The 141,953-nt window shown below is 42.9% G+C and overlaps 7 protein-coding genes across 10 annotated transcripts; 4 read left to right on the top strand and 3 right to left on the bottom strand.

Moving 5' to 3' along the window:
• Positions 1-344: 344 nt before the first annotated feature.
• On the top strand, positions 345-13,902 carry LOC108941751 (next to BRCA1 gene 1 protein-like). Of its 2 annotated transcripts, none has more exons than XM_018764561.2 (16): positions 345-483; positions 2,140-2,202; positions 2,950-2,968; positions 3,375-3,397; positions 3,910-4,086; positions 4,530-4,601; positions 5,119-5,294; positions 6,189-6,314; positions 6,523-6,729; positions 7,243-7,402; positions 8,215-8,484; positions 8,602-8,730; positions 8,811-8,886; positions 9,821-9,868; positions 10,138-10,293; positions 11,500-13,902. In XM_018764561.2, exons 1-16 carry the CDS (start codon positions 382-384, stop codon positions 11,910-11,912), a joined length of 2,217 nt encoding a protein of 738 aa, XP_018620077.1. In that variant the 5' UTR covers positions 345-381; the 3' UTR covers positions 11,913-13,902. The 2 variants fall into 2 exon arrangements, with proteins under 2 accessions (XP_018620077.1, XP_018620078.1); XM_018764562.2 differs by having other exon boundaries at positions 11,540-11,744.
• Positions 13,903-14,792: 890 nt separating this feature from the next.
• On the top strand, positions 14,793-17,313 carry dnaaf19 (dynein axonemal assembly factor 19). Its single transcript, XM_018764333.2, has 4 exons — positions 14,793-14,865; positions 15,665-15,773; positions 15,995-16,127; positions 16,797-17,313. Exons 1-4 carry the CDS (start codon positions 14,793-14,795, stop codon positions 17,301-17,303), a joined length of 822 nt encoding a protein of 273 aa, XP_018619849.2. The 3' UTR covers positions 17,304-17,313.
• A 288-nt stretch (positions 17,314-17,601) lies between these two features.
• LOC108941711 (Ig-like V-type domain-containing protein FAM187A) lies at positions 17,602-18,926 on the top strand. The gene has a single exon (XM_018764499.2). It carries the CDS (start codon positions 17,623-17,625, stop codon positions 18,874-18,876), a length of 1,254 nt encoding a protein of 417 aa, XP_018620015.2. The 5' UTR covers positions 17,602-17,622; the 3' UTR covers positions 18,877-18,926.
• A 1,354-nt stretch (positions 18,927-20,280) lies between these two features.
• On the bottom strand, positions 20,281-32,775 carry LOC108941696 (MAGUK p55 subfamily member 2-like). Of its 2 annotated transcripts, XM_018764480.2 has the most exons (14): positions 30,524-30,581; positions 28,985-29,206; positions 28,714-28,870; positions 27,542-27,642; positions 26,783-26,935; positions 26,073-26,228; positions 25,637-25,864; positions 25,229-25,360; positions 24,852-24,954; positions 24,524-24,592; positions 24,041-24,202; positions 23,301-23,503; positions 22,352-22,480; positions 20,281-22,190 (listed from the first exon to the last, which is right to left on the bottom strand). In XM_018764480.2, exons 3-14 carry the CDS (start codon positions 28,748-28,750, stop codon positions 22,014-22,016), a joined length of 1,650 nt encoding a protein of 549 aa, XP_018619996.2. In that variant the 5' UTR covers positions 28,751-28,870; positions 28,985-29,206; positions 30,524-30,581; the 3' UTR covers positions 20,281-22,013. The 2 variants fall into 2 exon arrangements, with proteins under 2 accessions (XP_018619996.2, XP_018619997.2); XM_018764481.2 differs by lacking the exons at positions 28,714-28,870; positions 28,985-29,206 and adding an exon at positions 32,649-32,775 and having other exon boundaries at positions 30,524-30,599.
• Positions 32,776-34,015: 1,240 nt separating this feature from the next.
• On the top strand, positions 34,016-41,016 carry psmd3 (proteasome 26S subunit, non-ATPase 3). Its single transcript, XM_018764334.2, has 12 exons — positions 34,016-34,329; positions 35,743-35,933; positions 36,191-36,328; positions 36,890-37,026; positions 37,204-37,394; positions 38,451-38,554; positions 39,171-39,285; positions 39,474-39,593; positions 39,820-39,923; positions 40,069-40,224; positions 40,407-40,457; positions 40,787-41,016. Exons 1-12 carry the CDS (start codon positions 34,140-34,142, stop codon positions 40,862-40,864), a joined length of 1,575 nt encoding a protein of 524 aa, XP_018619850.2. The 5' UTR covers positions 34,016-34,139; the 3' UTR covers positions 40,865-41,016.
• A 1,166-nt stretch (positions 41,017-42,182) lies between these two features.
• LOC108941573 (neurabin-2-like) lies at positions 42,183-68,587 on the bottom strand. The gene is made up of 18 exons (XM_018764336.2): positions 66,736-68,587; positions 59,613-59,745; positions 58,903-59,023; positions 58,207-58,311; positions 57,205-57,340; positions 56,389-56,532; positions 55,452-55,505; positions 55,130-55,359; positions 54,458-54,613; positions 47,773-47,825; positions 46,481-46,638; positions 45,750-46,044; positions 45,453-45,609; positions 44,967-45,035; positions 44,651-44,789; positions 43,943-44,056; positions 43,668-43,823; positions 42,183-43,463 (listed from the first exon to the last, which is right to left on the bottom strand). The coding sequence occupies exons 1-18, from the start codon at positions 68,152-68,154 to the stop codon at positions 43,311-43,313; spliced, it is 3,792 nt and encodes a 1,263-aa protein (XP_018619852.1). The 5' UTR covers positions 68,155-68,587; the 3' UTR covers positions 42,183-43,310.
• A 6,331-nt stretch (positions 68,588-74,918) lies between these two features.
• col1a1a (collagen, type I, alpha 1a) lies at positions 74,919-94,581 on the bottom strand. 2 transcript variants are annotated; one of them, XM_018764678.2, is made up of 51 exons: positions 94,378-94,581; positions 92,401-92,589; positions 92,068-92,090; positions 91,738-91,773; positions 91,191-91,283; positions 90,767-90,838; positions 90,221-90,265; positions 89,915-89,968; positions 89,543-89,596; positions 88,987-89,040; positions 88,807-88,860; positions 88,672-88,725; positions 88,537-88,581; positions 88,173-88,226; positions 87,874-87,918; positions 87,381-87,434; positions 86,780-86,878; positions 86,633-86,677; positions 86,441-86,539; positions 86,248-86,301; positions 85,861-85,968; positions 85,412-85,465; positions 85,145-85,243; positions 84,812-84,865; positions 84,369-84,467; positions 84,118-84,171; positions 83,784-83,837; positions 83,479-83,532; positions 83,295-83,348; positions 82,974-83,018; positions 82,771-82,869; positions 82,313-82,420; positions 82,083-82,190; positions 81,719-81,772; positions 81,317-81,370; positions 80,733-80,840; positions 80,329-80,382; positions 80,161-80,214; positions 79,820-79,981; positions 79,534-79,641; positions 78,693-78,800; positions 78,479-78,532; positions 78,206-78,313; positions 77,759-77,812; positions 77,508-77,615; positions 77,171-77,224; positions 76,877-76,984; positions 76,492-76,774; positions 76,158-76,348; positions 75,812-76,054; positions 74,919-75,475 (listed from the first exon to the last, which is right to left on the bottom strand). In XM_018764678.2, the coding sequence occupies exons 1-51, from the start codon at positions 94,457-94,459 to the stop codon at positions 75,329-75,331; spliced, it is 4,347 nt and encodes a 1,448-aa protein (XP_018620194.1). In that variant the 5' UTR covers positions 94,460-94,581; the 3' UTR covers positions 74,919-75,328. The 2 variants fall into 2 exon arrangements, with proteins under 2 accessions (XP_018620194.1, XP_029110074.1); XM_029254241.1 differs by lacking the exons at positions 86,441-86,539; positions 86,633-86,677; positions 86,780-86,878; ... (2 more) ...; positions 88,173-88,226; positions 88,537-88,581 and having other exon boundaries at positions 86,248-86,279; positions 88,677-88,725.
• Positions 94,582-141,953: the final 47,372 nt, after the last annotated feature.

Below are 141,953 nucleotides of genomic sequence, written 5' to 3' on the forward strand. Positions count from 1 at the left end.
GCTTTGTTGTTTTTTTATTATTAATAATTGTGGCGCATTTCTATGTTTGTTAGCAGTGCGTGTGTCTTTTTCTTTTTTTACCGAGCGTCAGGCTGCAGCGCGCGACAAATCCCACGTTTCATGCGGCGGCGAAGGCTCGCGAGACGCTGCTTTGACTTGGCGCTCGACGCGCGCGCTCCCCGCGCTCTCCCCGCGCGCTCCCACGTCAGGCGGGTGGGAGTGCTCTCGGCTGATGTAAACACAGTCCAATCCTCCCTGCCGCGGACCGGCCACGGGCACGGGCACAGACATAGGCGCGGACGCGGAGGCGCGCCGCGCAGCGCAGCGCAGCGTTTCTTCTGCCGTCAACGACACCGTAGCGTAGCAGCGCGTCCTGCCGCCATGGAGGTGCTCGTAACCCTGAAGGTGAATTTCAGAGGGAAGACGGCCAGTTTGCTCGTGTCGGATCCGGAGAAATCCAGTTGGGAGTCGGTGGAAGCCATGGTGAGCGCGCCTCGCTGCACGGGAACACGCACGTACACGCATAGTACTAGTTACGGACCTCGCCGAGTCAGTCAGTCAGTGTCGCCCAGCGCGGGCCTCACGAGACGGGTGCGCCCTCTCTCGTCTCGGCGCGAGTCAGTCAGTGTGGTGAAGGCGCGCGGGCACGAGGACAACGCGGCCGGGGGCTCAGGAGTTAATAATGGCTCCCGAGGCCGGTACTGCTGGGTAACAAGTGCATACACAGACAGAGTACAGTACAGTACACAGTACAGTACAGACCTTCGTCATTGCGTGGCACGTGTGTGTGTGTGATGCTACAGTGAGGGATACTAGTAATGGTAGGTTGGTCAGGGTAGGTTAGCAGAGTAGGGTACTATGGTAAATTGGTGAGAGGTTAGTACTTTGACTACACTAGAAATAGCCTAGGCACTATGGTAAATTGGCAATAATAGGTTAGTGCTGTACAGTGGTGAAGGTACCATGGTAAATTAGCGGTTAGTACCGTACACTGGCAAGGTATTATAGTAAACTGGCGATAGGTTAGTACTGTACACTGATAGGTTATTATGGTGAATTGGTGGTACTTTAGTACATTAGTCTAGAGTGGTAACAGTTTCATATGCTGGATAGGTGATTGGTTGGTACGGTGGACGTGTGGCACATGGTGGATTAACAGTAGTTTAATATGTTGGAATCGTGATGGGTTACTACAGTAAATTGGCCATAGGTTACTACTGTTGACTCATCAAAGTGCAGGACGTTGATAAGTTTAGTTGGTATTAATGGGCTGCGGGTAGGTTAGTACAGCAGAATGGTGATAACTTAGTATCGTGGACTGGTGATTGGATAGCACCATGAGTCTGGTGATTGGATAGCACCATGAGGCTTGTGATTGGTTAGTACCATGAGGCTTGTGATTGGATAGCACCATGGGGCTGGTGATTGGTTAGTAGCATAGCATCAATGATTGGATAGCACGATGGGGTGGTGACTGGTTAGTACTGTGCATTGGTGACATGGTCGCATAGTATATTGGTGATAGGTTATTACAGTGGAATATTGATAACTTAATACTGTGGAGTGGTGATAGGTTAGTATGGTGGGCTGGTTGAGGGGTTAAAACAATGGATTGGTTGTAAGTGAGTACAATAAATGGTTGCTAAGTTAATATCCGTGTGCATGAAGTGTTCAGGCACCAAGGTGAGCTTTGACTTACATGGCATTGCATCAAGCAGGCCTGCATTTTAAACTTCCTCCAGAGCAAAAAATAAATAAATAAAAATGCGCACTGCCCTTTTCATGAGAAATATGAATGGGTTTTGGCTCATGCAAAGTAAATTACCTTGGCATCTCTCAAAATACACAAAAATATATTTTCTTGCTTGGATGTCAACAGTGAATATATACATTTTATTTCACGAATACCTACAAATGTGTTTAAAAAAGATGGCACTTCCTGTCTTTTTGTTCAAAAAGGTATGTTTTAACCTTGAGTTCCTGACACCCCTATGAAAGATATTTATTTGAAAACGGACAGCGGTGTTAGATAAAGGTTAATATTAGATCCAAGGTGACTTGCAATGTTAGATAATCAATTACAGTCATAAGAATCTTAATAAGAATTATAATTATTCTGATTTTCCATGTATGTAACAGATTAAAGGGTCTTTCGCCTTGAGCACTCTACAAGTTACATATTTTGATGAAGACAACAAAGAGGTAAGGCATAATTTCTCACCAATAAGACCTTGATTAGCATTAAACACTATTCAGTTTACCTTTACATGTGTTTAATGTGTTCTAGACAAATCTGGCTGGTTTTGAGTATGAATGTGTTTAATTAATATCTTTACATATTTAATGCAAATATATATTTAGTTGGCAGCTCCGGGTAGTGCTGGTGTCTCACAGCTCCTGAGCTGCAGGCTCAGACATGAGTTCAAATCCAGCTCGGTCTTTGCGTTTGAGCTGAATTGGTGACAGTGAGTGAGTGAGTGCATGTGATTGCCCTGTGTTGGACTGGTGTCTTGTCCAGGGTGTACAAATGATCATGTCTCCATCCTGTGTCCTCACACCCAGTGCTTACAGGGTAGACTTAAAGTTATTTGTAAGCAGTTACTTTTGAATGAATGAATGAATGAATGAAAATGTATAACATTAAAAAAAGACAAGGTAGAAATTTTTGCAACAAATATTATAAAATATGTTACTGTTGTTATTGTCATCTATGAAATATATTTTGGTGTTTTAATTTTATAGAAATAAAATTATAGGCATATTTTTTTTTTTTGTCTGTAAACCAATTTTTTCCTTAAGGAATAATGGCAATTTTTACCCCCCGACAATGAGAATTCACCTAAAGCGGTGATTTCACAGAACAACTTGACACAGTAATGTAAGGAATTGTTGTGCCTCACTGTCCTGAGATTTTCTGAAACAGTTGCTGTTTTTTTCATCATATTCTAGGTATTCATCAGTTGTCAAGGTAAGCACCAAAAGCTTAAAAAAAACTAATTTTAAAGGACAAATTATTAAAAAAAAAAAATTCAGTTTGTATTTATATATTAAGACATTGTTAACGTAATAATATATGTATTAATTCATTGCTAGTTTGGCATATTTGTGCGTGCTGCAGTTATTCAGAGCATCCTACAGTTTTTAACAGCTGGGTATTTTCGCTGTCGCAGTTTAAGTGTATTTATTACAGGGTGTTACTGTAGTAGCAGGGAGCAGGGCTTGAACTGACAACCCTCAGGTTACAAATTCATGTTGTAAACTGCTACACTGCCTAGTGCTCATAAATGTATTTAAATTATGGAAAGCACTGGACTGTAATATGTTATATTTATACATTATATTTTGTTTTCATTATAACATGTTTTTATTTGCAGGCGAATATGAAGAAGCATTAAAGGTATTTAATTTTTTTTTTTTTTTTTAATCAGTCGTGTTTGGCGTTTCAGCTGCTCGATCAAGCAGCCTTTCCAACCGTCTCCAACGACTGTTCATTTGATAAACTGTATTTTTCATTCCAAGGAAACTAAATCATTTGCAGGAGATTGACAGTGGAGAATTACATAGTCTCTAGAGTGTCTCTGGAGTCTCTATTAAATTACGATGAGGGAAATGAGGTAGGTTTCACAACAGAGCAGAGGCACAGCAACAAATATGGCAACTGTGCACAATGGCAAAAGTATTGGTCATTTCATCTTAAGGGTTATAGTATACAGTTTACGTAACGCTCATCGGAACTGTTAGAACTGCAGCCGCTTACCGAGAGGCCCTTAAAACTTGAACTTTTGGAATTTATTTTGCTCTTTGATATGGTTGAACTTGTCCAGCGATTTCATAAAATGCAAAGACTCGAAAAGGTCAAAATTTATGGATGTAAAAGGGAAAATATAATGCCTTGGTGTTGTCGTACAGACAGCTCCAAACCAAGGAAACAGGCTGCACATGAATGTATATGAGACAAAAGGCCCCGGGGTCACCAGCGAAGGCTGCGGTGGGCGGAGGGTTGCTGTCAAGCCTGCCCAGCGTGACAACTGCTCGGCTAGGGTCGCGGGAGAGAGAAAACAGGCTGTTGTACCCGAACAAGGCATGGTATGAGTTCAGTTTTTATTTATTGATACCAAGATTTCATTAACCGTGGTGATTGCTCTGTTAGCGCAATTTTTTAGCTGACACTAAGGGCTTGTAAGGGCTGTCTTTGTAAGTACAGTAAAAAAAAAAAAAAAAAAAACCTAATCTTTTATGTATATTTCAATTATTTTAGTATTCAAGTAATTTGTGCTTTTTTTTATTTTCAATTAGTAGTAGTTTTCTCCAATTAGTCTAGATTAGTGTGTGATTAACATCACACCCTTGAATGAACTGTAACCTTAATTTTTGATCTAAAAGTCTGTATAAATGGTCATCTGTAGGCTTTATGAGATTTATATGAGTTTACGTACATATTAAGAATGTGATTTTAGAGAAAAGCAATTTTTAGGACCAAGGAGGAATGTTTCTCTGTGGTTGTGAGTTTGTCCTGTTTAAACTTTCAGATGGCAAAAAAGACAGTGGCAAGCAAAGAAGATAAGACTCCACCAGCCTGGTTTATATCCTACATGGAGAAGGTAAGAATATGGCTTTAATGCCAATCCCAAACAGCTCTCATTCCAATTAAATATGGGGTCTACTTTTTCATGTACTTTTTTGATATGATCAGTGTTTTTTTTCGTTATAACACTGTCATGCACAGTTTAAAGAAGGTTGCTTCGTGTAGGTTTTCCCACGTTCAGTTACTTCTCTGATGTTGAACTAAGTGGGATATTAAATGTATGAGCTCAGATTTGTTGTATTCTGGTGTTTGATGAGGTTAATTTGTGAAAGGATCTCTGTTGCGGTACCGACAACATTCTTCATGCCTCTCAGGTCTGCTTTCTCCCATGTGTGTAGTCTAAATATTGAAGCATGTGCCAGAACTTGGAATGTCAGCAGGGTTTAAGAAGGAAGACAGGAGGGAATTAAGCATGTGTTACTGTTTTTATTTGGTACACAGCAGTATGAGGTGACTGATCATTTAACGCTCAACGTCTTTTGCGAAGTGTCCCAGTAATAAATAATTGTGGGTAATTTTCCACCTTTCCGCAGTTCAAAGACCAGGTGGTGAAAGAAGCCGTGGAGAAGGTTTGCAGGGAGTTTTCAGGCCAGTGCTGTATCCATAAACCCTTCAGAGAAGACTCGCAGACTGTGGACCCCAGCCATTCCACCACCCTCGACTGCAGCAGTTGCCAGAACCAAACGTCAGGGGTTGGTTACCATTGCAGGTAATCCATATCTTAAACAACGAGGAATTAATTTTTATTAATACAACACTTCCTTTGTCTTTAATTGGTTAATTGAACTAAATCAGAACCTGTGTAGTCTTCCTTTTCTTTATCCTTTTATTTCGTTCCATATTGTGAGAAGGGGAAAAAAAAAAAAAAACACTGGCTCCCCATGTTGCAAACATTTGTCTTCAGAATTTTCAAAAAATACAAGGGATCATTTTATGTTTATACATTTTTTTTCCTAAATTCCTGTCTGCTGCCAAATGAAAGAGATCTGTGTTTCCATCTCCAGCCAATAGCTAGAAGCAAAATGTACTCAGACAGAACAGGAATGTGGGGCTGTTTTAATTAGGTAATAAATATGGATGGGTAAAGCTTATAAAGTGTCTTTTAATTTATTATCGCTATATCCGAGACTTTTACAGAAACCAACTTGCAGATAAATTGTCTGTATTATCATGCTTTTATTGCTGTTCTATGTAATGAACCAACTAGAAGCTGACAAATGTTTCACTAACTTATGGGGTGATTCAGTCCATCAATTAGGAGTGAACAGGAGATTGTGCAGATGATGTTTTGTTTTTAGTAAGTAAAATGAGTTTAATTTGAAGTAAATTGTTATTAAACAGTCTTACAGAGTTTTTTTTTTTTTTTTTTTTTAAAAACTTGCATAGCTTTAACTGGCATTTTTATAAAACATAATCAGCAAACATGTATTGTTAAGATTTTATTCATTGTGGCCTTGGATTTACAAATAAATTAAGTTTTGAACAGACTTCAAGTGCCAGATTTGTGAGTTTTGGCGTCAGTATCCCAATTCCCACGGAAAAGGAGTGATTGGCTTCAGCAGGTCATGCAGTGTCCTCTTATCTGCCCCACCACCCACCCCAGCGTTTGCAGATCCTGTACTCTGTGTGAGCCGTGCAGTTACGCACATGACCCCAGCCATAGCTTAGTGAGAGCCAGGACACCTCTTTCTGTCCCCGAACGTGGGTCACCATATGTGGAACACATCAGGTAAGATTACTCGTCTATTAAATATAAAATAAAATTTTTAAATAAATAATATCCATCAGCCCCTTCGTTGGCAAAGTCAGTGTTTTGGAGGCTCGATTTTGAAAGGCAACGCTTGGATGGAGGAACATTTAGGTGATCATCACAGATTGTTTAAAACAGATTTTTTTTTTTTTTTTGTGTGTGTTGTTTTGACCCACCTTTGATGGAGGTTTCAAAGGCGAGGAGACAGGAGTTTCCGCAAGGCAGAGAGGCAGCGCCTGAAGGCAGAGAAGCGACAGCTGAAGGCTGAGGTGAAGGAGATGAAGAAGCAGCTGAGAACAGCTGAGAGAAGAGAACAGCACTGGAGTACTGCTGATGATGGGGGTGTCCGTCCGGTTTTGCTCCAGCCGCGGAGCATCCCAACCACCGGTCCAGGGTAAGGACATCTAAAGAAGCCAGTTCCTTAAGGTGTACTGTTACATGTTGTATAAGGAAGGATATGTTTTGCGTGGGTTTCCTCCAGGTGCTCTGGTTTCCTCCCACACTACAAAGACGTGTTTCAGGTGAATTGGTATCTCTCAGTTGCCTGTAGTGTGTGTCTGTGCAAATGAATTAATTGGTGTGATTTCCCTGTGATGGATTGGCCTCCCTTCTAGGGTGAACTCTGCCTCACACCCTCTGTTACTTGGATAGGCTCTGGACTGCTGCAAAAAACAGATACTGGCAATGAATGAATGCATGTGTGCATTCTAAATAACCCTAACCCACCAGCTGATCAGATGGATCATAAATGTATTGCACGACACAGGCAGATCCTGGCTCTTCTGGCCAGTTTAAAAACTCACTGCCTAGGGCTCTTTCCTGACAGAATACCAGTTGCGAAGAGCTTCCTCATTGTAAACGTAGTTTGCCGTGTCTTCATTGATGGTAATTATTGAGGTTAAAACAGGAATCCCAGGGACTTCTGCTCCACGGTGCTGCCCACCATGAACGCCCTTTTGTTGGACGAGAACTTGCCAGATGGGATTCAGATGAAGCCCGGAACAAAATTTGTGAAGTACTGGAAGATGAAGAACACTGGGACCATCTGTTGGAATAGCGAGACCAAGGTACTGCAAGTTATAGCCATTACTGCTGCAGTCTTTTCTTTCCAGACACCAGGTATCATATAACTGAAAGACAAAGACTGATCTGTATGAGGATAAATCATGCAGTCCTTTCTCTTTGTATCAGCCTGTTCTCATCTCTTCTCGCTGCTAAATGTACATAAATAAATCTAAATGTTTGCCAAGCCATTGGAAGCATTTTTTTTTTTTTTTTATTAAAAGGCTCCATGAGAGGGGGACCAGCAGGGCTATTGGACCCAGGCATCACCTTATAGGGAGGCTTCACCTTAGACAAGGGTGCATTATAATGTAGTATACAAACTCGTTAAGCAAAAGGGCCTAAAGCTAAATAAAATGATGTGTCATGTCTTCTATGAACCCTCTTTCCCAGCAATGAGAGAACCTCACATTATGAAGTGGCCCTGGCCTCTTGTGAGCCCTTGAAGGGCCTGGTTTAGTGGCTGATAACATGAACCTGTATTCTGAATGTTGCCTGTTCCCAGGAGGAACCCTTCTGTTCCCATGCTTTTGTGGTATCTCAGTTATATCTCAGCCGTTTGGCTTTAATATTTCAAACATGGGAGTTTTCAATAATAATAATGATGTCTTCCATCTAAAAACATAAATTGTAGCAATAAAATGAGCTATAAAAACATAAACGGAATTCTGTAAGTTTGTGTGACGTGTTGTTCCCCGGTAACTGATGATATGTTATTGCAAGCTGTTGCTTTGAATATGGAGATTTCATTAAATGTACACATTCGGTCCCACAGAGTAATGTAATTAGTCACGTGACCTCTGCTTGTTTCCTCTAGCTCAAGTTCTTGTGGGGCAACCTGACCGTGGCAGCCCCTGGGGAGCGCACGGAGGTGACCGTTCCTGTTCTGCAGCCAGGACAGGTGGGCGTGGTGAGCGTAGCCTTCAGTGCGCCCATGCAAGATGGAACTTATATCTCCCACTGGCGCTTGGCACACGGCGGAGAGAAGTTTGGACCCCGGGTGTGGTGTAGTATTGTAGTCGACCAGCTTGCCCCAGCCAGCACTCCTACCAGCTGGGAGCTCGACTCTCCGTGCACCAGAGTTAAGGCAAGTGGACTATCAAAGAGGCTTTGTCTGTGTAACGGATTGTGCTAGAATTTGCTTCTGTGGGCCACTCTCAGCGGTGCCGATGGTACGTTGGAACATTGGACGCATGCGTTTCAGGAGAAGGGAGCTGTTGCCCAGGAAAAGGAGACCAAAAGATGCCCCACGCCCCGACACTGCATGCAGATGTGGATGGATCTGGACTGCAAGCAGGACTATATCCCCTCTGTGGACCTGCTGACAGCACAGGTAGAGCCCTGTTGTCATGGCAAAGGCTCAGGGCTCTGATTCTGTGAGCTTATGCTGAGCCTCTCATCTTGCTTTTCTAGGACCTGCTGTCCTTCGAGCTCCAGCACATCAACATTGTACAGGAGCTGGAAAGTGTTCCAGATGCCAACATTGTCGGTAAGGAGCTGCAGCGGTCAATGCGGTGAATTAACCTCTCTGCGAGCGTGCAAAATTCCTACCTCCTTTGTCCGTGCAAAATTGTTTTGTTTTTGTTTTGACTGTCGTTGTAGTGTGACTGTGATCGTAGTGCACTGTGAAGCAGTATGTTACTATGGCTTCTGACGTGCATGGAAAGAGTGTCAACAGAAACATGGCTCTTTCTATGCGAGACACAACAACATTCAGTATTCACTATGTTTGCACATTGTATGCACAGACAATAAGAGTAAGCATTACTTATGTTAGTAGATATACAGTACTGTGCTATACACTGGCTTCTCATGTTAGTTGAGTTATGAACTTTTGAAGATATGAACACTTTCCAGTGTGTTTTAAGTGCACTTTCTTGTCTGTTTTGTAACGTTTGTTCTCTTTGCGGCACAAAAGCGATATATATTCGTGTTCCCAGCTGGTAGGTGCCAGTAAAATACACCCAAAAGGAATTGTGGTACCCCCTTAATTTAACTCTTTCTAGTGTTTACAGGTGAAGTCTGGTGATTGTGAGTGTCTCTTGCTTTTGGTAACTGCTTGTCTGGGTCAAATTGGTCAGGATCCTGTCCTGGGTGCCAGGCTAGGGGAGTATACCTTAGATGGGACAGCAGTCAGACACAGGGAAGCCACATATACACACACTCACTCATGTATTCACACGCTATGGTCAAGTTCGAGTTTCAAGTTCACCTTAATTGCCTGTCTTTGAGCAGTGGGAGGAAACCAGAAAACCTTGAGGAAACCCACACAAACACAGAGGGCACATGTCTTCAGAGTTAGGAGGAAAATTAATTATGAACAGACTTCTGAGCCCGTATGTGTTTCTAAGTTGAGGAGCTAGTGTATTGCATACTATATTGTTGGTCCAAGAAATTAATCTAACTCTGGTTGTACTTGACAGACGTGAAGCTGGAGAGACCAAAAGAGTTGGGCCATCCTGGACTAGGAGGTAAGACAAGAGGACAGAACAGGTGAGGATGCTGGGTGGCGATGTGATCCCGGACTGTCGAGGACTAGTGTGCAGAACTCCACCTGGCAGCTCCAGGGCTCAGGCAGCCAACGGTCATGAACCAGTCGGTCTGAACTGAGCGCTGAGTGTACGAATCCAAACGTACACACAGTGCGCATTGAACGCGCAGATTGGAGCCTGCAACTTTTAAAAGATTATTACGTTGCGTGAGGTTTTTATGTTAACTCCTCTTTCTGTGTTCATTTAAGCTTGCCGCTCTGACTCCCAGGACATGATATCGCTCAGGGATAGCAGTGCGACTGCGGAGCAACATGGTGTGAACGCAACTCGTGCAGCCGCTAATATTGAAGCCAGCGGTGCTGTCATCCCTCCCTCTTCAACACTGGTGGAGCAGTCCGCTGCAGGTAATTATTGAAAACTGTCTTGCACTGTTCCATTTCTTGCAGCAGTCCCTTTTTTTTTTTTTTTTTTTTAATAAAAAAAAAAAAAAAAAAAGCTAGGAACAGATGAATGAAGTGGCCTTTTTATGGTATCTCGACAACTGTGCATACCGTATTGAGTGTACCGGCATAGCTTGGCTGGTTTCCAGTCACTGCAATTTTTAATATTTCGATTCTGTCAAAAAATAGAAGATTCAATAGAATAGTATAGTGTTTGTGTGTGTGTGTGTGTGTGTGTGTGTGTGTGTGTGTGTGCGCGTATACTACACACACACACTACGGTATTGTTTATAGAATATACAATATAGTACAATACCGTACAAAAGTTTTAGGCACTTGGGGGGAAAAAGCTGTAAAGTGAGAATGATTCCAAAAATGATGCTCTTAATTTATAAAGTTCCTGCAAAGCTCAATAACAATCCATCGTCAACAAGCGCTTGTCCTGAGGATGACCGCCTTGTGTCAGGACTCACTCTGAGAGTTAAACTGCCACATCTGACAAAACCTCACATTCTCAGTATGCTGGTCCCTCGCCCAGTTTTATTGCGTCTCATACATCTGTTTCTGCTTCAGTTAATCGTGAGCCGTACAAACACCTTAAGTTCTCTATTTGGAAAGTGGATTATTACTGTTTTACTTTTCCTTCAACGACATACAAAACCCTTATTGTAATACTGTAACTTTTTGCAAGAGAAATGCTTGGAAATCTGAAATATGCTCTTTCCTCTTGACACCAATGCAGAAAACATTAACATCTAAGTGCCTAAGACTTCTGCATAGTACTGTATATGTATACTGTATACTGTATACACCCACTATACTATTTATATAAGCATAATATATTTATTATATGTATGGAAAGCTGATAGCGTAGTGGCTAGCTGCTTTTGGGTCCAAAGGTCGCAGGTTCGATTTCCACCTCTAGCTGTAGTATCCTTGAGCAATGTACTTATTCTCAATTGCTCTACTGAAATTGGCCAGCTGTATAAATGGGTGAATAACTGTAAGTAGCTTAACATCGTGAGTCGCTTTGCAGAAAAACATCAGCTAAATGAATAAATGTAAATATGTATAGACATTAAAGACTGGTAAGTCTGAGTAAACCTAGTGTAACGGTGTTTGCAAAAGGGAAAAAAACAGGCTTGATGCCAAATACTGTGCTGTGCTCAGAACAAGCTGTGGAACCGAAAGTGAGTGTAACCAACTCCAGCGCCCAGGAGGAGGAAAGCAGCGGCACCGGGGACAAGCCCGACGAGAGTCGCAGCCCGGCCTCCTCGGCCTCCTCTGAGGACTACGTCATCATTCTGCCTGACTGCTTCGACACCAGCCGGCCGCTAGGCGAGTCCGCGAGCAGCTCAGCGCAGCCGAGGCTTGGCGGCGACTCCGGAACCGGCACGGACCCAGGGTTCCAACCTCTGAGGGACGGAGCCCCTCGCGGTAACCCGGAGAACACGACCGCGTCCACGCGACGCTCCGTCACCGAACCGCTGCGTGCCTCCCAGGCCCTGGTCTCCGCGACGATGACCACACCCTGTCAGAGTTTACTCACCCCAAAGAATGCAAATGAGCACGGACCTAAATAAAACAGTGGCAAGGATTATTCGATGAAGCTTTGTACATTACACACAGCAAGTAGTCACACTTAGTTGACATAGAATCACAGGTGTCAATAATGCAAACATGTTACGAGTAGTGAACTAAGTGGTAGTTACCGAGGCTGTCGCCATTTTTTAGCCAAAGCAAAATAGTTAAAATTGGATGTTTATCTTGTAAATTTAGACTATCTTGAAATATGTTAAATTGAATAGGGGCAGCTTCTTTTTTTAATAGGTGATTACTGTCTCGTGCAATAGTTTTAAAGGTTCCTAACAGAACATAGAGAACAAATAATTTTGCCCCAGTCATAGCAAAGATTCCAAGTCCTGATAGTTTTTTTAAATTTTTTTTTTTTTGGGGGGGGGGGCGTATATTCCTGTCAGTACATAGTTCAATTTACTGGTAGATAGATAGCCAGTTCTTCATTGAAGGATGGTGCAAGTATATTTCAAACTCAAAGGGAAATGCAAATTCACTCTTCATTTGTCATAAGGAACAGTTAATGTTCTTAGACCTCTCCTTTTCCTAATTTTACCGTGTTATTTGTACCAATTCTAAAATGGAAGTGCAATATTATGCCAGCTTTTTCTTATTCTCTGTAAGAAGGATTTACATTGATGTGGATATTTTTGGATATTTTTTAACCTTCTTGTAAATGTTTGCAGAGCTGCTATCTTTGGCCTGACGTTTGGAGTGAGACTGTGGCTATTCTTGAAATCGGTGTTAAATAGTTTCAGGAATTTTTTTTTTTCCATGCTGAAATCTGTGTTGCAAAATTGCCACATGATTTTAAGGCTCCCAAAAACAAATCTGTCCTGCACTAATAGGGAAAATGGTGTAAATATTACAGGTGGTAGAAACCATTAGCTGCTGGCTGTCTTTTATAAATGATTTTGTAATAGTGTCGCAGTGTGAGTATTAGCTGACTACTTGGCTACATGTTCTTTGTTGTAGCTGCATTGCATGTTGTTTGGCTGCCTCTTGGTTGTGGTACAATTTCTAAAAATATAATCACAAGTGGTTATGGGACAAACCGCTGTACTTGAAAGCAGAAAAATTTGCTTGAGCAGTAGTAATAGTCCTTCTCGATCCTACATAAGGAAAAAATTCTTTAAAAAAATCCTTGAACACTTTTGTGTTTACTTTTTCATTAATCACGAATCTGTGAAGTTACATCATGCTGCACATGTTGTTAATGCTATTTGAGCTGGTCAGTACATTCATAAAAATAATAGAGCAGAAAGTAATGCACTATTTACCTGCTTTAGATTGTCTGAAGGCTTACTGAAAAACTAAGCATGTTAAACTGTATTATGAACAATGTGGTACACTTAAAATCAGTTCTCTCTCCATGCAGCTTATTTGGTAAACACAGATTTTAAAAAGTCAAAATTTACAATAAAAAAATACTTGTGTGCTACACAAAGGTCCTCTATGGCTATAGATAACATTTTTCATGTTAATACTGAACAAAAAGTGAATAATTATACTACCTATAATTCCTGCTGATAGTGGAATCAAACCCTCTGAGGGTAAAAGTTTGAAATTCAATGCTAGCTACCAGGAGCAGTTTGCACTAAGCATTTATCGGCACATTTGCAAGAGCAAGTGGGGAAGAAATGGACCAATTCTTTATCCTGGGCACTAATTTTAATTTCTTTTGTATATAATTTGATAATAAAACAGTGGTTTTATATAAAATGTGCACATTTCTTGCAGCCTACAATCAATTTCCTGAGTATTCTTGTATGCTGGTTTATTGTAAGGTAAATGAGAGATTAACCTGAGCACTTGTATTTCTGTGTGTACTTCTTGTATTGTTTCTTTGCAAACCTTTTGAACTAAGGCTTCTTAGTCAACCTTACATGTTTGTGTCAAAGACCTCTTTGGTTTATGTGCTTAATGTACTTGTTCCTGTTCCTCCTGTAGAAAAAACACATTTAACACTTAACAATTAAATTATACTAAAATGTAAACCACCTTGCTAAATAAATGTTTGCTAAATAAATCGTTCTTTAGATTTGAGGTTGTCGAAATTTGATTAGATTTTTGACTGCCTAATAAGGTATATAAAACTATTGACATTTACTCACACATTATGCCAGTTTTTAAAAACTATCACTATAATCTTTGCTATGTGTTGCATCTAAAGAATTACATCGAAACTACATGGTTGCACTCTCAATGGTTCTGATACCAGCTGCTGGAAATCCTCTTGAGAGTGATTCAAGACATTTCTAGCACTAAAAAATAGCTTTCCAACGGGTTTATGTATCTCGGGCTGAAAGGACAAGTGAGCCCAAACACGGCACCTTAGGTTCAGCAGGCTACGCAAAAAAGCAAAAACCTACAAGGAGGCAGTGCTTCCCCCCAAGAAAGCAGCAATCAAGTCATCTACAACCCTATATTAGATTCAACTCTGTCCCCAGCACTATTGCTCTTGGGTATTAGCCATCTCCACGTGGGCCCCCGAATTCTCCCATCCAAACTCACCTAGGCCATCTGTGTTTTAACTGAAATAAATTAGATCGAAATTAAACACGAAATTTTACAAAGTGTGGAGTTATGTTGTAAATTTTGAAATATCAAGGTTATTTCCAAATCCCACTTGAACAGATACACATTATGTAAATTTTCCTCATTTGTCATTGCATTGGATCCAAATTGTAGGACAGAACAGACTGTAATTTTAAAGGTTATATATTTAGGTAACAAGCTTGCACATGTATGGTCGTATAATCTACCAAAAAAACTGAAATCTTTCTCTGGAAACTATAATTCCTCAACCTGTTACATTTCTCATAAATTACTTCCTTTGAACTTGACACATTTGCCTTTAACTGTGGTTTGCGCGTGGTGCCGTTGCTATGGAGACGCGTTCTAAACAAACTGTCGGACGAGCTGAACACGTTAGACCTCCGAGCACTGATCAACAGTTTGGTACGTATCTGTGTTTTTTATAGCGATTATGTGTTACAGATGTCATTGTGTACAATACATATTAAGCCGCAGAATCTCTTTGGAGAAAGTAAAACGTTAAAATTTTACGTTTGAAAGGGAAACGCTACAGCTTCGGCGAAAAAATGGTGTAAAAATGAGGTCGTCTCCTGGGTCACAGGTCACTTCCTCGTCTGAGTCGAACAACATTTAAATGAAAGGGATAATATACTTTTTTTTGAAGAAAAGTTCTCTATCCTTCACTGAAATATTAAAGGTTATTGTCCCATGTACTTTACGCTATGCCCATGTCATTTATTACCGAGGTAGAAAAGTGGAAGAATATTACATATTTTTACATATGTTACATTTGTTATCAACCAGTGACATCCTATTTTTAAAAACCTGAAAATTTACAAACACTAGTAACCCTAAGATTAATATCTTACTAACTTACTTACTTTCTACATTTTTTAAACTTGTCCAATGCAGGGTCACGGTGGTCCGGAGCCTATCCTAGAAGCATAGCGTGTGAGGCAGGGTACATCCTACACTGGATGCCAGTCCATCACAGGGTGCACACACACACACACACCAAGGAGAGTCGAAAACACGTCATTGGTCTTTATGTAACAATTATTTTTCTGTAATTGATTTAGGTACAGTAAAAACAGGTATAATTACCAGATAAACTGGTACAACCAATCTTAGCATCGAATCATTACAATATTAACATTTATTACAATTTAATTCTCCTTTCTGTGTAGCATGGAGAGTTCTGAGGTAATTAATTTTTCTTCAGTGGAGAGGGAGCTGAAGGCCGCAATAGAATCAGACAAGAAATATCAGAAAGAAAATGATGCTAAATTTCGAGCCTTGCATCAGAACGTTGCCTCCTATGAAGAGTTCAGGTAAGTGTAATCGGCGGATAACCGTAGAGCATTTAGGATTGCACAGATGTGTGTAAATGTATAAAACTGGATTCATATTTCGGTCATCGTTACTGGTTCCCTCTTTACACCTTTGGTTCAGTAAATGTCATTTTGATCCTTAAGTTATTTTTGCCACAGCTATTCAATATTTTTCCAAGATGAGTAATTTATGAGACTGGATGCATTGCTTTTCATTCCAGGGATATAGTGCTGGCATCCCATTTGAAACCTCTTGAAAGGAAGGATATAGCTGGTGCTCCACGCAAACAGCCGTGGAACCCCGTTTCCTCTGCATCCAAACCAAAGGACAGCTTTTACCCCGAGGAGGTCAAGGTCAGTCAGGTCAATGGTTTTAATAAGGTAATAATTTAAACATGTATGTAGTTATAAAGGGGGGGCGCGGTGGCGCAGTGGGTTGGACCGGGTCCTGCTTTTCAGTAGGTCTGGGGTTCGAGTCCCACTTGGGGTGCCTTGTGACGGACTGGCGTCCTGTCCTGGGTGTGTCCCCTCCCTCTCTGGCCTTATGCCCTGTGTTGCCGGGTAGGCTCTGGTTCCCTGTGACCCCGTATGGGACAAGCGGTCCAGAATGTGTGTGTGTGTGTGTGTGTAGTTATAAACTGTGCCTTAAGGGCGTAAAGGATAAAAAGTAAGCGTCTGAAATATTTCATGACTTTATACGATGAATATTTAAGAAAATACAGACACGTGTGTACACTCTCTCTGCTGTATGTGCTAGTTTTAAGTAAGGTAGCAATGTGTTTAACACACACACACACATTGACTGAAACCGCTTGTCCCAAGTGGGGTCCCAACCCGGCAATCCAGGGTGCAAGCCTGGAGGGGGAGGGGACAAACCCAGGGCAGGACGCCAGTCCATTGCAAGGCACCCCAAGTGGGATTCGAACCCCAGACCCACCAGAGGGCAGGCACAGGCCAAACCTACTGCGCTACCACGTCCCCCACCATGTGTTTAACAGCCCTTCTCAATTTTTTTTTTTGTAGACTGAACAGTTTACGTTCCAGCCCAAAACAGCTTCTGACTTCCATCGAGACTGGAAAAGACTGGTTTGGAGCCCTGAAAAGAAGTATAACTTTCTGATATCTCTTGGTGGCAAGAACCTGCAGCAAATATTCAGTACTGAGATTGCTTTGGGTCTGCTTGGCGAATTTTTGCAGATCATTGCAGAGTGCTTTCGTCCTGGAGATGAGCCAGAGGTACTAGCTGTGTTGGAGGGCTTGTCAAAAACGTACCGTTTCAGCCTCAACGTGTCCTTCCTGGACCGAGCGGAAAGAGATGCGTGCGCCAACCTGTTCCGCGGGCTGCTCAATGTAAGCGAAGGGCAGTGTTCGGAAGACATTTGCACGAGAACCTGCGGGCAGGCTACAGAGCCGAGAGAAACGGAAGGTCACAAACACACTCGGAACAGGCAGGCTGGGGAAACGTGTGTTGTGAAAAAACTGAAAGCATTAATGCAGCTGTATGACGCGACCCTTCCGTGTATGCAGTGAGGAACCCAGGCTACACACAACATCTCCAGTATATTTACTGTCCCGTCAAAATTCATGACTCATATTGTGTCACTCCTCCGGAATTTAAAAAAAAAGTTCATTATGCAAGTTACGAATGTACATTCATTCATCCTTCATCTGTAACTGCCGGTTCAACGCAGGGTTCCTTGAGCCTATCTGAAGCATAGGGTGCCAGCCAGGGCACACCTTCAATGGTAACCAGCCCAATGTAGAAGATTTAAAATCAAATACAAAACACTTTTTTATTTCCTTTTAAATTCTGCAAGACATTCCTTTAACATTCACTTAGTCTGCAAACATGAAGGCCGCCGTTCAAATATTTTTCTTGCCGCTGTTTTTTGGCATACCCGCAGTGCTCCATTCGTACGAGGCCTTTCCAGGAAAGGAGGACTACTTTGCCAGCGTGGCCTGCCCTGCTTTTTTACTCTTCAACAATGTGGCTTTCCTTTCAGACGTGACCGTTGTATTGTCCTGCCTCTGTAAACCCGTGGAAGCCCAGTCAGTGGTTTGGTACTTCCAGAAGGAACTTGACTTTAAGAACACCAGAGCCCTGTCCGATTTTAACGGCACGTCGGTGGTAGACACGTCTCGGGTGAGGTGTTCGGAAGGACTCGAGAGCCGCTTTTCTATCCGCCTCTTCAGTCTCCACATCTACCGAGCCCAGGAAGCTGACTCTGGATACTATATCTGTGGTTCGACCTCGGGGCAGTACTTCTACGCCTATTACGTGGATATCCAGGAGCCCTGCTTCATCTCGTTCCCGCAGCACTCGATGGCCCTCAACTGCAGTCCGAGGCAGAGGGGAGCGACCGAAACGTCCGCGTTCTACAGAGTGTTCACCAACTACTCCGAGTGGACGGTATGCGATCGCTGCGGTGTCCCAGGAGAGCAGATGCGCACGGGGCTGTGCTATCTGTCAAGCCCCTATCTGCATGTCCGCTACAAGTCCATGTCGGAGGGGGTCAACTCCTGCGGGTCGCCTGCGGTGCCTGAAAGGTTCCAGCTGGCTGTTAGGGAGAGGGGGGCTGAGCTAGAAGTGCGAGATTGTGAAATTCCATGCTCCGCACAACCCATACCTCCGCAGGAGTTGAGCTCTGTCCTGGTGCTCCTGGCGTCCGGCAAGAAAGCAGGTCAGGTTCCTGTCTATTATCAGAACTATCCGAGTGGTTCCCATGTCATCCTGACCTGCCCTGGGGCGAAACCTGAGCATGCAGTGGCTTGGGACTGGGGTCAGGTCGGTCTGTACCGCTCACGGTATATGGAGGGGGTTGACAAGAGCATGAGAGTGTACATCGATGCTGGCAACCATCTACATTTTGACCCTGTGCACCTTGAGGACAAGGGCTCTTATTACTGCTGGCTGCAGGGGAAGGTGGCAGCTGAGATAAAGCTGGGTGTGCATTTGCACCTGGCCCTCAGGCGGCGACTCTTTGACCTCGATTCCCGTTATGCCTTAAGAGCTATTTTTATAGCCTACACGGTATTCACTTGTGTTTTTCTTGTGATTTTGCTGGCAAAGTTTGTTTGGAGATTTTACAGATTTCATCATTAAAATATGAACATCTGTAAATGTCATAGAATTGTCACGCCCACACCCTCGAGCCGACGCGGAACACCTGGGACGCGGCGCAGGCTGGGGCATAAAAGGCCGCGTCAAAGCACCAGCCGATGCGGAACCTTGTTCAGCCTTGTTGTTAGCGATCTCCTAGCCTCTTGCTCCACTCCCTCCTGTTCCCTGACGCCTTCCCCGATCCCGTCCCTTGCTCCTACGTTTCTGTACCTTCCTTTGATCGTCGACCTTTTGGATTCTCCTTGTAACGACGTTCGCTCCTCAAAGACCGATTGCCTGTCCCTTGACCTCCGCTCTTGGATTTCCCTGAATAAACCACGAATTCCGCTCTGCGCTTGGGTCCGCCACTTCCTTCCGGAACCAACCATGACAAGAATGAAAAGAACAAAGTAAAAATACTTTTGATGTGAGTAGGAGAAATGACAAAAATGTCTGTATGCTAATAACAGTATGATTTCGTTGTGTGATGTTTGTTTTTAAATTTCCATTATTCTTTGTTTAGTTAATATAAGAACCCAAATATTTGCAGGAGAATTCTGTTTACTTTTGGAGACCTCGGCAGGTGTGATACAACATATCCAGATGGGTTCCCTTTTTGCACAATGCACATGCGTCAACCTGTATTTATCTAATGTGAGTCATGCTTCTCTCACAAATAAGATATTTTCTATATATCATTACAGTGTCTTTCTCCAAAGAGACTTGCAAGTTAATAAGAGAGAGACGCGCGATCCGAAACCGCTCGTCCCAAGACGGCATATGTATGAGAGTTAAAAAAGAGTAAAATATTTTTACAGATGAGCTCACTTTTGTTCCATTACTATGATCTCCAAAAGTGACAAAGGTAATTTTTTTTTTTCATGGAAATAGTTCCTTCCAGCAGCAACTTGTCTTTTGTTTGCACACACTAGTTTCTTTGTTCATAAATTGATTTTTCCTTTCAGTTATTAAACGTTAGAGTGTTTCCGGCTTTCAAAGAATGCATGTACCATATTGGGTTCAAACTGGAGTGCAGAGGACAGTGGGAGCTTACATCCTATATTTGCGAATGGCGGATGGGTGTTGGACGGTAGGTGGTTTGATATTTCTGAATTTTTGTTTTTCATAAGATAAGTACACAAATAAGCAAAGGCTGCAATCTAAAGAGGTAAAGTATTGGCAGGCTTTTGAAACCATTTGCAAAATTAATGCCATTCAACCAGTGCATTCACAATAAAGTAGTTTTTCTAGGGCCAAAAGAACCAAGTGAAAAAAGCAATAGCAGTTTAAGCTATGCAATAACCACGTTGAACTTGTTTTGCAAACAGAAAACTCGTCAACAATGTCTTAAAATGCTTTATTTCCACTACAGTTATCGAGATGTCAGTTATTACATCATTACACCCCCCATTCCAGCACTACATTGCAGTTTTTGTTGACTGAAAACTTCCAATCTCAAAATAACATCAAACTACTGCAAACAAAAATCACAAAATCATAAAAATTGAAATAATACAATAAATATAACAAAGCTAAGTAACATTAGTGATACATCAGACTAGCTGTACTCCAACACTATAATACTGAGGACTGAATTCACATTTAAATCCCTCATAAAATGTATTTTCAGTCACTATATTACTGCTTACAAAGAGAACTAAAAATATCGGCCTAAAATGACACGTTTACAGTATTTCATGTCTATTTAAAAAACGCACTTGAGAATGGACTTTAGAGAATAAAATGCTACAGATGTTGCTTCCTGTATAGTTATTTGCAATCAGTGTAATGTATAATTGCTGCCTGTTCTGTTTTTTCGGAAACTGCCAAAAGCAATAGAATTTGCGAGAGAAGGGTCACGACATTCTCAAGGGACATGAGTTATGAAAGGCAAATCCAGGCTGACAGCTCCCTGACGAAGACACTGACAAACCTTTAGATTCATTTGAAATTCATGCGGTGGTTTACTGTCACGAGTTGGTCATTTACTGCTGTCTCCTTGCTTTACTCATCCTTAAATGTTACTAACGTTGGCAGTATCAAAATGTCTGTATACTGGAAAATCTGATGCTTGACCATGGAGGAGAAGAAAAACCAAATTATATGCAGACACAAGGACAGATTCCGATGACAGACCCAAGACTTAGATGGACCAGTTCAGCTCAGATCCAATACAACTGCAATAACATTTATTCCTGTAAAGCGTATGGGTTTCGGTCGAATTTAGTAATAAAATCTGTATAATTGTTTAACCGATTGACTTACATGCGGGTGTGGAACATTATCATCATTCACTTGTTTGAGGAAAATAATTAGAGGAAGAGATGGCTTATAAAAAATTTGGCAATTAGCTAAAATATTGAGTTGCTTACCTTCGTGTGGTAGATGCCTGATACACACATACGCAACAAAATACCTAAAAATAAGTAGTAATACACATTGGGGCACTCATTCATATCCAAACCCAAATTTCTAGCATGTATACTAAAATAATCAACCTCAAGGGCCCATTGCTTATGAATGCTGAGCGCTTGTGTCCAGATGCACAAAGGAGTCATTCATTCATCCATTGATTCATTGCCAGTAACCACTTGTCTAGCTCAAGAGTTCTGGCAACACGGGGAACACACGGCACAAGGCAGGACACACTCCGGACAGAACGCCAGTCTTATTGTAGTGCAATCACCCACACCGATTCATTCGCACATGCATACACTATGGGCAAAATCACCATGTACTGATTCAATATACAATAAACCTGTTGTTACAGTTCAGACACTGGCCTAACAGAAGGGATGTGTTCCCCTTGATAAGTCTAATTTGTCCTCCCTGGTATTTGTGTATAACTCTATTGCGAATACTATTGCTCATATTTTTTGGTCCCCCAATAAGTTCTTATACCATGGTAAAGATATAGCAATTTCTATGCTTTTTATATAAAGTTAACAAGAAATAACTCCAGAATAAAGAATCTGTACAAAAGTACACCCGTCTCTTTTGCACACTGAACCTCGACAAAGTGGGATTGCTCTTGTTGGATGCAGCTATTTCACCAAGGAGAAGAGGTCTTTTGGTTGTTCTTGACTGGTTGGTCCAACTTCTCTGTCCTCCTTACTCAAATACAATCTGTGAGCTGTGGTCTAAAAGACCCAACTGACTGGTACCCACTGAGGCTGCGACCCCAGTTTCTCAAGTGACCTCTTTAAGGCCCGGAAGGCTCCATCCATGTTGTCGTTGACGATGGTGAGGTCAAAGTAATGGGTATAGGCTTGCTTAATCCTTCTGCTCTCTTCTACTGTCCTCTTAAGCTCACTGTCCTGCAGGGGGAAGGAGATCTCGTCAAATTATTACCGTATTAAAACAAGCAAAATGGAATGGAAGAAATATCCAATTAAACATGACAAAAAATAACAATAAATGTTAAATATCTTTCATTTACATGCTTTGTCAGATCATGGCATATTCTATCTTTGTTTACCGTCAGCTGCTTAGTGACAACTCCTGCTTCCATGGCGTTTTTATTCATGGCCTTCAGAACTTCAAAGCTGGGAGTCTCAATGAAGACCACAAAAGGTAGAAATTCTGATGTTCGGAGAACTTTGAGTGCCTGCGGTAAAGATGGTGAGGCTTTATGCAGACAATATTGAAAACTTCACTGAAATACAGTATCTAGAAGGATGCTCTTTGCACAGAAATGCATTACATTAAATGCATTACAATGGCATTAAGTATATCGATGATATTTTCATATACTGGAAGATTCTAATCATGGTTTCAAGTTCCAAACACAGTAGAACCACTAATGTTTCATTCTTATTCATGCATTTTACTGACACTTTTCTCCAAAGTAACCTACAAGGTTTGCTATGTGTAGTTCCATACAGTTGTTATAGTAATTTACACAGCTTTGTGATTTTTGCTGTATCAGTTCAGTGTAACTACCTTGTCTAAGGGTACTGCAGTTTGGGGTTTGAAACCCGTGAATGGATGATGACGGCTCTAACCTCCACACTACCTCAGCAACATAGTTAACCCACTTCAGTGCTTTGTGGGTGTCCTCCGGGTGCTCTGGTTTCCTCCCACACTCCAAAGACATGCTGTTCAGGTTCCCCCATAGCATATGAGTGACAGAGAGAGAGAGTGTGTGTTCCACTGATGTATGGATGAGTGACCCAGTGTAAGTAGTGTATCTAGCAGTGTAAGTCACCACGGTGAATAAGGTATGTGGGCTCATAACTCTACATAGAGTTCATTGGAAGTCGCTTTGGAGAAAAGCGTCTGCTAAATACATAAATGTAAATGTAAACTATTTGGCTGTTACAGGAGATGATGTAACCTTGAAAGAAATGTAATTCTTCAAAAATATGGATAACGGAGGTTACTTTGGTCGGGTTAATGGAATGATGGATTGAAAAAGTGTCTCTAACCTGGGGGTTTACATCCAGGATGCACATCTTGCCAGCATCTACCACTTCATGGATTGAATTAATCTTGGTGCCATACAAGTTTCCATCATATTCCCCATGCTCCAGGTATCGTCCGTTCTTGATGTCTGACTCCATCTCGCCGCGAGTCACGAAACGATACAACTGCGCATTCTTTTCGCTTGCCTTGGGCTTCCTAGAGGTGTCTGGAGAGGAGCACAAGAACGACAGGAATTGAGACAAAATTGTGAGTAATGACAAAGATCTGCATTCATTCAACATGATGTTTACAATCAGAAGATAAATTGGGCCCCATACAGTGATTTCTTAATATGATAAAGTGCTATTATCTGTTGCCGTTTCAGTTTCTGACTGTACTATGTGCCACGACGATGTCGCTTTATTACTTTATATATCAGTTTGAGAGAAGTAAGGTCAATTTAGAATGCAGCAATATGCCAGCTATAATGGTGATGTTTAAAATGTGCACTTTTCCAATCATAGACACAATACCACTATTTTCTTAGAATTAACTAGAAGTAGTCTGGTCAGGCGTACTGACATATCATAACAAATCAGAACGTAGCTCGATGTACCGTATTCCCATTCCCATTCAGTGTTGTTAATGGAAGACACTGAAATACTAAAATAACTAGATTAGAGCAGAGAAAATAGGGAATTTTCATTAAGCAATATGATGTGATGCAGCGATGGCCACCGATCAGCAGCCTCGGTTTTCTCACAGGGGATGGTGGTCCCATAGCGCTGAGGGTCCGACACGAGAAGCCTGTTCTTCAGAGTGCGTCGGCCCACCCCCTGAGCCCCGATCAGTATCAAAGTCTTGCGTCGGAACGGGGGGATTTTTGCCACCTCTTCATAGATCATCAGCTCATGGCGATCAAACTCTTAGAGAAGAAAGATGTCACAGGCATCGGTTTTTACTGCGCACATAAAAATGTACAACTTAATCTGAGGGAGGAGAGCAAACTATACTTTGACAAGTTTCAGTATCATTTAAATTAATTGTCGACCCATCATTTTTAATTCAGAAACACATGCTCGCATACACACCACTTGATGCATATCACTTTATAACCCATACATGTGAGCTGCATTATTATAAACAATTTCATTTTCCACATCCATTTTTTTATTTATTGATACACCAGTGAGTTTATAGTTTGCAAGAAATAAAGTCCTTTCTGTAACACTAAAAAAAGTCCAACCTGCGTTTTTCGTTGTCAGGTACATCACCTTCTTCTTCTTTTTCCCCCCCATTCCACCACAGAGAGAGCCTGTGAAAAGCCCAGGGGTGCAACGATATGTCCTTTTAACCAAAAATAAAAGTAACAACACCTACTGCATAACACAAAGCCTCCAAGTGCGCACAAATAGGAGCTTGTAGCTACGGAAAAAAACGTTTATCCAAAAGAGTTTGTCTGATTTTATTTGATGTTGATCCTAGGAACAATGAATATTTGAATTTATAGATATATTATTATATTGCAGCTGTACATTATTATGTAACCCCCCCCCATCAAAGTCTTACAGTACCTGCAGATGCCAGCTCCATATCCTTCTTTACAAATGCTTTCCTCTTTTCCTCCAGGAGCTGGCTGGGAATGAGGCCTGCGTTCCCACCCTCGACATGGCGTGCCTGTTCCAGGCAAGAGACTGAGCCAAAAGCATCTCCAAAAGTAATCGCTCTCATCCGAGCGTCATACGGTAAGGTCGGTCATTTTTGTCCTTCGTCACAGATTGGCCACATTATGACACATGTTCGCAATAACTGCAATTCTACCAGGTAAATTTAGTATTGAACCACACGTACATTATTGGCCAGTGTCAAGATTTTCCTTTGGAATTACACTCAGTCACACGCCACATATGTAGAGGACAGAGACTTGGGACTTTGGACTCATATAACTAACCTGCCACCAGTTGATGTCTTCCTGGTTAACAATCTGCAGAATATCTTTATTTCTGAACTTAAGCCCTGCCTCTTTGCAGGGGATCAGGCTGTCATGGGCAGGATCATAGTCAAAGTGACACTTGACAAACACCTACAAATGGAAAAAGAAAGAAGGTAGCAGGGCCCGCGGTTTAATGATTATCCCAAAAAAAAGGTTTTGTGAAAGTATAAAAGCCATTATTTTATTACAATTCCTAAACGAGAGATTACAACATTATTGCCTTACGGGGGGTGAACTTAAATTCAGAGTAAGGTGCACCTGGAAGACATATTACACCCAGCCCTCGCATATCTCCTGTAAACACTCGGAAGTAAAATCTGTGTTTCCCAGTGAATATATGGGTTGATGGCACTGCTTCTGACTTACCTGACGTGGTGGCTGTGGCTCCTGGTAGCTTGGCAGCACTTTAAGCACGACGTTCCCGCTGGCCTCCTGCAGCATTTCTTGCAGCGCCTTTGGGTCGTCACCCACCTCCTTCCCGTTGACCTCCTTGATAACGTCACCGACGTGCAGCAGGCCCTGCTGGTCCACTATCCCACCGTGCAAGATTCTTGCGATCACCAGATCGCTATTTTCCACTCGGAATGTCAGACCCTGTCCAGGAAAGCAAATGCATGACCTGAGCCCGCTTTCTTGCTCATGCATTTTCTCCAGTCATTCAGTGAACACTCATTCTGCTGACCAACTGCTAACTCAGGATGTCCTGTTTTGCAGGACAGTCACATACATTATATGTCTAGTTGTACATAATAGTAAGACAAAAATGAGTGTTCCTTAAAATGGGATAATACCGTGGTCTTACCAGGTGCTCCCCAGACACTTTGCGAATGCCCACCATTCTGATAGCATCAGATGGCATTATTGGGCAGTTCTGATTGGCATCCATGAAAACACAGGGGCTGGCTGGGGGGCTTTCATAGCTTTTGGAGGCGACCAAATCATGCGTTTCCAGAAGAGACTGTGAACAAATCACAACTTATAGTCAACGGGCGGAACAGAAGCAGACCGTGAGCTTTGTACAACGTACGAGCGGTACAAAATTTCACTTAACGCATGTTTGTGAGTATTGAAACTGATCTGTTGTGTGGATGGGTAGATACCTGTAGTGGATGTAATGCAATGGCATCAGCTAAATGCAAATTATTATTTTTATTATCGCGGCAGGTTTGACCAGTCCCCACTGTGTAGCGGGTCTGGGGTTCTAGCCCTGCTTGGGGTGCCTTGAGACGGACTTGCGTCCCGTCCTGGGTGTGTCCCCTCCCCCTTCAGCCTTGCGCCCTGTGTTGCCGGGTTAGTCTCCGGCTTGCCGCAACCCCGCTCGGGACAAGAGGTTGTTGGCAATGGATGGATATTATTTTTATTATTATTATTACAATAATAATACAGGTATATCTTATTTCTGCATGAAGGTGCTCTAATTTTCACGTAAATCAGTCACACATATGCTGCACCGTATTTTCCCGCTGTATTTTCACACGTGTAGCTTCTTGCTGCACTCCAAAGTCCAGTCACCTGGAAGTGGGGCTCCTTCAATATGCTGAACAGCTCATCAGCCACCTTGCTCTGCTCTGTGAACAGCTCCAGGTCCCTCAGAATGTCCTGCAGGAGCTCCACGCTATTGCCCCGCACCGCCTCCAGCTTGTTCTCCTCCGGGCTCTCGCTCGCCTGTCAGGTCCACAGACAGATGTGTTCACCATACCAATGTATATGACACATACCAAAAATGGTTAAGGCTCCTTTGCGTCATGCACCGATGCCAGTTTTTTAAGCACGTAATAGTGTTACTTGACTAATGATGAATGTACAAAGGGATGGACTATAAAATTTGTGCTATTTTTTCTGATGGATGACTGACTCTTGAATCCAGTCAACGGAGCTACACAACTCAACAGGAACAGGGTCAACTGATGCCACATAATAAACTTCAAACTCTGCCATTAACAGATCAACTGACCATGTTTACGAATCATTCTTTTTCACTGACATAGGTGTGTTCTGCAGAAGACGGTTCCATGTTCGGAAAAACTATCTACATTTCATACAAGCTGGAATTCAACAGAGGTCTATTTCTCATTACCATACAGGGAACGAACTTGAAAGAAAAAAAAAAAAAACAACTCATTAATCACCGATGTTATTATATCTTGTAAACTGTTACGGAAGGCAGCTGAGTGGTATAAATTTTATGATGCATAATATGTGTGAGAGCTGCGGAGCTTGCGATGTCTAAAATCGACTCCTGCTACGTTCTACAGAGGAAGGGTGACTTACTGCCGGGCTCTCTATTATGCCCTTGAGGAAGATCAGGTCAAGATCATTTGCAGTGGTGGAGCACGGGCTGTCGCTCAACGTGTCCATAGCCTGCTGCACAGCTGCAAAGACAAGACGGACGACTGGTTATAGGAAATCTCACCTACCGGAGGACCTTACAGAGCAGCTTGGTGATGGCATGACTGTTGAGATCCCCCACCACACAAAGGAAAGGAACCATGCTGGTTCTCCAAGGAAACACGCTGCCGGATTACTGCCTGCTCTTTTCATTAGCAAAATCCCAGAAACCTTACTTGAGTCTCTTTACTATGTCTGTTTGTCATAGTAGGAGTGCTTTGCAGGATATTCAGAACATGAGACTGTTTTAAACTCTGGAAATATAATATATCAAGTCCATATGTGCATTAATCAATGAAAATATCTAGTGTGGGCAAATCAACAGAAAAGTGTCAACTGTTTATAGAAAATTCATATCACCACATCCATAACGTTCTTCAAATGTCACCAAGACCTGTTCCTGATTGGGTGACACGCTTAAGGCAAATTCCTTTTTATAATTCTATGTCACGCTGCATGAAATGTAAGAAATTAAAGCTGGACAGCCAGCAGTCAAAACAGAGACAAGCCTTGGGAAAACTGTCGATGTAATGACTCTGAAAATACCATTTGACAGCTGGGCAGAACCCATCCATTTGGCTGAGCAGAGCCCATTCAAAATTAAAATGAAAACTTTTCTACAACACATCCCGAGAGAGAAATCAGAGGGAAATATGAGGTACCCGACTAAAAATTCCAAGTAACATCAGGGTCAAGAACATGAACTTGCAGTCTAAAGGCTGCTTGCTCAAGCGTAGAACTTTCTCAGAACTCACCCCAAACACGCAGTTTCTGTCTTTATTCAACACTGCCAAATACCTGCCTTCTGCAGCGTAGTACGTGACAAGAGTCGGAAATAAAACGACGCTGAAAACCGCAGCTGAGTAGAGCACACTGCTTTTGTGTGCCAGAAAGACAAGCATCTCGGAAACTGCGGGTGGCAGCGGCATCCGGCAGAAGAACAAACACCTGGTGCCAGCTTGGGAGCTGAAGGAGGACGTGTACTCTGGACTGTAACCTCACGAGCTGGCGGTGAAGTCTGACAAAAGTGTTTTGAGCTGGAAAAGATTAGTTACCTCCATCAGGAGCTGGCAGGGGCCTAACAGCTGCCATATGAGCTAATTCTCCAAGCAGGACACCATCGTTGAAGCTCAGTGAGTCCTACGCCAGCTCCAGGTTCTCTTCGACCCAGGCTGCCAGATCTACCCACATCCTTTTGTCTCCTGGGGCCATCTGATAAGGAAAGAGGCAATACCACTCAGCCCTGAGAGATCCAAGTTCTGCCTCACTCTGCGAATCCAATCCCGTCTCCTTCGGGATTTGGTGCCAGCTCAGCCTCCGACTCACCCTAAGGCCAGCGCAACACCTCTTGTCACTCCTCTCAGCTCCACCTCTGCCTACTGGGACAGCGAGGAAAGAAGTTCGTGGCCCCTCCACAGATCCGGCCTTTTATTTGCCCTCGTGTGGACCAGCTGGATACAGCTGGGTGGAGCTGAAGTCAAATGAAGCTGATCGGTTGCTTCTTAAAGGGCTGTTTGCAGGTGCCAACGCTATTTTTTTGACAGACGTCTGCATGAAAAAAATTATGGATAAGCAAAAAGCAGCAGCCATTATTCAAGACCTCAGAAATGGATAAATCCCAAGCAAAATACAGCTCAAGATGCCATTTAAAAATACTACTTGTCATCAGCGAAAGGAGCACAGCCAAGGAAATATCATGGTTTGCTCAATTTCTGAGCACGTATAAAGAGAGTGATACTGGCAATTTTAAAAGATTTATGGCCTCGGCTGAGGTCACGCATTCTTTTTCTGATGCCTGAACGATTCCGACGGCAAACTTGACTGTCTGGAGAAGGTTTTTTGGGCAGCTTGTAGTGTAGCGGTTAGCGCTACTGCCTTTAGATCCACAGGTCACAGGTTTAAGTCTCCCCTCCAGCTGTGATACCCTTGAGCAAAGTACTTACCCTAAACTTACTCCAGTAAAAATTACCCAGCTGTATAAATCGGTAAATAGTTGAAAGTCACTTTGGAGAAAAGCATCAGCTAAATGAAGTAATGTAATGTAAACCTGTAGATAAACAAATGTCCACCAAGGAGGTGAAAGCCCCCTTTTTCTTCTTAACTCACTGCCACGTTCTGTTTGGTTGTATGTGTAAAATCTTACTGTATTGCTGCCGGGACATGGGTTCGATCCCCGCTCAGTCTGTGTGGAGTTTGCACATTCTCCCCATGTCTGCATGGTTTCCTCCCACACTCCAGTGACATGCTGTTCAGGTTCAGCCATAGTGTGTGAGTGACAGAGAGAGAGTGTGTGTGTTCCACTGATGTATGGATGAGTTGACCCAGTGTAAGTAGTGTATCTAGCAGTGTAAGTCTTTGAGTGCTCTGGTTTCCTCCCACACTGCAAAGACATGCTTTTCAGGTTCCCCCGTAGTGTGTGAGTGACAGAGTGTGTGTGTTCCGCTGATGTATGGATGAGTGACCCAGTGTAAGTAGTGTATCTAGCAGTGTAAGTCACCACGGTGAATAAGGTGTGTGGGCTCGTAACACTACATAGCGTTCCTTTGGAGAAAAGCTTCTGCTAAATGGCATAACGTATAAAATAAAACTTACATCTCAAGGTCATATATGTTTGTAATTACAGCAAATTTTTCTTTTGTGTTATAGGAAGTATTCTTTCTTACAAGTACTTCTATTGTGTAATTACATTGAAATGATTGGAAACTGTACACCCCATGACATTTATAACCAACAGCACTTTAACAACAGGTCCCAAAGTCACATTGACTCACATTGTAAGAATATACCATATACCATAGAGTGACGGATAAGACCGCAGTTATGTTACACAAGCATATGGTTCTGGAAACAGAGGGTGCCACTCACCAGAATCTGAGTTCACAGAGGCCACGGGCATGTCAAGGACGTTGGCTTCGCAAAATCAGCTGTAATCTTGCCAAGGCTAAAAGGACACCGGTTAGATAAAAAAGTTTAAAGCAGAGGATCAAACGTAAGGAACATTTCAAACAGGGCAATGAGAGAAAATGGAGCAAAATCAATGCTGAATGCTGCAGCTCAAATGAGTACATTTCTGAAAATTGTTCACAAAATTGGTGTCGGTATGTGAATTTCAGTGATACGCATAATATGCAGGAAAACGTGATCTGGCAATGCATTTAATGGGTTTTGTATTATTATTATTATTATTATTATTATTATTATTAAAATCTGAAATCCTCAGGACTCTGGTGCTGGCATTCAGGCCTATCAAGGGAATGGAACCATCCTACTTACAGAACTTCAAACCCCTCATCCCATCAAAGTCACTATGTTATGTACCATACAGCCGCCTGACTGTCCCCTGTTGAAAGGGCTGCAAATCAAAATCAAAATGTCTATTTTGAGCCCTAACTCCTCTCTGGTAGAGCGCCTTTCACATGTCACACAGGGCTGGAATCTCTTTTCCAGGAAATATTCAGGACTCAGATTTACAGAAAGAACTGCTGAAAGCTTCCTGCCAATTTATACTCCGTATGTTTGCTTTAGTGCATTTTCCATTCCCTTGGAATACTCTAAATTAAATTAAATACTTTGCTGAATTGTCTGTACAAACCCTACTCAGTGCTGTTTTTCTATTCAAGTTATTGAATAAATTCTTAATTATTAAGCATCTGCTAATGCAGACATAAATGTATTTGCATTGTTGTTATTGTTTTTTATTATTCTTGTTACAATTTCTTCATTATTTGTTATTCATTCAGCATTTTTTTAAATCTTTATAAATATTATTATTGTTTATGTTTTAAACTATACAGTCAACCTTCATGCTTGTTAGGTAAAAGCATATGCTAAAACATAAATGTAAACATCTATGTGCATTTTTTTTATTTGAAATTATTTTGTGTACATTAACTGTACGCAAAATGCCCGTAATCACATTTAGGCAACACATCTGCTAGATGCGTACATGTAAAAAAGCAGGTATGTATGACTATATTGCAAGTAGGTATGTATTATTATTGTCTTAAATTTTCCTTGAAAATTATTTGACGCACATCACAACATTTATATTTCTCCTTATATGTATTATATATAACTGAATATTCCCAGCCGTGGCATGACAAATTCTAGAAGGTTATCACATAAATTTACAAAAAAAATGGGACATATTGCTCTGCAACCCCTCAGCGAATGCAAATGAATGATGCAGGAGGCTGCAACATTTTCCCTTAATATTTTTTTTTCTAGCAGAAAAAGATTAAGGGAAAAATGTTGCAGGCTCCTGAATGGCGACACTCATTTTTTAAATTTCCAGGGCTTTGCACCTTCGCACGAGAGAATCAGCGCACAATGGGAGTTTATAAGAAGCGGGCGGTTGTAAGCCGTTACAATTACATTATATACAGTATATATGTTTGACAAATATAGTTGTGCTCCCTGTCTTATTATTGCCACTTGTGCATGTAAACACTGAGTGCGGGAGGAAAGGTTCAGAATCAGCGCACCGCACTGCACTGCACTGTAACTGTGGGACCATGTGCGGCGCACTTGTTTGTGCTCAAGTATCACTAAAAATTACATTTTTTTTTATATTTAGCTCAGAACCACAACCCATCTCTCCGCCTACGGCTGCTTCTTCTTGCGTGGATTGATCGGCGGTTACAGATTTAGGCGACACTTACACTGTTTACAGTTCGAACGCGCATCAAATAGCGGAGCGCGACTCGAGCTGGAAGCGTTATATAAATCACTGCACTGCACTGTACTGTACTGGCCGCAAAACACGTTATTTCACTTTACCGCCTGGGCAGTCGCAGCACGCGCGGCTCCGCGAGGCTTTTCTCGAGGTGGGCACGAGCGAGCGAACGCCGGCGTGATTGAAGAGCGCAGTGCTGCTCGGTACCCTGGTAACAACTAACCGTGGTGCCGACAATGGAACAAAGGCTGCGACCGCGGTTCTCGCGCTGCGCAACCAACCCCTTCCCTCGAGCGCGTTCATCGCATCGCTCACCTTAAAGTCACCTTTCGGTTCGGGCAGCAATATTATTAACGCCTCCGACCGATGTCCTGCTGTTCTCCCCGCGTGAAAGACGTGGCTCGAGCCGAGCTGAAATCTCCGCGCAGCCAATATAAGAGCCTTAAAGGGGCGACGAGCGTCTGCGGGGGGTCCGTTATGCGGCGACACGGCTCTCGAAGCCCCTCCTTGGGTTTTAATTTACAGCAGCATTTACATAAATTAGCAGGCAGGACGGCTGTTTGATATTCCACTAAGGAAATACAAGCAGTAAAAAATTAACCCGTTTTTTTTTTTAAAAAAAAATAAATAAAATAAAAATCAAAACACTAAAAATCAATAATAATGACAAAATGCATGGTATTTAATTAAATTAAAACAAAAATGATACACTCAGCCGAAACAACTTCGGAAAAACCATAAACATAACAACACGGGACTTTTATTACGTTTCTTTAAATAATCTAAAATATAATGTATTTTTTTCTTGGTGGAAGTGTAATTAAAGCATACTTTATTTAATAAAGTTTAATGGAAAAAAATATATATTTTTTTTTTTTCTCATTAACCTCTTCTGTAGAAAATCACAACAGGAAAAAAAAATTCTTTCTTTTCGGAGCGGAGTTATGAATCTCTTTATAGTGTAAAACACTGAAAAACATACAATTTACCTAACAGCAGTTATTTCGAAGGCAAAATTTCCAACAGGTTCAGGTATCACCACCTAATGCTGCCCAAACACTTATAACAACACCAGTAAGAACAAAAAATAAATACTGTGAGCAGTTCAGCTGAAAAACCAAACATTACAAGTAGCCTTGGACAAAGGTGTCTGCCTAATATTACTACTACTACTACTACTACTACTACTAATAATAATAATAATAATAATAATAATAATAATAATAATAAAAATAATAATAATAAGTAAAGGAAACCATGGTCCAGGAGGTAGCACGCCTACTGACACCTGCTGGTTAATCACAAGTAGTGCAGAACAGTTCTCACAATAATACTGTAGTACAGTAGTAAATTTATCCCTAATAAAAAGAGCAATGACTGTCTCAGAACAGCACATTGAGGAGACACGTGGGGAACCGATTTTGGAATAGACAGAGCTTAATTTTCTCTGTAATGTGGTGCATATTAATTTAAAATAGTGCTTACATGATGCTTCTCAAACATTTTTCCTAACAATCAAAGCATTTTGATTCGAAGCACTTCTATATTTTGTCATTTTCTGGAGGGGTAGAGGCCCGTGCTTGTCAAAAAGAGTTTCCGCGTATCTGGGATCGTTCTCTCTTGCCTGATCGAAATCTTTCGTGTCTCTGCTGGCACTGCCTACTTCCCACAATCCCCTGCGCCTCCTTCAGAAATCCGGCTTATTCAGCTGAGTAAGGGGATGAGTGTCTGAATTTATGATTACCAAGTATCATAATAGATAAACGTTTTTTTGTTCTTGTTTGTGTTCAGTATTCGAGAGGAATTATGAAAGAGAGCGTTGCGAAGCGGCGGGAGAAGGGAAAGGGGGAGAAAGAGAAGGAGAAGGAGAAGGCGAAGGACGTCGCCGGCGGCCCCGAGCCGCAGGATGTGGAGATGACCGAAGAGGAGGCCGCTGCTGCCGCCGCCGCCGCTGCGGGGAAGACGAGCCGGGAGCTGGACGCGTCCACACTGGAAGGTGCGTGGAAGATTTGCACTTATATACCTCAGTGTGCTTCTCGCGTACACACAGGGCCTGTAACAGGCCTTCAGCTTCATTTCCCCTTGCTTAAGTTAATCTAAACGTGTCACCTGAGACAGTTTTGACATACTCTGTTTTATAACTACTAGGGAGGGAGGACGTGTGTCGTGCAGTTTCTGACACTTGTTAAACCTATTGTTTTTTTGCCTTTATTGATAGTTTTGTTTATTCCCCAAGAGTGTGTCTAGAATTTCATGATCTTGGACTGATTTATATGAATGAATGAATGAATGAAGGAGTGAAGGAATGAGAATGTCTGCCCAGCCGCCCACTGCCTTATTGTTTATGTTCATGAATTCCAGCGAGGAAGACGACGACTGCCCTTAAAATCGCATTAACGCACAAACTCAGATTTGTGTCACTCAGTTAGAATCAGAATCAGAATGAGCTAGTTTGTTGCCACGTATGTTTACGCAAGGAATTTGTTTTGGTGACAAAACTTCCACAGCACAGACAGAATGACAGTGACAAGACACACAGATCATAAAAAATAGATTAAGTGAATAAAAGATGAAATGTATATAATGTGTGTGTGTATATAAAATATAAAGTACACCATATACAAAATAGGCACTAGACATTGATCATTATATGTATGTACAGGTATGTGCAAGGGAATGCAGGTAAGAGATATGATGTGATAAATAGATATCATTATAAATAGCGTTGTGTATTGCACCAGTTCACTCCCTAGGGGGAATTTAGCTGTTCATGAGGTAGATGGCCTGAGGAAAGAGATTTTTCTTGTGCCTGGCTGTCCTGGTGCTCAGTGCTCTGTAGCGCTGGCCGGATGGCAGAGGTTCGAAGAGGAAGTGGCCTGGATGCGAGGGGTTTAGAATGAGTTTGCCAGCCCTTTTACGCACTCTGGACGAGTACAGTTCTTGGAGAGTTGGGTGGGGGGGATGTTAAAAGTTAACAAATCATGTTCTGGCCTGCTTGTTAAACAGCAGCAGGTTGTGTAGCAGTTAGAGCTGCTGCTGAAGGTCGCAGGTTCGAATCCCATCTCCAGCTGTAGTACCCTTGAGCAAGGTACTTACCCTAAATTGCTCCCATAAAAATTTCCCAGCTGTATAAATGAGTAAATAATTCAGTTGTAAGTAGCTTAACACTGTGTCACTTTGAAGAAAAGCATCAGATAAGTGAATAAATGTAAATACACTGAACACAGTGTTTCTGCAGTTGATTTGCTTCTTTAACTTGGATCTTGTAGTATTGTGTCATGTACTTTATTATTCATCCTGTTTCTGGAATGCCATTTTGCCAGTTGTTTTCTGAGGCTTACCATGTTCAGAATTAAAGCTTCTGTCCATAACAGTGCATTCTGTCATTTTTGTTTTTCTGCTGCTTTAGATATTAAAGAGCATGTCAAGCAGATCGAGAAAGCGGTGGCGGGGAAGGAGCCTCGCTTTGTGCTGCGGGCCCTTCGTGCTTTGCCTTCTACCAGCCGAAAGCTGAACGGAAACGTGTTACACAAGGCCGTCTCCGGATTTTACACCTCTAATGCTGCCAGCAAGGAATTCCTGCTTAACTTTTTGGAGGAGGTGGGTCTACTTTATCTGTATCTATACACTGAGACCACAGAGCTAATACTAGTTCCTCTACATTGTCTGCTTCTGACTAATATTTAAAAAAGCAGTTACTTGTATCTTAATACTATTTCTACTTGGCCTCTTCAGAAAGTCTGTAGGAGGTATTGCCTGCTATGATGAATTGTTTTGGTGATTAACTGCTTTGTATTTAGATTTTCTGTGTTTTTCCATGTATGTTTATTTACTGGGAGTGTTGCGTTTCTCATCAGCCTATGGACACAGAGGGTGAAGTCCAGTTTCGGCCACGGACAGGCAAGGCAGCCGCTGCCCCGCTCCTCCCGGAAGTGGAGGCCTACCTGCAGCTACTGCTGGTTGTGTATCTCACAAACAACAAGCGCTATACAGAAGTGAGCTATTCTGAAACTTTGATATTTGTGCCTTCTTTACTGGTAGTGATTTTTTTTTTTATACAATCCTTTATATGCTATTGCACAAAAATAGTGAAACAGCAGACATAAAATTAGATGTTAATTTTGCTAAATTTTGACAGTACCACTACTTGTAAACCATAGAAGGGAAAACACTGCCTCTGGTCTTTTTGTCCAGCATTCATAAACAGTGTTTTTCTGTTTTTGGCTACCAGCTTACCGAATTGTTCATTGAGTGGACCAGAGATGAACTTTGTGCTATGTAAAAGTATAAGTCCATCAGTATCCTATGCAGTGTGTCATTGATATATTTTATAGTTTATACTTGACATGTGTCTACTCTGTCAGAATAAATGTGAAACAATGAGATCAGGAACTTTTATTTGTACAAGTATCTTATAATTAACTCAATTGGATGATCAGTCTGCATCTTGAAAATTGTGCGGGATACCTTAAGGTAAATTGTTGAAACACTGGCTCAGAAGTACAAAGTACGGGTTCATAATCATGAGCGTAAAAGACTTCTTCCCCCATTCTTAGGCCCAAAAGGTGTCAGATGACCTTCTTCAAAAGATCAGTTCTTTGAACCGACGAGCTTTGGACTTAGTGGCGTCCAAATGTTACTACTACCACGCCCGTATTTATGAGTTTCTTGACCAGCTGGATGCTGTCCGCAGGTGAGTGCTAAATTATGGATTTTAAAAAAATTTTTTTTAATTTACATTTTTATAAAATGACACTTGGTGAGGGAAACATATCCTTATTTTTACATGGCTTACATTCAGGTACGTCATATTTGTATCATCTGCAGTTTTATCATGTGCCAGTATACTGTAACTTTTTGTCCTCTGCAGTTTCCTACACACTCGACTGAGAACAGCTACGTTGCGCCATGATGTTGATGGCCAGGCCACGCTGCTCAACCTGCTGCTTCGCAACTATTTGCAGTATAATCTGTATGACCAGGCAGAGAAGCTTGTGTCCAAGTCTGTCTTCCCTGAGCTGGCCAACAACAATGAGTGGGCTCGCTACCTCTACTACACCGGTAATGGGCACAGTCTCCTGAGGTTAATGTGTCCCTTTATGTCCGCTACTATAACTGAAAATCTCTAATGCTTCATGATCATGAAATGCAACAGTAATATTATGTTGTTCCTCTACCATAGGCTTCATAAAAACTCAATTTAAAAATGATCTTTCCAGTCAAGATTTCCTTACAGGAGGTTATAGTTTTGCTGCAATATACAGGAAAGGTGTGAGGGAAGAATATGTATTTTTTGGGAAATGAGCAAGTGGTTTGTGTGTTACCTCAGTAAATCTTTGTGAGCCATATACACTCATGGAGCGCTTTATTAGGAACACCTGTACACAGAGCTGAGGCTGCAGGGGCACAGGCTCACCAAAACTGGACAGCTGAAAACTGGAAAAATGTAGCCTGGTGTGATGAATCTCGATTTCCGTTGAAGCACATGGATGGTAGGGTCAGAATTTGGCGTCAGCAGTACGAATCCATGGATCTGACCTGCCTTGTGTCAACAGTTCAGGCTGGTGGTGGTGGTGTAATGGTGTGGGGAATGTTTTCTTGGCACACTTTGGGCCCGTTAATACCAATCAATCATCGCTTGAATACCACAGCCTATCTGAGTATTGTTGCTGACCATGTGAATCCCTTTATGGCCACAATTTACCCATCTTCTAATGGTTACTTCCAGCGTGATAATGCACCATGTCACAGAGCAAAAGTCGTCTCAAACTGATTTCATAAACATAACAATGAGTTCAGCATTCTTCAGTGGCCTTCCCATTCACCAGATCTGAATCCAAAAGAACACCTTTAGGATGTGGTAGAATGGGAGATTTGCAGCATGAATGTGCAGTTGACAAACATGCAGCATAGACCATAACATCATAGGAATGTTTCTAACATCTTGTGGAATCCATGCCACGAAGAATTGAGCCTGTTTTGAGAGGAAAGGGAGACCCTACCCAGTATTAGTATAGTGTGCCGAAAAAGTGCTCCGTCAGTGTCGTATGGATCATCTAGTTTCTTGCTGTCGTGTTGTTTAGTATCGATTGCAGCTCTTCTGTTCTCCTGCTGCAGGTCGCATCAAAGCTATTCAGCTGGAGTATTCTGAGGCTCGGAGAACCCTCACTAATGCCCTGAGAAAGGCGCCCCAGCACACTGCCGTGGGCTTCAAGCAGACGGTCAGGACACTAGAATTCAGCTGAATGCTTCTACTTGTCTGTGTTCAGTTTCCATATCACTTTTTATTGTGGAATAATTTACATTTATTCAGTTAGCTGGTGATTTTCTTCAAAGCGACTTAGTGTTAAGCTACGTATTTATTTACCCACCTGTGTATTTTTTATTTTTTTTTGTTGTTGTTTTACTGGGGCAAATCTGAATAAGTACCTTTGCTCAAGGATAATACACCAGGAGGTGGGTTTTGAATCGCAGTCTCTAAGCCCAAATGCAGCAGCTCTAACCATTACACTACCTGCTACCTAGATTAAATAATACTTTGAGAGCTTCCTTTGCCTTCTATTACCTATGTTTTAAGCAATGATTTGGATAGTTATGTAATAACGTGAGGTCCAAGGCAATATCTAAATCATATAGTATAAATTAACCTCTTTAAAGAGTCAGTTTCTTCTCTTTGAACAGTGTATAGCTGTATTTATTGTGGTTGCCCGTATATACCTGATAAATTTAGGATTTTATATTTTTCTACTGAACATCAGGGGACACATTTTATTGAATTCACATCTCTGGAGAGTTCCTGCAATGCTGTTTTCATTGTCCAACATTGCTCTGTCACAGGTGCACAAGCTCCTCATCGTGGTGGAGTTGCTGCTTGGGGAGATCCCAGACCGGCTGCAGTTCCACCAGCCTTCCCTTAAGAGATCACTTATGCCCTATTTCCTGCTCACTCAGGGTGTGTGTCTTGTACGTTGATATAGAAATGGTTATTTCGTAAGAACCTGGGATTTAGGTTGTTCTGTCCAGACATCTTCAAACAGAACAACATGCTGTGTTTACTGAGGTTGTCGATTAATTGAAAATACTCACACAAGATCCTGTCAATGACACTTGTGCAAAACATTTTTTTTTTTTTTAATAAAGCTGTTCGGACTGGAAACCTGGCTAAGTTCAACCAGGTCCTTGAACAGTTTGGAGAAAAATTCCAGATGGATGGCACATACACACTGATCATCCGCCTGCGACACAATGTAATTAAAACAGGTGAGCGAGGTCCAGATTCAAGTATTTAAATATTCTCAAGCACTTGCCGTTGAGTGGAGTCACTATTTCGAATGAGTTCCCTGATCTTAAATGAGCGTTAAGTAGGCAGCATTATCCAGCCAAGGCCACAAATGTCCCTCATTGTTTGGCCAGATTTCAGTATATATTAATATGTGTGGGAATGGAGTCTGTTTCATTTGATGTATTTCTTGATCACATTTTCCAGGTGTGCGAATGATCAGCCTGTCTTACTCTCGCATATCACTTGCTGATATTGCCCTTAAACTGCAGCTGGACAGCCCAGAAGATGCAGAGTTTATTGTAGCCAAGGTAATGGAGTTTATGGACCTTTACCAGCCATGCATAATAAATGCATTTGCTGTCAGGTGAACTGTTATAGTCAGTGGAATTCTGTGATGGACAGACGAAAGCAGAAAACTGGCAGATAACTGAATGTCTGTACTACGCCCTCCAGGCTATCCGCGATGGTGTGATCGAGGCTAGCATCAATCATGAAAAGGGTTACGTCCAATCTAAAGAGACCATGGATGTCTATAGCACCAGGGAGCCGCAGCTTGCTTTCCATCAAAGAATCTCCTTTTGCCTTGACATCCACAATATGTCTATCAAGGTAAATCTGCTGCTTTCTGTGACATTTAATAATGCCACATCTATTACGAATCCTCAAAGTAGCCTCATTACCCAGTGAGAGTAAGAGTTCAAACCCATTTTAATGCTTTTTTAAAAAAATTTTTCCCCCCATGTAACAATGTGCAGAGGTGCATTTTAATCTAGTGTGTTTTCTTTGTACAGGCAATGCGATTCCCTCCAAAGTCATACAGTAAGGACCTTGAATCTGCAGAGGTATGAATATTTGCTGTTATCAATGGCAAATGAGTCATGAAAAATATGGAGTTCATACGTAACCTAATTAGTTACGTAGAAATACAGGTGATTCATTTAGTATTTGTTGTGAATAAAACCCATTGTTTGCTAAAGACAACAAAAGTAATGTTTAGAGGTTACGTGTCTGAAGGATGTGTTTTGGCACCGAAGCGGTTTTATAGTAACTGTCAGTAGGTTGTGTCTTTACTAAATATTTTCTTAAAATATTTTCCCCCATTTAACACTAGTGTACTGCTATCAAGATGGCAGGAGTATTGCACATGCTGTATGTTTGTTCACTGACTTAGGAGCGTCGGGAGAGAGAGCAGCAGGATCTGGAATTTGCCAAAGAGATGGCCGAGGATGACGATGATGGATTTCCATGAGCCCTTTGCAATGAACACTTCCATCATGTGTACTGTCAGCCCTCAACACTCTCATGTTGCCGTATGGGCTTCGCTGAGTTATTGCAAGAAAATGTATAAATGCCATTTCATCAGGTATTTTTCGTAAACCCTAATAAAACACAACAAATGTGCCAGAGTTCATTTGTTAGTGTTAAAAGATCAAAATGTTAGTCATTCTTAAGTATGCTAAATTGAAATGTACTTGGTGCTGTATGTTTTAAGTTTCGCTGGTGAGATTGTTTTATGCAGGATAACCTTAATATGTTGAGATAATGAAGAGAATTTTTAAAAAGAAATTCCTTGTTTTAAAACCTAAGGTATGCTTAGCAGTGATTTTATGAATTCTACCACAAATTTGTTTTCCCTTAACGTGAAAGATTTTACTGATTTAAACATGACAGCATTACTGTCGCTAATGTATGTCCAGGTGCACCAACTGACCATGTTACAGTGAAGTTATAAATTTTTGAAAGTAAAAACATTTTGTGCTTGATTTTTAATTGCATTTTCTTCACTTGTTTATTTTATACGTTTCTTTATGGTCATGAGAACATGACCTCTTGCTATCTGCCTAGGTAATAGTTGTGAGTAAAACTAACAAAATGGGGATGTGGGACCACATTAATTCAGCTCAATTTCTCACTTTTCAGAGCTTGTGCCTGGTGTTCCTGAGTTATCAATCAATAACGTGACGCACATTGCACACGTTCAAGATAAATCGGTCAGCAATATCCCCTTGCATAGGATATTTATGTCATATAAATCTTGGCATATTTGTATTGTACTTTCATAGAATAATTCAGTGGCAAAAGTAATATGGAGAGACAAACTAAAGCAATTGTGAACAGATTTCTGGTCTTAGTCTGAGGAGCCGCTGTATATCTAAGTTTCTGTCAGTGAATGTAGAAATGACACAATTGTGGCACTCTTTATAATGACAGGAGCTGATGTTTGTAGTTCTGTAAATTCCTTCTTGAGAAATTAAATATTTGATCAAATTTGATCAGATATAAATATTTGATCTCTGGATTACTGAATTTTGAAGAACGTGTATAGCACTGAAGGTGCCCGTTTCTCTATGTTCTAAATTTATCTCTGGTATTTCTCCACTTGCCCTTATAAAGTCTTCTGCTAAAAAGTAATACAAAATAAACAATCGTCCAAGTCCCGAGTCAACAGACGCTTTCTGTGCATATAGGCCAAGATTTTTACTGAATGAATTGTCCTACTTGTGATGCTTAGTTTTTAGAAAAATGCAAAGGGGAGGGGGAAGTCAAATACAAGAAAGGTCCTTGAGGAGCATGTTTAATGAGCAACCAACTCGAGTACAAATTATATTACACAGCAGTTGGTCTGAATTGCCCTAGGACTCTGTAGGTACACTAATGAAACCAGTGAAGCACTGCTTCTCCGAGTGTAAGTATGACTTAGAAAGCAGCACAAGCTGAAATGCTATGTCTCTTGGGTTTCCATTTTCTCACTCAACATGGATGATGCATCACAATTTAAAGACACTATGGCTTTGCAGTACAATTCTGGTTCTCACTGAACCACTGCGCAAGAAAGACAGCTCATAGTCAGTCTCCCTCTCCCCTTCCTTTCCACAAAAAGAATAATTGCTGCAATGAGAGGCCCTTCTCTGTGTGGGTTTTTTTTTGTCTGTTAAGTATGATGCTTGTTCAAAAGGAATTAAGTATTAATGCTCACGGTAGCATTTTGCATCAAAATAAATGTAACCCCTCTTAGAATACTATCCAGTATGCAAAATTGTCCTTTATGATAGGCTAAAAAATTCGATTCCCATAAATGTCATGTATACTGAGATGGAGGAAATGCTGAAAGATTGCTATGTTTATTTTCTGCGCCTACAAAGTGGTGCTATCCATCATGCAGACCCGTAAGGAGGAAGAAATGGCAGCTGTTTTTCAAGATCATAGACAGTACAGAGAAATTGTTTATACTAAATAGGTTTCTTTTCCGTCAGACTAACATCCTGCACCCATTGCGGTAACCATGCCAACTGTACAGAAAATATCAAAAACTGCAAAACATGTATCACAGCAAAAACAAGGCCAATAAGTAGTTTGAAACGGCACTCATGGATTTACACTGGCCTTTCTTACACTACTGGCTACCTACTATCTATTTGTTCAATAAAGAGCAATATAATGTATTAAGAGAAATGTTTTTGCGCTTTGGAACAATAACTTTGTAAAGTTCTAAAATTGAAAGAATTAGGAGCCGTTGACCTTTTATGCAAAAAGTGTGTTAAATGTTCTGTTTGGAATGGACACAGTATTTCACAGTATTATTGAGGTGTGTGTTTTGGGGGGGACTGCAATTACTTCTGACTGGTCTCTTGATCACTCTGTCTTCACTTGAATTTTGCACCTCTCAAAGATTGACCATCTGGCGGACTGTGGCTCTAGCTGTTCTGTGGCTCCTGCTCTCTCTTCAGCTGCCTTTTCAGCTTGTCCATCTTGTCCAGCGCCTTGCGCTCCTTCTCGGCTGCGGCGTGCATGTCTTTAAGTCGGCGCTTCAGCGCGTTGCGGTCCGTCGAGCTATTCACCCCGAGGCCCTGTTCAGAGACGGAGAAGAAAAGACGATCACACGTGGGCCTTCGCACAAAGAAATAAGACCCACAAGAAGTCCAGCATGTCACTTACTTTTCCTCTGCTCTGTCATATTAACTATTCTCTTCCGAACCCGTGGCCTTCGGTCCTCGTCCAGCAAATTCCATTAGTTCCAACGGCGCTCTGCTTCTGCTCTCCTTACCACTCACCTTAAGTTTGGCGCTATCCATCTGCAGCAGCTGTTCCCCATCAACTTCCCGGGCGGTGAATTCTGGGACGTATTGCTCCATGTTTAACCCTTTCAGCCACTCACATACTTGTTGTGTGCTCCATGCTGAGACCAGATGGAGCGGTTCGTCAATGAGCTGGATGTCACACGCAGGGTGAAGAAAGGTCAGCAATGGTGCGTTTTAATATTCTAAGGCTGTTGGTTTGGTTTGTACCGAAGACCTTCTAGGGGAGCAGTAAAATGGCTGTAACTCACTTCATCTGGAGACTGGGACAGCGTCTGATACGGTTGCGATGACTTTGATTCTGATTCAGACCTGCTTGATGCGCGTGGGCTTCGCGGGCAGAACTTATCGCTGAGGATCGAGTCCTGCGGGAAAAGGAGAGGGAGAAAAGAGGCCATCGTGCGATTACAGTTAGACGCCACACAGCAAAACTTGTGTCCTTTTGGCTGCTTTGACTGCATTTACTGATAAAACTTACATCTGTTGCCATGTGCAGTGAAATCGTTTCTAAAATTAATACCCTGCATTACCGAGATGCCAATAGGAATACATGATATTGGTTTATTCCTCTGTACGGGCAAGTCCAACTCCAATAGAAGGCCTCTGGATTATTGGGTCATCATTATCATCATCATCATCATCATCAGAAACTGCTTGTCCCAGGGAGCCAGAGCCTAACCCGGCAATACAAGGCGTAAGGCTGGAGGGGGAGGGGACACACCCAGGACGGGACGCCAGTCCATCACAAGGCACCCCAAGCAAGACTCGAACCCCGGACCCACCGGAGAGCAGGACCCGGTCAAACCCGCTGCGCCACCACACCCCCCCCATTATTGGGTCTCATCGTTTAATTTTCTTAGTAGAAGTAATAGTTCAGTTGCAGCAGAGGTTTTCTTTTAGGTGGGTGCACTAGATCCGATGAGCAAACGGATGTGACGGCAGCAGAGCTGTGCCATTACCTGGCAGCTGGACTGAAGGCTGCAGTTCTGTGGCATTGTTCTTTGGGAGAGGGAGGCAGAGGCCTTGCCCTTGTCAGTAAACCAGGAGAAAGGCACAAAAAGGGACCCAGACCACCAGGACAGACCCTCTGAAAGCTCCCTGTGGGAGGAGCAAAAGAGAGCACAAAGCGGTTAAGGTGCTGTCCACACATACAGTAGATACTCTTACTCAAGCTATAAGTTATGTACCTAATTTTAAATATTGGCACATGAATCCCAGTGAAGCAGTAATGCATGACCTGGATCGGTACTTCAGAGCGATACTACGGTAACTTACTGGTTCCCCATGGAGAGTCTGTTGGACTTCTCCTTTCTGACCTTTCCAGAGGATCGCCGCAGTGTGACCCTGGTATAAAGAATGGGGGTGACTATAGTTAAACGAATTTTCTGACGTGATCTGATTCTGAGCATGTTTCGGTATTTGAATTATAGCTTAAAAAGAAAATTGAAAATCAGGTAATTATACACATGAGAAATATGTGCTGCACAGTGTAATATGGATTTCCCACAAATGGCAAAAATGACATGGGATCCAGTAGCTATATCTGTTAATAATAATAATAATAATAATAATAATAAATTTTCTATGTGTCTGTGAGATTTCAAGCTTTTGACACAGAAATATTGGCAGCGCTTCCTACAGCAGACGTGATTAACGCGAAAGTCAGAGTCTGTTAGAAAGCATTTTACTTCCATCTGACTGTACCGCTGGAATAAAATTAATTTATATTCGAGTCCAATCTGCCGCACAACCGTCACCCACCCCAAGTCCAGAAATCTCCGCTTCGTCTTCTTATCCATGATGACCGTGGAGCTCCCGGGCTCGGGTCGGTCACTGTCGTGGCTGTCATCTGAAACTAATACTGGCATCCGCATTGCACACGTGTTGGTGGCCTTACGCTTCAGCACCAGCATGTTCTCTAGACAAGGACACTACAGCATAGCTTAAAAGCTTCCTCATATATTTTTTTTTAAATGAGAAATGTCTCGAATGCAAAATTCGTATCGAGCAATGCTCCCCGGGTAATTTAGTTTCCTCGTCTCAGAGAGGGGCGCTAACCTTCGCTGTCGGGCCGACGCGGCCGGCGAATGTAGATGGGCGAGCTGTCAGAGCTCAGGCAGATCTTGGAGGGCAAGCTGTGGCGCACGGAGCCCAGGGCCTCCTGCGATGAGGCGTTGGTGAGCTGTTGGTACCGGGCGGAGGGCGCAGGCGTGGCTGTGGTTTCCTCCTCCGCAGAATGTCGGAGCAGGTGGGCGTCGAAGCCAAAGGTGGGGCTCTTCTGGCCAGGCGATGAAGATATCGGCGCGTCTGGGGAGGGTGAGGACCCGCAGAGCGCCGAGCTGACGTTCAGCGACTGCCGCGACCGTGAAATGAAGAGAAGGCAATGAGTTAAGATGCTGTGCAAAACATTTACATGATGCTCGTGGATATGATGACAGTTGGTAGCGTAGTGGATAGAGCTACTGCCTTTAGGTTTGAAGGTCACAGGTTTGATCCCCAGCTGTAGTACCCTTGAGCAATGTAGTTGCCATAAATTGCTCTAGTAAAACTACCTGTCTGTGTAAGTAATTGTTGGTAGAATAACAGTGTAAGTTGCTTTGGAGAAAAGTGCCAAGTAAATGTTCTCAGCAACTTCCTTCAAGGACAGATGTATGAAGATGAGGGCCGTTTCAGTTCCCCGGCTGATTTCTGTCCAAAGCTTCCGTTTGTTTTCCATCGCTTATTTTTCATACTTCACACTTCAGGAAATGTTGTGGGCAGGAAACCGAGAGTCGAGTGATTTTACACACCCTTCTCTCCAGGCTCTCGTCGCCCTCCGTGGAGCTGAAGCTGTCGCGTAGCCGTGACCGCGAGGGGCGGTTCCTCCTCGACTTGATTGACAGCTGGGTCCGTCCCTTCTGGATGCTGTTGTCTAGCAGTTCTGTCTCAGGAATGGCCTCATTCAGGTCTAGTTACAAGCCACAGAATTATTCTTATTATTCTTATTATGATGAGGGTGATAAATCACATTGAACAGCAATTGCGCAAAAAGTAATAGCATGCAAAAATCGGAAACTGTTTCGGGTGCATTTCAAAAGCCGCGTTAACCTTAATGCGCATGTTGCATGTTTTTCCCCACAGTTTTTTCTTAAAACAAGAACAGAGACACGACCAAATGCAACGTTTTTCGTAACGCTGTGAAATAGCATTACAAAAAATTTGGAAAAAAAAAAAAAACCTACTCAGAGCTAAATGTATATGTTTATGTGCCAAAAATCTATCAGGTTTCTTAATGTTCCATTGATTATTTGAAAAATGTGATTAACGCGCGGTGGCACAGTGGGTTTGACCGGGTCCTGCTCTCCGGTGGGTCAGGGGTTCGAGTCCCTCTTGGGGTGCCTTGCGACAGACTGGAGTCCTGTCCTGGGTGTGTCCCCTCCCCTTCCAGCCTTACGCCCTGTGTTGCCAGGTTAGGCTCTGGCTCCCTGCGACCCCCCAATGGGACAAGCGGTTCGGAAAGTGTGTGTGTGATTAACGTTGTGATCACTTTTGAAACATGACATTGTGATTAACAGTGTGATCAAGAAAAAAAAATCTAAATTCAGCCTAAAAAAGCGGAGGCGGGTGTCGAATCAAGCGTATATAAAAATGACCGCGTGTCCGCGATGGATGGCTTTCTTCACGTCGAGCGCGTCGAGCATCTGAGCCACTCACCTGTCAAACGGCGGAGAGGCAAATTTTAAGTCTGTCGGGGAAAATGAACCTGGAGACTCCCTGCTGACGAACAGCTGAGTCCACACAAATGGCATGCTGTGTTTAAACGGTGCGTCTAATTTAGCCCTGAGGCACAAGTGCATTTCAAAAGTGTGTCTTTCGGGCTTCCAAGGATGAAGGATTAACCAGTCACACCCCTCATTTAGAGCGTGTTGCCCATTTCAGATGCGGGACACAGGTGGACATGGCTGTTCCCAGCGCTTCCAGCCCCGCATTAAAACTGCTCTTTATTTATTTTTTATTTATTTCACACCTCCCCACAGCACCAAGAAGCACGAAGCTTGCATCAGCTCCCTAGCGCCAAGGTGAAGGTTGAGGAATCACTCACCTAAAATGTTCTCCATTTCCTCAGGCTGCGGAGAAGACATGGTGGGACAGGTGCTGCGAGAGGATGAAAAGATAAGACGGATCTGAATATGCGAGGCTCGATTTGCGTGGCTCATCAGAACGCTGGTGCGATAACGGGAACCTCGTGCAATAGCGGTTGAGTTAATGGACTTGTAATCTGAAGGTGGCTCCTTCAAATCCCATCGGACCCTACAGCAGTACCGTCATTACGGTGTTAAGACACTAATCCTTGACTGCTGAGATCTTAGGGCATATTTCCCACCAATCAACATGTCGCTGCTGAACCTGTTCATTTTTGTCCCTCATCTCTTGAACTGATGGATGAAACTTGATAAAATGCATATTTCGTCATCGTCAGAGGCGTGGGGAAAGATTATTGTCGGGCCCCGTACTGCAGTTTAGATTCAGATTTCTAATCGGCATGTTCCCGGACGCTTGTCCCATCTGTGTCTTTACATTTTCACCTGCTGTTGGCACGGATCACTTATCGAGGACATCAATTTATCACACGCAGACAAAACCGATCGTGACAGTAAACGCAGAAAAACTAGTGCCAAATTGAGACAAAGTGGTGGTAATTCGCTGGATCTCGTTCCACGTGTCATTTTGGTTCTAGTTCACCGGTTTTCCACGGCAGGGTTGTCGTCTTGGAAAGGGGAAGGCGAATCATAAATTGTCGTAAATCCACTATGGAGGCGTAACTGATCTTTTTGCAGGAAATGCAACACGAACAGAATGATGCAACTGAGATTTGTGGAAATTTCCAAAACGCCATAGTAGTTTCCTATCACATTTGACCGAGGGGTTATTGTAAGCCATCGGGGGAAATTCTAACATGCAGGAGTGTAACAAGTTGTGCGTTGTTGCGAATACCGCGAGGGCCAAAAAATATTAGGAATAGCCTGAGTGGAGTCGCACACAGATTCAGGGGCCGGATGTTCTCCATCCCCGTTATACCTTTGATGAGTCGCATCACAGTTAAGGATCATTCTTGTCCCCCAGTAGCTGCGAATATTCACAGTGTTCCAACACCATGCTTTTCAAAACAATCATTATTCAGCGCGACACTTTAAAAGCAGAATTTTTGAAATTTTCAACGGTTTTTAAATTTTCCGTAACACGACCAGCGCCCGCTTGGCCTACAGTCTCAACTAGCATCTTTTCAGCTTTACCATGCACTTAACGCAGCGCTTAACGTACGCGTTCGCCGTGGACGGTGGGAGCATTTGAATAACTGGCAGGCCCGACCTTAATTCACACACACACACACACACACACACACACAGTTTCAGAACCGCTTGTCCCATCCAGGGTCACGGGGAACCGGAGCCTACCCGGTAACACAGGGCGCAAGGCCGGAGGGGGAGGGGACACACCCAGGGCGGGACGCCAGTCCGCCGCAAGGCACCCCAAGCGGGACTCAAACCCCAGACCCACCGGAGAGCAGGACTGTGGCCCAACCCACTGCGCCACCGCACCCCCAGTCCGACCTTAATTCAACTTTCTGTCTTTCGGTTTTCGTTATGCATTAGTAGAGGAGAAGAGTTCTGTAGAATTGAGCAAGTGTGGCGTATAAAACTATAAATACGAGATCCGAGATATTTCTGGAAACATGGGGATGCTGTGTACTGGGCTGTGTGGAGGGGGGGGCAGTTCTCTCATGCTGGTCTTTTGCAACAAGCATACGGTACCTAGAGACCAAGGACTGGTGACGGGGAAGTGAGCCATCTGCTACCCGTCCCCCGAGAGCACGACCCTCGCTATCCGCACACTTTCAAACCGGTCTGGTGGATGAGGTGGGCAACGTCGGGTCGTGTTCGGGCAAATCACGGCGAAGCAATTTACGCATCCTCGTCGAGACTTCCAGGGCGCCAACAAACACGAGGGTCTCGATGGAGGCATAACATTAAAAAATCTGCATTTGGAAGGACACGGTAAACATACCGCCTGCTGCTGGGGAAACCACGGGACCGCACGGGTAAACATTCCACACCTGATGCAACAAACAAGTGTCAGAACATATGCAGCGCTCTAGTAAGCGGACTCGCAGACTGTGATTTGCGCGTCACCATATTCACCGTAGGCATGAAATAGCCACGGCACGGGTGTGCAGAATGAAACGGATGCGTTTCGGGGGGAACGGGAGGTGAGAAGTACCGAGCAGGAATGCTGATGGGATATTCCAGGCAGTGGCTGCAACCTGGCAGGGAGCGAGGAGGCGTTTTCAGAGCAAGGAACCTGGCTCGTGTGAATCTGACTTTGTATTAGGATAAACCAGGCAGCGTGACATACGGCGAAAGGGCTCGCGTAGGACCTTTGCGGGATTTTAATAATGCCCGCAACTTCTTCTCCAAGTCCGAGAAGGTGGGGCGCTCCAGAAAAGCAAACGCGCTCAGCATGCACACCGCAGAAGTCCGACGTTCCCCGAAATTCAACCGCAGGAAGATTCCTGAAACACAAAGGCTTGCAGGTTCTTTACCGGCTGAGGCCATTTTCACATAGAATCAGGATTGTTAAAAAGCAAAAATGGTCAGAGTAGAGGGGAGGGGGAAAAAAAAAAGAAGGCAGGAAGAACGAGGAGGAGGGGAGGAGGCCGGGTGGGGGAGAGAACGGCATCGAAGAAAAAATAAGAACGCCGGGATGGAGAGGAACTCACCTTTAAACGCGGATGCTCAGGCGACATGCCAAGATGACATTGCTTTTCTGCTGTCCTGCTCCGACCGCTAAAGGAAGTAGTCGAAATGCACATCCACACAGCGCACAGTCATATGACGAATGCTGCCGGGATGCTCATCAAAGGACAGCGGAGAGAGAGAGAGAGAGAGAGAGAGAGAGCGAGAGGCTGGGAGAGGCCGATACACACACTCGCACACGCGCTCGCGCACGACGGAGTATTTTAATCGGAGTCCTGCAGCCAAAACAAGATGTCTACAGCAGATTGGGGTGTTTGGACTGGGGGTTGGACAAAGGGGGGGGGGGGGGGGGGGGGCAGTAGGGGGGAGGGGAGCCAGAGAAGATGTCTGTATACCTGTACATGAACAGCTTCTATAGGACTCTTTCCACACACACACCTTAAAGGGGAATTCACACACACACACACAGAGAGAGAGAGAGATCGGGACAAAAGATTTACTCCTCTGCTTTTCAGCATCTCGCAATTTATTTCTAAACATGAAATATGCATTATGGACAGAATCGTGTAATTAACGTATGGAGTATCTTCGAAATGGAACAAATGATTCTTTATGAGCTTTTGTGTTCCTCAATCACAGGAAAAGGGTAGAAACAAATGCAACTGGTCATAAAAATAAATGCAAGTAGGAATCTGAGGCCCGAGGTGATTTTACCAGGATGAGATCCTTCCACACAAATGTATATATTATAATACCAGAGCTCCTGCTCCATGTGTACCCAGACCCAGCAGTGAAGGTATTTAAAAAAAAAAAAAAAAAGGTTTTGATTCACAGCATTTTGTGATATGTATATACTGGTAATACATATCACCTTTAACCCCCCCCCCCCCCCCCCCATTTGTGTTGTTCACTTCTGGTCAGATAAAAACCTTGTACAAACATGAGAACTTTAAAATATAATTTCCCGGAATGGCGCCGAACGACACGACAGCGCAACGCAGCAGAGCTGAATCGGATTTATTAACATCATCACGTCCCTTCCTAGCTTGTTTCGCAGATGAACTATCTAACTGTAGTCTCGTTAAAATGGTACAAAATTTAGAAATTCATTAGAAAATTTCCCGCGAGGAAAACGCCTGTGTTTCGAGCTCAGCGTCTGCATTTTATTTTACCCTAAAGTGCTGGACTATTACGCACCCTGTTCAGAATAGGCCAACGATGGCAGCAACCTGTGTTGTAAAAGGAAGGTAAAATAGGTGTTGTACTACAGAGGGATGTGTGCTGAAAAAAATACAAGTATATGCCGACAAGTATCAATTGCAGAGTATTCATGATAATGGAATTTTGTGATGACGGCACGACTACTGTACACTGAAATGTTTTTCATACCTGTTACAGTTAATATCCTATATACTATATTGTCAATGTGAGTACTGCACGAAACTGTACAGTATGTCAGTACGTTATTCAGTTCCGTATCTGTCATCTACCGTATTATATTTAGCCATAACGAATACATCCGTTCTCATCAAGTCCGAAAGGTGCATCTCAGGATTAGTCCGCAAGTATTATAAGAAGGCAACCGGCCAATACTGTGAATATAAAAACAGTTACGAAACACAGATTTCTTCCGAAACAGTCGCTTCAAAGATGACTTTTTACTCAGTATTTATAGCACGGTTATATTTATAATCTAAAGCGAAATTATTTGCTTCCATCTGTCACCATCTGAGGAAACTTAAGTTCTACCCCAGTCGACCCGTGCCAGATGGCAAGGGTGAAACACGCCTTCAACGAGAACGAATCCGAACAGTATTAGTAACTTAAAGGGTTTTAGAAACAATCTGGAGATCTTTAAAGACATCTGTGTGCCAGTAATACGGAGCACGCCGTCCATTTTTCAAGCCCAACTTTTCGGCGCGAGTCCAAATCGTACATCGCGTGAGTTATGACAAAAGTTTAAAGTCTGCATGGATGTAACTGGAAAAGGACGTTGTGGAGAAAAAAGGCAGCTATCGGGTTCTTGAGGTTCCGGCGACCAAAGACTTTTCTAGAATCATCAGGAAAGGCTTTCCTATCATTTTTGGGAACATTCACACATCAACCCCCTACACTGGCCGCAGCCAAAGGAGCTCGGTTTTAACCCCAATTAGTACATCAACCGCTTCGCCCACTGATGACCTCTTACCAATTACTTAGGAGTTAAGAATCTCTTAAAAAAAAAAAAAAAAAAGTGATTTTTCATCAAACTTCATGCAGAAACAGAAGTGGTTCAATTCTGGTTGAATCCTTTGTCTTGCAAAATTAAACACTTTCTACATTTCAACTTGCAATGAGAAAAAGAGCCACGCATTTCCCATCGTTTGCAACAAACCCACAGACGGGAGATTGGGAAACTTTGAAAGTTTGATTTGTGTTCCACGTTAAACATTTCGCTAAAATAGCTCTCCAGTGGTTTTCCCAGCTTGCTTAAACCAATCTATTTCATATATAATACACCAATGTATATTAAGAATATATACAAACCAAGCCCATCTTGTACTACGGTCAAATCTGTACAAGCCCTAGCTACAGTTCTCCAGGACAAATGGGTGATGCGGGAAAAAAGAGGCATTTTCATTTAAAAACCACAGTGCAAAGTCTCGCCAGACACAGCTATGGAGTTCTTTCTATGCTAATTTTTCTAGCCTGATGTCACGAGGGTAATGGACTATATTTCTTGCAGTCAAGTTGCATGATAAAAAAATGCGTAACAAAAAATATCAATTAATCCCTTACAACAACGGACCGAAAAGCCACAAGCCTGGAAAAAGTGTTTATTGCCCAGAAATCGGCAAAAGTACCACAGCACCTGCGGCTGCCAAACTTTGCATCGTTAAATACATAATTTAGGATTAAAGCTACAAAACGTTAAGAGTTAGTTACAATTTCGTTATGATTTTTCATAACCTCCAGGGTAGCAAGCTAGATAAACAAGTTGGAATGCCAGCAGCTTGCATTGGCAGTATTACTCGCTCGTAAAAAAAAAAAAAAAAAAAAAAAAAAAGTAAAACGTAGTTAAAAAAAGGATCTCCGTACGACTCATTTGCGTCGTTTTCCAAGAACGGCATTTTAAAGGTAGAAAAAACGTTAAAGGAGAAAAATGCGGCCTGACGCGTGACACGAACCAGAATCAGACTCGATGTTCTAAACGGTACCCTGTCTTCAACACGTGAACGAAAGTAGGATTTCGTTTTCTGTTTCTGTGGAGGAATTTAGCCACCCGGCTTCCTGATGTCCAGTCAGACGTTTTCTTTTTTTGCCACCGTCTTCTGTCCTCGCTCCTCTTCGTCTGAAGCTCTAGGAGGAGTCGGAGATCTTCGGCGCATCCTCTCTGGTCTCCACATCTGCAATCTAGGTTGGGAGGGAGTTGCGAAAACAAAGCTTAACGGGGGTAATTAACCTACAGGCGTGCGGTATGCAGAGAAGCAAAGGAGATCTTTGCACCTTAACTAGGAACCTGATGCCGAAACACATATTTATAATGCAGTGGGCATCAGGGTCTTAGCTCACGTTCCTTGCCACTGGTATGGGAGTTAAAGTACCGGTCATGTAACTCGTGTCTGTGTCATCGGTGAGCTTTAGCCTCTTTGCAGCAAATCGGGAGAGGAGAAACAGGTGGGGAGCAGACATCTGGACGAGGCCGTGTCCGAATCTTAACTCTCATCCATGAATTCGTGTTCATCAGACACTTTGAAGCAGATTTCTGCATGTTAAGGTTGCGTAGTGCTTGGAGCTTCCGCCTCGCGATCAGGAAGACGTAGGTTCGAATTTCCCGTATCGAGGAACTTACCACGAACTGATACGGTACAACGACTGCGTTGCAAATCGGTACATCGCTGTAAGTAGCTTAGTATGCAAAGCAGACACCAAAAGTTGCCTTTTTTAAAGGCGCAAAGCAAGACTAATGAATGTAAATGTAAAGCACACGTGCAACATAAGCAGCAGGGAGTCGGATGATCTTGGCCGTCGGATGGTTTTCGGAGGATCTGTTACTCTGCGTGCCCAACCCCACCTCCGCCTCCGAATGTCACCTGGGCTTCCTCCTCCGCCTGGTCCCGCGGGTTCTCCGACTCCTCCTTATGGGGTGACCCCGGTGCATCTTGGGCGCGGCCCTGCGCCGTCTCCTTCTTCAGGAACTCGATCTCTCTGGATCGGGACCAACGGGGATTAGTGGAAAACGGAGAAGCGCCCCCGGAGCAAGACGAGCAGCACGGACGCAGATGCGTGAAAACAAACGACGGGCAGCGCCGACGAAACGAAAAATTGTCACGTTTCATAAGATCAACCGGAATCCCTCTGGGAAGAACACCTTGAAGCTGACAATGGTTAAAAGTGGTGGTTAGAGCTGCAGTCTTTTCACCCAAAGGTCATAGGTTCAAATCCCACCTGCTGCTATAATACCCTTGAGCAAGATATTTACCCGAAGCTGCTCCGGTAAAATGACCCAGCTGTATAAATGGGTAAATAACTGCAAGCATCTTAACACTATAAGTCACTCTGGAGAAATGCATCAGGTAAATGTTAAATCCTACATGCATGAAATAATGTGAAACAATCCTTCATTTTCACAGCCTCCACGGGTACTTCCTTCTGCTTTCTTTTTTCAAAGACCAAACAGCAGAGCAGAGAAGAAAAGGCCTTATAAGCGCGTTCTGCTCTTACTTCTGCTGGTACTCCTTGATGAGACGCTTCGCCTTGGTGTACTTCCGTTCCAGGACCTGGTACTGCACCTGCGACTCCTTGAGGTGCTCCTCTGCGGTCTGGCACAGGCTCTGCGCCTCCATCCAGTAGCTCTCCAGCTTCTTGGCGTGCTCCTTGCTCTCCTGCAGGTTGCGCTCCAGCTGCACCTTTTCCGCGTGCCACCGCAGCTTCTCCTGCTCCGCACGCACGAGCTTGAAGGATTACATGCCAGGTTGAGGATGGCACGCTGAGACACACACAGGGAAGCGTTTGCATCTCTCTGCAGCTCCAGAGGTCGACGTACCTTTTTCTTCAGCTGCTGGATCTCAGCCTCTGTGACGGCGTGCTTTATTTGAAGCTGAGGAGAGCGCGACGAGAGAAGCGCGTCACGATTTTTATCGAGCTGTGATAAACACGCGGTGCCGGTCTCAAGTGCGACTACACCTGGGCATCCTCGGCGATACCTGTATGGGACAAACTGGACAGAAGAGTGAAAAGCAAAGCAACGCACAAGTGTCCTACATCTCTGGGAATCTGCTGAAGAGCTGAGAGGATGTCGGCTGATTTGCTGCTCAAAGTGGTCCGCAGAACGTTTCGAGTGTACTCAAACTTTTGACTGGCTCATTGGCACAGCACTCTGTGTGGAGTTTGCATGTTCTCCCAGTGTCTGCGTGCGTGGGTTTCCTCCGGGTGCTCTGGTTTCCTCCCACACTCCAAAGACATGCTGTTCAGGTTCCCCCATAGTGTGTGAGTGACAGAGAGAGTGTGTTCCACTGACATATGGATGAGTGACCCAGTGTAAGTAGTGTATCTAGCAGTGTAAGTCTTTGGGTGCTCTGGTTTCCTCCCACACTCCAAAGACATGCTATTCAGGTTCACACAGAGAGAGTGCGTTCCACTGATGTATGGATGAGTGACCCAGTGTAAGTAGTGTATCTAGCAGTGTAAGTCTTTGGGTGCTCTGGTTTCCTCCCACAGTCCAAAGACATGCTGTTCAGGTTCACCCATAGTGTGTGTTTTTTACTGATGTATGGATGAGTGACCCATTGTAAGGAGTATACCCAGCAGTGTAAGTCACCGTGGTGAATAAGGTGTGTGGGCTGGTAACACTACATAGAGTTCATTGGAAGTCGATTTGGAGAAAAGCATCTGTTAAATAAATAAATGTAATATTAGATGTATTGCTGCAGTCGGAACCAACAATGGATCCGGCGAACATCACCGGCTCTCCTCCTCCCCACCTCCTTGAATTTGCGGACGAGCTTCTCGGGATCCATCTCGACGGGGGAGAGCATGTCATCGTTCTCAGCCAGCTCGAACACCTCGATGGAGCCGGGAAACATGGGGCTCATTTCTTCCTCATCATCGGAGCCGTACTCTCCAGCCTGAGGGACACGGAGTCGGAGGCGACGGTGAAACGCGCAAGTTTCTCTGCATTGTAATATTCGCTGATCAAATAAATTATCTAATATATTGAAAAAAGGAATCAAAACATTGGGAAGATCATTAAAGTGTTCGATGTGCCTCCCTCTACGTAGCTGTTAAATCACAACAAAAATCTCGTTCGTCATTTAAACCTCCATTTTTTTGATCAAACCACTAATTTCACCACTTCTACATTTTTGGCAAGAAAATGTGTCTCGCGATCTCGCTCCGATCGGTTGAGCCGAGCGTCACTTTCTTCCAGTAGAAACGTCAACATTCGACCCGCGTCACAGTTCCATCGATGATTTTGTCACCTTTTCGAACCTCAAATACAGAGCTACCTGTCACCCTTATGCCACATTTACCTGTGTGTCGGCATTCGAACTTTATAGGTAAGCCGACTCTCCTTCTCTTAACGTGAGCCAGTTCACTGCCTTCTGTTATCAGACAGAAAATAATGAACAGATGGAGCTCATGGCTCAAATTAAAGGTTTATTTCTGGTCAGCGTTGGGGTCAGATGGGTTCTGAGGAAGGGGCTTCACGGCCTCAGTGCCGCATGTGCACCTGCATGTTTTTTTCCACGTGTGAAAGTGTTCTGAAGGTGTACTTTTCAGGACAGGTATGGTCCTACCCCGTCCTCATCCTCCATGTACTGACTGTACTGCTGCTCAATCATCTCGCGCTGCCAGCGCTCCTGCTCCAAGGTCTGCTGGATCAGCTGGGCCACCTCGCTCTCCTCGCCCGGCTTCTCTCGCCCGATGAGGAACCTGGAGGCGCATCACTCGGCCAGTAAATAAGTCAGTCAAAGTCAAATTCCAATTCCTGGGCCAGAGGTCCCGGGTCACATCGGTTATCATAATTCTGAATTCAGCCCAGTGAAAGCGCCACTGCAAAAGAAAAAAAACAGCATTGCAGATGTGGGGGGTGGGGGAGACGGACACGTCCCACAAGTTATAACGCGCACACGCACGACGTCTGAAACCGCTCGTCCCAAGCGGGGTCGCGGCAAGCCGGAGCCTAACCCGGCAACTCGGCGCGAGGCTGGAGGGGGAGCGGACACACCCAGGGCGGGACGCCAGTCCATTGCAAGGCGCCCCAAGCAGGACTCGTAGATGAGGCCAGTGGAGATGAGCGGCTCCGCAGCGCTCCGTAGGTCCTTCTGAAAACAGCGTGCAGCTGTATTCGGTCAGGTGCGGTGCTCAAGCACAGCAGGTCGCGGAGAAAACGATCGGGTTGCAACAGAGGAGGGTTCCCAAAACGAGGCCGTAAATCATCGTTCATTCTTCAGCAGGCGATGGAGGAACCCGGACACGTAGGACTCCACTCATCCACAGACAAAAGACCTGTTTCGGTCCTTGCTGTGGTTTTTTTTTCCTTTCAAAAAATATGCACAGCTATGGGTTTGCATCGACCGCATCCATATCTGACCGGAGCAATTCAAGGTTAAGCACCTTGCTCAAGGGTACTACGGAAGGACCGCTCCTATGACTGTCAACCAGCAACCTTCGTGTCTGTCACCTTAACCACATTGCTACATGCCGCCCTGTTGCGTGACAAAGAATAAACTCGGTTCAGAAGGTGCGCAAGGGTTTTAATGTCATCACACTTTGCAATTCGAAGCGTACAGTCTCACCTGACGCGTCCAGCGGTGTTCCTTAGGACAGAGGCCGCAAAACTCTGGGTCACTCCAACCAGGCTGGTGCCATCCACCTCCACTATCAGATCGTTGACCTGGATTCTGGGGACAGCAGAACAAGACTGTGCCGGACAGGAACAAGCGCAAGCACACCTGGCTGGAGCAGCCAAAAAAGTTGCGGGTGAAAAAAACTGCACATCAGAGCACACCTGTCACAACAGTAAAACACAGTGATAGAATAACTTGACAGGTACTGGGGAACCAAAGAATTTGATTACATGTATTTGTTTAACAGAAGGTTTTCTCCAAAGCAGCTGATGATTACTTACCCATTTACCTTATATTACAGAGGGGTAATTTTTACTAGAGCAATTGAGGGTAAGTACCTTGCTTATGGGTATTACAGCTGGAAAGGGGATTTGAACCTGCAACCTTTAGGTCCGAAAGCAAGAACTCTAACCACTACACTATCTGCTGTCTTAACAGGGAACCTCATTAAACAGATCATACAATGACTCCAATTTCATTTGGTTACATCAGCGAGGAGAACATCACCATATGATGACTGTGGGTTTGGTTGGTTTTGTTGGATTTCTTTTAGTTCATTTTTAATTAAGACCCGGAGCTTCATATCCAGTTACCGTGATCGTTATAAACTGACAAACAGGTGGACCGTAAGCCTTCTCCCTCTACCTGCCATCGCGGTGTGCAGCCCCACCGTTGGAGACAGTTTTAACAAAAATGCCCAGCTTCTCCAGGCCCATATCTGCCCCGGCGCCCATTCCAATGATGCTGATGCCCAGGCCGTCTCCATCTGTGTGGAGAAGGGACGTGCTAGATCACAAAGTACCTGTGTAGTACGGTAAATACATAAGTCTTCCACAAAATTGAGTGGCATATTTAAAAAAAAAAAAAAAAAAAAGGGCAAGTACTATGGTAAAAATGAATAGAAATCTTCTGAGTTGAGACCACACCCTCAACCCCCTGCATTAGCAGCTACACCTGAGGAGGAAACGAGCACCAGGTGCAGCCAATGAAGCTGCAAAGTACATAAAAGGACTGGAGGAAGACAGGAAATGAACAGAACTTCCCACCCACCCACAAAACTCCAAGTCCATACTCTACTACTCCTCTTTCTCTCTGGACAAATTTTGGCTTCCCTCCTCAAGGGGAGACATGCATAATATAGTCAACAGACTACTGTGCACATTAAATACATTCTGAAAAATATGTATTTCTGCAGTGAGAGTTGCAGGTAATCTATCCTAATATTGATTTTATCCAAAATCTGTGAAACTTGATAAAACATGAGTTGTAGGAAATTCACTTATGGTATTTAACTGAACTTCACCTCCTATTTTTCATGGCCTGTTGTAACCCTACACACACACTGTGTACACTACCTTTCTCCAGCTCCACAGGGAACAGGTCCAACTTCTCCACCCTTTTCTCCAGCTCGTACTCTGCTGAAGCTGCCATAGGGTCCACTTCATCGTTATGCCGGTCGTAATCCTCGTTACAGTAGGTAGCGAACACCTAGTAGGAAGAGAAGATCGGGGTAAAGTGGGAAGAGGGTCAGATTCCACCCGGCCTTGAACAACCGACCATCACAGCAGGAGTCCCTGTATGAAGTATCGTATTTACATTCATTTTCTTCTTTCTTTTTCCCTCCACAGAGACATGCACTCTTATGCTGCGTAGTTATTTACCCATTGGAATGGCTGGGTAGTCTTTACTGGAGCAATTTAGGGTAAGTACCTTTCTCTGGGGTACAACAGCAGCAGAGGGGATTTGAATGAGTCCCAAGGCAGCAACTCTAACCATTACGCCACCTGCTGACCATGTACTGTACTTTTCCGTTCATCTTTTGTCCAACTTTGCATTGTGTGAAATGTTCCTTTCTTTTCTGCATGCAGACAGTCATTTAAGAAAGGCAATTAAAGGCAAGCAAGAACTTTAATAAAACTAAGAAAAGCAAAATATGTTGTACTAAAGATGGGATTTCACTGCATATTTTGTGCTTATGAGCATTGGCTTGGGGTCACAACCTATCTAAATTTAGTCTCCAATTTTACTCTCTGCATTAAATATAATATGACTCTAAGCCAGTGTTAACAGAAGACTGCGCTTCCCCGGCTGTCCACGTGTAAGGAACCAAAATACAATCAAGCAAATAGCAATTTAACTGCAACGGATGGAGATTCGTTATATGTGCATTTTGAATTTTGACGGTTTAATGATAAAGTAGGTTTCGGGCATAATGCTGAAAGTTATCAATGTGTAATGAGGTAAAGGGGGTTACAATAATGCATATTGTGGCGCAGTAGATGTTTCTCAGGTATATGGGATCCAGAGTTCGTATGGATGGGAAAAATGGTTTTGGAATCCTGCAGCTCACAAATGGTGAACATTGTGTAATAGCAGATACTTATATAATCTGCTTGTTTATTAATGTACTGCTCTGAACTGTATGTGAGGGGTCTGCGAGGTGTGGTTTTGTTCTGGTTTTGCTTTTATTCCCTTCGAAAGGCTTTATTTCTTCTATTTCACGACCCGATCCTTAGAAAATAAGCTGGAGAAGAGGCAGGAGGAAATGAGTCATTGGTGGACTGACAAGTCAAAAATTGTCCCCACTGGACTGAGACATAGGGACAAACAAGCGCATAAATAAGTGCGGATCTCCTTTACAAAGGTCGACCGTAACGCCCAAATAATGCCTAAACATTGTAAGTTTTGTGTTTAAGCAACTGACCCCTGTGATGAAGCGCAGTAAACATTGTAGAAGTAAAACACTTTTTTTTTTTCCTCTTTCAAGGAATCTAAACCACTTTACTGAACAGGTGAACATGAGTTTAAAGTCCCCATCGAAAGGTTGTATTTTAGGAATGAAAACTTAACGGGTTTTATCCTAAGAGGCTTGGATCACATCTAGCAGGAGCACAAAGAGCCAAAAAACCTCTCTGCATGACTGCTGTCTTGGTGGTCAATACCACCCATGTTCTCCCTGCCGCTGTTGTCCCGCCGTTGGCCGCTAGATGGCAGCGCTGTACAAATAGGAGGGTTTTTGCGCAACTTATAAACTTTCTACATTATTCCCTTCATCACGTCTATCATGTATTACATCACACACTTTCTACATTTATTCAATTACTTGCTTTTCTCCCAAAGTAACTTACTGTAATTTGAGCATTTATACAGCAGGGTAATTTTACTTGAGCAATTTGAGGCTGAGGACCTTGCTCAAGGGTACTACTGCTGAAGGGGGGATTCAAACCTGCAACCTTTTGATCTAAATGCAGCAGTGCTAGCCAAATACTACCAGCTGGGCCGACTCTTTCTTTTTGAGTATCAAAGAGGCTGTTTAAAGTCAACGTGTTACACCTTATCCTTGAGGTGCAGATGGTGTTCCTCAGGTCCCCCCCCCCCATTTGCCTTCTTTCCTCCTGCTTTTTGGTACTTTGTTGTTTTACTGGGGATGGTATTTGACTATTTGCTCCACTTTTATGAGGATTGAGCAATTCAGAGCTCCACACTTGATCCAAACCCATTTGCATGCTGATGAAGTCTGAGGCTCAACCAGCGGCATCTCACTCCCCCTAGAGACAGAAAGCAGTGTGCATGGGGGGGGGGCACGGAGAGTCTCTGTGCACCCTGACACTGCTACTCTTCCACCATCCCAAAGTGAGGTATCCAGATTCCAGCACCTAGCGGGCCTGATGAACTACTTGGTGGTCCAGACTAAAGACCCACCTCGCGAGACTGTCTTGGTTTTATTCGGACCTGCAACCCCTCGGGTGGCGTTTTACAAAGATCCATGGCTCAGATCTCCATCGCTTCTGTCAGAGACACTCCGTACAGGTGTGGCTGGACTTCTGGTGGATTACTCAAGAGCAGGGACATGTGAAAATCTTCCCTTCTGTACTAAAACAAGCACTCTTTATGAACTCTGCAAAAGTCCGGGTAGGAAAATGGCTTTTTTGCTGTTACGGCCCAAATAACGGGGGGTATGAATATCAGAAGGAACACCACTTGGTTGAACATCTAAAAGATGAACTTGAATTCTGCACATAGGCTGTGAGTTGGTATAAATATGGAAGTGCAGAGGAGCTGGAGCAGTTGGTGAAGGAGGATCTACTAACACTGTGTTGTCCTCTTTAATATAAGAAGTCACTTTGAACACGGGGGCCAGCTGCTGACCTGACTGTATTCCTAATGTGCTGACCTGGCACCCACCGGAGTGCTGCTGCGCTCATCTCGCACGTCTTTTCCCTCGTCAAACGTGGCGCTGCGCGAGAGTAAAGGCGTTCGGCCGCCGGCTGCAGTATCCAAAAGGTGATTAAATACACTGTTCTATATTCTCCCATAACTAGCAGCTCTCTGAGAAATGGCACTGAAGGTCAGTCGTTTACCTTGCCAGCTTTGCTTTATGCTTGGCATTTGAAGATGTATGGAATTCTGTGCCCATGCCCTGATTAAACGGGTGCTCTTCAGAGCAAATGTCCCTCGCGTCCCTGAAAACAAGAGAACAAGAGATTTTCACATGACCCCCGTCAGGCTTTCCGGTGACGCACTCTCTGCAGGTACTCTTGTCATGCCCCCCCTTCCCCTCCCTCGTGAAACGGGGATTAACTCTTTGGATACAGTGAGAGGTTTCTGACAGAGTCCCCCTCCCTGCAGCTCCCTCCACCGTCGCCAATGGCGACACGCGCGTCACAAGCGGCCCCCCCCCTCCAGCCGTCCCAGATGATAGCTGCACCCTCGACATGCAAGGCTGTCACTTTAAAGAGCAGGAGCACCCAGGCCAAAGCCCTTCCAATCAGATTAGAGCAAAACCCATGGGGTTTAAGTCCAGTCCAGTGGGGGTATACACACACACACACAGGCATGTTAATGGTGGCTGGTGCAAAAGCTCCACTTGAAATAATACCTCTGGATTAGAAAAATCAATCTGTTACTATGAAAACTAATTTTTGCTGGTGTGTGAATGTGTGTGTGTGTGTGTGGGGGGTATTGATTTTGCTGAAGGTAATTTTTGTGTGTATAAGTGGTCCTGTTCAGACTCGGCGACCAATACGGTTATGACACTGGTTGCGAAACCAGCACTAATAGGGTTTTCGGTGTAAAGTGTGCAAATCTGGCTAAATGTGGCGGCAAAAAAAAAAATTCTGAGGATATGCCAGTTTTGTCACGCTCTCATTTGGACCAGTTCAGTAGCCGGTCCACCTGAGTAGCATGTCTTTGAGTTGGAGGAGGGAATTAGAGTAAGGGCGGGAACGAAAAGCTGGGCCGGGGTTCGAACCTGCAACCCCCAGATACCGGACAAGCCGTAAATTTCGTGCTTTTTAAATGTGCTTAATATGCGTGTGCTGCAGTCACGTGGCTAATGGTTTTTCAATCAGCAAATGCAGTGCAGAACGGCAGCCAAAAATAGCTGCTTTGCCCAAGAATGCAATCCCACAAACAGAGGATGGGAGCAGAGAGAGAGAGAGAAAAAAAAAAAAAACCACACGCTATCCCTCCGTCACCAGCAACCTCTTACTCCAGAACCTCTCCCAGAAACATAGGGCATAAAGAAAGGTGGGTTGGGATGCCCTTCCACCAGTGCAGGGTAAGAACTCACTCATTCATGGTAAAGTCATAAAATCTCCTGCACCGCATCTCTGGACTGTGGGAGGAAACCACCACGCAACCAGGTGCAGGACTGCGCAAACCAGGCCAGAACCGAACGCGCATCCCGAAAGCCGAGTCGCCGGAGCGATGGGCTGCGCCATCGTGCCACGGGATACAGAACATAAAACAGATCGTTAGACTGCATGAGACTGTCTGACAGCCTCAAGTCCAATACAACTGATATCTATAAAAAAAAAAAAGGTGAAGCGTGACGTGAGATGCAGAAACGAAGCAATATTTACACGCTGCCGTTGTGGGTCAAAGAGGCTTTAAGAGGAGAAAATAAGAGCTCGCTACAAGCACGACGCTGGTACAATAGTTGCAGTGTTCTGAGTCCCCACCCCCCCACCTCTTTGTGTGAGCGGCTTTGGGGTGGGCCTGTTTAGTAGTAATTCTACAGTAGAGCGCTTACAGGAATGATGTGCCCTCAAGGTCTTCACAGCGAATGGTACTCAGGGAGGGGTGACACCATAGTCTTAAATGACCCTCTTCGGCCGTGTGTAATCGTGGGGTAAAAAAGAGCCAGACGGCAATCCTGCAGCTGGTATTTTTTGTTCGTAGTCGTAGATTTCCGGTAAAGACTGAACGCTGATGTCCTCCTGGCCCTAAAATGACCTATTCGGGGATCCGCCCATCTCCGCAGAGCCCCCCGAGGTCAGGATGGCTGAATCTGGCACAGCGTAGAGTGATGAAGTGTGACGTCTTTAATGAAGCAGGTCAAGGAAACTGGGGGAAAATGAAAATGAGCAGGCCTGAAACGTAAGGATACGGAAGACGGATGAGGCCCTAAGTGGCTCTAATCGGAAAAAGTCGCAAGAAGTGAAAATATAACTTAACGGAAGCTATGACTCATCTTCAGGACTTCCCATCACCAAATTTAGGTGGCTTTAACTGAAATGGTGCACATTTATTCAACACTTTTCTCCAGAAGGACTTACAGTATTGAGGTTGCAATTATTTACTCATCTATATAGCTGGGTAATTTTACTGGAGCAATTTAGGGTAAGTACCTTGCTCAAGGGTACTACAGCCAGAGATGAGGCTTGAACCTAGAACCTTTAGAGCCAGAGGCAGTAGCTTTAACTGCTACTCTACCAGCTGTTCGAAGGGCCATGCTGCAAGTGAAAAAAGCTTGTATGAATAGCTGTAGCCGAAGACGTATTTAAAAAAAAAAAAAAAAAAAAATATGAAACTGACAACTGAAACACCGCGTTAGATACTGAATCACTTCAACGGACTTTTAAAATGACATTATTACTTGGTGTAAAATATCTTCCATAAATTCTTAAGATTATATGTCTAAATTCTGATTTTTTTTTTAAAATTATTTAAATTTTTTTTTTCAGCTCACTTGCAGGGGGTCCAATCTCTGCTCCACGCAGTGTTATCGCTGCTCAGTTGTGGAGTTTATCAGTCATTCGATTATCACTAAATCGGATTAATGCATAAATGAATAGATTGGCCGTGATGTTGATGTCCGCAGACATTTCAGTTTTACGACAGATTAAGGGTCCTCTTCAACACAATAACAGTATTGATAGTCTTCTTCCAATTGCTTCTTCTCTGGATATACCTGTAAACTAGAGTTACGGAGTCTGAGATACATATGCGAAGCCTCCACAATGTGGAACCGGCAGAAGACATTGTAAGCTTGACAGACGGCGCTACTACCCATCAAGGACCTCGAGTATTCATTTGGAGTCCGAGGGAAAAGAAAATCCAACAAACAGAAGCATGGGATTACAGGAAAGTGCACAAACTGCTATTTATAACCAGGGAAAAGCTTCTAATCTGTTTAAGTGACGCGGAGGAGAGACGACTGAGACGGTGACCAATACCCTCTAGAATGGAGAGGCCCGTTGAGTGCTCGACGCTCCTGAGACGAGCCCTTTAATGACATCTCTGCAACGTGAGCGTAGGAGAAAAGTCAGACTCATGCGAACCGCTGAAGAAGTTTATTATAATCGGGAAGACACGCTCTCTCCTGTCCTGTCTTGATCTATTCTGGCGCAAGAACTTCAACGCGTCACAGACTCGGAACTGTCAAAATCGACAGCGGCGCGATCGTCCGTAACCCCCCGAGCAAAGCACGTCATGTGTGCACCAGCATCTCTGCGCTAAACAGTCTGCAGCAGTTGAGAATAAACACTCGGTATTTAATTCCCTGTTGTTTACATTCCAGTTTCGTCTTTCTGGGCCGCCTGCAACTTACTGTCGCTCCGCTTCCCGCAAAAGGGACACGTGTTGCTTAGTGTTGCTTTAAGATTCACTCAATTTATGATAAACAGCCTACTTTCAACAGAGGCCCGAAGTGATTTGTTAGTTATCCACGGAAACTCGCAGTATTTATTCATTTATTTGGGGCAAGGGGTACGGATCGCAAATGAGGTACTTGGGTTCGAACGCCCGCTCGCACTGCGGTACTCTTGAGCAAGGTACTTACCTTGAATTGCTCCATTAAAGATTACCCAGCTGTATGAATGGGACAATTATTGTAGGTACTTTAGTATGCAAACCTAACGTTGTAAGTCGCCTTGGAAAAATAAATCAATAATAATAATGCAAGCGGATATTTTACTATAGAGCTTCGGGTTAAGCGCTTTGGTCAAGGTGCCCCACCTGGACCCGCCTATATACTGTATTATACTGTATTTTGTGCGTTTCCCGAAACTCTGACCACACAGCATGAGGTAGAACCATTAATCTGATTTATACTGTATTTATAGCTGTGTTATGTGGTTTTCCAGCACGTGGTGATCACCACGATCCAAATGAAAAATGGAAAATGAGTTATAGCCCTTGGGAGTCTTTGCCTAACAATAAATCCTACCACAAAATCCTTAGATCAGAACTTACTTTGATTGGGCCAGCGCTGAAGCGGATCTTCCTGTTGGGTGGTGGCTCCTCTTCTGCAGGCAGCCCAGGGATCTCAGAACAGCTAGACTCCAGCTCGTAGGTCTCATCTTCTTCCTCCTCCTCCTCCTCCTCCTCCTCAGCATCTTCTTGTTGGCCACTTCCAGAATCATCCACGACGACGCTGAAGGCACTGACATCCACCAGTTCTGCTTCGGAGAAATCCTCCTTTTGACCCTCCACTGTCTGCTCCTGCCCTTGCAGAGAGCTCTCTAGTTCATCCCCTTCACCCTTCTCTCCTTCATTCCTGAATTGCTGGTCAACAGCGTTCTCGGAGAGAGAGAAGATTCTCGCTTGGGGATCCACAGACTGTGTGGAGTCCCCATTCTCTTTGTACGAGTGGACCTCTGCCTTCACAAGTCTGCTTGTGGACTCAGGTTTGGGGTCACAGACAACTTGATGCTCAGCATAAGGTCCATGAGCTCCCCCTTCTTTGTCTTCCTGCGGCTGCTCTAGTTTGTTCTTGTGCACGCCTTCTTGGCTCAGAGGCCCCTGCCCTGGTGCCACACAAGGAGAGCATGAAGGATCTTTATCGTGGAGCCCCATCTTGTACTGAGAGCCCTCTGCTGACCCTTCGTGTTGCTTCAGGTTTTCACCTTCGTTCTGGTTGCCAGAAACGAGCGGATGTGCCCTCCTGGTGATGATTTTGGAGTTGAGCACTCCTATTTTCCCTGGCAATTGTCCAGCGCAACCGGATGAAGCTCCATCGCAGCGCAGGTTGTTTCGAAGCTCTCCCTTCTCAAAGACGGCGCTCAGCTGGCTGACGGTGGGCGACACCGCCTCTCCTTTGTCCAGCCCGTCCAAGGACTCGGTGCTGCCGTTGAAACGCGCCACTACATCGAGACGACCCTCCTGAAACCCCGATATCCGCTCCTTCTTCAGCAGTACGCGGTTCGATGCTTCTTGCTTTTCCTGAGTGTCCCGCTGCTCGAAGATCTTGCGCGTTTCTTGCAACTTTGAGGGGCCAGAGGAGCCTTGTTGAGGCTCACTGTCTGCCTTGCAGCTTGCTGCCCCCAGCTTGAGCAGGGCACTGTGGTCTACGTTCTCGTTCAGGCTGCTCGCCCTAGGAAGGGGCAGACGGCGCGCGGTGCGGTCTTTAGCCTTCGCCGGCTCCTCTTCCTGCCCCGGGGCCGAGCCCATCTGCATGAACATGTTCTTGATGCGGTGGACGTTGGATCCATACGTGCGGCCCCGGGATGTGGTCCTCGTTCTACCTTCCCTGCCATCCTCCCCATTCAGGACATCTTTCGCAGGCTTCAGTGCCTGAATCCCCGACTCGTACGCATTTCTGTGAGGCGACGGGCTCCTGATGGTGGAGCCGGTGCCAGCGCTTGCCGTGGACCGCGGTTCTGTCTTCATCATGGTTCACCAGGCCTTTCTGGGGCTGGGCTGTAGCCGCATAGCTCCCGATTCTCCCCCCCTCACCAACCCCCGGAGTGGAAGTGCAGTCAGAACCGCTGAAGGTCGCAGGAAGCCGGAAACGCACTTATATAAAACTGCATGGCAGCATGGATGGAAAGAATGAGAGCAAGATGGATTAGAAACCTCAGTGGCACAATTTTTGGATTTCCACCACTGCACCAACAGTTTACAGGCTATAAACGTGCGCAGCTCTCATCTGTTCCAGGAGCACAAAACGCACACAAATATCTGGCTAATTATGAGGGTGGAAAGACATTGATATTATTGTTGTGAAGGAGCGGAACAAAGAGAGGCAGCGAAAGGTCCGCTGTGGACCGAAGGAATTGAGTTGATCCGATTCCTCCCCGTTAGTTGCATCGCTGCCTGTCTTGCATTTTCTGTTCTAATTGCTCATTTTTCTTTTTTTTTTTTCTCCCGCAACAGCTGCAGCGCAAGGGAATATCCACTGGGTCATAGAGCCTGTGCATTTTTCATAATAATCCCTATTTTATTTATTCATAAATCGCGCGGCATCGGCAGCGCAACTGTTACCGCTTTACGTGCATTAATTCATCGCAACATTATAATAATATTACATTTGCACCGCCGCTGTGATTTAGGCACGTTTCCACTCACCACTCATTCACTTGCTGATGGAAAACATGTCGGAAAAAAATCTGAATGCTGCAGCTGAAGCAGTGAAGCGCAGGTTACGGAGCGCATGGGTTACCTTACATGAACTTTATTTCTAAATGATCTGACGTGATTCTCACGCGATTTTCCGGCCACCATCACTGTTCATGCAGCCTTCCCCCATCGTATACGGTTATGGGCTGCAAGCCTTGGCAATAAAAGCAGAGGTCCGTTATGCGGACCATGCGTGCGCAAGGTACGGTCATCATGCAGCTGTCCGTTCAGACAGTTTATTTTGTTTCTCTGCAACAGATCCTGTAAAAAAAAAAAAAAAAAAAAAGAATTTTTTCATGGACTGCAACCGCCAGTGAAAAACTGCAGCCGCAGATCGGACGCGTGAACTGCACAACTCAACTGTCGAACATACTGTATTAATTTGATTTCTAAGACCGATCGAAATAACGGTGCGGCAAGTTCTGGGGGTCCGCTACCCGCAGGCACCGCGGAACGGGCACTAGGACCCAGCGGCGGACGCCGGCCTCAGTCCTCCTGCCTCACGATGATGCTTCATGGTGGCTTCCTGCATTTCATCTAACATGTAGTACCTAGTTCCCAATCCGGCGCTGTGTGTGAAGTATATAACTAATCGTGTGCCTACGTGTATGTAAATTGTGACGTCACGCGCGGGTACCTTAACCGCAGTCCCGCTGAGAGACTCCCGGGTCCAGATCATGGGTCCAGATGGGTCCGTGGGCCGGTCACTCCATCGTGTCCACGCGCTGCTTTCGCTCTTTGACTCCCGGGGAGCTTTCAGCGCTGGGCGCCTCCCCTCCCCTCCCCTCCTCTCCCTCCTCCCCCTCCTCCCCCCTGCCCCCCCCCCGCCATCACGGGCACCGTTAACCCTTCTGCAGCGCAGTCCGGTCGGCCTGAATCCTTACACGCGCACACGAGCGCGCACACACGATTTCATATGACCGCAATATGATCACGGTCTAACGCACTAAGCAGTTAAAGCGGATTTAACCATCGATTACCCCCAGCGGCACAATACAAGTTCCAACCGCCTGGTTTTAATGAGTGATTACCGCATTGCTTCGCTCAAAGGTACAAGAGCAGGTACCCTCCCGGTCTGGTGTCCTTAGACACGGAGCGCGCGCTCCATGGCATGTTGCAGTTCAGCGAGTCGACACAAACTTCCAATTTTTTTTAAACATGTGACCCTAATACTCATTCTTACACATAGTGTAGGGTAAGGCCAGGGTCAGCAGACTAAATAATGTTATTCGTCACTGTCGATAAATCCAAATGGTCCACTAATGACATGCAGACATCTAATCCCCAATCTTTAATCCTCCACGTTGAATGTAATAACAGTACAGAATAAAATCCCTAAAGCCTTTTGGGTTTTTTAGCTAGTTCATATGCTGTGTCCCTGGAGAAACAAAACGAGCTTTTCAAAAAAGCAAATAAAATGCAATACTTTTATAGTCCATTCATACTATACACGATATAGTACAACATATATAATTTTCGAAATAGATTGCCTTTCCATTGATTCCTCTATATTAAGTTTGGCTGTTTTCAGAAAAAAAAAAATTGCAATTACTGGATTTATTATTTAAATGTATAGCAATACTGAATTGCTTAAAACAACACTAGTTACTCAAGCAAATTTTGGCATAGTATAAAGTATCATGAACAAGCAATCATCGATACCGTATTTAACTATTAATGTGTGCGTGCATGTGTTGATTTAACTATCCTTTACTAATTTTGCTCTTTAAAGATGGTTTGTCGAAAATGTGACCATACCAGTTCATGAAATAAGTGACAGCTAAATTTTTCCAAATGTACATAAGAAATAAGACACACAAAGCACAGGATTAATTTTTATTTTAATTTTTTTTTACAGTAAAATGATTCTCTACCAAGATGACATCCATCACATCTTCAAAGTCATTATTATAATTCTCATCTTCATTAACATACTGTAGCTACTGTATGATGATTACCATACCAGGTGTGTATAAAAAGAGTACACTGAAAATTAGTCTTGCAGATGCATCGTTTAACTCATTATAAATTATATATACACGTACTTTTTTTGGAGATTTCCTGTCATGCTGGGGCATAAAATGACCCATAGACACCTTGCGTGCCACAATCCACAGTCACATGGCCACACGAATGATCCAAATTTGTGGGCAGGTTGTCACACCCTTAAAATGTACAAGTTACCACAATGCAAAGGACATTATGAACACTCCAAGTGATGGATATTATCAATCCTGACTCTTATTAAAAAAACTCAGTGGGTTGTGGCATTTCTAAAGCGCTAATTAATAAGGTATGGAATACAATCAACACATGTTCTGAATTTTACGTACTTCCTGTAAAGCATTCTGAGAGTTCTGTAAGAATTTTCTTTTTGCAAAACTTAATGTTGTCAATCCTAATATTGAATTTCCCAGTTTTATTAATTCTGCAGATGGATTTCAAAGCCATTAAATCTAAAGATATTGGGTTGAGCTACAGTGCAAAAAAAAGCTCTATTAATGGCCATTATTTGTGAATTGTGCCCCACATTATTTCAGTACAGTGTGACTGGGACCGGTTGGGCACAAAATAATGTTCTGGTATCTGTCCTTGTTGGTCAGATGGCTGTTGACATACAGAATTAGTTCCCCAAGTTATTAATATCAAGAATTACAGCTGACATGCAAAGTGGAAACTTTGACCTTAATATTCTGACCCAGTTCTGAACTAATCAAAGATTAATTCCCTGTGGTAGGTGGCCTCTGTTAAGATTTTTTTTTTTATTGGAGATCAGAGAGTAAAACCTTCTCAAAATCAGTTCTGTCCACTCCATTTGACTCACATGAACATAAATTATTGGGGAAAAAGAATAGTATAGTAATTTCTTAGATAAAAGTATTTTTTGCCATTTCAACATGAACTCATTACTTGGGCATAATACACACAACCATGTACGAATGAGAAGGGGACCAAAGACAGTCATGTGTGTGTGTGTGTGTGTGTGCACGCGCGTTTTCTGCAATAGTACGGTAAAGGCCAATAACAGACTTTGTTCGGACATGCCTTCAGAAAAATGGCTTTTTATTAATAGTTTTGGGCAAAAACTCTAAATATTTTCATAAAACGCTGATTAATAGCAGTTTTGTAGAAATGAGAGCTACACAACATTAATCGCTCATATACGCACGGTCCTTCACGGTAGTTCGTGGAAAGTCACACGTACGTGGTATAAACGTGCGGCCGTGTAACGCCCCACTCACGCAGTCTGCGTGGAGTTTGCTTGTTCTCCCCGTGTCTGCGTGGATTTCCTCCGGGTGCTCCGGTTTCCTCCCACACTGCGAAGACATGCTGTTCAGGTTCACCCACAGTGTGTGAGTGACAGAGGGAGTGTGTGTGTTTCACTGATGTATGGATGAGTGACCCAGTGTAAGTAGTATATCTAGCACTGTAAGTCTTGGGGTGCTCTGGTTTCCTCCCACAGTCCAAAGACATGCTGTTCAGGTTCCCCATAGTGTGTGAGTGACACAGAGGGAGTGTGTGTGTGTGTTCCACTGATGTATGGATGAGTGACCATGTAAGTAGTGTATCTAGCAGTGTAGGTTACCACGGTGGATAAGGTGTGTGGCCTGATAACACTACATATATAGTGTTCATTGGAAGTCGCTGGAGAAAATAAATGTAAATGTAACGCGACAGTGTGGAACATTCGAGTCCTGCAACAATAATCTCGTCACTTACCGCCTCACTCATGTCATGTCGAACACTTGAAAAAAAACAAAGAAGAACAAGAACAAGAAGTCGACATCATCGCTCAGTACTGTACATACTAGATATTTAATAAAACTGTGCCATGCATGTTTTGAACATTACTTTTGTCGTATAACTTAACAGGCAAAAGTGGCACCATTCGTCAATGCCGCAACGTGTCGAATTTCATTTTGGGTGTTATTAACAATTAAAAACGCGCAGAATTTTGTTAGACTGAAGTAACCGCCGTCCAAGAAGGACGATTCAGACGTTGTATTCCAGTAAACGCGGTAGGTCCTACACATGATTAAGACAAGTCCGGTCCGGTTCCGTCCGGTTCGGTCCGGTTCGGTCTAGCTCGGTCCAGCTCAGTCCAGTTTCAAAGTCGCGGTCCTCTTCCCAAATGTGGACCCGCTCGTTGGCTGCGGCCGTCGACTGGAGAAACATCCAGAAATGAAACGCGGGAGCTTCGCTCTGAAAGCGGAGCAGAAGCAAAAAGGCGGACCGCGCGGCGCGAGAGACACGAAAATGTTAACATGGAAAACGCGCTCGCGCATTTAACGGAGTGTTTTTGGGGGGTAGCTCCCACCATTCCGGTGACATCAGTGATCTCACAATCGGGCCTTTGTTGGGCAACTTGGAGCACATTCATCATTCCCCCCCCTCCTGGACGTGTTGAAATGTTCTCCAACCTTCTCCAGACTGACTGAAGACCATAGATGGACCAAACTCCCCTGAACCGGACAAGTCAAGTCCTGTCAATTCATGCTCATGACCGCTCGGCCCGTACATTAGTTTGTTCTTTAAATGTTCATGATGAGTTACAGCAGCTAAGATTTAAGATTGTTTTCTTCATTCAGCAGATTTCCCTTTAGAGAGAGTCCCAAGTATGATTTCCATCCTCAGTTGAAGATATAGGAGGTTTCTCTTGTTACTCTCCATGGCAATAAGATTTAAACCTTCAAACTCTTGCACACAGAGCAGTAAGAGCAGAGGAAGATGTTGTTCAGTAGAGCAGATGTACCTTCAATGCCTCACCGTCTTTAAACATCATCTGGTGGGAAGTTGGCCGTAAGACTGAGAAGGGCGTTTAATCATGAATGCTTGTAAGGGAAAAAGAAAGGACAGGCCGTGGTGATTTTTACTGGTACCGTGCTAGCGTTGGGGATGGGTTCATAAGCCCTTGGCAATACAACCATTGATGAGGGTTTTTATAATAGGAAGCCATTAAAAATAGGCTCGGGTATTGTACGCTGTAAAGGAAAATCACTGAATACCTTTTATATCTCTAAACGGGCATCGGATCTCATGATTATGGAATTAAATCTGTCTTGGAGGAACAGTTGGAAATTTGATGCTGAAACACGTTTATGAAATGATGGATAACAAGGTAAGAAACCCCTTTTTCAAATGAGGAGAAGTACGCAATGCAGGTCAAGCCACTTATTTGTCTTCGGGTCAAGATTTTTGTGTTTGTTTTTTCTTCGGTACATCTTCTAAACCGTAATATCTGCGGCAGATGAAATTCTTCAGGCTTGGTTTCAGTCAATTCCGATAATCAGGAAGATATCAGAAACATTAAGTAGACCACTTAACATGCTTTATTTCAGCATTCAAATAATTAAAAACATCTCAAATTATTATACATATACAAAATAGGTACAGATCTTCTTTTTCCCATCTCCCTCCCCTTGAAAGTGTGTGTTTCTCTTCTAATTTTAAAACTTAATTTTTTCCCTGTTTTAATTTGTAGAAACCCTTTTTGGGGAAGAACACAAAACAACTAGGACAGCGATGGGGGGAATTAAAAATGTGGCAAAAGGGGCCCAAAATAAAACCCAAAATAAATCCACCTGCTTAATCTACATCAGACAAGGATGCATGCTTCAAATGAACAGAAATGATTTTTCAGCCGTAGAACTGTAACCAACACTTTATAAAGCAAAAAAACAACATTTGTTATCCTTCAAAAGAAAGCCATTTTATTAATTTAGCACCAAAAGTCCTGTGAGTATGTGTAACAATAATAAATTACTGTAAGGTAGTACTTTTATTATACACCACCGACAGGACCTCATGAAGAAATAGCACCTTTTACAGCTGTTTATTTGCTTTTCAGCTTACTGTTTTATTTTGTAAAAGAAACCCTGGTGTTTACCACCGCTGGATTATATGGATTTTTTTTTTAATCTGAGGTAGCCATACGATTTCAAAATGAAAAACCCCTGTCTGTAGAATTCGCTTTGTGACTTTTGGAAACTTTTCCTGTCGATCACTTTCCTTGTGGGCAGAACAACAAGACACTTCACTGTCATTTTTCAAATTTATTTAACACCTGTAAACGGTACAAAGCATTTGGTTTTTGTCCTTCCACAGTGGTAAGAAAAACGGCAAAAGTCACCTTTTTCATGATTTTCTCTTTTAAAACTCCAGGGGAATTTTACACTTTATAGGTATATATTATTTTCTTGTTGTCGGCGACACAAATGATTCTTTTAGAATGTCTTTGATTTAAGATGTTGGTGTTGGTAAAAAGTGGTCCCAATTTTTTTTTTTTTTTTTCTTTCAAAAACTGACAGCACACATCTTCAGAAATGTAGTTTTAAGCAAGTGGACCATTTGTGGCCGAATGAAACTTTAGGATTTTTTTAATGCATAGAAAGGTTTTAGAGAGACGACTGCTAGAAAAAAATCAACAATTTCAAGTCCATATTTCTTTTTACAAGAAGCAAACTGGGCCAACTTCAATGCCAAATTCCTGACTGGGTGCACCAACGTCCATAGGAGCGATGTCAATAATGGGCAGACGGGATGTTTTTGTTGTCTTGTAGTCAATGACTGTCTTGCCCCATGCGCCAGTGTGTGACTGTGGGAAGAAAAAATGGAGAAATAAGGATTCCATATTTTTATCCAGATGACATTTGCCCTTTTTTCTCATGATTTCTGCAAGTTCTTTTTTTAACCCATAATCAACTGTTTCTGCACCATCTTTTGTTACAGTTTTTTCCCCTTAAATATAGTAATATACCAGCATTTGGGTGCGTAATCTATGGCTGTACACTTGCAACTGGCATTTATGTACAGACATTCCTCCAAAACGAGGTTTAATACTAGTGCTGGGGGTAGCTTGCATCTGACCTCATGCGGAGAATCATAGTAAAACGATACAAAGAAGGAGTGAGAACAGTGAGGAAAGACTCACCGTGCAGCCGTCCTCGGTGACACTGTATGTGAAGCGGCTGTTGCCCTCAGCTCTGATCTCAATTTCGTTGGAGCCTTGCAGAAGCAGGGCCTTCTTGAGGTTTCCGGCCTCCTGGTCCATGTAGGCGATGCTGTTCTTGCAGTGGTACGTGATGTTCTGAGAGGCTTCGGTGGCCATCAAGCGCAGGAAGGTCAGTTGGATGTTGACATCCTCAAGCTTGGAGTCTTCACCACCATACTCAAACTGAGAGGGAAGTATGGGAAGAGCAAAACCATTATTCTCATTAGACATTCCCTAATGTTTTCATATCCTATGTTATCACTTACGAAATCCTTCTGTCCCTCACCTGGAAGCCATCAGTCATTGTCTCGCTGAACCAGATGTGTTTCTTCTCCTTAGTGTTCTTGCTGGTATACCAGTTCTTCTTGGGTATCTCAGGCTGAGTTGGGTAGACACAAGTCTCACCAGTCTCCATGTTGCAGTAGACCTTGATGGCATCCTGAGAGCAGCCCTGGTCAGGGTCAATCCAGTACTCTCCTGTGATAAGGAAGGTAGAAATGGTTCGGGCAAATATCATACAGAGCATTGTGAATGTTACCAACAATTACGAATGTCTCTCTGAGCATTTCTGACCGCTTCTGTGTTTAAAGAATTTAGGGCATTGAAAGACATCCACTCACCGCTCTTCCAGTCAGGGTGGCACATCTTCAGGTCACGGCAAGTGCGGGCAGGGTTCTTCCTGGTGCCATCAGGGCTCATAATGCTCTCAATCTGCTGGCTCAGGGACTTGAGGGTGGTGTCCACCTCGAGGTCACGGTCACGCATGACGTTAGCATCATCAGCACGGTAATGACGGAAGGGATCTGGGGCCTTCTCCTGGGCAGGCTGAGCAATGAAGCCCATGTCGAATCCACCGCCAGGAGGTCCAGGTGGTCCGGGAGGTCCGGGAGGTCCAGGAGGACCCTATTTGGTGGCCAGGGCGGGAGAAGGACAGTAAAAGAGTAAGGTTAATTCACTGCAACATTTTCTATGTCTAAATAACACATGTCAGTATGGGCAACTTACAGCAGGTCCAATTTCACCAGTACGACCACGGGGTCCAGGGGGTCCAATAGGTCCAGGCAGACCATTCACACCATCTTTACCAGCAGCCCCAGCAGGACCACCAGGACCCTGAGAGGAGAGGTACCATTAAGCAAAGTACACCAGGAGATGGCACCAAGAAGAATGCTTAATCATCAGTGTAATAGTTTTATATTTAACCATCCTGACCAAGAACATATCAAAGAGCTAAGATTTTGCTGTAATTGTGCAAAGGTCTGTAATTATATGAATAAAACCGATTGCAGTTGTACTCACTCTTGGTCCAGCAGGGCCAGAAGCACCAGCAGGTCCATGGTCTCCAGGTGGGCCCTATCAGCAGAAACATACGATGATTATGTGTTTTCTGATTCTAACGTGCATAATGTAGTAAACTGTATCAATCGGGATCAGTACAGTAGTACAATAAAGGCAAGAGCTGGCAAAATTAAGATGACAAGTAGCAACTTTTTTTCTAGAACACATGTTTCAGCACTTTTCAGTATTGCTGGAGAGCATCAGATCAGGTGTGATTTAATCTAGTGAAAGAGATCAGAACCACAGCAGTGGGAATCTTAGTTTTCAGTGGTGCATTCGGCACAGCTGGGCTACTCACAGAAGGTCCAGGTGGACCCTGCAGACCAGTGAAGCCTCTGTGTCCCTTAATGCCTCTCTCACCAGCTTCTCCGGTCTCACCCTTGTCACCACGGGGGCCTGCGGGTCCCTAGAGTGAAAAGAAAACACTTGTTCAAACAGTTGCTGCTACTGTCTTAACATGGAAAGTATTTCTCCGTTATACGCTGTATGATTTCAAAGAAATAATAGGGCAAAATAAAACATTTTATGTAAATATTGAGGTGGACTTACAGCAGGGCCACGGGGTCCAGAAGGGCCAGCGGGTCCAGCGGGGCCAGCGGGGCCCTAAAGGAAAGAATGAGGCACAACGATAGATTTAAGACAACGAGCAATGGGAGTTATTTATGCTGTCATTTCTCAACTGAAGACGGACATCTATGATGCTCAGGGTGCAGAATTACTTGAGTACTGAAAGTGGACCACTTGTCAATTTCACCGGTGTTCAGTAACATGATAAACTTAAATGCTTCTGCTCACCTGTGTACTTCAAAGCCTTTTGAGGTGTTTTTTTTCTTGAACTGACAGCAACAGTTCTTCCGTTATATTTTTGATTAATTGTCTTATTTATCATCTATTGTATCCAGATGAAGTCTCATTGAGAATAAATTTGTTCATTAAGACAAGTCTGTTTCCCTGGCTCGGTAAAAAGAGCTGCGACCTGAAGATCGGGTCACTTACGGTCTCACCACGATCACCAGTCTTTCCAGCAGGGCCAACGGGGCCAGGAGCACCAGGGGGTCCAGGAGCACCAGGAGCACCAGCAGCACCGGTCTCACCACGGTCTCCCTACAGAAGTGGAGGGGAGGAGAAAGGTGAGATTCATTTTGTATGGTTTCAACCAATTTTGAGAATTTTGCTTCACTGGACAAATACTGCTTTAGCACAGCAGTTTTGGATACATGAGCAACAGGTGATGGCACCCATCTGGAAGATGGTGGAGTGAGGCTTTACCTTGGGGCCAGCAGCACCGTCGCGACCAGCAGTACCCTCGTTACCAGGAGTACCCTACAGGAGAAGAAAGTGACATTAGATGAGCGTTAAATATCGCCCTAAAATGACACCGCATTCCCTTGCAGAGTGAGCCGACCTACGTAGGCATTGAAAATCTACAGTGATTGATTAGGTGGAGGAAAAAAAGGAAGAAAGACTACGGTGTAGCTCTCACCTCACGGCCAGGTTCACCGGGAGCACCAGCAAGTCCAGGGGGTCCCATGGGTCCAGGAGGTCCACGCTCACCAGAGGGGCCACCAGGTCCCTGTTTGCCAGGCTCACCCTAGTGATGAAAACAAAATACAGACTTGAGTTCTACTTTAAAGACAGGATATCTGTTCATTCTTTACAGTTTTCTCTGTTTGTTTGATGTTGATGATCAAAATCATAAACCCATGAAGAAGTGCTCATACCTTCCTTTCATAATAAAAAACATATAAGGGGCATATAATATATTGTATATCATTTTCTGGCAATATTGTGCCATTTAAGAGCAGTAATAAAATAATGAAACTAAGCAGTAGTAAAAATAAATATGGAAACTGTGTTTCAAGTAAATATACAGTGACATCTCTACCGAATTTGGTTTAATGTAACTTAGGAGATTCTTGCACAGTTTCGCGCGGGTCAGTACTGTATCTCATCATGTAAAACAGGTGTGATAGTTGAACATTATTCAGTGATAATCATCATTCAACTCTGGTGATCGCCTTCTGTACACCATACTGGGCTGTCTTTTACAGACGTCGCATAGTTTGTAGTTCAATGAGGCCCAGCCGACTTGACCTCTAAAGACTCCTAACTTGCATGGCTGGACACATCGGCCAGATTTTGAGGTTTTTTTTTGTCATGGCTCAGAAAGGGAGGTTGAAAGAACTGGACTCGGCACCCAAAATTTTATAAATACGGATCCTGTACTAAATTAGGGGTTACGGAACTCTCTCAATTTTCTGCGGAGATTTCCGAAGAGGCAATCATTTGAATCGTCGCAGTGTCTAGTTGGGCCGATTACTTACAGATTGGCCGGGGAGACCGGGGAAACCACGCTCGCCTCTCTGTCCAGGAAGACCCACAATACCACGCTGTCCGGCAATACCCTGAGGTCCAGGGATACCAGAAGAACCCTGTGGGAGAGGACGAGACACACGTCGTCATGATGCGCGCTTCATCTCAGCGCAGAACGCAGTTCCTTTAAGATGTTTTTGCCTTTTCAAGTCACTACTTTCTGGCATGCATAGCAGTTATGATTTTCTACCAACTGCCACTATCACATGTAAAATAAGAAAGGTTACGAATACTTACAGAAGGACCATCAGCACCAGGAGCTCCCTTCTCACCAGGTGAGCCAGGAGGTCCGGCGGGCCCGATTTCGCCAGTACGACCGGCAGGGCCGGTCTCACCACGGTTACCCTTCTGTCCTTCCTTTCCAGGAGCTCCGGCAGGGCCGGGTGGTCCAGGGTTACCCTGAGCCGCAGAAAAGCAAAGGGCTTAGTTACTCTTAAGTCCAGTGATGCATCTGTGGTGTTCTGTCAGCATATTTCTGAAATTTTTTGGAGTTTGATGTGGTTTATATTAGTCAGACGTATACAGTACAGCTCTAGTTTGATTTTGAAGTAGATGAGGCTACAGAGGACGGTACTTACAGAGGGGCCAGGAGGTCCAACTCTACCAGCAGCACCAGGGAAACCAGTTGCACCCTACAGAGAGAGATAAAAAAATAAATACCTTACTACCACTCTCATTTCACTGGAATGTTATTTGCTTTTTAGTTGTTCTTGCTGTATCTCAAATATCTCCGAATAAGAACTTACAGGAGGACCTGCAGCACCACGAGCACCCTTGGCTCCAGTAGCGCCAACTGGGCCCTGGCGGAAACGGAGCACAAACCGTTAGATCTCGGTTAAGGAACTGTAATTCTACGGCATCATTAAGGCTGTTTGCCAGATTGCTGCTTGTGAGGCTGCATTAAGATTAGAAATTGGAACATAAAATAGTCACAACAGCACAAAATGCTTCACATATATTGGCGATACATGAATAACATATCTTTGAAAGTGTATTTACACGCGGCAACATGGTAACATTTAGTGATGCAACAGCTATTTGCTGCTTCCTGTGCACTAATTTCAGTACAATTGAGCTATAAAACAGACTTTCAGGAGATATGATCATGTCCTGGGAAAGAAGTGCAGGTGGCAGGTCAACAGGAGAGCACCTGAGGTCCAGGAGCGCCAGTAGGACCAGCTGGGCCAGGTGCACCAGCATCACCCTTGGCACCGCTGTCACCAGCCTCTCCCTTAGCACCAGGCTGGCCGTCAGCACCCTAAAGGAAGAGAGGGGAGGGTAAACGGTGAGGAACTTTACACAGTCATCACTGACCTCTGGCCCTTTGAAGAAAATATGGTCATCGCGAGAAAGATTTTTTACATTGTTTGCTATTTAATGCAAACACATTGGACTCGGTCAGTCTCGTATACGGATGCAAATAGTTATACCAGATCAATCGAAACCGCGTTAAAGACCGTGCTGGAGAGTATGAAATGCTTATAAAAAGTAAATTAAATTTACTGTGTGTGTGTGTGTGAAAATTATTGAGTGAATTTAATGATAATTCTTTTGTAATATAAAGGTGAACTCAGTTTCGGATGACCTGAGCTTTTTAGATGCTACTTCACTGCTGGTTCTTCCATATCGAAGAGCTTTATGTGTTTTTTATACCCTTTGTAGAAAATTCCAAGGTTTTTTTGAGCTGCTTTTTAGACCGGATTGAGATTCTTAGAATTTCAGTTCTTTTCTTACAGGAGGTCCGGCAAATCCAGCGGGTCCAGCAGCACCAGCCTCACCACGCTCGCCCTGAGGGAGAGAATGACATGGTTAGATGTGTCACGGGTCAGATGTCAGGGTCACTAAGTCTCGAAAGCTATAACCTGGGGGGGGGAGCCCTGATTGTTGGGTGTTCTCAGTCTCACAGTGTTTATAATGTGCTTTAACTTGCAAAATTGCTTGCACATGGTTCCCGCAGTCCCTTCCTGAGATATGGTTGCTTTAATCAGAAACATGCAACAGCTTGATGGTTAACCCGCTGCCAGTGTTACCGCAGAAATCCATTCAGCAAGTTGCTGATATTCAACTGTGTCTAGACCTCAGGCCCACATCTAGGGCCATGCTTTGATTGAGACTGGGCATGGAAGAGATACTCACAGGGGCACCGCGTGCACCGGTAGGACCAATGGGACCAGCAGGGCCAGTCTCACCCTAGACACAGTGGACAGAAAAAAAGAGGCTGAGTTCAAATGAAACAGATTCAGTATAAAATACCTTTAAAATATCTCAAGGCTAACTGGTAACTAAATCCGCTGTGAAAAGTTATTTAGAAATATTCTATGTGTGCTTGGAGTCGTTTAAGAGACTACATTCCTGCATTTAATTTGCATGACCACTTAATTTGACTCATGTGTTTCTAGTCCCTGGCATATCAGTCCCTGCATTTTTGCTTTTTTTTGGAACTAAATAGAATTCTTTGTATTCCTCAATATCTTTCCTTTTTAGTATTGGGAAATATTACCTTGTCTCCAGCAGCACCAGCAGGGCCAGGAGGACCAATTGGACCAGTCATACCCCGAATGCCATCCTTGCCAGGGGAACCATCAGCACCCTTGGCGCCAGTGTCACCCTGAAAGGAAACGCGAGGTGAGCATGTTAAAGTTTGTGTACAAGAGTAGTCACTGCTCGAAGGTGTGTATGTGTGTATCTGCTAGTGTGCTTGAACATGTGAACATGTGCATCACCACTTACTCGATCACCCTTGAGACCTGGCAGACCAGCAGCACCGCGCTCGCCGGGCATTCCCTGGAGGCCTGGGGGACCCTGGGCACCTGGGGCACCTGGGGCACCGGCCTCTCCCTGGAGACAGCGCAAGAGAGATGCAAAGTGAGGGACGCAATAAGAGAGAGGGAATGGCAGACAATAAACATTAGTGCATAATTTTAAATAACTTATGGCACAAGTTGAATGTAGAACAGTGAAATAGTCTTAGTCCTTTTCCTCCATCAGATCTAAGTGCAAAGACATTGACTAAAGATGCTGATCAAATGATGAAATTTGTCATAAAGTGAAAAATCTGGACGTTTGATTTCTCCGGAGTCCATGGCTAAAGTTTGAAACCGAAATATACGAAGTGCCACAGCCCAAGACAAGGTGACACCGAAACAAAATAACACTGAGTCCACAGTCACAAATGCTTCATTTCTTACCTTAGCACCATCGTTACCAGAAGCACCAGGAGAGCCACGAGCACCAACAGGGCCAACGGGGCCAGGGGCACCGCGCTCACCAGGGAAACCTCTTTCCCCCTGGGTGGAGCAAGGGCAAAAGCAGAGGGACGTTAGCATGGGGGGCACATCTATGTGAAGGGAAGTGCAGATGCCAGCTGCAAGTCTTAATCATGCTATCTTACTCTGGATCCAGCAGGTCCAGGCAGTCCAGCCTCACCAGGGATACCCTGAAAGAGGAAGGAGAGAGGTTAATGGCATTGTTTAGTAAATGATGCTTCATCCTAAAGTTGTAATGGACACTGCAGTTTTGAATGGTCTGTTGGACTTTATCCAGTGACTAAATTCCATTAATCTACTAGCATTATCACAGACTATGTAGTAGTCCAACATACTTTATGCTCTTTTAGTTTAGTATTAGATTGTAATTATGGTTGTCCATTTTTAAATTTAAATTTTAAGAGCGGCTTTATTACTTGCACGCTGCTATAGACTCTTGGACTTACCTGTTCGCCAGCCTTGCCGGGCTCACCGCTTGCACCTTGAGGTCCGGGCAGACCCTGTGACAGAAATAGGAGAAATCGAGGTTAAGGTCTGTAATTGGAATAGGATCAGAGCTCTCAGGTTGGTACCACTCTCTGGACATATTCATTGGCTGATGAAATAAAAAAAAAAAGAAAAAAAAATTACCTGGAATCCAGGAGGACCACCAGGTCCCTGCTCGCCTCTCTCACCAGCAGGTCCCTAAAAGATGAATTAAAAACAACACATTAGGAAACAACAACAACAAACATCTGAAAAGCAAAGGTGGTGAATTGCATTAGTCAATTACTGTTCAAGTGAGAGTTATTACCATAAACACCAGTGACACAATACATATTACTCTACAGTATCGTGAAGAGACACCATTTCTTGCAACAAAATGCATATGTTTTAAAATCTGCTTTACGGTAGGTGTCACTGGACACGTTCTAGATATCTTGTATTGCACTTACAGCAGGTCCAGGGGCACCAGGAGCACCAACGTCACCATCTTTGCCAGGAGCACCCTGTAGAGAGGTAAAAATATTTTTGCTTAAACAATTGTGATGACCATAGTTTTACCGAATTGTCTTTAACAGAGAATTTTTTGTTCCGGTTTATTTCCATTTATAACTGTTGTCTATAGTCCTGATGTAAAATCGCTTTTCATAATTTTCAGTCCATGCGCCGATCGAAACATTTGCTTTTTGACGAGGTCTTTCCGTGTACTGTTGACGCGTGGCCTTACAATGGTCTCGCAGACCAGAGGCAACCCATGCAGGATGAGACTTTAACTCGGATACTTACAACAGGGCCAACGGGTCCCATGACACCTCTCTCACCAGACTTTCCAGCTTCACCCTGGGAGAGAAGGGAGTAAACTGATCAGGCCCACAGCTGATTACATTGATCACACCTGACAGCTGGAGGTGCGCTGCATCCCTCTGAGCCGATGCGGGTCAGTCCGTGTTGGAGTGAGTCAGCGACGGGATCAGCCCGAGTGACTTCATTTATCATAACACCCTTTCGTGTCACACTACTGCAGGGCAGGTACTTACAGCAGCACCCTTAGGTCCAGGGAATCCCATGACTCCTGGCTGACCTCTGGCTCCAACGGGGCCAGGGGGTCCAGGGCGGCCGTCTTGTCCAGCGGGGCCCTGTCAGATGCCGTAAGAAGTCTTTCAGATGGCTGGACATTGGCTTAGTAAAGCTACTCGCATTTATTCTGCAAGCATACTCAGAATGAAAATGTAAATACTGGCCATTCGTCGTCGGTCAGCTCTGACTAACGGTGATACTTCTGTGTACAAATGTATCTACGGTTGATAAACTTCAAGCGGAAACATCCGAAATCATCATCATGTTTACTTTTTGTATTTCTATACTTAACATAGCCATGGTACCTATACTATGCTGAGAACATAGCTCTACGGAGCACAGGGAGCTTTGCTACAGTAGATATTCTAAATCAGGGCAGAGAGGTGAGGTATCCATTACTCACTGGAGCTCCAGTCTTGCCGTCAGGACCAGGGCTACCGGGGCTACCAGTCATACCCTAGGATGGAGAAGCATTGGTACTGGTCAGATACAACAATCACAAGGCCATCTGTCCCATGCAGATACATTTTTCTCTAAACAGCTTTTGCGAAGACAAATCAGATAAACTAAACAAAAAAAATACATGCTTATTATATATTGCCACTTATTGAAATCATTTGAAGCACTAGAGCTCTGTACACACAGAAAATTAACTGCTTGGTAAAGGGATGTACAAGAGCACCTCCTGCAACTTTCTCCACCACAAATCAAAATGAGAGACTAGTGGGTCCTTTACCTTTGATCCTGGCAAGCCAGGCTCACCGTTGCGTCCGGGCTCACCAGTAGCACCCTTAGGGCCGACGGAGCCAACACCACCACGCTCACCAGGGGCACCCTAGAGCGGCACGCAGAGATATACCATGTCAGCACCAAGGACAGCAGCTCTACTCAGAACTAGGTGTGCTAAACATGACTCATTTATGGGATGTTCACCATAACATAGTGTTGACCTGTAGAAGGGTTTGGATTCTTCTTGAGATGAAGTGAATGTATACAAACTAACCTTGGGGCCAGCACCTCCATCAGAACCGGGGAAACCACGGGCTCCAGGGGCACCCTATTGATGAAGGCAAACATTCATAGACATCACACACTTGTGATACAGTAACCTTGATGAGAGGATTTAAACTTTTTCTTGGAAAATTTCCCCTGGATGTGCTCTTCTCATGCTAGTAAAGAAGAGGGTTCAACAGTTGGTTAAAACCTGCTATATCAAAGCTGCATTGTCAACAGGGAATGACGATACCATACTTCATTTGTATTTAAACTCTATTCCATAATTCTGATTCGACCTGTTTTCAAAGAGGCAACAACGAGCAAGCCTGTTAATCTTATTGTCTGCTGTTAAACTACGACTTCTTGAGTATTTGAGTTTAGTAATTGAGTTTTTAATTGTTTTTCTTCGCAAATCTGGGGCGAAGTAATTGCAGAGGGCCAGAAGGACAGACGTACACGCTCTCCGGGGGGTCCGCGAGCTCCGGCAGCACCAGGCTCACCACGGGGGCCACGCTTGCCTTCCTCCCCAGCAGGGCCAGGTGGGCCTTGGATACCAGCAGGACCCTGGGCAAGGACATGAGAGATGTGGTCAGCAATGCCACTGAATGATGTCATCAAAATCGTGACTTTTGTGCTAAACTCCTGTCTGTATTTGAAAGTACGGTCCAAAAATGAATGTTTCTCATATCAGCGAATGCAATTTATAATCGTTCTTAATGTTGGCAGTATTAAAAGAAAGCTGTCGTGGAGGTGCCACGTACTGTTCTGGCTTCGAATTGTACATTGAAACATGACAGATATATTGTTTTGAATGATGAGCGTCAAGGCAAAACATCAGCTTACAGACTCTCCCTTGGCACCAGCCTCTCCTTTGGCACCAGGAGCACCAGCCTCACCCTGCGATGGAGAAAACAGAAGAGTGTCAAAAGAAAAATGTCACATCAAGTACTTCCTCACTGCCCCTAACGCAACGATTTGCTTTTTTTCACAATTATTAAAACACAAAAAGACATAAGATGTACTGGTAACTACTCACAGTGTTACCCTTAGGGCCAGGAGCACCAGCAGCACCCTGAGGTCCGGAGGGACCACGGGGTCCAGGGAATCCGGGGGCACCAGCAATTCCAGCAGCACCCTACAGGAGCAGGCAGAAGTCTCGTTATCATAATCCAGAGAAGGTGAAAGAAGATTCAGTAACTGCTCATCAGAACATCAAGGTCTTACTTACAGGGGCACCCTTAGGACCAGAGGCACCATCAGTTCCAGGGTTGCCCTGTATTGGGAGATCCAGTTAAAGACTGGTTAGCAATTGGACACAGACCACAGAGTGGACTTTTGGCAGTGGCTTTCATGTAAACGTGAAGCGTGCACTCACAGCAGGACCAGCAGGTCCAGCAGGTCCAGGGTTGCCGGGCTCACCACGAGCTCCTTGTGCTCCCTCAGCTCCACGGCTTCCCTGAGGGCCGGCCTCTCCCTGTAGGTGTTTTATTGGTGTTACTTTCAGAGCAGAAGCCACGAGAGCAGTTTCCTTGACCGTGCACCTCTTATTATTTTTTCATCTGTAATGCCGCAGTGCTCCTCGAACAGGTGATGACGAAAAAAGGAAAAAAGGCCGGTAGCATAACATTACTAGGTAATAATGCTGAAACGCTAATGACCCTAGATGGACCTACAACTAATTTTTTTCCAACTGGTTCTTTACTAATTCACTGCTTCTTTTCCTATATCTTTAATGCACCTTTGCGTCATAGTTGCTATTTTAATAACCTTGGTAAGGCAGTGAATCGCTGATTGAGGAGCAGCCTCTTCAGATTCAAATAGCTGTGCACAACATTGTACGTGATTCATTCTGACCAAACATCCTCTGGTTTATGGAATTGCGGAACGCCGTGCCACTACGCTAATGGTCTGGTGCAATGTCACCTCCTGCAGGTGAGCTATGTGCCTCCGGAGTATACAGGTACAACGTCGTTTACCTTGGCTCCAGGAGCACCAGGGAATCCAGGGGGACCAGCAGGACCAGTGGGGCCCTGAAAGACAAAGAAGGGTCAATGATGACCTCAGAATTCTGAAAAGAGACTTCAGCTCAGGTAAGAAATCCAAATTGTGCTTGTGAAATGCCAACCCTGACTCTTTGCCACTGTGATTATCCAAACAGACGATATGCACCCAAAGACTTACATTTGCGTGTGGCAAAATGATTTATTTATTCAGACTGAAGTAGCCCTGCTTTAATATAGCTATTCTTATATGTGAATAAAAAGTTTAAAAAATTGCAACTTGTTTCCTCTGTCTTCCATCTTCATTTCAAATTGATGACAGGCAACGAGCCTTTCTTACTGTGGATGTGATGATGCTATGACTAATGAGTCATTTTATCTTTAGTGTCCTGCGGCCACTTGGGTTGTAATGAAGCCTTATCCTCTTTTATTGATTGAGTCAGTGCAAACGATGCATGGAGGAACTTACAGGAGGTCCGGCAGCGCCAACTGCACCGTCATTGCCACGAGCACCCTTTTCGGGGAAAGAAAGAAGGAGGATGGTCAATTAAGGTAAAACAAATCCCTGTTCAAATCACCCACCACGTACAGCCCTTGCACCACTTCCGTAGTAAAAACAGTGTTTTGTACTACCTGGGTACAAGTGCCATGACAATAGTGTAAATCAAATAGTTTACACAAGGAAAAATGATTCTAAATGTAATAATTTAACATCAGTCTGCATGTGCAGTATGGATGAGAGGAAAGTCAGCCACCATGGTTACTTACAGCAGCGCCATTGGCACCAGCACGGCCTCTCTCACCGGGGAGACCACGAGGACCCTGGAAGGAGATTAAGAAGGAGAAGGGATGTTGGGGGGCTCTGTACCATTGCAGGCTTTATGTACAGGATTATGTTTGCTCCCAGTAAATCCCAGCGGAGTACATTTGGACCCTATTACCCTGTCACTGTCCCAAAACTTAAATTTTTCCCTCAAGTAAATATTTTGACATCGAAATCCAGTAAAAATTAAAGTAAAAGAGGGATTATGTAACTGAGGACACGGGAATGAATAAAACACTGCCGGTGAACATCTTTGCAAGATCCCAAGGTTGCGAGAAGATAAAAGGAGACGTAAAAATAGGCACTCACCATTGCGCCGGGAGTTCCGTTCTCACCAGGGGCACCAGGCTCTCCCTGTGGGGAGAAGGCAAGAGTTTGTACAATGTACAAACAAACAAAATACAATGGAGAAAAGAAGTGAAAACCAAATGATCTGGTGTATACCTTTGGTCCAGCAGGGCCAGTGTCTCCCTTAGCACCATCTAGACCACTGAAGCCCTGGAGAGGAGCACACAGAAAAGGTCACAGGGGTTTTTGGCACCTGATTAGAACAAACATTTTGTGTGGGTCTTCACTTACTCTGTGTCCCTTGATTCCGGGAAGACCAGGAGTTCCAGGGAATCCACGGGCACCCTGGGGACGAAGGAGACAGGAGGAATCTCAAAGCCGCTCAACAGAAAGAATGGGTCCAAGTTCCTTTGGGGTCTTGGATTCTCCAGTATGCAGGACCCAGCTCAGAGCTTCAAGGTGGAAACTCACCTGTGGGCCAGTTGGGCCACGCTCTCCAGGACGACCAGGCTTGCCAGACTCACCCTAATGGAAGCATAAAGAGATATTTTTGTTGAAGACTGTGGAGGAGAAAAGGCCTGAGGAAGGCAAGTGGTGCGGGGGAGCCTAGGAAGGAGGCTTGGGAGATACGTGTTGGAGATCCAGCAAAGTCACACGTGTTATACGTTGAATTATAAATCAGCTTTTTAACATGGATTGATTTCATAGCTGTTTACTATCCTATCCCATTGGAGTCAACGAGTAGATGTGTGGTATGCGTTTGAACTACACTATGATGGCAATCAGCAAAAACATCAGTGGATGTATATGTGATGTTCCCCATTTAAAAAGTAATGTGCCAAATTTAGGAGCTGACAGAAGAATCTCAAGAAGTCACATCAACGAGCCCACAGATACTTAAACATGGAAGCTTGGAGGTCACGTTGCTCAGGGCGCATATTATTGGGCAGCCTTTCCAATGGCAATAAAATTTGAAACATCGGGGGGACGATGGAAATTCAACAGATGATTCGCTTTAATAACTTACATCTTCTCCGTTCTTGCCGGGAGGGCCAGCTGCACCACGGGGACCCATAGGACCCTACAGGTGACAAATAGGTGAGCGAGTGTGCACGTGCGAGCGCGTATAAAGTATTTTACTATACAAATGATCGATCCACCAGATAAACTGAGATATCGCACACTTTAGATACTTTAAAGCTTTGAGCTGTCCACAATGACACTAACAAAACCGCTTTGCCATTTAACGACTGCATCTGACAGCATCTTGCAACATGATATCAGTTTTAATGGAATTATGAGCTGGTGGGATTTATAGAGGTTTTTGCTGAGTAGACATGCAATACACAGCACAGAGGTCCCAAAATGGGTTTAAAAAAAGTCTGGAAATGATACTCACTGCGGAACCAGCCTCACCAGGCTCACCAGGGGGGCCAGTGAAACCTTGGGGTCCCTAAGAAATGATAAAGAACAGATTAGAGACATACAGTTATGATAAAAAAAATGACAGACATCCAGTTTTGATACAAAAAATACCTGGAACACATGAGATTTAAAACTTGTGCTTTTTTGATGAGTAATTTCTAATTTGGCTGAATGGCTTATTTCTAGTATCTACTTTTGTATAATGAAAAATGCAGAGAGTAGCAACTGTGGGCTTGACTGAAAAAGGTGTCAGCCTGATTAAATAAAGTGTGACACTTACGCTAGGACCAGGGGGGCCAGGAGGACCGCGGGGACCCATCGGACCCTATCAGATGGAAAAGTGAGGGTTTAATGCAACATTCATCACTTGACCATGTCACAGAAGATCATCATTCATTGCAGAGCCTAAATTTATTTACAAAAACACATTTTTTGTTAGATGTACGTGCATCCGATAACTAAAAACTCAGAAAAGGATCTTCTCAAATTTGAAGTGTACATATTTTCAAGAAGGTTATATATTTTTAAGGCCTCTGTTTCCATCGGCCTAAATGTGCAGAACACTTGGGTGTAAAGGAAACAATTTACCGACACTGAACGCTATACATGTATGCGGGGAGTTTATTGCATCCCACGGCTGCACTGTTGGTGAGAAACTGTTCTTAGTCTGTCAGTGGCCTGTCATCGGTTGTTAAAGCCCAGATCCGCAGAAGATTTAATGGCTCGTATCTAGGCGTCAGGCTTTACGAATGGTCAGAAGCTGGAGTAATTCCCAGTACTTAAGGAATAAATTTGCCATATGGAGAGACAAGCGGGACACCCTTACCATTGGGCCGGGGACAGCGATTGCGCCGGCAGATTTCTCGTCGTATCCCAGAGACATTTGGGGAGAAAAGTTCTGTAGCGGGAAGGAGAAGAACGTCAGTGTCTGGTCGGCTTTAACTGGAATCGGTAAGGTGAGGTGACCACACGATGAAGGACCGTGCCTTAGGATGAAGTTTGACATGAAAGGTCTTCCCTTGGATGAACAGGGGCAACTTACACCACACTTTCTGGTGATGTTTTGGGCTATGAATTAATAACTTATCAGGCCACACAAAAGTGCAGAATCTATGAGCGCTGTCCACACTCTCAGTGCTGAAACAGATTCCATTCAAGACCAAGTATCGATACCCAAGTCGTATAAATAAATTGATCTGGAGATTTAACCTGTAGGGCATTTTCTTGTGTTTCTGGGCTGTGATACTTACTCCGCCAAGACCGGGGGGTCCAGGTGGGCCAGGGGGGCCTGGAAGACCAGGCTGGCCAGGAATGCCATCATTACCAGGAGGCCCAGGAAGACCCTATGAAATTGTACAAGTGGACCAAGGCTTTTACTAAGAACCACAATTAATTGTACAGCCCAGTTATTGTAACTTGCATTATGAAACACAGTCATACTGTTCATACATGTCTCTTAGCTGTAATCAAACTTCATCTGACTCTGAACAAAATCAGTATTTAATCTAAATCAGTTAAAATTAAAAAAAATATGCACAAAAGTTTGGCTCAAGTTAGAAAATTCTCAATGAAAAAAATATTTTTGGGCAGAGCCTATCTGCTGCATACCCTTAGTAACAAGATTAAAAGGTTTTGTCTCTGATAGAAGACCTGAAACAACCTTTCTATATTCAACAAAAGAAAAAGCTCAATGAGAGATCATGGTGACAGCAACTCACATCATTCTGTAATACCTAATCCAAAAAATGTAGAATATTCTTGTCTTAATTGGCACGTAAAGTAAAATGTGTAACTCACCCTTTCTCCCTTGGGTCCACGGTCACCCTTGGGTCCCTATGAGGGATAAAAAACATCATCATGTAGTTTGCTACAAATGTTATTCAGTTGTGACTACATGGGTGCAAAGCTTATTCATTTTCATTCTTTGTGCTATATTATATTGTAAGATATGTGATTGTCTTATATTGTATTACATCGTATGATGTGCCCTGGTATGGATTTGCTACATGCTTTAAATATGTGGAAGGAAATAATATTTTTCACAAAATATAATGTAGAAATGACTTCAGATGCATCATTAAATATTGAAAGGCAATAGAAGGTTAAATAATTGACAATGATAACTACCTCAACCATGGGCTCTTGGGGACCTAAGGAAAAAGAGAAAGTTGTAATACTTCATTATCTGAGCAAAAGCAATTTTGTTTGAAAAGCAATTATTATATTTTGAGAGAAGGTAGTAGAAATATGCCTTATTTTCCAGTTACTGTTACGTATGGTTAGAGTTCCTTCCTTCTTTTGAAGGCTACCAAGCCACATAAAAGGCCTAGACCTCTTCTGATTCAAAGGCTGAGTGCCTGAAGAATGGTTTCATTTGCCGTGGTTACAACACCGCAAATAACTGGTCGGCATTATTAACTTTAATCCATGGGGTTGTTATAAAGAAGATGTAAAATATACCATCAGGGCAGATTGGGCAGCATTCGCCTAGTGGGATTTCTGGATTGGGGCAGTCAGATGTGTCTTCACAAATCACATCATCGCACATGACGTTGCCGCTATCGCACACGCAGATCTGGCAGGGCTCAGGTTTCCATACATCTTTGTCGTTATACACTTGGCTCTTGAATGTACAGCTGCCAGTTGTGTCTGTGAGCAGGGCAGATATTTTAAAAAAAAAAAAAAAAAAGCAGGAAAACAAAATTTAACAACATATATCGTCTTCCCTCAAAGTCGACCTCCTGCTGTACCTTTTAACCAGAGTAAATCTTGAAGTCGCAACTTGTGAGGCCTTTGTCCACCATTTGCCGTGTGAGCAATCAGGCCTTTGGAAAATAAACTGTGAAAACTAAAAATTTTTTTAAAACTACCTGGCGTCACTCAGCATTTTCACATGATACCAGCTAAATAATATGTTGTGTTACTGCACATGGTAAAGAAACTAGCAAAACAGACTCACCTTTATGTGCTTTTTAGTCATAAAAATGATTTGCTTAATTGATCCTGTTTCATATTTATAGTGTCAGAATAAAACACTTCTGTAATAATGTAGCTCTTGGAAAGAAACCTTTAAAAAAAACTGAAATTATTTATAATCAAGTCTATTTAGTTCTCAAAATGTGATGTGATCTTCAACAAATGAGAAACCCATTATTAACAGAAATCATATCACCACAGAATATTTGAGTGGTGTTTTCTGTAAGTATATAACATATATATGTAAATGGGTAGAAGGTGTGTTTTAATATTAAACTCTGCAGTAGCATAGCCTAGAAGTTATAAAACTTTGATGGAGAATTCCACATAAATGAGCTGCGAAAAGAAAAGAAAAAAAAAAAGTTCCACGTCCTTTGTGGTCAGGTTTATTTTCTTACATAACTGAAAACAGAAATGTTGGCACGGGCCGCCTTTTTCCGTGCAGGAAAGTCTGCAGTCTACATATGTTTCCAATTATGATGAAAAAAAAGGTTAGAGGTGAGCTGGGAGCCAGGAGAGGGGGCTTCCATGAAATAAATCACTTATTCCCTGCAGTTCGACATTTCACCACAAGGTGCCACTATAAGCCACATTTATGGCTCTGTGGCGACGCCGTACGGGAATTCCTGCAGCTGAGTAACGACGTCTAGACGACTCAAGTAAAGGTTAAAAATACGGTAATTATTGACAATTGTCTAAAAATTACTAACACGTTCTTTTCTGGTGTGCTTCATGATCCAGAACTATTAAAGATCTAGTTAAATTCACGTAATGCTCTTTTTTCCCCCTTTGTAATTAGTTGATCCCTTTCCTCCCGAAACGAGTCGTTAACGGTATTATGTATGTAAAACCAAATAACTAAAAACACTTTAAATCATCTTTAAATCTGCCCGTATTTAATGATGCGCACTCATTTTTTTGCAATGCGCTTCCAGCATCATCAAGACCACAGGCCACATTTTCCATTGTGTTAAACTGACTGCATGCTTGCAATTCACCTCCTCCTGTGTTTGGCTTTAAATTAATGGAAAACCCGAGTAGAGCCTACACACAAATCATTTCCTTCCACTCAGGAGAAGAGAGAAAAAAAAGACACAGGCAAAAAAAAAAAAAAAAACAAAAAAATTGCTTCTCTTTGTTCTTCTCCAGTTTGAGGGTATCGAACAGCATAAAGTGTTTAATAAAATGAAAGCAGTTTTCTTAAAGCACGCCTTCAAATAGGCAGGGCGCAAATAACCCCGCGAAGTGCGCGAAACAGCGCGAGACAACTTTTCATGGAAGTAAATGAATCAATGGGTGAACGAATGGGGCCAAAGATGCTCTGAGCTCAAGAAGCATCCAGCATTTTTGCTGATGTGAAATCACTTTCCCCCCAGTTGTAGGCGCCACTGAGGAGCGCTGACCCAAGACTTTGAGAATACTTCACAATATTAGCAATCGTTTAAAGAGTCTTATACTTACCATCGTCCTCGCCTTGAGCTCTGGCCAAAAGCACTGTTGCTGAGAGCAACAGCGCTAACCGAATATCCACAAAGCTGAACATGTCTAAATATTAGACATGTAGACTCTTTGAGGCGAGGGGAAGTTGGTCTTTCTTGCTTTAGAGTCCAGTCATACAAGGGAGGGTCCGGTCTTTTCGTACCTCCAATCCAGACCCCAGCAGAAACTCCCTACTGCCCCAACTATCTCCTCGAGCCCACTTTTATATTCCACAGTTGTGCAGTGGGTGGGAGCTTCTGCGAGGACCACATCATTTATGTATGTTAATGTTCCCAAAGTCCCTCCTTCCTTACTTTTTAGGGGTGAAGTTTTTTTTTTTCCATTCAAATCTCAAGAAACTGAAAAGGTGGGGATTTGGGGCAGGGAAAAAAAAAACAGTTGAGTAAAGGAACAGGTTCTGTCATCTTCAAAAGTTCATTGGCAAGGAAAGCAAGGTTGTCGTCTTCTCTGGATGTCCCATATTGGGGGGGGGGGGGGCTTATAATTACACCTAAGGTACCTATACAGTAATGGCTGGTCCGACGGAGTTAACATCTGAAAATGTCTATTTTGTCATTACACATATTCGAAGGTAAAATGTGCTCAACTTTTTCTTTACTTTTGTTTTGTGAGAAATACAGACTGTGTTGTGGCGGAATCACATCCGATTTATTTTTTAATAATCCATTTGTGGCGCGTTCATGTAGGTACAATAATCATGATGGGCTTCGTCTGTTAATTTTTATTTCACTTTTTGCACCTTTGAACATCACGTGTGCTTTTATTTATGTCTCCAAAAAATGGATGATTGTTGAAATTTCTGCAGCTTTTCGAACCGGAACTGGCCACGAATTCCCAAATTGCAGGTTGCCATATATAGACGCCTAAATCATATCCCAAGGCTTGGAATAATGAATGGTACGCGGACTTATATTCAAATAATTGGTGGAGCCAGATCAAAAGAGCTCCTCTGAAATTAACTGTTTGAAGATGAATGCATCCGTCCAATATACACAGGTATTTTGGGACGAATGGTTGGTAGCCTTATAATATAATATACCCCGAATGTGGTAACATTGACTCTTTATATTCTCTACTCGTGTAAAATGTTGACACTGTGGTAATTTTACAACAGACTGGAGAAAATTCTCAAATCTGCTGGATTAATCGACTTTTTTTTTTTTTTTTTTCCCTGAACATTTCCTCAAACTTGTCGCGTTTATCTTCCATTATTTGACCCTTTTTTTTTTTTTTTTTTGGTCTGTCGAGAGGACACATAAATCATAAAAATCATATACTTAACGTGGTGAGTTGCGACTGCTCCCAAGTAGTATTTTTTTTTTCTAACTGGTGCAGTTTCTTTCCCCTGAAGTGTTTCCTCACAACGTGTGAGTCATTAGATTAAAAGCCCTCTGTGTTTCAAAGCATTTTGCTCCCCAGAAAAAAAAAAAAGAAAAACTGTGGAATCAGACTGTTAAATCATCATACAAAAATTACATTACTAAATATAGAGAGCGTTTAAATTTAAATAAGTCCAGGCCACCGGATATTTCACATGATTAAATGCGCATAAACGGCTCTCCAAATAAGTTCACCTCGGGAGGACCTGCGCTTTCTTTCTCTCTTTCTCTCTTTCTCTCTCTCTTTCTCTCTTTCTTTCCTCCTTCTCTCCTGCACCATAGTCACACGTATGAAGCTGCTGTGCCAGATCAGATACTTTTTTGGGTTTCCACCTTATGGAAAAGAAAAGGAGGGACTTTGGCACAGAGCGAAAGCCCGAGCGCACCGCAGACACGTTGCAGCCTCCAGCCGAAGAGTTGCCCAATCCTGTCCCACCTCCCTTTCTCTTCCTCCCTTTTCCCCTCATTTTTCAGCTTCCCCTGCTCCTGTCACACATCCAAGAAACGTCTCTCATTTATTTTTTTAACGGTGTGACGGTGAGAGGCATCCAATCCCCGAAGAATGAATATGCCACCTCATCATTTAAATTCGCTTTTACGCACTACTCCTTTTACGCATTTGAAAAAAAAGATCGGTAACTTGGTGCTTTGAAAATATGTATTTTTTTTAAATGATCATGCTCTATGCAAGGGTATATGGATGGTCTCGGGAGTTGACACATGCCCCCCAGTCATGCAGAGAGGACAGGGGAGTGGCAATGGGTGAGGGTCCCGGTTAACAGGCAATGCCTTAACCACGTCCAAAGAGTCGGTAAAACTAGCCTGTGTACCATGACATCCAGTTAATCATTTTGCTGCAGTTCCTGTCTGATCTTAAGTCAAATGAAATGATGAACGTCCCGCTTGAGACCTTCTCAAGAAGTGGAGAATGTGCGTGCTGGATTCAGGGTTCAGCAGGAGTCATTTGGGGACGTCGCACCCCGAACACTGAGTGACGCACAGGATTATTTTCAATGCATTCAGCACATTTTGTTTGCTTCATCTTAAAGAAAACCAAGTATTCATTTCATACATCGAACTATGCGTGAAAATGTAGAAATGAAACATCCTCCCGCGTGTTACTTCTTTATACTTTAGCAGGAACAAATATTGATCTGCAGAGGGATTTTTTTTTCTTATTATTATTACCTTCCGTCCGCAAATCACAGTGAATATCTTCAGTACCTGCAGGTGTGGACTTTCATGTGGATTTATTTAAGAATAAATCTTTAGCAGGAGTTGAAAATAGTCCGACAGTTTGACTGAAGCGCAACAGTTGATTGAACTGAAGAATTTAAAAAGTGAAAGTTAGCAAATAAAAATATCCTTTTATATTTATTAGTCTTCCCTTAATAACGGATTTGTTCACAGCTTCCTGTCTGTGTACTGCTGTAACACTCGAGTACATTTTGCAGTACGCACTGAGCGTTTAAAGTACCTTTATTTCAGAGAAGAAAAAAAATCTGCAGAATAAAGAGACTGGACACGGAACTGGAACAGAACCCTGATCACATTTTAATGTCAGTTTAAGGAAGGTGTGTGTGAGAGAGAGAGAGAGAGAGAGAGAGAGAGAGAGAGAGAGAGCGCTATCCTCAATTAAAAAAAGAAATGGGAATTATTGTTGTTTTTTTCTATTTTATTAACATTTCAGATACATTTCGAAACGTCACACCGTCGACCATGAAATTCCACCTTTCAATGAGGCTCTAACAGCAGAAACCGCAATTTGAACTCTTGTCAAGGCCTGGAAACGGGTACGTATACAGCCAGGAGTCAGCAGCAGTAAGGGTTTATTATTATTATTATTATTATTATTATTATTATTATTATTATTATTATTATTATTATTATTATATGATATTATTATTAGGAAAGGGGGCACAGTGGCGCAGTGGGTTGGACCGGGTCCTCCTCTCTGGTGGGTCTGGGGTTCGAGTCCCACTTGGGGTGTCTTGCGATGGACTGGCGTCCTGTCCTGGGTGTGTCCCCTCCCCCTCCAGCCTTACGCCCTGTGTTGCCGGGTTAGGTTCTGGCTCCCCGCGACCCCGAATGGGACAAGCGGTTCAGAAAATGTGTGTGTGTGTATTATTATTATTATTATTATCAATAATAATAATGAGTTTTATTGGCAAAGTGTGCTGACGCACACAAGGAATTTGCTGTGGTTCTAGGTGCCTCCAGTGTTTACAGACAGCTGACACAGAATTACAGAATAAATAGATAAATAACACATGTACAGAGTATACAAACACGAGAGTATAAATAGTAGTAGGAATACTAAAAAAGGTAGAGAAGTAAGAATTAAATTACCAAAAGTGGCTGGATATTGTTACACTGACAGGAGACCTATAGGGGACTGTTAACTGTTCATGAGAGAGATGGCCTGAGGGGAAAAAGCTGTTCTCCTGTAATAATAATAATAATAATAATACACACACACGCACACACACACACATTTTCAGAACCGCTTGTCCCATACGGGGTCGCAGGGAACCGGAGCCTACCCGGTAACACAAGGCGTAAGGCCGGAGGGGGAGGGGACACACCCAGGACAGGACGCCAGTCTGCCGCAAGGCACCCCAAGCAGGACTCGAACCCCAGACCCACCGGAGAGCAGGACTGCGGTCCAACCCACTGTGCCACCGCACCCCCATAATAATAATAATAATAAGAAGAAGAAAAATAATAATAATAATAAGGATAATAATCAACTTGACATTTTATGTTCCCTACATAGTTTTGTCAAAGCATCATGTTAACATCATGTAAAAGAGTACCAGTATAAACAACTGGCTGGTATAAAATATTCTAAAAAGCAATTGTTATTTCTCACAGCTTTAATTTCTTTTCACTCCTTAGATACAGGTCAACAAGACCGAGACAACGGTTATCATTTATGAATACAGCTCCCAAAAAACAAAAAATACTTATAGTATCAAGGTGATGTCTGTTCTGACGGTAGGTTCTCATTAAAGTAGTCCTGGCCTGCTTAAAAGTATCATTATTTAAATGAACATAAGAAAAGTTTGGAACAAACTCAGACCAAAACAGCAAGATGCGAGGCGATAAATATAGCTCACAAAAAAGAGCACTAACAATGAAATGTATTTATAATAGATGTTTTAGGGATGATTTGCTTAGGACGCCTTGCTATTTTATGGCAGGTCTGTGATCAGGGCAGCCGTCCGATTCGCAGTTGCTGATCAGGTGTCCTTCTGGAACAAACAGGTGTTGGGTCCATCCCAGCTCCTTCAAGACGCCACGAGGTACGGCTGATAATACCAGTTTTGTGCAACTGTTTGTTTTGGCAGCTGTTTCCTGAGATGGCACTCATTGGGCCTGTGGTTTCTGACCACATCATTAGGTGCGATAAGGATCCTTGCAGATTTTGGAGCGAGGTGAAGGAACCCTTCAGAATGCTTCATGGACAGGAGACTTAATTTTCATCGCTTCGCCCCTCCGCAATGAAAATATCACACCGGTTCACCGAGAATAAGCCTTTTTTCAGCTCCTCTCGAACCTCAGATCTTGACATTCTTTTCGGCTTAGTCGTAAGCCACCGTACTTTACAGGTATCAAAAGTGTTCGAGTTTGTGCGAAAAATTTCCCCGAAGAACAAAATGCAAATGATCATTAAGTGGTGTTACTGCTCAGCGAGTCCGAAAACTCTGACGGTGTAAAGAATCAGAACTGCCTTCTTTACACAGACAGAAAAATGCATGACGTTTAACTGTATTTTGTTTCACCCGGATGGATTTTTTTCACCTCATACGAAAGGTACATAAGTAGTAGGTCAAAATCACTGTAACTTAAAACAAAGGAAAATAGGGGAGGCTTTGTTTTATTTATACTGAATTTACAGAGTAAAAAAAGTTTCGCCGAAAAGACTAATTTTATAGGCATGTTGATCTGAATGTTGGAAAGTTCTTTCCATTCCTGCAGTGCACGGCCTGCCAGCGGCGGAATCGGGAGCGCGTCCGTGGAATGGAAACAAAGATGCCGGCACAGACTAAAGACAATTTCAATCTCAGCATTTCCTTCAAGCTTTTTATTCATGAAAGTCTCCGAAAAATCACAACATTTTCACTGTTCCGTCCAGGCATGGCTTGAAGGGACTAAGCTGTGTGCTCTTCTCTCAGGGACTTAGTGTGAGGATGGAGGACTGTGTTTAAATAGAACTGGTAATTTACTGTGTTTTGGTCTGACAAGAGCCTTTGGAATCTATGGCTCTGTGGTCGGTGTCTTATAGAGTTCAGGCTAGCGGTTAGGGTGGAGTAAAAGTATACTGGACGGAAGCATGGATTTCGTCCTGCGTGGAGCGGGACCATTTTCCCCAGAGAATGAAGAAACCTTTTCTTTACCCACCACGAGCAAAACTGTAAAGTCTAGTGGACATTACATATATTGGCCAGTAAGTGTTTGGTGACACATTAATAAAGAGCGCCTGCTTATCGCTTCCGTAAGCAACTCATCGTACAGTGCCTTCATCGGGGTTTCATAAACATGTTATGAAGGTCTTAAACAGGGTAATGTTACGTTTTATAAGGTTTCACTTACCTTAAGCCTTTATTGATCTTTAAATGGAGATGTAACTGGGATAACAGCTCAGCGGAGCCCTTGGAAAACATTTGCGTGAGGTCAGCTTGGTGTGATTCGTAGGGACTCGATAGATGGAAAGGCAGGCCAGCGAAAGATGAGCATTCAGTTGTCACAAGCAAAGGCGAGAAGGCCACCTCATCATCAACATGTGGCTTTGTTATCGTAACTCTCGAACCCTCTGTTTAGAATTGCGAGGACCGTGGCGATAGGTAGATCTTACCTTCTGAGAGTACTGCCGGCATCTTTCATATTTTCGCTATTGTGTGTTTGCTGGCGTGGAAGGATAATGGTTGTTGTTCACATCCCTGGTGTATCGCTGCACATTTGGGAAAAATGCAGAAGAAATCACAGTTAACTGATTTGCTGCTTTGAATCACACCTCCAGCTGTAGTGCCCTCGAGCAGCCCTTGAGCGAGGTAATTACCCGAATTGCTCCAGTAAAATTACCAAGCTGTAGAAATGGCAAATAACTGTAGATATCCTGACATTGTAAGTCGCGTTGGAGAAGAAGTGTCAGCTAGATGAATAAATGTCAATGCTCGTAGGGTATGCATTTCCCTTGTTGCACACATGAAGAATAGGGTCCCCTCAACCTTTAACACCCTTTGGAAGCTGGGTGGAAAGGGATTGTGGTTCGGGTGTTTGTCGTTCAGGTATCCGCTGCTTTTCACCGCTCTGTAAGGATCTGTTAACGAATACACCGTACCTGTTTCAGAAGCTTCTTTTGAAACGGTTTTTATGAACGGAACTAGAGCTTTTGAAGTTTCCAGAAACACATGTTTGCCAAACGGAGGGGGTATAAAAATGGGTGGAAAAACAAGGGAGCAAAAAAAACATTTCAGGAGGCTAATGAAATCACACATGGACCTCAGAACCTGTACTTTATGAACATCTGTAAGGCTGGAACCAGGGCTCCGCTAAACTGGATTTTGTTGCACAGGGGTCCGGTTTAACAAGGTGTACCTCACCGGGGGGAGCACAGAGCTTCTGCGCAGTGTTGTGAGCTTTGCTATTAATGACCACCTTCTCTAATGCGTAGGTTAGTGGAGAGTGAGCCTGAGGGCAACAGTTGGAAAAGTGAAAGCTTCAAGTGATCACCATAGATCTTCTGGAAGCAAGGCCTGTCGCCGCTCCTGATGTGACAAAAACAATATTGCGACATCTCCTCTGGACCAGATCATGTCCTTTTCAGGGATCTACACCAATTCAATACTGAACATCCTGTGTTTTTGGAATAATTGGCAGTTTATTCACTGGTGACAGCTGCTAGCATAGTGGTTAGATTTCCTTCTTTTTGACCCAAAGGTTGCAGGTTCAGTCCCCAGCTGCAGTACCTTTGAGCAAGGTATTTACCCTAAATTGCTCCAGTAAGATTTCCCAGCTGCACAAATGGATAAATAACCACATGCACATTTTCAGAACCACTTGTCCCATACAGGGTCACAGGGAACCAGAGCCTAACCCAGCAACACAGGGCGCAAGGCCGAAGGAGGAGGGGACACACCCAGGACAGGCTGCAAGTCCGTCACAAGGCACCCCAAGCGGGACGTGAACCCCAGACCCACCGGAGAGCAGGACTGCGGTCTAACCCACTGCGCCACCGCGCCACCACACCCCCACAATAAATAACCATACGTAGCTTAATATTGTAAGTTGCTTTGGAGCAAAGTGTCAGGTAAATGTATGTAAATGTCATCGATTCAAAGTCATTAAAAATTCCGAACAACTGAAAATGTCAAGTCGTTGCTGAATCTACTTTGCTTTTCAGCATGCCTTAGTCGGCAAAAATTGCTCCTCTTCGTACATGCTCGCGGTGGTTCTGCCATCACCAAGGAGTACGAATTAATGTATGTGTGTAACTCCATCATTAGCCAGGATACGAGCACGTCCTTATAGTGGAAAGCAGTAGAAATATTCTCTAAAGGCAAATATAACCTCATATGGCAGAACACATAAATTCCGTAAAGTACAATGTACTCTACCTGTTGTGTTTCCAGAGTTAAGAATATTGACTTTCAACTATTTGCTGCTCAGAAGTAATCTATTGTTTGTTAATATATTATTAATTTAATAAAGGACCCATATAATCAACTCATTTTCTTTTCATAAATATAATTGCTCATGTTCAAGCAGATGCCCGAAGAGTTTCTTTCTACTCATCAAAGTGTGTTTCTCACATCCCCGTGTTGAGACAGTATAAATTGTACGGGCTGGCGTGCCATCCAGGTGGGCAGGAGACATCTGCCAACCCACAAGGGCCAGACTAGAGGAAGCTGGCTGTACAGAGGACTTGATGTGTTGTTGGGGGAAGCAAGGAGGCCAGGGCGGGGACGGCGGTTGGCGCCTGTGTTGACTGAGAGCCCCTGTAACCCAGCAGGTGTGCCGGCCAGGTTGCAGAAACAAAGAAGCAACGTTTCTAACCAGGTCAAGGCTATTACGCTGAAGATAATGAGCCCCAGTCTACGTGAAGAAATAGCACAAGGGAAGCCCAAAAGACTCTTAAAGGGCAACGAAAGCACGTTGGTGGAGTTTGCATGGAGTTTGCATGGAGTTTGCATGTTCTCCCCGTGTCTGCGTGGGTTTCCTCTGGGTGCTCTGGTTTCCGCCCACAGTCCAAAGGCACGCTGTTCAGGTTTCCCCATAGTGTGTGAGTGACACACAGAGAGAGTGTGTTCTACTGATGTATGGATGAGAGACCCAGTGTAAGTAGTGTATCTAGCAGTGTAAGTCACCGCGGTGAATAAGGTGTGTGGGCTGATAAGGCTACGTAGAGTTCGTTGGAAGTCGCTTTGGAGAAAAGCATCCGCTAAATAAATAAGTGTAATTTAAGAAATATCCAAGTCCAAGGGAATCTTTCTATGAGTGTGAAATTGCCTCTGTAGAGCTCTACAATGAGCTCTGCTGTAAGCTGTCACTCAGCGTCAGCTTGACTGCCTTCCAGACTACGCAACTGATAACATTACTAGCGCCTCGAACCCTGCTACGGTGCGAAACGCTCCTGATACAGCACTCGTATGGTGGAGAAACACCTACCGTTTGCTGATTGTGCTTAAAGGGCTGAAAAATAAGATACGTGCTTTTCTCCGTCGGAATTTTCAGAGAGCAGTTCCACAGCGTTGAGCCGTTAAGACGGATTCTTCAGTCGGCGCACAGGTCTGCAAGCTACACGTTTGCACTTAGAGGGAAGGCGGTTGGCAGCGTGCAGAATGTTCTGGAAAACCTCCAAGCATGCAGCGGAGCATGTGGCCTCCTCATGTCTCCGCATGCTGACACACGTTACAACTACTGGACAGGCATGCGGTGCCAAAAGGCCCCAAACACCAGCAAGCCTGCTCTGTAAAAGTGCCTCGAAATCCTGACACTCAGCGGTGCTAAATAGCAACAGCTGGTGTCTGCAAACCCACCATTAGAAGACTGTAAAATATAAGAATATATTTTGGAAAATTTCATCACGTATTCCGCAGGCGATAGAAGTTAACTGGAACCCCGGTACACGACATTAATATAACTTTAACAAGGCCTGCAATTTCAGTTCTAGTTTCTGTGAAATTGTCTCTTATTAAGGAACATACAGCGTGAGAAGCCAATTGACAGCCGTGAGGTCAGCTCAGCTGTACAACACACTACATATGCTGTATTTCCTGTCGATAATGTAGGTATGACTGAAATAACGTGGATAAGGATTTATGATCCTTTTTGTGTTAACGACATATTAAGAACTAATGAATATTTAGCTTTGGGATGATCTAGTGTTGTAACGATCCTCTACGGGGGCGCGGTGGCGCAGCGGTTTCGGCTGGGTCCTGCTCTCTTGTGGGTCTGGGGTTCGAGTCCTGCTTGGGGCGCTTTGCGATGGACTGGTGTCCCACCCTGAGTGTGCCCCCTCCAGCCTTACAGCCTGTGTTGCCGGGTTAGGCTCCGGCTTGCCGCGACCCCGCTCAGAACAAGTAGTTGAAGACTCTGCGTGTGATCATGCTATATGCACAGCTGTAAGTACGTTGAGAAGAACCGGGGTGCAGATCTTCTCCTTACAACTTGCTGATGTACTTTTGGTCGCAAGTGCAGTTTCCTCGGCCATCTGTGATATTAACCCATTCATTTCTTCCACATGTATCGGATGCCTCCGTCGTTCTCGGCGCGAGAGGAAAGTCTTCTCCCTATGCAGACAAACTCTTCCACTGTACCTGTAGCAGCAGCCCTCTTTGATAATTCTTCACGTTCCAGACAAATTACAGGCTGGGAGCGGGCAAATTGTATCTAAGCTTCCCAAATTGAAACCTCAAATGTCTGTTATTAACGCAGAATAAAAATGTATAATTTAAATTACAGACACCTACACCCTTCTGAAGCTCAATGAGAGGAAGAGGTTCTTGGAAAGAGGAGAGGGTCTGTGTGACCCCCCCCCCCCATTGCATCGCCTGGGGAAAACACAGTCTTAAAGCCATTTGGATGCATCAAAATCCAATGTATCTCCACTTAGAATAATAGCTGAATCCTCATTAAAATGGAATGAATGCCATGAGCTTTTCAAAAGGCGTTTTTGGCCAGAAATGGAACAAGGTATGTGTGATCGCCAGGGGTTGCTCACGTTTTCGTATTTACGTCAACAAAACGCAACCACTATATCACTGTCATGAGATCAGGATGCGTTGCGTTTATGTTCGAACAGGGTGGGCTCACTGAGGCTCGCAAACGTCTTCGTGTTTTGTCATAATGCAGTGGCTGAAGCTTGGCTGTCAAAGGCCAAAGTGAAGGGTCCGTTAGCCTCAGTCGCGACATACGTGAAAATACCTGAACAGAGACAAGGCTTCATCAAAAGACAAGTCAAACTCAGTAAAGCCCAAAATCTGTTCTCAAATTAGTCCCTGTTGCCAGCGCTGCATTTTTCTTTTGGCATGAATTCACTGCCAAATTACAGTTACATTGAGACTATTGAAGTATTTCTGCAATTGCACAAGCCAGAGAGCAATTTTTAGCCCAAACGTCTCAGACTAAATTGTGGCTGAATGATCATAAGTTTCAGCTCTAATGATGCGAAAGAAATTTTTGTCCTCCGTACAGCTTGACGCACAATTCTACTCGCGTTTTTTCACGGAGTTCCAACTAAACTGCATTTTTTTCGAAAGGGAACTGAAAAACAAACTGTTTTACGAGGGTGCGGATGAAAATGCTGGAAGGAAAACGTTGATCCTAAAAATCTGTGCGGCGATTTCAAGCAGTCGCACAGGATGCGTTTTGCAACTCGTGATGAATAATTGCTGTGCGAAGCTAAACAGCATTTTTCCCACTGTTGCATTGCATGGCTAATCTTTGTAGATATGGAATGAATGAATGAATGAATGAATGAATGAATGAATTTATTTAATTAGTGGTTGGTTGGTTGTTTGGTTTGTTCGCTCACTCATCATTGTGTTAAAACTGTCTATCTCAGAAGCATAGGATGGGAGGCGTAACCTGAGACGGGTCATCAGTCTACTGCAGGGCAATCACACACCTTCTCAAAAACGTTCACACGCTACAAGCAATTTCAAGTCACCAGTTCACCTGAAACACATCTTTGGACTGAGGGAGGAAATCCGCACAAACTTCACTCCGACCGAAAGGGGATGAAACCCACATCCAAACGCTCAGCCCAGGCACCGGTGCTACCTGCAGAAACCAGAGCTGTCCTCCAAAACAGGACAAATGGGCAAAAGCAAAGAAATTCAGAATAATTTTTTCAAATCCTTTTTCACTCCACATGATAATGATAAGGAGAAAGATTTGTCTGTCTCAGGGCTCCGTAACTTCATGAGCTCATGAAACGGGGATAACTGCTGCACATCTTCACTGCGCACAACAGTCACCTGAATACAGCCACAGCATTCAGTGACACATACAGTATAATAAAGTTCAATAGGATTTTTAAAAGCAATTTCTTCATTGTGGTTTCAGTCATAGGCAATGCATTTTGCGGTTCTTTTATGACCAGAGTGGTCTGAAGGACAGACACTTTCTCAAATAAGGTTTCGTTCGCTTTTTATTTAACAAGAGCTATTTTAATATTAGACTTAATTGCTTGATACTGTTACTATTTACCTGACAAATATTAAAAGTAACTTGGGAATATTGTGCTACTTTTATTATCATAATTTGTGTTCTCTGGGTTTCAATGCATACTTACATGTAAGAAATTATGAAATGCAGCACTAAAGGTTAAGACTTTGGTGCCTCCACAAGATCCTGTCATACATAATCTCTGCATTAATAAGGCAGGAGCCCACAGGTCACACCTGTGATCAGGTGACTATTACTGCCCTTCCTCTGTCGTGCTGTCGGAGTTCATCCGAGACGAGGCTGCGACCACTCAAACTGTGAAAAGGTTGTGTTTAATTAATGTAAAAGTACTATTTTAAACGAGGGGGGTGCGGTGGCGCAGTGGGTTGGACCGCAGTCCTGCTCTCCAGTGGGTCTGGGGTTTGAGTCCTGCTTGGGGTGCCTTGCGGCAGACTGGCGTCCCGTCCTGGGTGCGTCCCCTTCCCCCTCCGGCCTTACGCCCTGTGTTGCCGGGTAGGCTCCGGTTCCCCGTGACCCCGTATGGGACAAGCGGTTCTGAGAATGTGTGTGTGTACTATTCTAAACAGTAATCCCTTGTTTCCGCTTCCTTGCTTGTGGTCTGTGGTCATCTATTAACCCTCAAAGGACGTAGAAGTTATCATTAAAGATTTTAAGGTTACAAAAACAGCTGTTACATGAACACTGCAGACAATATCGTTAACACGCCTCTTTAATTTAGCCCGGATGACTCTATATGATTTACGTTTCGTTTTTCTTTTCATACGTGTATGCAGGGTGTACCCTGATTAATTAACTAATTATATTAATTCAGAAGTATAACACGTGTCATTTCATGTCCAAGGTTGCATCTGAAGTTTTCGTAATTAAAACCGTGTTCCACTTAGGGGTGAAAAAGAATTACGCAATTTGAACATTTTTCCACATTCGTACGTTCTTTAAAATTCTTTTTCAAAACTATATCTAAGTTTTGTAAGTTTATTCTCAAAGACAGGTATGAAACACGTCCAACAATCGAACCATAATTCACATAATTATATCACGTGTTACTATTTATTTAGGTGTTTCTCAGAAGTTGCTTACAGATATTTACCCATTTATACAGCTGGGAAATTTTTTAGCTGGAGCAATTTACCCGAGTCTTTTGCTCAAGGGAACTACGGCAGAAGCAAGGATTCAACCCTGGGCTTTCGGCACCTCTAGCTACTACAGCATCTGCTGCCCCGCCACATTTTTGTGCACTTGGGTTATATGCAATACGTATTTTGCCGAGAAATTCATCTTCACATTTTGAATTTTAATTTCCATTAATGACATTACGGGATGAAGTCATGCCGCAATGTTTTTGTGGCTTAGTTCATTCCCTTACTTTATAGTATGCGGAGAACTGACTCCCGGCAACACGATCTTAGATCTTTTAAATTAGAAGGCGGTGTTTTTCCTACCAGAATTCAATTATTTGCTCGATGGCTCTGCTAAACACATTACAAAATCCACCATGTACTTACACAGCTAGAATACTCAACTCACACTTTGTCAGAGGTGGAGAAAGACTTGCAGGTTGTTTTTAAGGAGTTTATGTAAACAACTAATCGCGCCCTCAGAAAATGAATCCAGAACAAATTCCAGAGCCTTTATTTGGGACCAGCAATGGAAAGACACTCGGAGTAGAAGGGGGTCTTCATGAGGCTGGAGATGATCTCGCAGACCTTCGTTCCGTGCAGGACAAAACCTGACCCTGCAACCCCCACCTCTACCTCTTGACAGCACGATGAGAAAACCTGCACCGGCAAGCCCTTGGGGCCCGTCACACCCCGCAACAAACACAGGCCCTTCCTAATAAGTAGCGTCTAATCGGGGCTGACGGGGGAGCCGGCACAACCGTGCCAGCGGATCCGCACCCAGGAGCCTCTGTAATGAAGCCTTGCTGCGCTGGCTCCTTCCACAGCACACACAAAGCAGTGGTTTCAAATGAAAGGAGCGACTCCCATCTGGGAAGAGCACAATTACAGGGTGTACGTCGCCCGTCCGGGTGCCGGCAGTGCAGCACCCAGCATCTGCAGGCTGCAATCATTCCATTATGGCTGTCTCTCCGCTGTCTCCGGACTGAGGCTAGGCCTCGTTGGCCGAGCGCCGCGCTGCCTCTTCCTGTGCATGTGTTTGCTACCGCCATCCATTGGTGCAGTCAGCATCCGCTTTTAGAGAGGGTCCTTTTCTGTGGCTACAGGGAGAAAAATGTTTTTTTTTTAAACCGCACTACAGCACAGCCGTGTCTTCAGTGATGCAACAGGCTTTGCAAAATTCATTTGTTAATTGTAAACAACTGTTAATCTAAGAGAGGGGGCTCGGTGGCGCGGTGGTGCGGTGGGTTGGCCTGGGTCCTGCTCTCCGGTGGATCTGGGGTTCGAGTCCCGCTTGGGGTGCCTTGCGGCAGACTGGCGTCCCGTCCTGGCTGTGTCCCCTCCGGCCTTACGCCCTGTGTTGTTGGGTTAGGCTTCGGCTCCCCGTGACCTCGAATGGGATAAGTAGCACAGACCGTGTGCGTGTGTGATCTAAGACTAATAATGATAATACTTCAATAGCATGAAGGTGTTTGAGAGAAATAAAATGTCTTTCTGACTAATCTACGATCCTAATTGTGTTGTCCTGGGTTAGGATATACCCCTTCTACTTTGACTTGTGCGTTGTTAAGGTGACGTGGTGGTGAAGGAGGTTAAGGAACTGGACTTATGGCCGACAGGTTGCTTGCACACAAAGCAGAAAACGTGCCGTGCCACTGGGAAAGAGATTTAAACTGAATCGACTGCATACTGTAACAAAAGGAGTTTAAAACTGTGCAGAGGTGAGTCTTCGCTTTGCAGCTGCATTCACATGTGGAGTTGATGTGATTTGCGCTGCGAGAAAAAGGAAAGTTTTGGGGAAAAAGAAACTGTCTAAGCAAATATATGCTTCCTACTGGAGCAAAACCTATGCTGGCACAGGAAGCCCGTGTTGGACTCGCACCGGTAGCATCGGCCTCACGATAGGCCCGCCCATGACGGTTCTGGAGCACCAAGGTGACACAACGTGGCGGCAGAGGGAGAGCCAAAGCAAAGCCAGCTGGACATCTGCTGCGCTGTGGTTCCAAAGGGATCATCTGAAATGGGTGTTCTCCAACATCTCAGTAACCTCTTAGGAAATAAAGGAAACCTTTTTCATTACAGGCTTACTTCACAGAGGACATAACAAAGGGAGTCTTGATGGAAGGATGAGGGTTCAGCAGGTCGTGCTGTGGTCCCAGCTGCCACCTTGCACTCAAAGGACCAAAGTCTGAGTCCCAACTCCTGCTCTAGTAACCTTGAATAAGGTGCTTACCCTGACTTACTGCATAATTACTATGTAAAATTTATGTGGCTTTATGAATGGGTAGATCAAAGTGTTGCCTTAATGAATAAATCTGAAATGTGGATGAATCTGAAATGTGGCTCCAGATGTTCTCAGGAACAAATAAGTAAAGGGAAAAAAGTGACATACTGGAATGGATGGGTGCAAAATTTAAATACCTAGATGAAGACTTATGCAGATGTGCAAATGCAGCGTGTCTCCAGCCGTTCTAGTCTTCCCCAGTCCCCCCGAAACCTCTTCAGCCTTTTGTGCCACAGGGCGGAGGGTGTCCTCCTGGATCCTACCAGCTGAGCTCCCTGCTCCCTGCTGCTGCCCAGCTCCTCCTGCAGCAAAGACACTCTCCGCAGCACAGACAGAAAGGGGATGGAAAGTATGAGCAAATTCTTCCCTGTCATTAGACGAGGCTCAAGTCCGTCTGCCAGGCATAACACGAGGAGAGGAGGGGGAGAGGAGAGGAAGGCAGTGATGCTTTTCAGTGCACCGTGGTTTCTGAAGGTGGGCTCAGAATTTAGTGAATGCACCCTGCAAGGCAAAGTATGTGGGATGCAACTTATCTGGTGGCATCTAACACGGTTTAGCTGTAGCTTCAGCGTTGATGGCTTTCACTTCTTCTCACCGCATCCTAAGCGCGGTCAACTCTCAGAAGTTCCCGAGTCAATCCAACAGTGATTGTCACATCACTCAGATGATCAGTCTGAATATACACGAACACGCAGAGCTTTGTCATCCCCTGATATCGAATTAGAATTGAAGGAGACGCACAGAAAAGCTTGTGAAACCTTTTGAAAAGCCTCATAAGTGCAGTGTGTGCTATAGTCAGCTAATGTGGGAAGCACTGACTCTTTCTAAGCACTCTAAGTGCACCCTTTCTTGCAAGGCAGTGGCCTCTTAAATATACAACAAACCAGCTATTTTCTGTGGATGGGCACAGTGGGAATACATACTGTACTAGTTTATGACCGCATACATCCTGCAATGGGTCGTCTGGCATTAAAATAGACTTGCCAGTGTCTGGGGGTGGCAAGAGAGTGACGATAGAAAGGAACTTTGTATTTGAGTTTTAAAACAATCAGAAATGTGCCATTTCTGTTTTACTTTCACTGTGATTTACTGGATTGAGACCACCCTTGCTTCCATCCAGACTACACCGATTCATTCTTTTTCTAGATTAGTTTATTCCCTCCGAAGAGCACAGCACCTTAAGATGGTTGCACGAAATGTTACACACCGAATATGCTCTACGTACAACATCCATAGCTAGGAAATGGGCTTTAAAGAACATTGGAGTCGCAGGTTCAAATACCAAAGGAGAGCAGCTGCTATTTCCATGAAAAACAAAGCTGTAAATCAATAGGATTGTACAGACTGGCGCACTTTGCCAAAGTCCCACTGTATATGACTTTTCATTTAGAATGTTTCTGAAAATGTAAAAATACTTTGAGCAGCGCTTGAATCAAACCGTAAGACCTCCTGACCTCATAAAGAAGGACATTTATGATTTAGCAGAACCTTTCACAGACAGGTTTATTTATAGACAGGTATATTTCCTATTGTCAAGTTGTACAGAAACATGTTCTAAAAGTAAGTTTACAGGACCAAAGACTAGGGTAATAACATCTAAATGATCAACATCTTTAATGCTACAATGCAGTGGTAATTTGCATTTTTTTTCAGCAAATAAAGTTACACAATTATAAAATCCTAGAAGGCACAGAAAGAGATAGTGTTTGGAAGGAAAGTGCACAAATCACGGAGGCAGTGTAAACCGTGTTCTGCTGAAATTATGTGACACATAATCATACCTTTTGCTGCTCTTTTCGTAATGCCATTTTTTATTTTAGTTTTTATATAAAAAGAATTTAATCCAAGCCAGCTGCTGCTTTTTATGTGTCACTGGGAGACAGATTTTTGCCATGTGTCATATTTATAGTTATGGTCTGCAAAGCAAATTGGTGTCACATTGTTTCCCCTGTACCAAACTACTGCCTGAACTGTGTCTTCCCGCATTCAGAAAACCTTTACATCAGTGACAATATGCTCTGAAATTTATTTAGGGAGTCCCAGATGACTCAAGGCAAGTGTCTTCATTTGCATGATTTGTGTTTCCCAGGCCGGTGTTTGTATTTAACCTCTGCAGAGAAGGAGTCTGTGGTGATTTCTGGTGGGTTGAGGATGGAACAGATGACATATGAAGCTCAGGAGACTTTGGGTCACATGAACAGAAATGACACAACAGTGGGACTGTACTGCTAATGAGTATTTAGCATCTTCTGTAGACTGTAGGCTTGTTAAACCCCAGGGTTACCACCACCTGCAAAAAAAAAAAGAACACGCCACATCTGTGCATTGGTTCAGTAGAAACAAGTATTTTAAAATAAATTTTGTTGAATGTTTTATTTCTCTTGTGGGTAACCAAAAAAAAAGTGTCAGCATCAGTATAATACCCTCTTAAGGTACCTATGATTTTGATTGAGAAGCATGTGTTTTTTTTTGTTTAATTTTTTGTCACCTTATTACTCCCTTTTCGATTTACATTTCAATGCAGTTTGCCATAACAACTATTTCATTACTTTTGTAATGAATACAATGATTTACGCTTATATTTCTTATTTTAAATGTGAAAGACTGTCTTTTTAGGTAGCCTCTGTCCTTAAATTTTCAGTTCTTTGCTCCACATTAAAGCTCTCTTTTCAGCCCCAGAAAACTCTTTATCCAGGCGTTTGCTCTGCCTGGAAAAATCTCTCAGAAAAGGAATGGCATCAAATTTACACAGTGCATCCTTATACAGTGTTCCAGTATGGGAAAATGACTCAGAAATGAGCTCAGCACTGGGCTCTGGAAAACCAGTTAACTCTCTGACGTGGAGCTAAGACTAGTTGCGAAGCCAAAGGTGAAGATGGCCATCAGAAGCTAAGAAAAATAAAAGATGCTTCACCTTCTAGGCACCTTAGGTTAGGCTTTTTCTGTGAAAAAGTGTCAATAGGTGCTGAGGCTTCCCCAATTTTGGGGGGAATTCAGCCAGTCTGCGCGAGGTACTGGTCTGGTTCACCATTATTTTGATTATAAGAGTCATCATCTCCTTTTCATAAATTCGTTGTTGTGTAAACGAGGAGCCAGCTCTGGTACAAGCAGGAATTATATAAATGAAACAATATACTTGTAAGCAGTGAGTTAAGAGTTCGCGAACATGTTCGCATTTCCCCGTTTATTGGCTTATTTTTTATTGCATTTTATCACCCATTCTCTAAAAAAATACGTTTCTGCGTTGCAGTGACAACGGCCTGCACTTCCGCTTCCCGCCTTTAGATGGCAGCTAAGCGCATCCGGAAAGGGGAGGGGCGGCGGAAGTGGAGACGAGGCACAGCTTTCTGGAGGTCTTCAGGAGCTGCTTCGTCAGGTGTGTTTTTATTTGTTGCTTTAGTTGTTATATTGGTGTTGTAGAATTTACAGAAAGTGCCCAGGGAATGAACAAAAGTATGTGTCTGTTACTGCACATTTTAGTGGGTAGGTGAGCGGATGCTGACAGAAATATTGAAGATTATATTGGTCCGTACGCAAGCCAATCGTGCCCACAGTCGGCGCAGCACTTTTTAATACTTTCTCTCTCACTCATTTCTGTACTCCACTGTTTTCTTTCTGCAGTGGTGCCTAAATTGCAGAAGAAACGCAGCAGAGTCTCGGTTTAAAGCACAACACACTGAATAGGCGATGGTGAACGTTATGCTTTTTCATTTTAAAGCAGACTTCAGTTTAAAGTTGCCTTGTGCCAGGAAAAGATTGAGGTGTATGTGTATCACAAATATTCAGGAGCCAAAATGATCAAAATCTCTTCATTCAGTGTATGTGAGCTTGTGATGTGGGTTCAGTGAAGGAATTAAAGTATTTTAAAATAACCCTATTGAAAAAATTCATTTTTTCCTTCCAAATACTGTATAATAAAGTGTGTTGGTGGTGGTGTCATTCAGAAACATCTATTTTTGTTAAATTTTTTTTAACTTCATTCCAGGTGACATTTTAAAAAATGATTTTTCACCAATTATTTTTTTCACAGGAAATAGTTTAATCTCCTCCTTACAATCGTAATTCACCTAACTCGGTGATTTCATGTGACAGATGAACACCATTAGATGCATGTGTACCTTTTGCTTTATAATACAGTTGCTGTATAATGCACAGCCCTGGGAAGATTAAAATTTTGCTAACCAACAATTTCTATTGAAATGGACTTTGAAATAACACATAGCAGGAAAGCCTTTGGTAAGTCTGGGAAATGTTTATTTGTAAATGAGGCTTGTGTGGTCTTGACAAGGGCCTCACAGAATTTCCACACGTGGGAATGCTCAGTGCTCTGTTTTTTTTTTTTTTTTTTTTTTTTTTTTTAAACTAAATGTACAACAAATTATCTTCTGACACAAGGCACACGTCGTAGCCACCATCTCCGTTTTAGTGTCCAACACTGACCAGAGCCAGTTCATTTATTTTCTCCACTGCACCGTGCCCAGAAAGCGGTACCTTTATCAGCCGCTGTGATGCAATGATCGTTTTCCACGTCACACGTCTAGGCCTGACTGAGTGCTTATTTCTTCTAGATGAAGGTTAAACCTCAGCCTTTTGCACATGATTCTTTCCAAGACTCCAGTACTGTTGTCTCTCTGCATTACTGCTCTAGTTGCTGTGCTCCAGTGAAAGATTTGTCAGACTGTGCTGGGGGCTGACCGGTAGTGGTTATCGAGGTGAGGGACTTCCGCACTGCTGTGTGCCCTTACCATGTTATTTGCATCTGACCCGTGACACTAGATGATGTTCTAGTGTTCAGACAACAATGTACTACATACTGTTGGGTTGTAGTGTGACTTCTCTTACGAAGGATTGATGGGAATGCTGAATTCTAAACACAACTGCAAGTGCTCTCTGCTCAGTCAGCATAGCTTTTTTTGAGCATTGCTGATCGTCTGTGATGTAGGCACAGCGAGTAGCGCTGATGTCTCGCAGCACCTGAGTGGTGTGAGAGGAGGCGGGTTCAATCCCCGCTCCGTCTGTGTGGAGTTTGCGTGTTCTCCTTGTGTCTGCGTGGTTTCCTCTGGGTGCTCTGGTTTCCTCCCGCAGTCCGAAAACACGCTGTTCAGGTTCACCCATAGTGTGTAACTGTCAGAGAGTGCGTTTCACTGATGTATGGATGAGTGACCCATTGTAAGTAGTGTAGCTAGCAGTGTAAGTCACCGTGGTGAATAAGGTGTGTGTGTGCTCATAACACACACACACACACACATTTTCAGAGCCACTTGTCATTACATGTATTTATTTAACAAATGCTTTTCTCCAAAGCGACTTCCAATGAGTTCATTGGAAGTCGCTTTGGAGAAAAGCATCTGCTAAATAAATTCACATAATGTTAACATTATGCCACTCTCTTAATTTGGTGGCATATTGTAAGACACCATTGCTCAGTGTAGCAAAGCAACCTGCTGGATGTCAACTCTTCCATTTACACTTATTCACTTAGGAGACACTTTTGTCCAAAGCAACTTACAACAGATACTTTGTAGTGTTACTACCCCACACCTTATTCACCAAGGTGACTACACTGCTAAATACACTACTTACAAGGGGTTACTCATCCATGCATCAGTGAAACACACTCACTCACATACTATGGGAGAACCTGAACAGCATGTCTTTGGACTGTGGGAGGAAACCGACGCAGACACAGGGAGAACATGCAAACTCCACACAGACTGAGCGGGGATCAAACCCACATTCTCTTGCACCACCCAGGCGCTGAGAGGCAGCAGTACTACTCACTGTGCCACCCATTTGTTCCTCCATCTGAATCACGAGGAAAGGTTATCATAGATCCATCTTGCTCAGGCATTTTTCTTATTCTAAAATTACTCACATAAGTGATTTGTCTTGTAATTTTTCGATTGCTTCCATAATCGGAGCAAAAATAATGGATATGCAGTACTTGAATCTTTAGCATCAGTACATTGACATGATTTCTGTGAAACTACATTATTGTTGTCTTTCTCCTCACCACCTTTTTTATCTGGCTCCCTTTACTAAAACCAGCCGGTTGGAGAAATGAAAGCAGTTCTTTTCTTCGGAAAAAGTTCATGTGGCGATTAATATTCTTCAGAGGGGAATGTTTTCCTTGTCCCAGGTTTTATTATATTGCTTTGAAATGAGTAGAAAAATTGCTGAAGGCTGTCCAAAGAAGCCGTTGATGACTGTGACGGAACAGTATTGTATTCCTTGAAAGTCACGTACATAACCTGTACTTTCTGTGGTGCCTGTACAAAAATACTGTATACGTTGCCATTGACAAACTATTTGATTTGCAAAATTGCTTATTTAGACTTCTTTTTCGACACTAGTGTATGATGTGCAAATGCCTTGGTAAGACTGATCTGTAAGCATTTTATGCAGTCTTTCAAAGAAATAAAAACAAAAAATTCATGTCTTCAGTCAGGAGATCTTTATTCCATTATATGTTTCTAACAAATAGCTTGTTTTTACCATGGCATAACCTGGGCCCCAGTTATGAGGATTGAAGTAACTGAAATCCGTAAGAGGTTTGTCCTACCATTCACATTCCTTTGAGACTGCCCTCCTGGGCAGTTGCAAGTCTTGACAACATCAGGGGTTGGGGCCACATTTGCAGAACAGCACTCTGCTGATGTTGGAAAACACTGGAAGAAGGCATTTTTCATACATCTTTGACTTGACTCGAGAAATCTGCAAATGAGCTCAGGTGAGAATGCAAAGCATTAAGCATTATTTTGTAATTGTGTACAAAAGCCTGTGACCTTCAAAGCCAAAGATGGAAACTTTAACTTTGAAGGTCACAGACTTGAATCCCATCTACTGCTACAGTACCCTTAACCATGGTATTTACCCAGAATTGCTCAAATAAAAATGGTAAATGTGTTAATAATTGTAGGTAGCTGGGGACAGCTGATAGTGCAGTAGTTAGAACTGCTGTCATTGAATCCAAAGGTTGCTGGTTCAAATGTCACCTACTTCTGTAATACCCTTGAGCAAGTTACTTGCCCTAAATTGCTCCAGTAAATTTACCTGACCATACAAATGGGTAAATAATTGTGAGTAATTAATGTTATAAGTGGGGGCGCGGTGGGTTTGACCAGGTCCTGCTCTCTGGTAGGTCTGGGGTTCGAGTCGCGCTTGGGTTGCCTTGTGACGGACTGGCGTCCCATCCTGGGTGTGTCCCTGGGTTAGGCTCTGGCTCCCTGCGACCCCGCATGGGTCAACCGTTTCAGAAAGTGTGTGTGTGTGTGTGTGTGTAGTGTTGCAAGTTGCTTTTGAGAAAACAATCAGCTGAAGAAATACATGTAAATGAACTTCCATATGCTCATAAATTATATGGCCCAGTGACATGACAGGTTGCACTTAAACAATAGTTAAAAATATGTAAACAGTACACTTGATTTAGATACAGATTTAATCAGTCATGCCTGAAACACCTTGTCAAGTCAGCAGCATGCAGAAAAGATGTTGACAAGGAGGTCAATAATCATGATTTATACAAGTAATGTTGTTTATTCATTTAGCTGACGCTTTTCTTTTAGGCAGCTTATATTGTTAGTCTACATACAATGATTTGGCCAGTTGCACTGCTTCGGTAAAATTACCCAGCTGTACTTGTGTCATTCACTCTCAAGGTAACAGCATTAATTTCAGCTTTCTGCTGCAAAAGCAAAAATTTCCCCTTACTGGCAATGGTCCAACCGGTGCCCAGCATCACAGCAACTGTTTCTCTCAATATTCATAATGCATAAAGTAAAGAGAGCTGTTTCTGGCACTTAACCTGGAAACCCACAGGTAAAAAGTCTGTTCCTACTGTAAGTAAACTACTAAAGCTGCTGCACAGTGCCCCTCGGAGTAAAATAGAATGGATATTTTCTGGGATTCACACATTTGATACCAGTGTCTCAAATATTCACCCAGCTTCAATTTTATACTTCAAAATATACTTCTGCAGATAATTCAGAGTGAAACTGTGATCTAACGCATTTGCAAATAAAGCCAAGCATGCAGAATTGTAAAAGTAACATTCTAATGTTTTCAGATTATTTAAAATGATAAAGAATATCTGTATACAATTAGATTTGAAAATATCCAACAGCATCCATTAAAAAAATCAGTGAAGGTTCAGATTTCAGCTAATTTTGCGTTTGTTTTTTCAGCATCATTCTAGGCCACAGGAGCAATTAAAGGTTGAGAGGAATAGAAAGTGGAGAAATTTTTCAGCGTAAACGTGGCAGTGAGATGCAGGAGCCCAAAAAGTCACTCCCCTCAGATGGAGGCAGGGAAAGGAGAACAAAAAGAGAGAGGGATGAAGACAAAAACAGAGAGTGTGTGAGTGTGGCTACCCAAATACAGTTAAGCTTGAATTTAAAAGGAGCATATTTTCTTCTTGTGCTAAGTGGAAGGTTACCAAGTGCACATGCTGCTTGAATTAAATGTTGGGGCGGTGGGGTGGGGTGGAGTGAGGTGGGGTGGGGGGTTTGGAAAAGGACGCTCTGCATTCTTTTCCATTTAGGTCAGTGTTTTACTACCATTTTGACCAGTTAGCTGGCTCTGGGGAGTGGAGGCTCAATATCTGAATGCTCAAGAGAACCTTTGCCCCCCTACAAATATAGAAGAAAATAAATAAATGAATATCAATTGTCTTGTGCTAAATCTATACTTTGTGAAAATTCCAATTATGAACTGATGAATTGAACTGAATTAACTGCAAGAAAATGATGCCATAAACACATATCGGAACATTAAAAGCTAACTATATCACGAAGTAATACAGTTCGAAAATGGCGTTAACTCGAGCTAGCAATGGACCGTGAATTACCTTAGAATCGCTACCAAGCATTCCGCAGTCAGTATGATTAAAGATGCAAATGTGCAATATTATTCAGTCTTTTTCTATGGGGACAACAGCCATAAAAAAGAAATATGAAGAGCTTCACTTTGTGCAGGTCAGTATTTTTGTTGGCCATGTAGCCAGTTATATCTGAATTTATAAAGATTTATATTGTTCCAGTTTCCTGAATACTGTATATTGTGTACAGTTTTTAAAATACTTAACAGTTGGCGATTAGCTGTGTCCTCCCAATCAGCATTTGCAGGATTTAGCTTGCCTGTAGGTTGTGTCTTACCAGTTAACTTTCCCTCAGTTATAACTCCTTGCAGTAGTGAACAGAAATTTCAGAACCAAAATGCTAATTAACCTGTCTAAACAATTGATGATTTTCTTCTGTAGGTCTACCAAATTAATTTTTCCAGAACTTCACTGAGTTACTTGAAGCAGCTGGGCGCAAAACTTTTTTTCTTCTATTAGCATTGCTCATCTTCATGCTTACATAAAAATAATGGGCAAAATTATTCACGTGAACAGCATTAGTCATAAACAACCTTGATGTACCATAAATTCATCAGAAAATTATTTAATGCATTGTTTTTGCTGCAGCTTTATTCTGCTTGATGGGAAACTGCAGCTTTTGCTTTTTCTAATGGCCCATTAATCACTGCAAAACAAAAAAGTTCACTTTTGTTTCTCAGTGCCTGGAACTGCCTAGAGGAGAGTTCTGTGATTTTCATTTACCTGCAAGGACAGTTGTCTGAAGATAATTAGAGCTTAGGATTGGGAGTCTGTTAACTCATATGCTTAGAAGATCATAGGAGTGTTGAACAGCCAGATGTTTCTGATATTGACGTGCCCTCTTTTGTCAAGTATTCTGTACATTTAAGCCTGTATATAGGGATTGCAAACTTGATCTATAGTCAGTTGCATTTCAAGATGGACAGCCGCCTCAGCGTAATGGGGCGTTGGGAGTGTTTAAAAAAATTTAACAAGAGAGACTTCTAACTGAACAACAAAAAAAAAAATAGTGACTTTTTACTGCTGGCTTCATGTGTACATGGGTAGTGCTTTGATATAAAAATGAGGCAAAACTTTGTTCCTTTCAGACTTGTCTGCAAACTTCTCATGACTTCATAATAATCATAAAAAAATGTCCAGTTTTTGACCTTGCCAGCCATCTACTGGGTCTTTGAGAAAAACTTGTGTACACAAATATTAACAAACATACTAACATACAGAAACAATAAAACACTGTACAGGCACTGAAGTGAAGAATATGTTAAGAATGTGTTTGGCACATAATTTCATCCTAGTAAAACTGAATACAACAACCATTATTACTGAATTATGTGCACACCTGTTTCCACAAGCTGTTAAACAGAGTTGTGGTGCTTTGGTGGTTTTTAAAAACAGGCAACACGGATCCAAAAAAGGAAATAGGTGAGATCACTTATTAGTCAACAGTCCAATTGAATTCTCACTTTTATCATTGTAATAGTGCATATAACTAAATGCCAGGAAACTGTACAAATGATAATATCTGGCTGCTGTAGAAATGTTGCCTGTGCAAAATATTAACAGAAGTTGACTGATGATTAAAGTGATTCTAGAAACTTAGGCAGGTAATGAGAAGAGCAGGTTTGAATCCTGTGATGAAACCGAGGTTGCTGATGGCAGGTCAGCTGTTCTGCACTTGACCCTTCCATCAAGGACCTGAATGGAAACTGTCCAAGGACTGGAAAGGTGCCTCTTCCAAAATGCCAACTTGCACACAAGGTGAACGGGTTCGAGATCTTTCCTGCCACATATCTGTATCGTATTAACTTCATTCCTTCAAAAAAAGGAGAAAAGTGAGGTCCATGTGACTGATTCTTTCTGCAATTCACCCCTTCCCCACCAGCTGCTGCCTCTCCCCATCCATCCAAAAACACAACTGGTGTATTGTGGCACAGAACCTCCTGCTTAGCCCTGAATGGTGGAGTAAGGCTTTTTGACCCTGAATCTGTGGGCATGCTTGCTGTCGCTTGCTGCAAGGACAGATTCAGATTTTTTTGTGCACCGCCTTCTCCTTCAGATCCTTTAACTGGTGTAACAGCTGCTGGAGCACTAAGACGCCCTGCAGGCTGTGATGGAAATACCTGCCATGGCTCTGCCTTTTGTTTGTGTAAAGGCCGGCAGGATTCATTCTATCACTGTATCACTCTCCGTTTCCCCTCAAGCTTTCTACCAGTTGATCCACGGCCCACAGAAACACAGTTATAGCTGTGGTTATCACTTGGTATTTTCTGTCTTTACACCAAGTTTCCTGTTGTATTTGGTTTAAATACCCCTGGCTCGGCTGTTAGGTTATATGACACATGTATATGGCTTGATATTTGATCAAATGGCTAAGGTGTGTTTGTTTAGGCATGTCCTCGGGGATTCACATTGGACTCTTCAGATACAAGTCCTTAGGTTCAAGAAGCAAGAGTATCGCTGCATTGAATTATGGGATATGTAGTTTCAAATTATTCAGCATTGCAGCAATAAACAGAAGTAAACCAATGGCAAGCAAGACAAAAACAAATAAGGCACATTATAAATACATAAGCACAATGATGAAAATGTATTAAACTAAATAACAGCACAGTTCAGAAACTGACTACACCTTTTTTTTTTTTTTTTTTTTTTACGGCATGGAATCATTTTCCATCTAGTTTAGATCCAAGTAATTGACTGATGTTTCCAAGGCTGGAAATGAGACAGTCTTAGCAAAATATCCCAGACTAGGTCTAGAGAAATCCTACCCCTGATTTGGGATGCGTTATCATGGCCAAGATTTATTTTTTAGAAGAAGGAGGAGGAGGAAAAAGTCATCATTGGAAAGTTAGCTGTCTAAAATCTGGAGGTTTCATTCCAGATATACAGCCAAACTTAAAAACTTATTTTTCAGTTAATCCACCTCTCTTTCATCCTTTTAATATCAGTTGTATTAATTTAGTTTATAAATGGAGGTTAATAAATGTAATGGTTTTTAAATATAAATTATATCTGGCCAAAATGCTTTGGTTTTAACATTTAATGTTTTTTCAGAAGTCAGTATCATAATCAGTACACTATCTCAGTTTTTTTAATAATGCATATTTTTCTTTTGTTATTTTTCAAAGTGCTGTCCCAGTTTTTAAGACGTTAAGTATGTTGTTGCTCATATTTAAGTTAATTTTAACTTAATACATAAAATAATACATACAATCATTTATATACTGCACACAGATTTTGTTCAAAAGATAATTGTCAAAGAGGTTTTGGACACTGCAAAAGCAATTTGATGAGTTATCAGTCTAAAGTTCTGAAAAGTCAGTTTCAACCGTTCCAGTACCCTTGTGTGAGGAGAGACAGTTTGGTAAACAGTGATAAATGTTGAAGCCATAAACCATAAAAATCAGTTTTACTTGTTATACTGGTGTTCTTAATTCAGCCTTCTGGTTTTATTTATTAGCGGAGTTTTTGTCATTCACTGATTTTTGCATTATCAAGGCATACATTTTCTAATTTGTTCTAATTTAATTCATTGTCCACCTTGAAGCACTAAACTGTGTAGGAGATACTCAGGCGATCTTTGCTGTAACGGTAGCCCGCTGTCCAGTCAAAGCATTCTTATAAACACTGCCTTGAGTGAAAAATTAATGATAATGCAGAAATTTAGTAAACAGAGCAAAATTAACCACATGTATAAAAATTGTGACCTGGTGAGAGGCAGACTGAGGCTGAGCTGACATGATGGACAGGACCCATTATCCATCAAGTTGTACTCTAAAATGAAGACCAGCTGCTTCTTCTTAAGAGGACATTCAGGACCAACATCGTATGCAGCTAGTCTGGGGAATATAGGAGAGAAAAAAAGAAAATCTGGAAACACTGCAGACATCTGTCAGTGTAAGATTTAGTGAGGTATGTTTTTTTTGGTCCTTTTTTTTTTTTTTTTTTAAATGCTAACCAACCCATATGGTTGCTTAATCTCTGCCAATAGCTTTAAGTGTTTTAGCTCATATTAAAATGTTCTCCGGATGCTTCATTTTGCAGTAATTGTGAATGTTTTTTCACAAACACAGTTTTTCTTTATTTTATGCAAATCAGACAATAATGAATTTAAATAAATGTCTTTATTTAGAAGGAATGAACTAAAGAAGAAAAGTCTCATAAAGCTGCCAGGCGATGGCTGCAGTTCATACTGTGTGAAGGGGTGGGAGTGATGTGGAGGGGAAAAAACAACTGTAAATCACAGTGAATAAACAACAGTTTAGTACTTTCGAGCTGTGGATAAAACAGATAAAGCTGATGAAAATCAGACATTTAGCTTTCCAGATTGCACACAGGTCGCTGTAAAAAAGCAATAGGTCCACAATCACGTAAGGGAAATCACAAAAAGCGCCGCCCTTACCCTGTGGTTAGAAAATCCTTAAGTTGAAAATAACACAATGTAATTGTTGACTCGGTGTCTTTGCCTCGACTCAGGGAGCAGGCCCAATAAACCTCTCAAAATAAAATCCAAATTAGAGGCCTTGGAAAATGACTGCCATTTTGCCCCACACAGATTGCAGCGTTTAAAAGGAGGACGCAGAGACCGCTGGGCTGCTGTTCCATCTCGTGTTGCTGTTGGGGTTCAGCCAGGATTGGGGGGAGCACAGATGCCTGTATCTCCGTGCCAGGCTCCTACTATCCAGCACAGGAGCAACAGTGCTGCTCTCTTTAATGCGCAGTGGGGATACTAGCACATCATAAAATATGATTGCCCTCTCTGCCTCTTTATCACCAGTTGTGTGGCCCAGTGAATCAGACACCCTTGACACAGCAACAAGAAATGGAGACATTTAAACTAAAACTCGATGCAAGTCTTTCACAATGACTGAAAAGTTTTCTTCAGACAGCCATGATGTAACCAGGAGCTGAATTTGACAGTAACTAAGAAGTAACATAAATTCATGCAGGTAAAAAAAAAGGTGATTTGGCCAATCAGATTCTTATGTTGTATTCTGTACACATGGGTAAAGTGTTACTGTCTCTACTGTTATTGAATAAACATATTTTGAACTTCCTCATTTTGGTTATTAAGGTATTTATAGTCATCTAGATATTGAGGTATTAGGGCCTAGATGAATAGGAAGCAAGCAGAGCCCATGCTTGTCATTTCAAAGCAATGAAGGAAATGGATCATTTGCAGTTCCGGCTAAGATTTTGCAAAAATAAATGTATTCTTCAAAAAACACACATTTCTCAGGACTTGAGCCTGTAATATGTCAATATCTGAACATTTCAGCTTTGGTCCAGCAACCACCATAGATCCATCACTAATGGGAAGAAAAAAAGAAACTGGAATTTACTTAAGTCCTTTTGGAGTTAAGGATTTGCTGAATACAAAATGATTTAGTTCTGACAACTCTTAATAAAAATATGGATGTGAACTCTGTGAGCAGAGCATTCTTTTAATAGCTTGTTTATATTTTTCAGTTTGAACTTAAAACTTCAAGATACACAATATTAACTGATTTCAAATTGCGGATTTTAAGATGATAAATTTCCTTTGCATTGCATTCTGTAAATTTCTCTCTTGAAAAATAAGCTAGAAGCTGTAAGGGCATGTACATATAAAAAGAAAAAATGGGAAATGTGTGCCTGAACGTAGACTGCAGGGCTGCCCCACACTTTTTACCCTTTCCAGTTGTGCAATGCATGTTTTCATTTCTGTATCAAATAATTACTCTAAATATATGAAAAAATACATTTAAGTAATTGAAATATATTAGAAAAACAGATTAAGTTGTGCAGAAGCAAAATGATCTGTAATAAAAAAAATGTTTTTGAGAAGTTAATTCTGAAGTTCAGAAGTTAACCCTGTACTCATAGGAGTAAATCTGTATAAGAAACATATTAAAGCATGGATGCTCATGACTACAGTTTTTAACTTTCTAATAATTGCTCACTGTTTAATGGAGGACAGTAAGGCAAGCTAAACTTGAAGCCCTTAGATAAATGGGAGTGCGTGCTCCTGCTTTTGGTGCTGTATCTTCAGATATGCTGCTTACTTTGGCTCAGGGCTCCAGTGTTCTTAGTTCCAACATTCCTCTTTAAATTCAGCAACAAGAAGGCTGATGGGGCAGCCTTATTTTGGGAGGTTTGAACTCTTCATTACTAAGATGTGTTAAACGTTTTAATTCCATATGCATCGAAGGGCTTGATTAAATGCTATGAAACGATCTATCTGTGCTAAATTGTTATGGCTCTTCCTGAATGATAAAGCACGATCAAAGGCAGCTTTGTTTGCTTGGCGAACAAAAGAAGGTCGTTTACGCAAGTTCTAATGACTTTGAATTTGTGTCCTACGCAGGAGCCCAGAGAGTGCCAGAATTTCCGCCATGCACGCTGTTTTTCTCTGGGGCATTTTCAATAAGCACAAGATCAAGGGCAGAGCAAAAGTAGGTGCACTGGGTGTTCTGTGGGTTTACAATGTCCTCAGGTCTCGTTTGGGACTGTTCCTCTGCCAGGGCCCAGTATGGGGTCAGTGTACATGTCTAGAAGGTTGAGATCCCTCAGGGATATGTTGAGGTCTACTGCTGGCATCCCTGTAGGCTGTGGAAAATGAGGAGGAGCCACTTGCCTTCATGGCAGCTGTATGATGATATTGATTCTGTATACACACGTTAAATAGGGAAGAATGTTTAGGATAGAAAAATAGTTTTACTACAATTTATTAATTTGTACAAAAGCGACTTAGAGGTTTATGTATTTGCAATACAATACATTTTATCTCTTCTGTTACAGCTGGATCCTTTTAACTGTAGCAGTTTCAAGTAAATACCTGACTCAACGCTGTTACAGTGGGCAATCAAACTGAGGTCTTATGACTGTAAAGCAAAATTCTAAATGCTCCACTGTCATATGCCATGTATTCTTTGGTCATATTAGCATGAATGTTGACGTGATAGAGTAAATGGACTGACACTTTCACACCATTTGAACTTTGGCGAAGACTTGAGGTAAGCTTTATCAACAGGCCAAAATCCTCTTTGCACGGGTATCATCATGAAGTCCAAAATTAAACCGCTTTATGTCTTTTGCAGTGGTAAACATAAGTTACCTGTATGAGACAGGTCTCTTGATTTCCTTGAGAACCACTGGAAAGATAACGTTTTTTGGAAGTGGTGACCTCGTGTCTTTGTACCCTAGTGAAACACATGACTGCCAAGGCGTCCCTTACTGCAGGCTGACTATGTTGCAGAACTTTTCTGGGGATGCCAGTGGCAGAAAGTGGATTTTTCATGAGGCAAATAAGCTGATTTAAGGCCTGCAGACCTTGGTAGGTACCTTGAGAGATCAAACATGTTCGGTGTCCAGCCCCCTGGTGCTAAGTTCCCATAATCGCCCCATTTATACCTTCCATGATAATAAGTAGCACATGGCAGGTAAAATACAACCTGTGACATGGCATGTTTTTGGCTTTATGGTTTCCTAGATTGGGAAATGTGGGACTATAAAGTGCAAAGGCTGCACAAATGTGTATCAGCTGCCTGTTGGGAGCTCCACCGGGGACCCCCTTGTAAAAGAGTGTCAACAAAAAAAAAAAACGCCCAGATCATATTTACTGCTTGCTGACATGTTAACATTCACCACTGCAGCTTGCCAGCTGATGATGAGGGCATGAAGCGTGTCATGCAGAACCTCTTATTCAGGGAATTTGGGAAATTTTTGACAAAACTGTAAACGACTGCTTTGCACTGTTTCCAGAAGTGCTACCCATGGTTAATTCTGCCAACAGCCATTAGGTTTCATAAAGAGTCTTCTCACTGCTGGAGTTTTGACCTCTAAAATTTAACTTTTGTGATTTTTTTTTCTTTTTTTTTTTTTTTTATTTTTTATTTTAATAAATGTTTATTCTACTGTGATTGCAATCTATCTATATACATACTGACTTTGAGGTAAGTATTGAAACCAGTCTTTTGGAGCATGTACTTACATAGATACTACACTCCTAAACTGGAACTCTAAAAATAAAATGTCAGCTTTTCAATTGATCAGTCTTCCAATGGACTGTTGAACAGTCATCTCTTGCTCTATAAACACCAGTCCCACAAATTTAAGGAAATCTGGTCTACAATCTCTAAATCTATAGACTTAATTAATTGCATAAAATGTTCAGCTGTCTTCACATACAGTATAAGCAAATGCCGAAATACTGGGCAAATTCATACTTTTTCTTAATTAGAGCTAGTAATACTGGGGGTGATAATTTGTATTATATACTTTTTATTTTAATATTTCTGTGTTATTAGTAACAATTTATTAATACCATAGTTCTCCTTTGTTCCATCCTATCAGCTTTATTCTCTTTCCCATTCTTATTGCATTTGGGTTAATGTGCGCTGACAGTTACCCAATGATTTGTCCCCATCTGTCTTATTTTCTTTTTCTTTTTTCCCTTCTCCATTTTTATGGCAGTTACTTTTCTTCTCTTCTCTTTTTTATCTCAACACTTTTAATATACCACACCGTTAAAGGCACTGTCTTTTCTAATTACTCTTGCCTGTACCCCTTCTTTTTCCTTCTCATTCTTTTATTTTGTCTCTTTCTGTGTTTGTTTCAGGTCCTCCCCAGAAATTTTTGTTCAAATATACTGATACAGTATATTTTCCTATTTTCCCCCTTTCTTTCCTATACTGTTTGTTCTTTACCTCTTGGGTTGGCTTGAGGTAGGGTAACTTTGCCAAGGTTTGTGTTGCTTTGCTATGCACTCATCCGTTAGCCTTTAAGCAGTATGTGGGGAGGAGGGGGATGGTACTGCTAGCTGTTGAAGAGAGGCACACCCAAGTTGCCCTGTCCAAAACTATACTGTGCAGAAACAATAGAAATGCAGGACTAAGGTTGAAGGGCTGAGAATCACAATCTTCATTCACTGAGCCCTCCTGCCACAGCTCCAAAAAAGTAATAATGACCTGACGGGGGCAAGATTTCATGCTAGAGAAGGTCACGGGAGTGGTTGACAAGGCTTTTTGAAGATGGTATTTGACAAAGTGGACATCTCGAGAGATATTCATTCTTCACCTAATTTTATCAGTCTATAATTACTCATGTTCTTCAGGCTGTAAGTAGCACTGGTGAGAAAATCAGCAGTAACAAGTAATCTTAAAAATTGCTGGAATGCCTAATAATCGAAGGGGATGAGGCAGAGATGCTAAGATTAGCGTGGAATGACTTGCCTTAAGGCCCAATCACAGTGACGATCCTGAGAGCAGGAAGAAGGAACAGAGGAATACTTCGGCATCTTTCAGCCTGACTTGATGCACATTTTACCGCGCTTGACCTGAACAAAGAGACCTGTCATTAACGGGATTTGGTTTAGGATTTGGTTCTGTGGCTTCTGACATAAGTGCAGTTCTGCTTCTGATGAAAGAGTGGTAGATTTTAATCCTTTCTGCATAGAGATGTTTTTCTTTGCATTAAAGCCACATATAAGCAAAATGACTGAAAATATGTTCAAAGTAAATGGAATGAAAGAAAGCAATTATGAAGGATACTTGATTAATAATCTTAGGAATTAGATAAATTATTTGTATTTTTAGTTGTCTTTATGGATTTTTTTTATTGAAAACATTTTTAATCTTAGTGTAGTTAATATAGGGTGTAGATCTAAATGTAATACTTATCGTGCACAGGGAGCAGATACTTGAAATCTTAAGTCTAAAACTTTTCCAGTTCAAACATTGAATCAAAGACATTCTTAAATTTTTAGGCAACTACCGGTGTAATGTGCACTGGTTTAAAAATGTATCAGAAAATCTGACTACTTTGCGAATCCCATGTGTGTCTATAAATGTTGGTACAACTAAAAAGGTGCTCACCTATACTCTCTTTATACTTATTCTACATTTTATCTTCAAGGTAAGGGGAGGTGGCAGCTGTGGTGCACAGCCCTTAACTTCAGGTTGTTTGACTTGCTTCCGTAAGAGACAATTGACCTTTTCGCCCTTTGCATAAAAAATTCTACGTATAAGTGTTTTTTCCTCAATTTTAGACATAGAGCTCATGTTTCTCATGAATATGTAATGATGCATACCTAGCCAAGACATCGGGTATGTGGGTGGGAAAGATGGCAGGTTGCAGGAAGAGGGAGGGGTCTTTTTACAGCTATTATTATTTCTTCAAAATTTTGATGCTGACTCAGATGTGCACACTGGGAAGATTGTCAAAGTTAGAAGTACACCATCTACTGGCGAGAGAGAGGCACAAGTCCCTGGCAGCAGGCCCATTGTGGGGGAAGGAGGAATGAGGGTCGGGGCTGGTTTGAAGAATCCCGAGAGAGAGAGAGAAAGAGAGAGGTCCACCTTCAAATCGGTTTCCATCTCATAGCAACATACGGTTACTAATGCAGTCTGCAGAGCCAGTGCTGAAAAATGCCACATTTCAAATTTCCACTATCAAAAGTGAGGCCGTTCTTCATTGAAACAGTGCTTTTCTTTGGGTAGATGGGGGGAGGCTAAAAAAGAGCATCAACCTAAATCAGGTGACAGTTGATCAGCTGTCCATACCATGTGACTTCCAGTGGCAAAGTTTTGCTGCTTTTGTTCTGGTCCAGTTTCTGCATGGCTGCAGAAGCCAGGAGCCTGGGTGCTCATGTGGAGCAGATACAGGAGGCTACCCGTGAAGAGCCAGAGCCATGGAAAAACACAGTCAGTCACACTCGCGCACATGTGCATGCATATCTTTGTTAAAGGAAGAGTGAGATTTCAACTGTGAGGGGGACAATAAAGAAAATGCAATATCCAGTCAAAAAAAAGCAAGTACACTACATATCAGGGAAATCCCTTGAGAAGAAGGATGGAGGTTCTGATGTTGGTGAGCCAGGAAGGTCAGATTCCAGTGTAAACACTCTTTTATTTTTTTTCTCCTTTGGGGCGGGGGTGTGGGGGGATGGGCTGACAAGGGCATCAGGAACTAAGTTTGGACCTCCCTTGCAGATGTCACTCCTCCCCTTTTGGGCAAAGGATGGCCCTAAACCCTCCTATTTGGGTAACTTTCTTTGTGCTGCTTTGTGGTCTGGACTCTGTCTAGCTTTGGAGAGGGTGGGGGTGGGGAAGGGATGGGGTGGGGTGGGGTACGCTGCCTCCCTGTGATATACTGCCATGACCCTTCGTGCTGCATCACATTCCGAGCCTGACAGGAATTTGCAGCCGTCTGCTTCAAATTGAAAAAAAGCCTCCTCTTCTACTTTGCAATAATAGATTTAAGATTTAATTTTAGTTTTGGAGGGAAATTTAAATGTAATGGTTTTTTGACCAAGTGAATCACAAACTTTATTCCATATGTTACAGTTAAACTTAATGTTTCAACTTAAGAATCTTGTTGATGCTCAGGATTAGCATCACAAATAAACTGAAGAAAGAACAGCAAATGTCTTAAGTATATATGTAATCTTTAAGGTTAATACAGCTTCTGTCCTGACGTGTGGACAGAACAGTCCTCCTCTCTCTGACATGATAAAAGATATATGGTTTGATTAAGCATTTTGAATTAATTATGGTTAACACCATAGTCATCTCGTGGTTTTGTTTATTATTTTTACCTCTTCTATTTTTGATAGCTGTGACCTCCCCACGCGACTGGAAAAAGAAATGATGCCGTAATTCAAGAGCTGAATTCTGTAGTGGGTGGAGTCAACTGAAAGTCAGTCTGTGATTGGCCAGTAGGGGTGCCTCAATGTAGGATGAGCACTCCCTCATCTGTTACAGTTTTCTTGCTCTACATCACATCATGGAAAAGTGTAATTAAACACAAATCTTTCCTCCATACCATAGCTGTGTGCTGCCACATCTTTCCAAGTTGGTATTATTAATCTCAAAATCAGTGGACTTTCATAGCTTTTAAAGCAAATATCTAATATGACCATTCTTTAAATTATGACACATGATAATTACATGTATGTACAACAAAGTGCAAAGCATCTACTAAAGGGTAATGAACATATTACAGTATAATGCATTTACATATCCTACATTTTGGAGGGGTTTTACAATTTTATTGGAAAAAGGCATCCAAAGTATTACAACTATACCCTTTGTCAAAGTGAGAAAATCCTGAATTGAACTGAACAGCCTAAGAGCCTCTCATATGATGACTTGGGATTGCTATCAACGCTTTCCCAGCATTAGTTTGAGCAATCAAAGTGGAAAAGTGTATTTCAAGAGGGGTGTGGCCACAGCGTTGTTTGGTAGATCTGGAAGGCATTAATCATTCATCTGAGGTTCAGTTACAGCCAAGTCCCCCAGACCCCTAGTGTCAGCCACCCTTGTTTAGGGCCTTGGTTTAGCTGCAGTCTTTTTATTTGTTTCTTATTTCTTTCATTACTTGTTCTTCTCCCCGATCTCAACTCCTTCCCACCCAGGAAAGGCGGCCTTACCATTCATAGAGTGGCCCCTGTAGAATCTACTATTGAAGTCCTTCTATTACAGCCCTACAAAGTACGGTGGTGGCACACGGAATGGATACAAGGAAAGCACTGAACATGAGATCTCTTTGGATATACAAACAGGAGATGTAGAGCATGACCAGAAGTGGTTGGGGGGAGCATTTCGCTTTGTTGATTTTATAGAGGAGACGGATGGCTTCAGGAAAGAAGCTGCAAAGATGACGTGGAGGCCGAGTGGTGATGGACCTGTACCGCCTCTGAGATGGCAGTTTGGTGGAGAGGTGACTGTTGGGATGGGTGTGGTCTGCAGCAATCTTGCTAACTCTCTTCTTAACCCTGGGGGTAAACAGGTCTTTTACTGATGTTAGCTGGGAGCCAGTGATATTTTCAGTAGAGCGGACCACTCACCCCAGCCTGATCCCTGAGAGGGTTTAGGCCGGGGAGAACCAGATGGTGATGGATGTGGTCAAAACACCTTCAGTAATGACTGTGTAGAAATTCATTTGGGTGCATTGTGAGATGTTCGGCTTCCTGAGCTGATGTAGGAAGAACAGTCTCGGCTGGGTTTTCCTGATGATGGCGGTGATGTGCTTGTCTCACTTCAAGTGGTTGGTCATGGTGGTCCATGGAATTTAAATGACTCGGTGAGAGATACGCCATGGCCAGTGATTTCCAAAGTGGGGCAAGCAGGAGGTTGTCTAAGGAAAGTGTGTTGGAATGGAATACACAGCCATGAAAAAATAAAGAAAAGGCACAAGCTTCTTGTACTGGAAGCAGAAGGAGGTTGCGGCAAGCATCCATTGTATGATGAATTCAACAGTCCACTCGCAACTCAGATCCATATCCCCAACTTGCCTTTTTCTGCGTGCTCTCCTGAGCAAGACAAGACAGCTGACAATCCTTAAATCAACTTATTATAATTCCATTGCTATATGTAGAGCGAATGTTCAGTTTTTGTACAGTTTTCTACTATAACTTAGGGTTAACACTCGGGTTCATGTCATGAAGGCAGCCACATCGAAATGCATCAAAGCCAAATTCACAAAAAATCTTCTTTGTTCAATCATTCATTGTTTGGTACAGCATTTCTAAAATTAAACAAAATTTGCTCTGTAAAAGTCATTACAATCTCCGAGGCCAGTCAGCCATGAAGAGCAGTGTTTGTTTCTGCCTGCAGACCAGAGGGTGTGCGCTGAGTCGAGACATGCAGGGTAAGGAGCGAGCAGCCGATCCGCCCATGTGCTCTGATTCATGCCTGGTGGGGAATAAAATCTCAGGCCTGAAACCATAGTAGACAGGAAGGTTCCTGCAAAATGCTGCCATTAGATAGTTGTTCTTTGTACTTTGTGGGCCTTGCAAGAGCAGGGGGCCTAAAACAAGGCGATATTTCTCCAGCTGCTAAGCAATGGTGGGTGTACAACCCCTAGTGGTACAGATCCCTGTGTAAATAAACAAAGGCATTTAGTCAGAAGCGGAGTACCAAGGGGAAAACTTGTGGAACGATTTCTTGAAGAGGAATAAACAGGAGACGCAAGCATGACATTCTGTGTAAATTGAAAGTCAAAGTGTGCCTTGGTTTGTATAATTTTTTAATAGAGTTCACATTTGCATAACTACTTCAGTGTTTGTGCACAGACATTACTTGTTTTAGTGGTTAGTTGATGAGATGCTGACAAACATGTTTATGTGATGAACTGGTCCCATCTTTGTGGCCAGTAAAGTACAGTCTGGATTTTAAAGTGAAACACTTTTTAATACTTGGCTTTCTCTGGTCTCTCCATTCCACCGTTTCTTTGTCCTGTGGTGCCTGAAGTGCAGGAGAAACACAGTTCTGTCTTGTGTGTGTAAAGCACAACACACTGAATCGGGACAGTTTTTATTTTTTTTTACTTAATTTTTTAGTTTCAATCATTGTAGTAGCCTTTAAAGTCACTCCAGGTTAATAAAAGTTAGTAAACATTTATTCATTTAGCTGACACTTTTATCCGAAGCAGCTTACAGTGTTAAATTACTCACAGCTATTTACCCATTTAAAGCAGGGTAATTTTTACTGGAGCAACTTAGGGTAGCAGTTGCAACCAGTCTAACCAGTATGCTACCATATGCAAATTTCATATTTCTCATATTTACAGTGTATTAACAAGAAAATAGTTCTGAAATATACAAAAAATATTGAAAAAGCTATATCTTCAGATTGATAAAAATGTTCTTCTGAGCACATTTACTGTGTTCAATTTCTCAATACTTTTTTGAGAACGATTTCTTTCTTTTTAAAATTTACGTTTAATACTTTTAACAAGAATAGTTGAGAGATTGTGCTTTTGCGCTTTTTCGACTTTTAGCCCTTCTGCAATTTCGTCTTCAAGACAAACCACAGATGTTTAATCTGATGCCTTTGGATGAAACTAGACGACACAGATTCCCTTTGCAGAGGCTGGGCCCTGCGTGAATTTCTTTTCCAGATGGAGCGCTCGGCCTGTGAAGACAACAGGGCTAAGCAGGATCTGTAGGGATCGGGCTGTGGGCTGTAAAAGTGTGTGGTATTCGAAGTGGAGACAGAGAGTTGGGCCCCTTTCCGCATGGGAAGGACAAACCATTCAGATGCATTGCGCACATTGTGAATGCATCAGAATGGAGGAAAGGAAGCCTATTCTTTTCTCTGTGCACACACAAGTATATCGGTTTTTGTTTTTGAATATGTATGTGTTTGAGTGCGTGTGTCCCATCTGCATGTTGGTGCCTGTGGCATACAATAGGCAGTGGACAATGGAGTTAAACTGTAGTCTTCTACCCTTTAGTCCAGGTCCTTTCGTCCCCTGTCTTCACTCTCCCTCAGACATGTTGAAACACTGAGCAGAAAGCATTCCTTACTCAAAGTACTTCACCCGAGCCCTACGCCCCCCCTTCGTCCATCAGCACGCACGTAAGAACTTGTGTTCTCATAACAGCACTGAGCTTTGGTGATTTGGACTGTTGCATGAGGTGGAGGTGTGAGGAGACATAGCCATGTTTTTATGGAGTTATTTAGTCTTTTGAGGCTTCTTCAGAGAAATGGGCTTTTGAGAATTCTTGGCAGTAGCACAGCATTACTTGGCTGGAAAGATATATGCTTTAATCCCGATTTATATTATTTTTTTTATTTGGTGTAATTTGACCCTATTTCTGACATTGATGCCAGGCCATAGTTGCTGTTGTTATGATCTGCGCAACACCTCCTTTCAGCGACTTCAGTCCCCCCAACACACTACCAGCCTGCCCCTGCCTGTCGAGGACATTGCTGGAGTTCCGTAGCCCACCGAGGTACTGTTTCTGTACCGTACCACGCCCACACCAACCCCCGCCGCTTTGCCTCGCTGGTTCTAACCATCTCGCCACACCCCAACTCCTTAGGGTCAGGGAGCTTGTCGAGATTCCTGTGCCAAAGTTATCAGAGGAGAGCAATTACCCACCGGTGAGAACACAGTGCCAGAGCCACTCCCACAATCCCACAAGAATGTATAAAATGCCTGCATATTCCTACAAACCATTCATTTAGTCCTTTGCAGCATGATCTCTGTGCCATTAGAAGACTGCATCTTGAAACTCTGGTGTCAGCACTATAAGAGTAGCATGAGCTGATGCCTGTAGACTCAAAACACCAAATATTTCAAAATATTTAAAAATGTATGTATATATATGTACACCTCATTGTTTTAAAAAAAATTAAAAATGAATATATTATATCTTCATTTCAAAGTCTTTAACAAGCTCCAGGACACCTTTTTCAGTGACTTTAATTGATGTTCAGGGAGTTTTCAATCATGATACTTCGCGGTAATTTAACATTTGTGTACATAATTTATTGGAAGCTGTATTGGTTAGGTCCGTGACAATTATGATGTAAAACACTTAATTTCTGCTCTTCTTTGCAGTGTCCACCTCATACCATGCTTTTTTAGCAGAAAAGGTCTTCCTGCTTAAAAAAGGTAAGGGCACTTTTGCAAAATTCATTCGAAAACTCCACACAAGATTGCCGTAGGAGAAGGGTCTGCAAATGAGTGGTGCCTCGGTAAACTGCTTCCTTTCGAAAGTCACGAAGACCGTGACTTTAAGCTGAAAATGAATGTGCAGTTGAAGAAACTGCAATGATACTATAAAGAGAGCACGAATGGTTAAACAATTATGTGGAGCGGGAAAAAGCATCGCTGCTCCCAAGAATGTCTTTCCCATTGCCAGACGGTAGTTCTGCTGTGCTTGGAAGCGAGTTTCCCTCAACGGCACAGATTTTTTTTCCATTTATTTTTTTCTTGTAACTTGATAGCCAGAGCCCTAGTGTAGCTCTCCTCCTTTTTCAATAGCACAGGGTTTAGCGCTTTGCTTGTATTTGTTGGGGAAAAAAAAAGATGGGTACCCCTTAAACTAGTTCATTCAAATTGGAAGTCAAGCATCTGAATTTAGCTGCAACTGAAATTAAGTGAGATTCCCTGCCTGTGTCAGCTTTTTGTGCTGACAATGAAGGGAAAATGTCCAAAAGTAACACAAATAATACAAAAATTAAATGAGAAAGTAGACAGCAAAATAATCCCACCGTGCAGAAGATGTAGTTTTAAATGTAGAAAATTAACATTGCAATTTCTGTTATTCAAAAAATTAAATTCTTTCTTATGTTAGAGTTTAAAGGGCTGTGGGGACAATGATGTAGTCAGTGATGCTGAGAATTTTTTTGTATTTTTATAAATTATTTCTTAAGGAAATACATACGGCAGACTGTAATTGTGGATTCATAATTGGCTATTTCCTCATTTTGGGTCACTATAGATGAAGCTGAACTCGGACGTGGTATATACGAGACGTAAAGTGGAAATTGAGAAACTTTCTGAGGACAGTTGCGCTGTGGTCGCTGCTCCCTCACGAGATGGAAAACCCAGTAGGAGCCACGCGAACGGTCCAGCTCTCACGTCTTCGAAAATCTGCTATAGTTAGATGGTGCTAGGCCATCATTTGCTACACTCCTTCATTGTTACCTTTGCCTATAATTTGGTATAGCAGTGTTTTACCACAACAGCTATAGTGACTGACTGTCTTATTTTCCGCTAGTCACTCCTCCACCACGAGCTCCTAAATCACACGTCAGCACACGGGTTCTGCATGAGACGGGGGCCTCGAATGAGCAGCAGGTCCTGGAAATGAGCAGCAGCTGCAGAACTACAGCGGTATGGGGAGAGAGAAGCAATGCACGTTCCCCTGGAACATTAGGTCCCTTCATTTTTCTCTTCCTGTTATCTCTTATGACATCACACCTGCGTTATGTTCATTTAAACTCACCGTGCACATTGTTGCTTTAAAAAAAAAAAAAAAAATTATTTTCTCCCATGACTATCATTATACAGCAGTTACTGATGGCCTACCGAAAATGACCTAAATCCTGTTTTTTGTGATGATGCTAAAACAAAGACTTGTGTTGTTTCGCTGACCAGGTAAATAAATAATTTACGTAAAACCCAAAAACATAGCCATGTAGCTATGTCGTCATTATTTCTTGTATGTAGCTTATTTAATTGTTAGACATTGTTGGAACAGTATTTCATATTGCGTTTCAAAGGTACTTCTCTTTATAGAATGTAAATGCTTCTTTACATTCCAGTGATTTACTTGGTGTTCACTTTTTAAATCACCAGGTGTGTTGCTAGAAGTGCGGAGCACCGAGCGATTACTGAGTGATGGTCACTGTTCTCACCAGGTGGGATTGCTTACCATCTGGATGGAATATGGGCACACAAACAAACAAGCAAGCCAAGTAGTTCTGCTGAGTGCCTCATACCAGCATGATAGATATTAGAAAGTTAATTTACTATGCTACAGTGAGCGAAACCAGTCACAGAGGTTAAGGTTGCAGCAACGGCACTAACGGCCAAGGATGAGCTGTCAGTTACATCGGCAGCGAAGGTACCTGCACCGTTGTCTAGTGATGTTAGAGCTGGGTGTGAAATCAAAGTGGACCTCAGTGGGATTGCTTCTTTATGCTCTTCGAACGGATATTAGACATTCATGCCAAATGTTTGAAATATAGACACTTTTTTTTTTCCATTGTGGTTGGAACCTCTTACAGCTTCGTTTTCTGACAACTGGATTGGAAATATTTGGTTTATAGTATAAACAGATTGTTTTAACAGTGTTATACATTTGTGAAGTTCTCTGAGTCATATTTATGAGGATGGCTAGACACTGACATGTGATTGAGATGGTTGAAACATGATGAGTTAAATGCTAAAAGTTGTTACTGAGTGTTAATTTTTTAAATTAATTTTGTTATCATGCACAGCGCACTCTTGTGGTAACACAGCCTAGTTGTGTGCAAGCTGCAGGGCATCTTACAGATTTATTTTCATTTATTTATTTAGCAGACACTTTTCTACAAAGCAATGTCCATCTCAGAGAACAAGACAAAGAGTGCATTACATACACAGAAGGAAAGATTTGCATTTACTTATTTCAGACAGAACTTCATTGTGTTGGTATTGTTTATTATGATTACTATAAGACTATAAGCTGTTTTGCACACTATAATTTTTTCATTTAGATGACAATCCTAAAGCAGCAGCTGTAGCCACTGTGCTGCCTGTTGCCCCATTTGCGTTTACACCTACTCTGTGTGTCACTTTATAGTTTCTTGTCTTCTAAATATGTCATAGTCTACCTTGTTTTGATGTATTTATGAAGTAGAAGTTTGTTAAAGGCTGCCATTTGCCTGTATTTTGCTGTAAAGACAGGTTTACCTGGCAGCACATGGACTGGGCCCTATACTGTACACTTTGGCTGCAAGCATACTGAGGATAGTTTTATACAGGGCAAAAAGTGCTTGTAATGTTGCAACACAACAATTTTCAGATGACAGTCTAGAATGAGAAAGTGTCACTGCTAACATCAACTGAACCTAGCACAGAAATCATTTCAAAAATAATCATTTAAAAGTATGTAGTCTTCATATACTAATGATGTTACACATTTTCTGTTGCGTACAGCTAATGTGGAGTAATAAATAGAAAAATAAACACAGAAAATAGTGTGTGAATATACTGACCTGAAAAAAGCCATCTGGCAGCTGAGGAATGGAAAACAAAATTAGGGATTGAGAGGAAAATAAATATTACATAATTTACTTAATTGTACAAAAAGCTTAGTTTATTGGTTATTGGATTCAGGCAAATAATGAAATTTTTTAGGATAAGATCTTGCTACTACAGTTCCTCAGTTTACAAATTTTCAAGTCACAAACTTTTCTTTTGGGAATTATTTAGTATTAACTTTTTCAGTAGAAGAAATCTGACATACCAGTTCAAATCACATGTCAAAACTACTCTGGCTTTTGCATCTACCAGTTTTGAGACCCTCAGTAAAGTGCTGCTTCTCCATTATTTTCCACCTCTATGTTATACCTCCAGCTGCCAAGCTGATGTGCATTTGTTATCTATCAAGGTAAATAGCATGTGTCTTATACTGTTTTTTCTTTTTTTTTTCTTTTTCAGTTATGCCTTTATTTCGTATTATTTTGTTTAGAGTGGATATTAGTAAATGTTATGTGATTTGTGGAGTGAAGAAAGAAAGGATCAAGGAGAATCTCATCTCGATGTGGGCCAGGGTTCTCCATTGAGCTTTCTTATTTAGACTGTATTGTGAATACTCAGGGGGGTGCGGTGGCGCAGTGGGTTGGACCACAGTCCTGCTCTCCGGTAGGTCTGGGGTTCAAGTCCCGCTTGGGGTGCCTTGCGACGGACTGGCGTCCCGTCCTGGGTGTGTCCCCTCCCCCTCCGGCCTTATGCCCTGTGTTACCGGGTTGGCTCCGGTTCCCCGCGACCCCGTCTGGGACAAGTGGTTCTGAAAGTGTGTGTGTGTGTGTGTGTGTGTAAATACTCATCCTCAATATTGACAGGCAGATGCATGGACTGGTCATCCTGGCTCACCAGAGCAAGGCTGGGAGAGAGAAAGAGCGACAGGCGACTGCACAGTCCCCCCCAGTTGAAAAACCCCTACTGTTGCCTCCCGCTTTGTGTACCTGTCCGGGTTAGTGACATTTACATTTATTCTTTTAGCAGATGCTTTTCTCAAAAGTGACGTACAACTTGATAAAACAGAGTGCACCAATAGATGGAGAGGCTAGAGATGAGATACAGAATTCTTGAAGTGCAGTCACTTAGTCCAATACCGCCATTTTGGGGATGCATATAATACGAGTAGCTGCATGTGGAGCTTATGATAACTCTCTTACCTCCTGTGTGTAACTCTTTTATGTTCTATAGTGTGACAAAAACATCTGTTTGGAAAATGTGGCGCTGATGATGATGATATTTTGTGGAAACATTGCAAAACTCTCAACTGGAGTCAGCTCCCTGCAATAGTTAACAACCAACGAAACTTCTCGAGTTAATCTTAACATAATAAAGAGTTGTGAAATATTGTTTAATGCTTCCCAAAAGACTTTTATGAAGTTGCTAGCTTCTTAAAATCTACAGTCATCTCAGCAGGCATTGTGTTCCATGGTTTTTCAAAAATAAAGAACATATTTACACACACAAGGAAATGTCACCAATGTGACATTTCTGAAATCTTGTTGTCCATTTTGTGCAGAGAAAATGAGCACTCTTGTAATGCTATGAACTCTCTTAATGATTTGCTTTGTTGCTGTCTGTCTTTGTCCATTTCATCTGAAGTGCATGTCTTTGGACTGTAGGAGGAAACCCCTACAGACGTGGGGAGAACATGCAAACTCCACACTGACCGAGCTGGATACGAACGTACGCCTGAACAGCTCATAGTGTGTGATCGTGTGTGACTCAGTGTGTGCCTATCCTGTGATGGACTGGCGTCCCATCCGGGGAGTACCCCCCTCCCACAGCCTTGCACCCAGTGATTCCAGGATAGGCTCCCTGTATCGGTCCTTTCTCTGTAGGGGTTCTGTGTTGGTTCTTTTCCCTTTCTGGGAGCATGGTGAAGAAAAAAAGAATATAGAAGTGTAGTATAAGAAGTTTACAGTTGTGAGACTCTAAAATATAATTGCCAAAATATAAGCGGCCATTCTGGAAAACAACAATATGGTAAGTCTTAACGTTCTTACATTTTTGTGAAAATGATTTGCAAACTCCTGACATCTGGGTATAAAACAACAGCTACTTCCAATTTAAAAGTGAATTATCTGATACACTGCAGAAAAGGTCAGTGGTAATTGAAAAAATATCTTTATACTTTACAGTGTAATCTGTGTGTCCTGTACCATGAAGAATAAAGCTGAAAGCCTGCAGCAAGGCAATGGATTTCTACCTTTTAATTTCAGGAAAGCTGAACGTCAGCGTATTGGAGAGGAGACTCTACAGTATCTGAACTATGGATTAAGTATGAACTGTGCTGGTTCCGTTTAGTCATGAAACAATGGATTATCTTTATAAATCCTTGGAAACTTGTGTGATTGTGGAATTATGCCAGGAAAGCCTTCCTGTGTTGTGTGGATCTGATGAAAGTACACAGGAAGACAGTGTGCCCTCGGGGAGGTTTTTCTTGGTGTTTAGTAAATATCAGCAAAGCTCATTCTCATTTCCCAGGAATCTGAGACAAAATATTCTTACCTTATGGTCCGACGTACAGGCTGGAAGAATGAGATTGGTAAATGCAGTAAAAGGTTCTTGCATAAGACGGTTGCGTTTGCGAGGGTATAGGTGTGGAGTCAGTTAAAGTCATTCAGATATTGGAATATCAAGAAGTGTTTTCAGATTGCTCCACTTCAAGTTTCAAGTTTATTGTCATAGGTACAAGTATCATTCAATTCTTCTTGAATGCGTCTCCACAGACTATGGACAAAGACAATATAAATACTGCACAAAACAATGACAATGACAGTGAGTAAGGAGGGAGGGAGGGAGGGCGAGTCAGCCCTGGAACAGCTGATGGCCTTGTATACAAAGTCTAACGTTTTGTGCAATTTTTATTGTAGGTATACGGAGCAGTTGGTAATATAGTGGTTCAAGCTGCTCCATTTGAACCTGAAGGTTTCAGATTCAAATCCCTCCAGCTGTAGTGCCCTTGAGCAACGTACTTACCCTAAATTGCTCCAGTGAAATTAGCCAGCTGTATAAATGGGTGAATAACTGTAGGTAGCTTTACATTGTAAGTCGCTTGGAGAAAAGCGTTAGCTAAATGAATACATGTAAAGGTACTTAAATTCACAAAACTTAGCCATGTGTTCCACAAGATTAATAGAGAAATTAAAATTTAGTGGCATGCTTAAGTGGAGTTCAATTGTACCATAATCCAAAATCTCCTCAAAAAGGGGCTCTTTCAGTTTTCATTTGTCTTTTGTTTTCCTGAGATGTAGAGCGGCTACCGTTTCCTAGGTTTAAAGGCCCAGTGTGAGGGAGACATCTGCAGTTAATGTAGGAGCAATGTAATACCTCCTGCTTCTGGAAGGAAAAATATTTTGGCGTGGAAATTTTGAATCGCAATGGAAAGCGGACTCTCAGCTCAGCTTGTCTCCTATTAGGCCAAAAAATTTGCTTGGGTCACAACTGTCTCCTGCAACCCATATATGGTTTCCAAAAGAATAGATGAATAAATAAGCAATTAAGATGGTGGTTTTGATACTCCTCCTGGCAGCTCTTTGCTGAAATTGTTTTTTTTAAGCAATTTATTTCACACATGGATTCTGATATTCTGTTGTAGGCTAGATTAAACAGGATTGAAAAAATGTAAATAAGTTTTATCCTTTTCAGTGTGTTCTACCACGATATAACGGAAATTTCAC

Source organism: Scleropages formosus, chromosome 8, assembly GCF_900964775.1.
Source record: "Scleropages formosus chromosome 8, fSclFor1.1, whole genome shotgun sequence".
NCBI classification, from domain to species: Eukaryota; Metazoa; Chordata; class Actinopteri; order Osteoglossiformes; family Osteoglossidae; genus Scleropages; species Scleropages formosus.

What these genes read in the sequence shown, in the direction of transcription:
- LOC108941751 (XM_018764561.2), top strand. Translation starts at nt 382, where the DNA reads ATGGAGGTGCTCGTAACCCTGAAGGTGAATTTCAGAGGGAAGACGGCC. An exon ending in GTTGGAATAGCGAGACCAAG is followed by an intron (nt 7,403 to 8,214) that starts GTACTGCAAGTT and finishes TGTTTCCTCTAG; the next exon opens with CTCAAGTTCTTGTGGGGCAA. An exon ending in TGGACCTGCTGACAGCACAG is followed by an intron (nt 8,731 to 8,810) that starts GTAGAGCCCTGT and finishes TTGCTTTTCTAG; the next exon opens with GACCTGCTGTCCTTCGAGCT.
- psmd3 (XM_018764334.2), top strand. Translation starts at nt 34,140, where the DNA reads ATGAAAGAGAGCGTTGCGAAGCGGCGGGAGAAGGGAAAGGGGGAGAAA. An exon ending in CAGCTGGATGCTGTCCGCAG is followed by an intron (nt 37,027 to 37,203) that starts GTGAGTGCTAAA and finishes TGTCCTCTGCAG; the next exon opens with TTTCCTACACACTCGACTGA. An exon ending in ACACAATGTAATTAAAACAG is followed by an intron (nt 39,594 to 39,819) that starts GTGAGCGAGGTC and finishes CACATTTTCCAG; the next exon opens with GTGTGCGAATGATCAGCCTG.
- LOC108941573 (XM_018764336.2), bottom strand. Translation starts at nt 68,154, where the DNA reads ATGATGAAGACAGAACCGCGGTCCACGGCAAGCGCTGGCACCGGCTCC. An exon ending in ACATGGAGGATGAGGACGGG is followed by an intron (nt 56,533 to 57,204) that starts GTAGGACCATAC and finishes CGTGTCCCTCAG; the next exon opens with GCTGGAGAGTACGGCTCCGA. An exon ending in CGGAGATTTCTGGACTTGGG is followed by an intron (nt 45,036 to 45,452) that starts GTGGGTGACGGT and finishes TCTTTATACCAG; the next exon opens with GGTCACACTGCGGCGATCCT.
- col1a1a (XM_018764678.2), bottom strand. Translation starts at nt 94,459, where the DNA reads ATGTTCAGCTTTGTGGATATTCGGTTAGCGCTGTTGCTCTCAGCAACA. An exon ending in CTGCCCAATCTGCCCTGATG is followed by an intron (nt 92,091 to 92,400) that starts GTATATTTTACA and finishes CTTTTTCCTTAG; the next exon opens with GTCCCCAAGAGCCCATGGTT. An exon ending in ACGGTGCTGCTGGCCCCAAG is followed by an intron (nt 78,314 to 78,478) that starts GTAAAGCCTCAC and finishes CCACTTCTGTAG; the next exon opens with GGAGACCGTGGTGAGACCGG.
- LOC108941711 (XM_018764499.2), top strand. Translation starts at nt 17,623, where the DNA reads ATGAAGGCCGCCGTTCAAATATTTTTCTTGCCGCTGTTTTTTGGCATA.
- LOC108941696 (XM_018764480.2), bottom strand. Translation starts at nt 28,750, where the DNA reads ATGGCAGCTGTTAGGCCCCTGCCAGCTCCTGATGGAG. An exon ending in CCTGCCAGCTCCTGATGGAG is followed by an intron (nt 27,643 to 28,713) that starts GTAACTAATCTT and finishes TTGTCTTTGCAG; the next exon opens with CTGTGCAGCAGGCTATGGAC. An exon ending in TCCTGGATGTAAACCCCCAG is followed by an intron (nt 22,481 to 23,300) that starts GTTAGAGACACT and finishes TCTTTACCGCAG; the next exon opens with GCACTCAAAGTTCTCCGAAC.
- dnaaf19 (XM_018764333.2), top strand. Translation starts at nt 14,793, where the DNA reads ATGGAGACGCGTTCTAAACAAACTGTCGGACGAGCTGAACACGTTAGA. An exon ending in GAGCACTGATCAACAGTTTG is followed by an intron (nt 14,866 to 15,664) that starts GTACGTATCTGT and finishes ATTTTTCTTCAG; the next exon opens with TGGAGAGGGAGCTGAAGGCC. An exon ending in TTTACCCCGAGGAGGTCAAG is followed by an intron (nt 16,128 to 16,796) that starts GTCAGTCAGGTC and finishes TTTTTTTTGTAG; the next exon opens with ACTGAACAGTTTACGTTCCA.